Genomic DNA, 135,100 nt, shown 5'->3' on the forward strand with positions numbered 1-135,100 from the left:
GTAGAAGCGCGCCATCTCGGCTGGGATCCGTTCCCCAAACTTGCTCAGCAGCGTTAGCAGGTCCCCGCCCACGTAGTACTCCATGACCAGGTACTGGGAGGGGGCGTGTCATAGGGGTCAGAAGCCCCCCCCCCCCCCAGGCACCAAGCGCTGCACTTGCCCAGGATGCTCAGTCCAGAGACAGGCAGGGATCCCGCAGCCCAATCCCAAGGGATCCTGCAGGCCAAATCGGGCTCCCCTCTGCCTGAAACTGCCTCTCCCTGGAATGTGACTGGGCAGATTCGCTCCCCCCTGAGGTTCAGGGGGAGAGAACCTAGAGATCTCACACCACGGCAGAGTTCCCAGGTACTCCTTGCCCCACAACTTGGGGAAGACCCTATGCTAGCCAAGCCCCTCCCTTCCCAGCAGGAGCCCCTTAGAACCAGCCCTGGCAGGGCAGTGGGGAGCTTCAGGGCCCCAATCATGGCCGTGCCCAACCACTTCCCACACTCACTCAACACCCGACCTTCTCCCTGCCACCGCCCCTAGCACCCCCACGGGGTACTCACCAGGTAGTTTTCGTCCTGGAAGGCAAAGTGCAGCTCTGTGATCCAGCGCCGATCCCCGTTCACCAACACATCCCTCTCTTCCCTGAAACACGACACCTGCGGGGCACCAGGCGCTGGCGCGAGGCAGCACGGTGGGGGTGATTGTGGACGGCCCCCGCCCTCAGCCCGGCCTCTCACCTCGCCCCTCTTCAGCATGTCCCACTTATTCATGATCTTCATGGCATACACCTGGCCCGTCTGCTTCATCTTCACCACCGCTACCTGAAGGCCCAAGCAGAGTGACTGGGGCTGGAGGAGGCGGAGCCCAGAGCCGGCCCCACCTCCAAGCCCGCACGCCTGCAAGTCTAGCACTCGGCCATTCATCAATTTCTGCGGCCCCGCCCAGAACGCCGCTGCTCCGCCCACCGTAAAGGCCCCTGCTTCTCACGGGGCGGAGCTCGGCCGCCGCTCGGGGCTCACCTCGCTGAACGCCCCGCGTCCGATCACCTTCAGAATCTCGAAGTCCTCCCTCTGTAGCCGGACCTCCTTAAGCCTTGCCGCAATGGGCTCCGCTGCGGAGCAGGGGGAGGCCCGGAGTCACAAGCGGAGAGAGGAGCCCCCCCACCCAAGCCTGCCCTTCTGCCTCTCAGCTTCAGCTTAGGACTTCCGCTTCCAAGGGCTCCCCACCACCATGAGCTGTGAAGTTATGGGTGCCAAAAACTGCCCTTCAGAAGAGAAACACGGAAGCCAGTTGGGGAAGGAAACGGAGCCCAATTCCCTGGAATGCCTGGGGCCCTCCACCTGCATTTGGGGTGTGTGGGAGGGGGCCGCGTGCTTGAATCCCACTGCCCAGGATCTCAGCTGGTACTTGCTGGGTTACCGCCCCCAGCTGCAGCGGGTCAGGTGCAGGTGGCCCTCGGGACCACTGGGGGCTGGGGAGTTGGTGCCCACGTGGACACACAATCTGGCCTCAAGCCATTGGCACTTGGTGCTCTGGGGCTCATCTGCAACAGGGCTGGAGCAGGGCTGCCTCTCCGCCCCCTTCTCGCAGAAGGCCGTCTCAGCTCCAGGACAAAGTGTGGAGAGGCCAAGGCCTGGGGTGGAGGCCTGGTCCCCAGTGGGTGGGAGAAGTGGGACTTCAGAGGCAGGACAGAGTGGGCTGTTAACATACATGAGAAGGGGGAGACAGCGTGGGGGGGGCTTCTGGGGGATTCCAAGGGGGAAAGGAGAGGGGCCTGCAAGAGGGAGCCAGCCCAAGCCGGGCCCAGGGATGGGGGAGGGACGCGGGAGCAGGCTTTGAGCCCTTTTAAGGCAGCGCGAACCCAGGCCCCCTCCCCCGCCCTGGAGGCCGGGGAGGGAGGGGCCGCAGGATGCGGCTCAGGCCACAAAAGGAGCGCTGCCTCCAGGGGATCCCCCTCCCCCACCCCAGGTCTCAGTTTACCCTGACAACCCACCCCCCCAGTGGGGCCAAGGTGATCCCAGGGGCTGAGTAGGTGGGCCCTTGACCTCCCCCCCTCTGCAGAGCAGAAGGAGGGAGAGGCACAAGCCTGGGGCCACAGGAGAGGCTAGCAGACAAGAAGGCGCAGAGACAAGCCACTGTGACACACGCAGGTCAAGCAGCAAGAGCAGGCATGGAGGCAGAGACGGGCACTTGGAGGGAGAGTGGCAGGTGTCAGGAGCTGCAGCGCGCCTGAGATCTGGGTTAGGGGAGCGCATGCCAGGTGCTGTGCAGTGGACCTGTCCCCAGGGCCTGGGAAGACACTGAGGGGCTCTGGGGGTCAGCCTTGAGCCACAGCTCACGGGGTCACCTCCAGCGGACTCACGACGGGAGCCATGTGGGCTGGCTGGGGCCAATAGCGGGAGTGGGAGTAGGGAGGGGTCCAGACTCCATAGGCAAAGTAGGCACCCCCCCAAATCCCCAAGCTGTCCCTCCTGAACTGGAGGGCGGACAGGGGAAGCTGGGTGGCGCCTGACAGCAAAGCTGGTTCTCCCCCAGGGCCTGAGTGAGTCACTATGCCCGCCCAGTGCCTGGCACCTGTCAGGGCAGCTGGGAAGCCTGGCGCCGGACACCTGCCCCAGCCGCACCCCTGGCAGCTGTCCCATGCCAGTTCTCCCAGCCTACCCCTGTTCATGGGGAAGTGGGCCAGGGGGTCCCAGGAGATGGGGCTCCCACGTGTCTCTAGGTCTAATCTTGAGGATGGGATGCAAGACAACAGGAAACTGTGCCCAGCGGGCCTGCTGTGGCCCCCCAGGCTATAGCTCTGAGTCATAGCCATCCTGGCAGGTTGACCTTCCTTTGCCTGCCAGGGTGGCATGTGTGAGTAGGGGTAGGGGTATGAGGCTCCAGTGCCCAGGCCCAAGTTCTGGGCCACCTGTGTGGTGGGGTAGGGATCACCCCATATCCATCCTGTCACAAGCTGGGACCCTGGTTCAGTTGGCTCTCCTGCCTCTGCCCGTGCCCGGGGCCCCTACTCCACAGCCTGGGGGAGCCCATGGAGGTGCCACTCACCCCACTGCAAGAAGTCGGCCACGTACTTGTCCTGGGCCAAGTCGGAGGCGCCCAGTTCCTGGTGGACGCCCAGGAGAAGGTCGAGCAAGGGCTCTAGACCCAGGAAGCCGGGGTCCAGCACCAGCTCCTGGAGCCGCCGCAGCCGCACCTCGGCTGACATGTTGGGCAGGCAGCACCATGGCCCCTCCCCGGGCCGGAGCTCGGGGGTTCCTGCTGTCACAGGGCCCGGCAGCCCCTGTCCAGGCCCCGCAGCTCTGGCCGCATGTCTGCCTGTCCCTGGCTGTCCCCTGGGCCTCTCTGGCCGCCTCTCTCAGTTGTTGAGGCCTCCTCCTCCTCCTCTTCTCCCCACCCCCTGAGCCTGCCCCCTCCCGCCTCCCAGCCTTAACCCCTCATAGGCCAGCCCCCTTCAAGTCCCTCCTGGCCAGCACTCTCAGAGCTCTCCAGGGCTGGACTGGGGAGACGGATGGATGGAAAAGTCACTTCTTGCAGTCCCCACCCCCATAAGAAGGTGGGCCACAGTGGACAGCCACAGGTGTCCCACCCATTGCCAAGAGGGGCCAATCACTGCTCCGACATCCAGAACAGCTCTCCCCTGTTCCTCACCAAGGTGGGGGTGGGGCAAGAGGAAGAGGCCAGGACTGGGCAGGGGGGCGGGGCGGGGGGACAGGGCAGCTCCTCCTGTGACTCAGCCCTGGATTCTGACTTGGGGGCAGTTAAGTTTAGCCCACAGGCAGCCCCCTGTTTTATACTGGCTTTTTTGGCAAGTGGGGAAGGGGTGGGTAAGCAGAAGAGGGGAGGGGACACTGGGACGGGGTGGGGGGGCTGGTCAGAGCCTGGGGGAGGCGGGCAGTGGAGCTGAGTCCTCCCCAAGCAAGTGAGACCCCAAAAATAGCTTCTTGGCAGCTGGCCGGGCAGCCACATTCTTGCCCAGGCTGGGATTAGAAACAGAAACATTTCGGGACATGGAGGGAGCAGAGAGCCCAGAGCCATGCGGATTGGCCAGGCGAGAGAGGACCAAAGGAGAGGGAGGTTGTGCAGAATTCCCGCCTCCAGGGCGGGCTCCACTGGGACAATCTTGATCTTAAAACAATCAGAGGTAATAAGGCGGCCCGGGGGAGAGGATGTGCCTCAGAACCCCCAAGCCCTTCTCAGTGCCACCAGCCCGGGCCAGCTCCACTACACCCTGGCCTACAGCATTTCCTGCCCTCAAGGCTGGGGGCGGGCAACTGACTCCTGCATGGGAATCCTGGAAGAAGTCCCTGGCTCCTGACTCTAGCCTGGCCCAGCCCTGGCCCTTGTGGCCATGTGGGAAGCAAACCAAGTGGATGGAAGATTTGTCTCTCCCGTTCTCTGTAACTCTTTCAAATCAATAAATTTAAAAGGAAGCACTGTAGAGGGCAGGCACGTATCCCATGTCAGCGTGCGCACATGCACACACACACACACACACACACACCACACACCCCTCTGCACAAGGGACCAAAACACTGTGCGAACACTGAAACTTTAGTATAAATACAAGGTCCTGGGCATGGGGGTGGGGGGACCCCGAGGGGCTCCCATAACTTAATACTCTCCAGAACAGACAAGAGCAGGGGTGGAGGGGGCTGGGCGAGGGGCTCCCCAGCCTGCGCTCTCAGCACTGCAGAGCTGGGGCTCTTCTGAGTGGGGGATTTCTCCCTGCCGCGCCCAGGAATGACCAGTCACATGCTGGGGACAGGGTTGCGGGGTAACACTGGTGTTCCAGAGGAAGGGGTCATTGTACTTGGCAGTGGGTGGGGAGGCCACAGGGGCTGCCGCACTCCATCTCACCCTCCACCCCGCCCCGAGCGTGGGCCAGGCGGGGAGAGTGGCACCAGTCCATGTCATGGTCAGTCTTGTTAATGCGGCCATCCGTGGGCTCAATGAAAGGGTTATGGCTAGGAGGCTGGGGTGCAGGGTGGAAGACCCCCACTATCCAGGACTTCACACCACTGTGCCACTTGGGGAGTTGCCTGGCTGGGAGGAGATGCCCTGGGGAATAAAAAGGGAGAGACACAGGTGGGATTAGAGACCACCTGGGATCCCCAGGGCTATGGCCACCCTGGCCGTGTCCAGCCACCCACACTCCAGCAAGTTCAGCTAGCCTCCTTGCTTGTAGGTGGCTCTTTTATATAGCCAACCCTCTGGGGCACTGGGCATGAATGGCGGGGTACAGGCAGGAGGAGGGGAAACTGGGGTTCCCTCCTGTGGGGGCTGAGGTTAGGGACCCCCTGAGATGTTGGAGGGGAACGGACTCGGGGAGGAAAATCCTACCTCTACCACTGACTTGTTGGGTGACCTGGGCCAACTTCCTTCCCCTCTCTGGGCCTCGGTCTCCTCGTCTGTGAACTAGGGAGATAGAAGGGGAAGGGACTCTTGCAGAATTCAATCAGACCCCCCAAACCCCGACACCCCTGTCTCAGAGGCACCCAAACTACACTCCCCAGCTATTTAGGAATTCAGGGCTCCAAGGACTCAGCCTCCAACCCAGCTCTGAGCAGTGGGGACAGTGGGCACTAGCCACAGGAAGCAGGTGCCTGTAGGTGTGAGGTGGGGGGGCCTGCCAGAGCTCACACAGTGGCTGCCCACAACTGGCAGCCGAGCCTCCTCTCAGCCTGCACCTGCAGCAGTGGAGGACTGAGGCACTACGCCAAGCCCGTGGGCATCCATCTTGCCCCTGGTGGTGCTCTGGCCCAAAGGACACAAATAATTGTCTTAAAAAACTTAAAAATCCCATAGGTGGATTCTTGCCTGGAAGGAGAAAACCACCAGGACCCAGATGCGCATGCCCAGTGGCCAGCTCCCACCCCAGCGCTGCGTGCCACTCCCACTCTGGGGCACCAGCCAGGGACAAGTGTCCCGTCCACCCCCTGTGCCTGCAGGGGCCCCGGGGCACTCACAGCCTTGCCGGGCCGCGCCCAGGTGCAGATGAGGCCCTCCTGGCACGCGGTGATGATGCAGTCCTCCAAGAACAGCAGCACCGTGAGCCGCTCCTGGGCAATCTTCTTGCACACCAAAGGCTCAAGCAGCGGCACCTCGTGGATGCGCGGGCACAGCGCGGTGCCCAGCACCTTGGCAGGGTCCAGGCGGCTGCGGGGGGCGGGGCCGCTGGGCTTGTCTCCGCCGCTGCCACCGCCCCCGCGACTGATGTTGCCCAGGCTGTGGTAGCGCTTGTGCTCCTTCTCGGCCCCGCGGTCCCGCCGCTCCTGCAGCGTGAGTGTGGCGAAGCGGCCGATGCTGAACGGCGTGCCGGGCTCTGTGGTGGGGGCCACTGCTGCCGTGCCTGGGCCACCTGCCTTGCCCCCGCCGGCCGGGTGCGGGAGGCTGTTGGAGCGGGACAGGGAGCGGGGCAGGGGCCCTGGGCCGGGCTCGCCACCCCGGGAGCTGCTGGTAGCGGGCGGTGTGGTGCCAGGGGTGCCAGGCAGGGTGCGGGTGCGGGCCAGGGGTGGGTGCGGGTATAGCACATCCTCCGTGAGGTCCCACAGGCAGAACTGCGTGTCCTGGCCAGCTGAGCCAAAGCGGTAGGTGATGGAGCCAGCCTTGGGCAGCGGCGAAAGGGGGGCGCCCCCACCCTCGGCTTCCTCCTCCTCCTCGCCACTTCGCTCTGCGTCCCCGCCAGTGGCCGCAGCCTCTTCTGCACGCGTGGTGTAGGGGTCAAAGGCAACCGCGTTGACCCACGACTTATGGCCATGGCCACGGGCTACCACACGGCCCTCGGTGAAGGACCACACAGTGACCAGGTCATCTTCGCCCCCGGTGACCACGTAACGGCCATCGGGGCTCCAGCAGACACACAGCAGGCCCCCAAAGTAGCTTTTCATGAGGCCACGCAGGAGCATGGAGTCGAAGTGGAAGACTCGCAGGCAGCCATCCTGGCTGACACAGGCCAGGTGCCGGCCGTCGGGTGAGAAGGCAAACTCGTTTAGGGGCCCCTCGCCCACGGCCCACTTGGCCAGTGGGTTGCGGGGTGCTTTGCTCTTGGCAGCATAGACTGCGAAGCCCTCGCCCTGCTTCAGCAGGCTGTACTGTGGCGGCGCCGAGGCGCACGGGTGGCTCACATGGTATAGGTACAGGTGGCCGCTGGCGTGGGAGGCCAAGAACAGGCTCTCCGACTCGGGCAGCCACTTCAGGTAGGTCACCTTGGTCTTGTCGATCAGCCGCTGCCGGGGAAGATGGGGTTGGGGTTTGGGAGGAAAAGGAGGCTATACCCTTGGCAGACCTTCTCCCAGGTCAGCCCAAGAAGGCTCTGGCTGTGGGCTACCTCACCAAGGGACACAAGTCACGGGAACGCAGGGCACAGGAACGCAGGGCACGGTAGCTGCTGGGGAGGTGACCTGGGACCCTTGAGGTCCCATCTGGGCCGATGGGCAGCCCCACTGGCCAGAAAGACTGTCCCCCTCTCTGTCCCTTATCCCCATCTCAACCCCATTGGCTTTGAAGCACAACAGTGAGTCCCCAAATGGCAGCAGCCCAAGGACAGGCCCTCCATCTGGTATACCCTTCAACACAGGCTCCCTGAGAACACTGCCTGGCCGGGCGGATGATGGCACCACCCTGCCCTTCCAGGTGCCCCTGTTCTCACATATAGCCCCTCCACACAGCCTGAGGGTTTGCCCTTGCCAGTGTACCCTGAGCCAGATTTCTCAGCAGCCAGCACCACCCAGCCCAGCTCAGGCCACCAGCAACCCTGGAACGCCCCTGCTGCTCCCTGGGTTCGATAAATGCAACTGCCTCGGCCATAAGAGATCAAATATGCAATGAAGGTCTCTCCTTGTCCTGCTCCGGGTCCCTCCTCCAGGTCCACCCTGGTCCCACACCCCTCTGCTCCCCTCTCATGGGTCACCCTCCCTCACCCAGTGTCACCACCTGCTGGTATGCAGCCAACGGGACTCAGGCAGCACCATTCCCTGCTATGTCTGGCATGGACTAACCATTCCCCAGGGCAGAGCCTTGGCTGGCTTTGTTCTAGCCCAAGTGCTTGCCCCAGTGCCTGGCACACAGGACTGGCTTCGTAACGGTTCTGTGAATGGAGCGGCTCATCAGTGTCCGCTACATTCACCACTCCCCTCGTTCCCTGCGGCCATGAGCGTGGTCTGGGAACGCCTCCAATAAGGGACACAGCGCTCCCTGCCCACAGATAAGGCCGCTTGCTGGCCAGGGATGGAGCAATGTGCTCACAACCCGAGAGGCGGGGCATCAAGTCCATCCCCACTGGCCTCCTGTAGCTGATGAAAACTGAAGGGCACAGGTGGCACGCACCCCTGCCCCTGGTCCCCGTCCTCCCTCCTCCCAGCCCCCCGCAGCACTGCACCCACCTCCTCATTAAACAGCTTGCTGGTATCCTTTTTGATGAGATCCAGGTACTGCACCTGGCCGGCTGAGAAGCCCACAAGCAGGGAGATGCTCTCGGTGGCCGCAGTGAACTGGTTGAAGTCATGGCAGGTGGGCTGGGTGCCCTTGTAGATGCGCTTGTCGATGGGCTTGTTGAGGTCGATGGACTGAGGGGCAGGGGGTGGGTACAGGAGTTAATGGTACAGACCACTGAGAGGAAGGAAGAGGGTGCTGAGGTTGGGTTAAACCACCAAGAGGAAGTTGCGTTCAATCCCTAAGGGAAGTGGGTAAGCCGGTGGGAAGAAGGCGGTGTAACCACAGACAGGAAGGGGACCCAGATCACAGAGGACCAAGGGAAAGAAAATGCAGAGAAAGGTCTCCCTCCCTGCGGTGCTGTCCGGAAGCCGGACACACCCTGCCCCTCTGTGCCCTGTCTGCTGCCAGGACCCAGGTCCCCTGAGCTTTGGTTCTTCACACATTCCTCCCAACCCCAAACCTTACACCAGCCTCTTTGAGAACTCGCCCCTGCAATCTAGCTCCCTGCCCTCCCAATGCCCTAGAACTCTACAGCCCAACAACTTCATGCCCACAGGGCAGGCAGTGTAGACCCCATCTCACCTCATGGTACCCCTGCTAATCGCCTCATGGCCCGGCCACCACCCCCACCTTAACACTACAGGGGTCTCTCAAACCTCCTCCTGGTCCCATAGCCACGCCCACCCGAGGCTTCCCTCCTGTGCTCCCTCAGACCTTAAAGAGTCACCCCAAAAGGGCCTTGCCTTGTCCCACTCATTCCTGGGCTCCCCAAGGCTCAGGGGGTTGGGGACAGCCCCCACAACATCGACACACTAAGCTTTGTTCTCATCTAGGTGGGTGTCACCTTCCTGAGGATGAGAGGGTACCCCGAATCTCCATCCCAACACCCCATCCCTGCAGAATCCATCGCCCTTCACGATCCTGCATCCCCCATGCGCGCACCGGATGGCGGGGACCCACGGGAGACCCCACTCCGGGGACCCCCGCACCCCTTCACCTCTCCCCGCCCGGGGTCTCACCCGCTGACTCCCGCGGCGGCAGCAGCCCGGGTAGAAATAGAGCTCGCGGCCCAGATTGAAGCAGACTCGGTCTCCCCCGGCGCCCAGCCCCGCGGGCGTGGCGGGCGGCTCCCCGGCCCCGGCGCCGCCGTCGGGCTCCCCGAGGCGCACGAGGCTGAGGCGCACGGCGGGCAGCGCGGCGGGCCCCGGCCCAGGCCCCGCGGGTGGCGGCGGGGACGACGCGGAACCCGCGGCGCCGGGGCCCGAGGCGGCGGAGGCCGGGCCGGGCGGGGGCTGCGTCGGCTGCGGCGGCGCCGGGGTCTGGGCGGACGGCGGCCCGGACCTGCGAGCCGCGCCGTCCCCGGGGAGCAGCTTGTAGAAGCCCTCGCGGGTGCGGAACTGCGACTTGATCTCCGCGCAGTCCCCCATGGCGGCCCCGGGGCCCGAGCCGCCCTCCGCGCCGCCCGCCGCCATCTTGGGCGCCCCCTCGGGGCCCCGCAGCTGCCGGACGCCGGGGGGACCGCGCCGGAAGAGGTAGGGCCGTCGCCCCGGCGACGCCTCTTCGATTGGCACCTGGGTCGGAAGGCGGGACGAACCTCCCTGCGTCGCTCGGGTAACGGTTCGGGAGCCGTGGGCGGGGCCTTGAGTGGGCGTGGCCGTCGTGGCTTTGAATGGCTTGTGGTAGGTTGGGGGCGTGACCCGCCGTGGAACGGGGGCGTGGCCGGCGGAAAGCGCCTGTCCCTAGCAACAGCGCCCTAGGAACCGTTTGCCTAGCAACGGAGGGGCCAGCCGGGAAGGCTTGGTCCACATGCTGGGCTTCCCATGACGTCACGCGGACCCTCGTGTCTCCTTTAGACTTTTCCACAGCAACTTCCAACCGTTACTGCCGCCACCATCCCTGCTGACCCCAAGAATGTCATCTGTCGCCCTGACTACTACTAACTCCCATCATCCTCGCTACCTCCCACCACCTCGCAGTAGCATCCCTCGACATCGCTGTCTCCAATAACCTCACTCATGCTCCAGTGCCCTCTGGTTCTGAAATGTCCCAATGCCCCACAGACCGGCCCGTGACCCGACCCCCTCAGCCCACACCGACAGCCACACCTCTGCCCCCAGACAGAGCCTCCTAGCCACCCTTCCTCGGCAGTTTTTGCAGATGTCCCACCGGAGCTCAACAACGACCCGGCCACCTCCTGAGCTGGGCGGTCTTCCTAGTGTGGTCCCGTCCCCTTCCACCCACATGCCCCACTGCCAGCCCCCTCCCATGCTGATTTCTCCCCACCCCTTCCTCTCCACCGCCCTGCACCAGGCCTGTCTCCTCTCCCAGCCCCCTGACTCACCCCTTCTATCTGCCTCCACCTGGCATCTAGAGGGCCTTTCTTCTTTTTGTGTAAAAACAAAATGCATTTATTTGAAAAGCATACCGACAGATCTCCCACTCACTGGCTTACTCCCCAGGCCAAAGTCAGGAGCCGGGCAACTCCATGAACGGCTGGGGCCCAGATGTTTGAGTTATCACTCACTGCCTCCCAGGAGGAGTGGAGACAGGCACTGGAGGTGGGTTGTGGGCATCCCACACAGCCAGTGTGCCAAACATCTGATGCTACAGGGGTCTTTGTAAAGCACAGATGTGACCAGGAAATCCGCCCCCTCCTGGCCCCATCCCCCAGCTCCCCAGTGCTTCCAGAACAAACATAAACTGCAAGGTAGGGCCAGACTTGTTTGCAATACTGGCATCCCATAGGAGCATTAGCCTGAGTCCCGGCTGCTCCACTTCCCATCCAGCTCCCTGCTAATGCACCTGGGAAAGCCGCAGAGGATGACCCAAGTGGATGGGACAAGGCATCCGCATGGGAGACCCAAGCTGGCTCCTGCCTTTTGCCCTGCCTAACCCTAGCCGTTGTGGCCAATTTAGAATCTCTCTCTCTTTCTCCTTCTCTGCATGGTGAACAGATGACTGTGACTCAGCTGCAATGCTATGGGAACATTTTATTGGGAACAGCTGGCTCCCTCTGCCACACCTGTTTCTGGGGGGACAGCCAGGACACTGCCTGGGCCGGGTACAAGGGAGAAGTGCTCCTCTATCTGCCTGGGGTGGGAGAGCTCCCAGGCCTCAGTCGTCTGCATCCTCATCTTCATCCTCCTCCTCGTCCTCCTCCTCTTCCTCCGTGACGGCCAGGGCCTGCTCCTGTGCCGCCTTGAGGGCTTGCTCTTCTTCCACGGTGGGGTCACTCATCTCGGTGATCTCCGGGCCGCTGGGGTACTCCTGCTGGACCGGGGCTGGCAGGGCTGGGTTGAAGTTCTCAGGGCTGTACTTGTGGCCCCAGCCGATGTACAGGTTCTCGAACTTCCTAGAGGGCCAAGGAGCGGAGCTCAGAAGATGTCCTGCTGCAGACTTGGCTTCAGGGTGGGCAAGGCTGGTGGGCGATTTGGGTGCAAGATTGACAGGTTGTCCTTGTTTCCAGCAGCAGGGTACATGGCTGGAGTGTCTGGGAAGGTACTATATTTCCACTGTCTACGCCCAGGGACCTAGGGGGGCCCCCCCCACACACAGTTGCATGTGTGGACGGCTGCGGGATGGGGGGTGAGGGGAGCTCAGCTCCAAGCTTGCATTGAAAAGTTCAAGATGAGAGAAGTTGCCCAAAGCGCGGTGCAAGCAGGAAGGCTGTGGGAGACCCCAGGTGCCCCAGGAGCCGAAAAGCAGAGGCAGTGCTGTCCCCTCGTGGACAGAGCCGGTAGCGCCACCCGGGTAGGTGGGGTTGTGGTGAGTGGGAACTTGTGGGATCTGGGGGTGACCTCAGCTCGTGTCAGTCTTGCTGGAGCGATTGATGGGGACGACTGAGAGGGGCCCGGCCCCGGGAGAGGTGCTGCAGGATTCTCCCGCTGGAGAGGGGGTGAAGGGTACCTACTTGCCAACGGCGTAGGTGTAGGCGCCCGGCCAGAGGTTGGAGCGCACGATGGCCACCGAGTACTGCGGGCAGAGGCCACAGGACAGGCGCGTGGTCCAGGGAGACAGGTGCATAATCTCTACAGCAGAGGGATTGGAGAGCAGCAAGGTCAGCGGACGGGATGGAGCACGGCCTCCAGGAGGCAAGGCCCCAGCCTTAGGTTCTGTCAACCCATTCAAACTCCCCCCTCCACCTGCTCGGCATCTCCTCCGCCCCCAATCCCACCAGGTCCAACCTGGACTCTCAGCCCTCTGGGGTCACCAACCACGGGTGTGTGTGAGGGGTGCAGAAGCGGGGGTCGTCCTACCGGCGTCCTCTGAGAGCGGTGTCAGCAGCGGGGGGCCCACCTCCTGCTCCACCTCCTCCACCCCTTCGTCTGCCTTCTCTTCCTCCTCGCCCAGCTCCTCCTCTTCCTCCGTCTTTTGCAAAGGGTTCACCCACGTGCAGCGACCCTGGGGATGGAAGGACTGTCAGGTGGCCCTCTCAGAGTTGGGACGGGGATGGGAAGGAGGGGGCCGACCTAGCCAGTACCCCTGATGGTAGGGGAGGAGGAGGTGCAATGGCTGGAGCTTCTTCCAGTCTCCCACTTGAGTGCAGGGTCCCAAGACTTTGGTGTGTCCTGGAATGCTTTCCCAGGCCACAGCCGTGACACGCACTGGTGCCCATCCGAGGCGAGGACTTTAGCTGCTAGGATACTGTGCCGGGCCCTGTTGTCTTAAGATTTATTTATTTGTATTGGGAAGGCAGTCCAGAGTCCAACATCTGGAATGTGGGGCAGGTGCTTCGATGGAGCAGGTAAAGGTGCAAGCTGCCTCTGCCGCTTGCATCCTACATCAGTCCTGGCTGCTGTACTTCCCATCCAGCTCCCTGCTTGTGGCCTGGGAAAGCAGGAGAGGACGGCCCAAAGCCTTGGGACCCTGAACCCAAGTAGGAGACCCGAAGAAGCTCTTGGCTCCTGACTTTGCCCAGCATTTGGGAACTGAATCAGCAAATGGCATAATTTTCTCTCTCTCTACCTCCTTCTACTAATCAGATTTCCCAATAAATAAACAAATCTGGAATAGTTTCAGAGTCCCAAAGTTTTTCTCTTCGTTATTGGGTGGGTGGTGGTGAGGGGTTGTGGGTAGAAGGTATTCAGGGACATGGGGGCGTGGCATGGGCGTGGCAGAGCGAGCGTGGGCGTGTCTTGGCCAGGCATGGGGCGTGGCGGGGCCAAGAGTGGGCGGAGCTGGTATGGCAGGGCGTGGCTGTGCCTGGCAGGGGCGTGGCTGTGCCTGCAGGGGCGAGGCTGGGCCAGGAGGGGGCGTGGCTTGCTCTGGCAGGGTCAGGCACTGCCCGAGTGGCAGGTGCACCGAGGTCCCGGCGGGCGCGCGCTCACCTGCGGCAGGATGTGCTGCGCGTGGTGCACCCAGTTGGCCATGGAGTCCACGAGTTCGAGCACGGGGATGCCCTCGAAGTCGGGGTTCTCCTCGAACGAGTCGCGCCCCGCGCCGCCTTCGTCCTCCTCGTCGCCCTCCTCCTCGCCGAACTGGTAATAGCCGAGCGGGCTGATGTGCGTGGCGGCCGAGATGCGCGCGATCTGTGCGCGCAGGTAGTTGGCCTCGTTGCCCGGGAAAGGCGGGTAGCTGAGCACGGGCGCGTCCAGGCGGCCCGTGAAGAACTTCTTGATCTTGCGCGCCTGCACGATCTGCGCGGGCGTCACGTGCGGCAGCCGCGTCCAGGGCCGGCCCGGCTCGCTGCACACGAAATACAGATACTTGTTGGCGCCGGTGCGGCTCTCCTCGCGCGGGGTGGCGGGCGGCGGCTTCCACGTGGGCTGCGGCAGCGTGTCGGCCGCCTTCTCCTCGTCCTCCTCGCCCTCCTCCTCTCCGTGCGCCTCCAGCACATCGCCCGGCTCCAGCGTCTCCTCCGTCTCCTCCTCCTCGCCCTCCTCCTCGCCCTCTCGGAACTCCACCTCGGCCACCAGGTAGCTGCGGTTCAGACCCAGAATCTTGCCCCAGAAGCGACACGTGTGCACCGGCTGCTGCTCCGCCAGCTGCTTCATGGCCAGGAACACGCGGAAGCTCTCGTCCGCGCTCAGGCCCACTCCGGCTTGCTGGAAGTAGAACGCTGCTTCCATGATGTTGGGCACCACCGTCTCGGTCTACGAGGGCAGAGACGGATCAAGCACCGTACAGCACCGCAGCCCAGGCGCCCTGGCCACTGGAGCTAGCCCTGCGAGCCAGGAGCCTGGAACTCCAGCCGGGTCTCCCCTGCTGCTCTCCCAGGTGCAGGAGCAGAAAGCTGTTTTTTTTTTTTTTTTTTTTTTTTTAATAGTCTATTTATTTTGTTTGTTTTTTTTTAAAGATTTATTTTATTTTTTATTACAAAGTCAGATATACGAGAGGAGGAGAGACAGAGAGGAAATGGAGCTGCTGGGACTAGAACCAACGGCCATAGAAAGCTGGTTTCTAAGGAGCCCTCTCCCTGTTTTTTTCTTCTGCCTCAAAGCCTTCCAGGGGGAAACCTGGGGGGACCTGACCTCGCCCCCTGCCCCACTCCAGGCTGCAGTCTGTTCCAGAGGGGTGGGGAGCGGGTGTGGTTCGGGGCTTCCCGCCCAGGCCCCTCACTCACCACCTCCTCCTCCATCTCCTGCTCGCCCTCCCCGCCGCCGCCGCGGGAGAACAGCGCCTTCTGCTTCTCCGCCATCTCGTACGTGGGCTGCATCTCGGGGTCGTCCTGCAGCGTGTCCAGCTTGGGGTGGAACCACTCGTACTGCGTCGTGCGGTTCAAGGACTCCAGGATGGACAAGGGGTCCTCGGGCCGCTGGTTCAGGATCTTGGTCAGCAGGTTCACCAGGTGTTCATACCTGTGTGTGGAGGGGGCGGGGGGGGGGGGCGCATCACTTCACGGGGACTTCCCTGGTGCGGCCCACACAGCTGCTGGTGGAGACAAGCGCCCACTATTTATGCAGACGTTAGCGTGGCAGGTGTTTTGCGCTCACTTCTGATAATGGAGTGCTGGTGGGATCAGCAAGAAGGAAAGGAGTGCAGCGTGGGGGGGGGCTTGCGCCCATCAAAGGCAGCAGCAGTGGGCGCATAGGCCCAAGACACCCTGTGAGTGACTATTCCACTTCCAGTCTAGTTCCTGGTTAATGGTCCGGAAAGGAGCAGCAGCTGGCCAAAGTGCTTGGGCATCGGCACCCACGTGGGAAAGCTGGAAGACCTTAGCTTCAACCTGGCTCCACCCCAGCTACTGTGGCTAATCGAGGAATAAACCACATGATGGAAGATCTCTCTCTTAAACAAATCCAGTAGTCTTTTTTTTTTTTTAAAGATTTTATTATTACTGAAAAGCCGGATATACAGAGAGGAGGAGAGACAGAGAGGAAGAGCTTCCATCCGATGTTTCACTCCCCAAGTGAGCCGCAACGGGCCGGTACGCGCCAAACCGATGCCGGGACCAGGAACCTCTTCCAGGTCTCCCACGCAGGTGCAGGGTCCCAAAGCTTTGGGCCGTCCTCTCCTGCTTTCCCAGGCCACAAGCAGGGAGCTGGATGGGAAGTGGAGCTGCCGGAATTAGAACCGGCGCCCATATGGGATCCCGGGGCTTTCAAGGCGAGGACTTTAGCCGCTAGGCCACGCCGCCGGGCCCAAATCCAGTAGTCTTTTGACTACAACAGTTCTCCTGACTCATTTTATTGGTAAAGCAGATTTACAGAACAGAGAATGAGTTTCCATTGAAGATCCAGCACTTGCGTCCCCGTGTAACGCCCTGATATCTCTTTCAAATGATAAATGAAAATAATTTTTAATAAATGTAGGGCATGATGCAAGAACTTAATTGGCTAATCCTCTCCCTTGTAAGCACCAGGATCCCATATGGGTGCCGGTTCTAATCCCTGCAGCTCCACTTCCCATCCAGCTCCCTGCCTGTGGCCTGGGAAAGCAGTGGAGGACCGCCCAAAGCCTTGGGACCCCGCACCAATGTGGGGGGACCTGGAATAAGCTCCTGGCTTTGGATTGGCTTAGTTCTGGCTGTTGCAGCCACTTGGGGAGTGACCCAATGGATGAAAGACCTTTCTGTTTCCTTCTCTCTGTAAGTCTGTCATTTCAATAAGTAATTTTAAAATGTAAATATGAAGGAAATAGATAAGGTGGAGGAATGTTAGACTTTTGGGATAATCATCACCAGTTAATACATTTTTAAAAAAATTATTGGGCTGTATTTTTTTTTAGAGATTTATTTTTATTGCAAAGTCATGAGAACTATCTTCTGTCTGATGATTTACTCCCCAAATGACCACAGTGGCCGGTGCTGCGCCAATTTGAAGCCAGGAGCCCTCTGGATCTCCCACATGGGTGCAGGGTCCCAAGGCTTTGGGCCATCCTCCACTGCTTTCCCAGGCCACAAGCAGGGAGCTGGATGGAAGCGGGACTACTGGAATTAGAACTGGTGCTCAGGCCTGGCGGCGTGGCCTAGTGGCCGAAGTCCTCGCCTTGCCTTGAACACGCTGGGATCCCATATGGGCGCCGGTTCTAATTCCGGCAGCTCCACTTCCCATCCAGGTCCCTGCTTGTGGCCTGGGAAAGCAGTCAAGGACGGCCCAATGCTTTGGGACCCTGCACCCACATGGGAGACCTGGAAGAGGTTCTTGGTTCCTGGCTTCGGATTGGTGCAGCACTGGCCATTACGCTCACTTGGGGGGGGAGTGATTCATCGGACGGAAGATCTTCCTCTCTGTATGTCTGACTTCGTAATAAAAATAAATAAATAAATAAATCTTTTTTAAAAAAGGAACTGGCACTCATATGGGATTCTGGTGTGTGCAAGGTGAACACTTTAGCCACTAGGCTACTGTGCTGGGTCCTACACTTTTTTTAAGATTTTTTTTTTAATTATTATTGGAAAGACAGATACACAGACAGAAGGAAAGACAGAAAGATTTCACTCCTCAAGTGACCACAGTTGTCAGAGCTGAGTTGTTCAGAAGCCAGGAGTCTCTTCCTGGTCTCCCACATGGGTGCAAGGTCCCAAGGCTTTGGGCCGTCCCCCACTGCTTTCCCAGGCCACAAGCAGAGAGCTGGATGGGAAGTGGGGTGGTTAGGACACAAACCGGTGCCCATATGGGTGCCAATACTACAGGCTGAGGGTTAGCTTGCTGCACTACCCCTCCTTGGGGATAGTTTGTTTGCTTTTCTCTGATTGCTGCCCTCTGGTGGTGGCAGTGGTGAGGACAGATGGGACTGTCGCATGAACCACTTCAAAACCCTTCACACTCACGTGGGCCAGCAGGTGCTTGGGGAGACCAAAGACATCTCCCTCGGGTCACTGAGCATGGACGTGTACACCGTGTGTGATCCACAGCGCAAATCTCCATTATGGAGTCACGGGGCAGCCGCTGCATGGCGGATGGTGCTGTTGGCTGCTTCTGATTCACAGCCAGCAGCGAGCGCTCTGTGCACAGAGTGGGAAGGATTGGGGCAGCATGGGGGCGCCGGGTTGACTGGCATGCCGCATCCCCCGGTGGCAGACGGAACTCCCCTGGGAAACTGGCTAGCCATGGGTGTTCTTCAAGGAAAGCTGGATGGGAAGTAGAGCACACAGCTGCAGGGTCCCACGGCTTTGGGCCGTCCTCGACTGCTTTCCCACAAGCAGGGAGCTGGATGGGAAGTGGAGCAGCTGGGACTTGAACTGGTGCCCACATGGGAACCTAGCTCCTTTAAGGTGAGGATTCAGCCACTAGGCTATCACACTGGGCTCCAGTTGATACATTTTTAAAAAGGGATTGTAGGGCCAGGCAGCGTGGCCTAACAGCTAAAGTCCTCGCCTTGAAAGCCCCGGGATCCCATATGGGCGCCGGTTCTAATCCCGGCAGCTCCACTTCCCATCCAGCTCCCTGCTTGTGGCCTGGGAGAGCAGTCGAGGACAGCCCAATGCATTGGGACCCTGCACCCGCTTGGGAGACCCGGAAGAGGTTCCAGGTTCCTGGCTTCGGATCGGCGCGCACCGGCCCGTTGCGGCTCACTTGGGGAGTGAATCATCGGACGGAAGCTCTTCCTCTCTGTCTCTCCTCCTCTGTGTATATCTGGCTGTAATAAAATGAATAAATCTTAAAAAAAAAAAAAAAAAGGGATGGTAACAAAGTAGAACTATATACACGGTGACCAAAAATCAGCTACCATGTAACCTAACATGCGGCTGCCCTGGGAGAGCCAAGGCCAGGTCCTGTGCCTTCACTGTTCATTGTGTGTAATACCACTGCCAAGATGACAACGTTGGAGAAGCACGTGCAAGCCCTGGCAGCGACTGAGGCAGCATCATAGCAGAAAGCTGACCTTGCTCTCACGAGTTGGGGCTTTGTTCCAGGGACCAGTGCCAGGCTCTTTCTGCCAGCAGCCAGTGTCCCAGGGCTTGACACAGGAGGCAAAGGTGGTGAGGTGAGGGCCATGGGCTGCCCTAGCAGCTTTTGAGTCGTCAGAGCACAGCCTCCCCAGGGCCCCTACCTGAACTGGTATTTGCTGCCCCCAGTTCTCTGCCCAGCCTTCTCCCTCAGAGCCCAGGCCTCCTGCTGTTTCTTTTTATTTTGGTTAAATTATGTATTTGTACTGGAAAAGCAACTCAGATTTTACAAGAGAGGACAGAGAAAGCACTTCCATCTGCTGGTTCACTCCCCCAGTGGTGGCAAAGGTGGGGCTGAGGTGCCAGGAGCCTCCTCTGGGTCTTCTATGGAGGTGCAGGGTCCCAAGGCTTTAGGCAATCCTGGATTGCTTTCCTAGTTAACAAGCAGGGAGCTGGATGGGAAGTGGAGCAGCCAGGCATGAACTGGTGCCCATATGGGATCCTGGCGCTTGCAGGGTGAGGATTTAGTTACTGAGCCATTGTGCCGGGCACATCCCTCTTTTCCCGTTTCTGACCCTGTGGTTCAGCCTGCTCACCTGTGCCCCTCCCTCCTCCTCCTGGTCCCCTGTCCCCCAGGCCGGAGCCTCAGGAGGACCTGGTGGGAGCTGAAAGGTGGGCAGGCGGTGACCCCCACTTCCAACCCCGAAAGGTTTTGGCAAGCCCTCCGCAGCCCTGACTTCTCTAGGTCTTGTTCAGCTCCTTGTTTGGCGGGTGTGAACCGATGTGCTGGGTCAGCTGCCAGGATGGGGCCCTCCCTCTGGCTCCCCCTGGCCTCGGCTGGGGCTGTTCCCCTCCCCCCACCTGCTGCCGCCCTCGCTCACAGGCTGAGGTCGCAACTGACGCTGGTCTGTAGCAAGTAGGCCTTGGCGTTCTGCACGGCCAGCTCGCGGGGGTGGGGCTCGGGTGACTCCATGGCGAAGGGCCCAAAGCCCAGGTCCGAGGGCAAGAACTGGAGGGCGGGGTCGTCCCTCAGGTAGGGCCCATGGTGGGCGTCCTCAATGAAGCGGTCGTCCCTGGACGAGAAGCCCAGCTGGCCTATGACGTTGGTGTGCCCATCCTGGTAGGGGGCCTCGAAGAAGCCGCCCTGGCCCTGCTGGAGCTGCTGCAGGAGCAGGTGGGTGTCTTGCTCGCCAGTTGAGATCCTGTTCTCGTGGTAACCCTGGGACTGCAAGTCCCGGGCGAAGCCCAGGTTCCTGGGGTCCATGTTGCCTGTCCACGCTTCCTGGGCCATAGGCAGGCCGGCGCCCTGCGACCAGCGGAGGCTCTGCGCGGGCAGGCTGGAGCGGCTGTCCTGGCTGGCCCGGCTACTCCGGGGCTGCGCCGCTATCACCTGCCGCACCTCCTCGGCCAAGATGCCCGGGGGCTGCGACAGCTCCCGACTGCGCCACGGGTCCGAGTCCTGGGAGCTCCGAGAGCCCCGGGAGCCCTGCCGGGCCAGGGATTGGAGGGAGGGATACTTGGGGTCACGGGACTGGTCTGCCATGGCATAAGACTGCTCGCAAGCAACTTGGAGGGAGGCTGGCTGGCAAGTACCTGCCCAGGTGACACCGTTTCCACGGCCCCGGAGGGGAGTGCCGTTACCAGGGTAGGGCGCCCGTGCGACGTCTGCGCAGCCGCAGCCTTGCACCTGCCAGCACGCGCAGACACAACACCCACACCCGGGGCACCATTCCTTTATTTTATTTAAGGCAAAGCACCAGCCCCCACGGCCCGTCAGCTGTTCCCCTTGGCCTCGGGCTCCCCGGCGTCCTCCGCGGCAGGGCTGGGGGTCTTCACGGCGTCCTCCCCGGCAGCGGCAAGGGTCTGGGGGCTCCTCTCCTCCTTCGAGCTGAGCCCGCCCGGTGCTGCCTCCTGGGAAAGTGGAAGGCCAGGCGCGCCCAGCGCCCCTTCAGCCCCGGCCCCGCACCAGTGCCTCCCCGCCAGCCTGCTCAGCCCCAGGGAGTGTGTGGAGGGGGTTCCCTCTACCTTGGGCAAGGGTCCCTCAAGGCTGGAGTCGAGTAGCGCCGCCTCACTCAGGCCCGACTCGCCATCCACGCTGATGAAGATGCCTGGGGTCTCACACTCCGGCCCCTCCTCCCGGAAGTCCATGGCTTCTTCCGAGGGGGAAGGGCCCGACCGGGCGGAGGAGGAGGAAGAGGCGGCGGCGGCGGCGGAGGAAGACGGGGCTCCCGCTCCCCCTGGCTTCAGCTTCTCCTCCTCCAGCTGCCGCTTTAAGGCCTTCTCCTGAGCCAGCCGCAGGCCGATGAGGTCCTGAGGCGGCCGCGGGGTTGGAGCCGGGGCCGGGGCTGGAGTCGGAGCTGGGGCTGGGGCCGGGGTGGGGGCCAGTGCCAGGCTCTCCAGGTCGTCCTGGGTTTGGGGATGGGCACAGAGGAACTCAGAAGACAGCGGGAAGGGGAGCCAGGGCCCACACGAGGAAGCAGGCAGGGTGGGTGCAAGGCAAGAGGCAAGGGACAGGGTCCCCACCCCTCTGGAGCAGGGGCAGCTGGCAGCCCGGTCGGTGGAGGATGGAGCTGGGAGGCACGGACAATGAGGTGTACGGTGGGGCCGGGGGCACCTCACCTCCTCCATGGTCCCCGCAGGTGCCTCCTTGCCCTCGGGCTCCTGCTTGCCACTGGCTTCCAGGATGGCCATGATGGAGTTGGGGATGTGCGCTTGCTGGGTGGAGAGCGGGGGGGGGGGCCATGGAGAGAGCTGGCTTCTTGCAGCTGGACACCCCCTCTTCCCAGCGCCAGGCGGCTGGAGCCCCGGGATACCCGCCCCCAGCACCACCTTGGGGTACCTGGTGGGGGGTGAAGGAGCGCACATGTGCCAACAGGGGCTCGCGCAGCTCCGGGCACTTGTCGAAGACGGCCCCCAACTGCTGTGGCGGCAGCTGCAGGATGACCTGGAAGCTCTGCGGCTTGGTGCGCTGGCAGCACTTGATGAAGCCTTCCCACACCTTGGGGTACTTCCACACCTGCGCAGGACAGGGAGGGGCTCTCAGGAGGGGCCACAGGGGCCACACCAGCTACCTCTGGCATCGGCACAGCCCCAGACCTTCCTTCTGAGGCCTTGGGATTCCCAGCCTTGGCCGCCAGAGCCTCATGTGGGCCACCCACATCCTGTTCTGGGGCGACAGGGTTTGAGTCCCAATTTCGCTTCCCTGTTTCCTGGTCTTATGCACCCTGCACGTGCTGGCTCAGTGCCTAGGTCTCCACTCGAGATCCCACTGAGACCTGGGTTACACTGCGGGCTTGGCCTGGTCCAGCCCTGGCTGTTGTGGGGTTTGGGAAGTGGGAGCTGCAGAGGACAGCTGTCTCTCAGGGAAGAAAAAAGAAAACCAAGAGTTCCCCACTCTTCCCAGAATCTTCCCTGAGCCCAGCCACCAGCTCGTCCTATTCCCACAGCGGCCTCGAGGGGGCGACATTGGCCATGCTAACCAGCGGCGCCTCAGCCAGATGTGGCCACCTGTGCCTGCATCCCACATGGGGCTTGCTTTCCGACACGCTCGTTCTAAGCAAGCCCCAATTTCTTGAACACTGGCCGCAGGGTGGCTTCCCTGGGACACAGAGCACCCCAAGCCTGCCACTCCCTCGGCACCTGTGGCTGTCCTGGTCAGAGACCCCTCCCTGGGGGCTGCACTCCTGCCAGTGGGCGTGGGGGCGTTACCTGCTTCATGATGAGGCGGGACAGGATGTTCATGACGAAGCCCCCAAGGCGGGGGTACATGGTCAGGGCCTGGATGACGGTCCGCATAAGCAGCATGGGCAGGGGGCTCTGCTCCATCAGGTGCTGCATCACCACGGCCAGCACCTCCGACGTGTACACGTTCCGCTCCGCGAAGCACAGGTTGGTGGCTGCGGGGAGGCGGAGAGTGGGCCTGTCCCCTCCGTCCTGCTGCCCCCTGGCGCGGAAGCCCCACCCCGTCCAGCTGCGGGCCCCAAAGCTCCCAGGGAGACAGGAAGACACCCCCCAGCCCCACTATCTGGCCCAGCAGACCACCCCATCCAGGGTCTTGGGTCTCAGGGAACTGCAGACTCTGCCCCAGGACAGGCAAGCCTGAGACTGGGGAGCCCCCACCCTGGGGAAGGGGGAAGGGGTGAGGACGGGAGCTCTTGGCCCCTAGCGATGACGGCTGAGGCTAGGAAGGTGCACTGCCCATCTCAGGGGCCCCTCTGGCACAGCTGGGCACTGGAGGCAGGCCCCTGAGGGGCTGGGAGATGGCCGGCTACCTGAGGCCCATCGGAGCAGGGGTTGGCGCAGTGGGGGGATGTGGAAGGGACACGGGAGGGCTGCCCGAAGGGTTGTGCTCCCTCAGCCCCTGGACCCTCAAGAGATGCTGCTCCCCCAAACACCACTGCCACGTTGAGTCTGTCAGCCATAAGTCTTTATTGAGCCACAAGAGAGGCCTCCAGCCCTCTGGAGGCTCGTTGGTGAGGGGGCTGAGGTGAGGTGGATGGTGTGGCAGGCAGGGGCCACCCCAGGAGCCCCATCTGCACACAGCCAGGCACTCCTGGGTTCACCTGCTCTTCCCCCCCCGACATCCCCCTCCCTGTGTCCCACCCCACTGCATCCTTCCCCTAGGGACGCCCCCCAGCCACCCACCCAGTCCATACAACCGCTGGCTGTGGGGAAGGGGACATCTCACAGTTCAAACCAGACCGGGCCCTCCCGGAGGCCCTCAGGAGATCCAGGCCAAGCCCCCCTCCCCACTGCCTGTGCAGCTCCATGTGGGTGGCCCAGACTGTTACAGACCACAGCTACAACTGTCACAGCCCAGCCCAGCCTCCGGGCCAGGGCCCCTCTGCCCTCAAATCTGGGGTTCAGCTACTGCATCCCATTTGCTTACCTCCTCTCCCTGGTCTCAGCTGACACAGCCCTTCCTCCAGAAGCCCTCCCTAATGCTCCACCACCCTGGCTGGGGCAGGTGACCCTGGGGCTGCCCCACTGCAGCACTGCCTGCCCCGCTCAGCGGCTTTTCCTAACTGCTGGGCCGGGTCTCCTGATGGGGGAGTCTCCAGCCTGAGAAGTGGACAGCTCCCGCCTTCACTACGAGGGGCTGTTGGGGGGTGGCTCCGCTGGGGAGTGACAGGCCACGAACCCCAATGGCGCCCCACAGGAACAGGGACCTGCTGTCACCTCTGTGGCCACCCGTGTGCTGGGACAGGATGCCAGTGAACCCGGCAGCATTTCATTGGGCCGTGGAGCTGCCGAGCTGGCTGTGGGGTGAGCCACCCTGCCTCAGTTTACCAGGGGGGCAGAACTCCTGGACAGCCCCCTGGGGCCCTGCAAGCCCACCCTCCCTAGCGGCCCCGGCGCCTGCTGTGCTGTGGATCTCTGCCATCCTTCTTGCTCACAGACTCCCAAGAGAACTTGCCCAGGAAGTCGGCAAAGGCCCACCGGGGCTCCCTGGGACAGGCAGCTGGCCCCAGGGGAGGGCCGCCGCAAGGCCTCCACAGCCTTTGACAGGGAGGGTAGGAGGAGAGCAGCTCTGGGAAAGTGGCTACGGGGGGCAGGACCCTCCCCATGGCCCCTTCATGAGACTTGATGGTACTTGGCCACCACATCCTCAGCTGTTGGGTGTCCTGACACGATCACATGACCTCCGAGCCCTCTGCTTCCTGTCTACAGAATGGAAGTCAACACACAGGGGAGGGGTGCTGGGCTCCGCAGGTTGTCAGCGAGCACTGGATTCCTGGCAAGTGCTTGGCAGGGACAGTGACCACAGGGGACAGCCAGAGCTCACTGCCAATCCCAAGCTGCTGTGGCCGGCTCCACGGCCACTGCCTGGGCCCATGCTAGCAGCAGGTACCATGGGAGGGAGGCAGGGTGGGCTGTGGCAGGCAGGTCTGGGGGGACAGGAGCCTCACCTTTGATGATGGACTTCATGTCACACTTCACTGAGTCGATGTTGTGCAGCGCGATGAGGAGCTCTCCGGGGTTCAGGGGGGACAGGGCTGAGTTCCCCTCACCTGCAGCAGGGGGAGCAGGGGTGGGGGGAGACAGGGAGGAAGAGATGGCACCAAGGGGGCCGGGAGGACACCCCACTGCAGCCATCTAAGAAGAGGGCAGAGGTGGGCTCTGCTGTGGGGTGTCCTGAGCCCACAGGCTGGTCCCCCGAGCCTGGACCCCCTAGCCCACACCACTGCAGCCTTCTCAGCTGTAGATTTCTCCCCAGCTTTGGCCTCCCAGTGCCCAGCGCGGGGTAGAGAGCCCCCCTACCGTGCTGGGTGCCCAGCAGGCGGTTGAAAACCTCCTTCACCACAATCGGGTTGAGTTTGATGAGCTTCGGCAGGGCCTGGATCACCTCCTTCTGCAGGGCCGGGGGGCCGGCGGGCCGGCGGTCAGCTGTGCTGCCCCCTCCGGGCAGGACACTGTGTCCTGGGGCCCACCCTACCCCTCTGCCCCCTGGGGCTGTCCCCCCATCTGAGGCCCTGTGCTCCTGTGCCAGGCTAAACACAGACACACACACGTGCACGCGCGCTCACCACCAGGCCCCCTCACCCCCCAGGCTATGGAGGGGCAGCTCATCCTCCCCCTTCCCGTCACCCTGGCTGATGGAGGTCCTGGGAGCAGACAGACTGGGGCTGCCCAAGAAGGGACTTCTGCAGACCTAGGGACAGTCGGGGCACATGTCACGCGTGTTTTCACACGCACATGGGAGAGTCCTGTGACCTTCGTCTCATGGGTGAGCCGGGAGTCTCTGAGATGTCCTAGACCTGCTCCACAGACTCCCTGTCCCACCAGGTCCGCCGGGGGTGGGCGGGCAGCCAGCAGCCGAGCCCCCTACCTTCTCCAGCCCGTTCAGCACTGGGATCAGGAAGCGGACGTCAGGCAGCCGCTTGTGGTAGAGGTCCCGGACGCGCTTCACCAGCTCCGGGGAGGGCGGGACTGCAAGGCGAGGCGGCAGGAGGTTGTTGGGAGGCAGGGAGAGAGACAGGGCTGGGGGGGCAGCCTCAGCAGGGATTCTTGGGCCTCTAACCTGTTCCTGGGAGGGGGAAACCCTCCCGGGGACCCAGCTGCTGTGCTCCCCAGCATGTGGGAAGCAGGGGGCAGGAGCGGGTGGTGGAGAGCAGGGGTCAGGGGCACCTTTGTCCGTGAGGCTGTGCAGGCAGCGGGTGACGAGCGTCTCTGCCCCCTTGGGACAGTTTTCCACGAGCAGCAGCAGCTCCGGCGAGTTCATGCCCATCCCTCGGATCTGAAGGCAGGGAGGGGGTTTGGGGGCATCAGGGTGGGCACCCTGGGAGAGGGTGGGCAGCTGCGGGGCCGGGGTTGGAGAGCTGGGGGCCAGGGAAGGCTGCAGGGCCGCTGTCTGTGCTGTGGGTGTGGGGTGCACCCAGCCTGAGGTCTCAGGTCTTGAGGAAGGCTTGCCTGGCCCCTGTCCACGCCCTCTATGACCACCCTTGCCCCGGCTGGGCTGCTCCCGGAGTCGGTCCCACCGTGAGCACCACAGCCAGGGAGCCTGGCCAGGCCACTCCTCTCCCCAGTTGGCATCCCTGGGTATGAATGAAATGCCAGCCCCTGTCCCCAGGGGCTCGCTGTCCTGCAGCTTGCCACACACACTGGCTGAGGAAAGCACTGAAACTGGATGGCAGGCACGCAGGGATGAGGCCACTTCCTTCCAGATCGCTAATGTCAGGGCAGCTGACCCCTGTCCACCCATTGCAAGGGAGAAGGCAGGCGCCACCAAGTCACCCCTCACCGGGGTCGCCTGGCAGCAGGCAGTGGGTCCTGCCCGCTGGCGCCCCTGGCTTAGAGGCTTACGGGAAGTCCCTGCAGCAGCCTGGGCCCACGCTGGATGAGCGCCCCCTCTTACTGAAGGTGACAAGAGGCGCTGAGCGAAAGAGGGAGGCAGGGCAGGATCCAGGGCTGTCCCCCCAGGCATGAGCAGGCACAGATGTTGCAGGGATGTCAGGGATGCCATGTGAAGAGCAGTCAGGGACTCAGTCCTGCCCGGCCTGGGGCCTCACCGGCTGCTCGATGACCCTGAGCACCGTGCGCTTGATGTCGGCGATGGCCTCAGTGTAGACGGCCGCCAGCTCATGGATCAGCTTGTGGTTCTGGGGCAAGAGGGCCAGGTACAGGTACAGGCACTGCTTTACCGTCTCCTCGGTCCAGGGTGCGGCCACCTCTGACAGGGGCAAGGATGGTCATCAGGCGGGCCCAGGTTGTCCCTCTCCAGGAAGCGGGGGCAGCGGGGACAAGGGGAAGCAGCAGCAGGGGACTGGGGTCAGGAAGCAAACTGTCGTGGGATGAGGAAGTGGCCAGTGGCTTCCCAGAGTCCCAGACAGCGGGGAGGACCTTCCTCATGCAGACTCCGCCCCCCCGGCCCTCAACACGAAGCCCCCTCCTCTGGTGAAGAGCCCCCTCGCCTATCCCAGGGGCCCTTTCTTCGGGTCACATGTCACCCGCACTGGTCCCCAAGTGCCCCCAGCCTCTTACAACTGACCACGCTGGGGGTGCCCTTGCACGTCTCCTGGGAAGGCCTTCCACTTCCAGGGTGCCCTGGCACTCCTGTGCTCCACATCCCAATCTCAAACCTTTCCATTCAACTGTCCCTTTACTAGGGGTCCGAGTGCCACTCTACAGTTCTGGAGTGGGGGCGGGGGGTGAGGCTGGGGCTTTGCTGAGGGTTCTGGCCTGGGGTGGTCCAGCCTGGCCCTTGTAGGTGAGCCAGAGGTCCTTGTCCTGTGGGCTGACCATCTCTGGCTGTTCCTGCGGCCCAGGCTTGGGCCCCAGCAGGTGCTTGGACCACGCCCCATGAACCTGCGCCCCACCTGTGTCCTTGTCGGCGCCAAACAGCACAGACGGTGGGTTGGGATGGACCAAGAGCTGCAGGTAGTTGAGGGCAAATTTCTCCACATACTCTCGCAGCTGCTCCTTCTCATACATGCGCTTGATGAAGAGCAGGGCCTGGGAGCGCACCTGAGGGCAGCAGGGGCGCAGGGAAGGAAGTGAGGGTACAGCTGAGGTCCCTGTCCGGGCTGGCTGCGGGGACGGGGCACCTCCTGGCCCAAGGCGGGCCATGCACCAACCATCTGCATCTCGTCAGCCCCGTGTACTGCCGCCCTCTGTCTTGCTCACAACGCTCAGGGGAGCCGCCGCTTCCTGGGGTTCCTCCAAAGCGGCACTGCTGCCACACTGCCCTGGCTCTGCCAGTTGGCACGAGGCTCTCAGGCCTGGAGTGCCTGCAGCTAAGCCCCATTTACTCAGAGGCCGTCTGATAGAAGTAGGGGTGGGGATGGGTCCTGCACATAGCAGGTGCGCAGGGGCAGGACCTGGGCCAGGTGTGCACAGCCACCCACCTGCTGCTGAGGGAGCCAGCAAGAGGCTGGAGGGGGAATGGTCAAGGGGTCGCCTCAACTACAGCTACACCCTCATCCTGCAGAGAGCACACCCACTTCCCCATGTTCCGATTCTCAGCTCACATGGCTCCTCCATTCAGGAAGCCTTCCTCTCTTGGAATGGTTCCTGGCCTATGTGCACAGCCAGATGGGGCAGGGACCGTGGAGGAGGCCAGGTGGTCACCCGGGGCAGAGGGCATGGCCTGGTAAGGGCTGGCTTACCTTGTCCTTCTCATGGGAGCTGAGGTCCAGGAGGACGTGCAGGTACTGGAACTGGCGCGACGGACGCTTGAAGATCAGGTCCCGGAGGGTGGACATGCCCAGGTAAGTGCGGCTCTACAGCGCAGGAGGGACCCAGAGAGCTCAGCTCCTGGCACGCGCCTGCGCCATCACTCCACCTCACACATCCTTGCCCCACCCTCCTCGCCACCCTCACCTCATCCTCGCAGTACTTGCGGATCACCTCCAGGGCACTCTCGGTGATCAACGGTGCCTCCAGCACCACCTTGGTGAAGATCCTGCCGGGGTCGGGGGAGAAGCAGGGCCCAGCTGCACGAGGCTGCCTGGATTGCCTGCCTGCATCTGCTCAGCGCATTTAACAAAGCTGTGCGTGGGGAAAGGGTGATCCGGGCAGGCACTTCGCTGCAGAACTCCCTACGGTCAGGAGGAAATTCCTACGGGGCTACGGCACTGTTTCCAACACCTGCATCCCGTGAGAACGTCACTTCCAATCTGGGCTCTTCTGCTTCCAATCCAGCTTCCCGCACATGCACCTGGGAGGTGCAGCCAAGGGCCTAGGAGCTGGGGCCCCTGCCACCTCACAGGGGGACCCTGATGGAACTGCAGGCTCCTGCCTTCAGCCTGGCCAGCCCTGGACGCGTGAGCACCTGGGAAGTGACCCAGTGGATGTCTAATAGGGGAGAACATTCCAAGAACAGCCCATTGCTAAGGCCTTCTACTAGGTACATTTGAGGAATAGTCGGCCACCGTGGCTTTGGCCTGGGGGTGGGTGGCAACAGGCTGAAGGTGCTGGGCCCAGCAGGCCTTCCTGATGAGACTGCATGTTACCCTGGAGCGATGGGGAAACATGGACACTTCTTAGTAGGGAAGTGTGCACACAGGTCCATGGTACCAGCTGCTCCCAGGGCTCCTGTGAGGACGCCAGGTGGGCAAGCCGGAGGCAAGGAAGAAGTGGAGAGGAGCCAGGGTTGTGGCACAGGGCTCTAAGCTGCTGCCTGCAGGGCCGGCACCCCTATCAGAGCAGTGGCTTGGGTCTTGGTGCCTCCGCTTCCAATCCAGCGCTCCGCTCGTGTGCCTGGGAAGGCAGCAGAGGATGGCCCGAGTGCTTGGGTCCCTGCCACTCACATGGGAGACCTGGATGGAGTTGCAGGCTCCTGGCTTCAACCTAGTCCAGCCCTGGCCACTGTAGCCACTTGGGGAATGGACCAGGGAAGGGCAAGTCTCTCCAATTAAGTAAAGCTTAAGAGAAAAAAAAAAAAAAAAAAAATCAGGTGGAAGGTAGTGTGGTGTAGCCGGGTTAAGTCGCCTCCTGTGTCACAGGCATCCAAATCAGGTATCACTTTGTGTCCCTGCTGCTCCCTACTAACGGGCCTGGGAAAGCGGAAGACGGTCCAAGTGCTTGGGCCCCTGTGCCCTTGCAGGAGACCTGGAGGAAGCTCCGGGCTCCTGGTTTCAGCCTGGCCCAGCCCTGACTATGCAGCCATGTGGAGGGTCAACAAATGAGGCAGACCGCTCGCTGCCCTCTGCCCCACCTCTTCATATATAGAGAGAGAGAACAGGCCTGACCCACAGAAGCGTCAGGTGAGAGGGTATTTCTGGTTCCCAGAAGCCCACAAGGTGGGCACCACCACTGATACAGGGTAGACACAGGCCAGCCGAAGGGGCAGGACCTCCCTCACCCATCCTTGGGGTCCGGCTTCTCCTGGAGGCCGGAGAGCAGGCGGATGAGGCAGTCCTCGTACTTGTCCGGGGTGCCCGAGGCCCCCGCTGCCAGGTAGGCGTTGTACTCCTGGTAGAGCCAGGCGAAGGCCAGGTCCAGGCGGGCCCGTACGTCCTCTAGGATGAAGGACAGTACCTCGGCCTTCAGCCCTGAATCAAACTGCGTCACCAGGCTGGCCAGGATCTTCACACGCACCTGCGGGAGAGCGGGAAGCGTTCAGTACACTGCTGCTCTTCCTGCCTGCCTGCCTGGGAGATGCGGGTTGGAGTGAAGCAGGCGAGCCCATGGCCCCGGGATCGGCAGGCTCTCACTGGTGTGGCTAGACTGGAAAGAAAGGAGGGGTACAACCACCCACTACCTCAGAACAGAGCCCAGCTCACAGTCAGAGGACCTGGACGGAGCTCAAAGACTCCCCTAATCTAGGTGCTTGCCCCGGGAAGGAGGGGGCACAGGGGACAGCCAGGGGAAGAGTGTTCCTAAGAGATGGGTGGAAGTATTTTTAAGAGGACATTTCTGAGGTTCTAGTGAATTAAAAGTTAACTTCAGGGGCCGGTGCTGTGGTGGAGCAGGTAAAACCACTTCCTGTGATGTCACATGGCAAGGTGGGCTCCCCTACTTCTGACCTGGCTCCCCGCTCACAGCCTGGGAAAAGCAGCGGAGGATGGCGCCCACTTAGGAGGCCCAGATCAGACTCACTGCTCCTGGTTTCAGTTCACCCCAGCCCTGGCCACTGAGGGATCTGGGGTGTTGAACCAGCAAACAGATCACTACCTGGCCCCCTCTCTCTCTGTAGCTCTTCCAAGTAAAGAAACATTAAGATAAAAATAACTGACTTCAGGAAATAAGGAAAAGGGCACATGGTGAAGGTCCTGATACCACCAAGTAGCAGAACTGGGATGGTCAGGGAAGATGTGGATCTGCACCCTAGGGAGCAGGACATCAACCTGGAGGGGTGACCCACCCTGCCCGCCCTGCCTACCTAGCCCCCTGTGCCCTTCCCGCCCGCCCTGTGCCCTCTGTGGCCAGTGCTGTGCTTGTTCCAGACACGTGTGCATCTATGGCCCCCAGCGTCTCAGGGCGAGGCTGCAGCCACCACCATGTGCTTCACGGCGCACGGATACGAGCTGGGGGCAGTGGCCACGCACCAGGCCCGGCACCTGCCCAGCACTGAGGATGGCGCCTGGAGACGGGCGGAGGGGCCGGCTCACACCTGGGCTGCCCCGCTGCAGGCAACGGCCTTCTCGGCCCGCAGGATCCGCTTCACAGCGCCCAGCTTCATGGCCTCCACCTGCGCGTCAGTCAGGGGCTTGAGCACATCACTGAGACGGAAGATTTTCTTCCGGCCACCAGCACCCGTCAACCTGCGGGAGAGCAGGGACAGAGATGGTGATGAGAGCCCTCCTGCAGCCCAGGCCGGGCTGGCCACACGGAGACACCCGTCCCCACTGGCCCTGCAGCCTGCCTGCTGCGGCGAGTGGTCAGGAGCAAGGGCAGGTTGGGGTGCTCCATGAAGGGCGCGAGACAGACGGTTGGTGCTGCGGGCCTGCTGGCAGGAGGAACCCACAGAGCTTGAGGGAAGGGCTCTGTAATGCTTGAGGGGAACCTGCACAGGAGCAGGGGAAGCTCAGAGTGGGAGGAAGGCGCAGGCGTGGCTGGGGCTGGCTGGACCCTGCAGCCTGGAAGTCCTGAGGACAAGGACAGGAACAAGCAGTGGCCCTCACCACGCGGAATGCTTCCTGGGCCCCATTACCCCGCAACCCAAGAGCCACTCACTTTAGCTGCTTGCTCCCCACTAGAATTCTCCCAGTGTCAGACATGAGAGGGGACGCTTCTATAGAAAACTAAGTCCGAGGGCCTGGTGTGATGGCTCAACTGGGTAATCCTCGCCTTACAAACGCCGGGATCCCACGGAGGTGCCAGTTTGTGTCTTGGCTGCTCCATTCCCTATCCAGCTCCCTGCTTGTGGCCTGGGAAAGCAGTGGAGGATGGCCTAAGGCCTTGGGACCCTGCACCTGTGTGGGAACCCGAAAGAAGCTCCTGGCTGCTGGTTTTGGACTGGCTCAGCTCCAGCCATTATGGTCATTTGGGGAGTGAAGCAAGCTAGCGGACTGAAGATTTGTCTCTCCTCTCTGTACAGCTGCCTTTCCAACACAGATAAACAAGACCCCAGGGTTAACAGCAAGGGCTCTGGAATTGCAGAGAACCTGGCTGGGACCTTCTGTCAGACCACACATGGGGCTCACACATGGGGCGCAGCCGGAGGCAGGGCTCACAACCTGGAGGACTTACCGCGGCTGCGTGACAGGAATGATGGGCTCCGGCCTCCTCTTGGCCTGTGGCACCTCCTCCTCCAGCGGCGACATGGAGCTCAGGGAGCCCACCACCGAGATGGCCTGGCCCTGGACCGACAGGCGCCGCTTGATGAGCACGCTCTCGGGCTTCGCCACCTTCTCCTCCTTGGGCTCTTCTTTGCACTGCTTGGTCTGCTCCACGCCTGAGGCAGGAGGCACAGTCAACGGCACATCAGGACCAGCTGCCCCATGCAAGGTCCTCCTGGTGTGCCCAGCTCTGATGCCAGCCCTAGTTCGCAATTTAGTATACATTTTAGTATACATTTTGTGGTGGCTCAACAGTCTAATCCTCCACCTCCAAGTGCTGGCATCCTGGCTGCTCCACTTCTGATCCAGCTCTCTGCTTAAGGACTGGGAAAGCAGCAGAGGATAGCTCAAGTGCTGGGGCCACGACACCCATGTGGAAGACCCTGAAGAGGCTTCCTGGCTTTGGATCGGCTCAACTTTAGTTGTTGTGGCCATTTTGGGTAGTGAACCAACAGATGAAAGATCTTTGTCTCTCTCCAATCTTCCTTTCCAATAAAATAAATATTTAAGAAAAAAAATCTTACAAAAAATCTTAGTACACATTTTATGAAGAACTAGAAGACAGGCTCCTGGCTCCGGATCAGCTCAGTTCTGGCAGCTGTGGCCATTTATGGAGTCAATCATTGGACAGAAGATCTTTCTCTCTGCCTTTCCCCCTCTCTGTATATCTGACTTTCCAATAAAACAATTAAATCTTAAAAAAAAAAAAAAACAACTCATGGAAAAGAGAATTCAATGATAGATGTGTTCTCATACAGAGTGCTTCCAATCCATGGAGAGCTACTGCCATGGGCTTCCCAAAGATCCCCTAGCAGGTAAGAAGAGATGAAGCTAACCCGTGGGGTGAGGAAATGCGGACAGGCTACAGGGGGCTGCCCTGAGTTTGCCTGGGAAGCAGCAGGAAGGTTCTGGTGGGGGGTGTCCCGTGTCCTGTGCACACAGACCAAACCTCAGCTGCACTGCCACCCTGCACCACACTGTGAGGGGCCGAGACAGCTCGCATGCAACCCCCGTCAGCCGGCAGCAAGGGGGCAGGCAGTCTGGGGCCCCTGGGATCTCAATCTCTGGGTCTACGAACCCATCATTCACCTGCAGGGCCACACGTGGGCTCTCACACCAGCAGGAGCGCTTTTCCGGCAAGCACTGCGACCGCCGAGCCCGCTGCCCCTGCTGGACACTCACCGGGCCCCAGGCCGGCAGCTGTCATCTGGGTGGCCATGAGCCGGGCCAGGTGCTTGATCTGGGCTTCGGTGCCTGCCGACTCCACGGGCGTGTAGATGGCTTGGAAGGAGGCGGGCATGGTCTCGGGCAGGTACACCATGCTGATGAGGACCTGAGGGATGTCCACGAGAACAGCCACTCCTTAACTGTGGGCTCTGCGAGGCCAGGACACGGCCGGGCCCGAGACTGTGCTCAGGGCACACTGCACAGTGTGGGGCCGAAAGAGCGCCAGGGGAGGAGCCTGGAGGGCTGAGTAAATGGCATCAGTAAGGGCAGGAGTGGGCTAGCTCAGAGCGAGGCCCTTCAGTGGGTTAGCTCAGAGTGAGGCCCTTCAGTGCAGCCCAGGCTGAGAGGCAGCAGAGCTAGTACCCTGGCCAGGAGGGCAAACGGACTCAGTGAAGACCCTGTGGGCTGGACACTGACTCGAAAAACAAGTCAGCTTGTGCTGTGGTGTAGCAGTTTAGCTACTGCTCAACACGCCCGCATTCTGCATCAGAGAATGTGTTCGAAGTCCCAGCTGCTCCACTTTCAATGCAACATCTCACTGACGTGCCTAGAGGCAAGGACTTGGATCTCTGCCACTCAGGGAAGACCTGGGTGAGCTGCCAGCTCCTGGCTTCAGCCTGATGCAGTTCCAGCTACTGGGGGAATGAATCAGTAGATGGAAGGTCTCTCTCTCTCTCAAATAGAACAAACTTTAAGAAAAAACAAAGTCAAATAAACAAAACAAAACCCAGCACCTTAACAGAGCACCCATGTATTTTAATAACGGGGAACCAAAGATAATTTTAAATTCTCTACACATTCCAAACCTTGAATGTACATCTTGAAAGCTAATGACCCTGGGACCCATATGTGCCCCCAGGTTAAGGGGAGGCTGAGGGGGAGGCGAGGGCCTCTGGGTCTGCCAAGCCATGGACACTGCCTCAGGGAGGACGGGTGCCCTCCCACAGGGTCGGTCAGGCAGGCAGTGGTTTCTTTTCAGGATAGACAATCTTTGAGGAGGGCGCTGCCCATCCTTCCCCACCACTGCCCAATCCCCAGCAGCAACTGGTGGGGTTCCTGATCATGCTAACTGGTGTCCCCCAAGAAAGGAGAGGTAGGAATGCAAACAAGGGGGTGAGGGGGTGAGATGGAGACTCGGGGCACCGGGTGGTGGGAGTAAGCCACAAGCAGAAGTCCATCCAGAGCCAGGAGGGGCTGCCAGGCCGCCCCTCCAGGACGGAAAGCACCAGGCGGAGGTAGGCAGCATGGAACGGATGCCAGGGAAGGCAAGAGGGGGAAAGGTGCCCAGCCATCCTCACCAGATTGGCCACGTTGTCGGGCGTCAGCAGGGGCTGCAGGAACTCGGCCGTGATGTCTGTGTCAGACTGGCCTGAGATTTGTGCCGAGGCCTTGGACGACCCCGACGGGCCTGGCTCCAGGTCCTTGTCCTCATCATCCTCTGCCAGGTTGGGCTCTGGAATCAGGGAGAAGAAGACGCTCGCCTCCAGACCCAGGAGCCCCAGGGACCTGAACAGCCAGGCTGCAATCCTGACCTCCCATCACAGCGTCACACAACTTTCTGGGCCCCAGCGCTCCTCATCTGGCAGATGGGAATGAGCAGGGCCCCTTCCAGATGACCTCACCAAGCCGGAAGAAGACAATGTCTAGTTAACAGAGTTCTGTCCAGTGCTGGGTCACAGGCAGCTTAAGCCCACAGTATCCCATATGGATCCCAGTTCAAGTGCTGACTGCTCTACTTCTGATCCAGTTCTCTGCTCATGCGCCTGGGAAAGCTGGAGGATGGCCCAAGTGTTTGGGCCCCTGCACCCATGTGGGAGACCTGGAGGAAGCTCCTGGCTTTGGACTGGTCCAGTTCCAGCCACTGTGGCACTTGGGGAGTGGACCAGCGGACGGGAGATAACTCTCTGCTTCCCTAACTTGGCCTTTCAAAGAAATAACAAGTTTGCTCGAAGTCAGGATCTCATGGTGGGGTGAGGGGGGGTGAGTTCAGGGCCAGGGTGGGAATGCTGCTTGTACCACCTATGGGCCAGTCTCAACCCCACCCCGGATCTCATTAGGGGGCACCCTGTGATGTGTCAGTCACACCTGAGTGAGGCCAAAACCGAGTTCCTGGCTCCTGGCTTGGCCTGGCAGCACCAGCTGCTGCAGGAATGCGGAGCATGAGCCAGCAGGAAGCAGCTGGTTGATGTGCTACAGCCATACTTGCTAACAATTTTTCTTTGAGAGAGAAATAAGGACCTCCTCTGGTGAGGGGGTTGGGGGAGGGGGTGCTCGCAAAGCAAGTGACTCAGGTCTGCCGACCCTGCACTAGCTGCCCAGCCCACCCCTCTGCACAGGCAGTAGTCTCCCGAGTCCTCGCGTGCTCTCTGTCCACACGCAGGGTTGACAAACACCCGCTGGCTGTCAGTACCAGCCCGGGACTGACAGAGGAGGAGGTACTGGGCTGGGTTCTGGTGGGACTAGCATGCCGCCAACACAGGTCTTGAGAATTTTTTTAAAGCATAAGAAAAAAAAAAAATCAACCTGCCCAGTAATAATGGGCACATTCTTTGCTCAAATGACGACTTCTAAAACTATCCCCTATCCAAAGGAAACCAGGGCTCCTTAGAAGTAGTGACAGCATCCTGCGAAACAAGCAGAGAGTTCCATGGCGAGGCGCGCGTGGCAGGTGCTCCGTGGCCACCCCGCCAGCCAGCCCGGCCCACAGCTCACCCAGCTTCATCTTCTTCAGTGCAGAGTCCGAGTCGTCCCGGGGCCGCTTGCGGGCGTCCCTGCTGCTGGGCATGTTGCGGGCGATCTCGGCCTGGGGAGTACCCAGGTCCACCAGCAGGGTGGTGATCTGAGCCTGGAACTCCAAGGAGGCCGGGTGCTTGAGGACGCTCAACAGGTGCAACTTGAGGTTCTTGCGGACGCTGCTCACCTGGGACTTGGCCAGTGTCGGCGGGAGGTTGGCTGTGGGGACAGCAGCGGCGGCTCTGGACGACCTCATGGTGTGTGTGGGGGGCAAGGGGAGGCTGCTAGACCCACCTCATATCCTCAACCTTGGGCCATGGTCCTACAGGCATCCCCAGGGGATGTTCTTGGGACCAGAGACCTACTGCGTGGCAGGCCCTTGAGTGTTCCACCACTACCAAGCCACCTTAACAGAGCGAAACTCACCCTGCCTTTCAGTAGGCAGCGTCTTGGGTCCCCGCACCTCTGCCCTGGCAACCCCAAAGGCCTCTCCTAGGGAAGGCTACCAGCACCTCCAGAAGGTCCCAACTGAACCCCGGCAACAGCTACTGGCCGGGTCCCCTCCCCCACCACCTGCGTGACCATCTAGCGGTCACCTTGACGAGTGGCGGCCCGTCAGCCGGCGCAAAAGCACGTCTGGGCCGGAGCCTGCTCGGCACCTACTGCCCTTTCAGTCAACACCACTCCTGTCCTCCTGTGAAGGAACCATTCTGAATCCATCCTCAGTCCAAGTGGGCAGGAGAACTGAGGCTGGCGAGAACCCCACCAGTCGCTGGGTCACAGTGATTGGTTCAGACACAGGGTCACAATCTGGCCTAGCCAATCAGAAACAATGAACATGGGCCCATGGACTTCTGCTGGAATGACTGTGGAGGAGACCCTCCCTGGCCCCTGGGGTTGCTATGTGGATGCATGCAAGCCTGGAGCCTTGCGGGTAGGTGGGGGCTGGGGGAGTCATCCCTGGTTCCCAAAGATTCAGAAACTGAAGTCAACATGAAGAAGGCAACAGGCATGAGGGGAGAGACAGCTCCCTGCGTGTGCACACTCCCACCCCGAGCCCAGAGAAGCCAGGGCCCCCACGTCCCTCCATGGAACATCTGCCCTCAGGTTTTCGGCAGCCTGGGGTGGGGAGGCAGAGGCTGAACCTCCAGAAGGACTTGTGATTTTCAGATCTTCCTGCATGTAGCGCAGTGCCAGCGCTGCCTCGGAACCAGGGCTCTGTCCAATACTGAAGCAACCTCCCTCCCACAGGGAACCCCACCTTTGTGCCCACATCCTGCTAGGCTGCCGAGCACTCCGGGGCGCAGCACCTGGCTCATGTCTGCTCAAGGAGGTAGGGGGGCATTCACCTACCGTGCAGGGTCTCATAGGCCTGGATCACCTCGGACATGAACATGGGCCTCTGGCGGGCGATGTTGGCCAGGGAGCCCAGGGCCGTGGTCAGGTTGATGGAGGAGATGGCCGGGTGCACCATGAACTTGAGCAGCTGCTCCAGGGCGGCCTTGCCCTCTTCCCACAGCAGATCTGGAGGAAGGACCCAGAAGCCGTCAGCAGGCCTGCTCTCCCAGGATCTGAGGGGAACAGGCTGGTTTGGGAGAAAGCTAAAAGAGAACCTGGTATCTGGATGGCTACAAACAGCAGGAAAAACAAACAAGGTGACAGGTCCACGAGACCACTGGTGAGCACAGGGATACTTCAAAGGAGTGACAACAAGAGGCCTTGAGTGCCAGCATCGCAGGGCAGTGGCGAAGCTGCTAGCTGCAATGTCAGCACCCTGGCTGGGAACCAGTCCAGGTCCTGGCCACTCTACTTCTGGCCCAGGTCCTGCTGATGTGCCTGGGAAAGCAGCGCCTGACGGTCCAAGTCCTTGGGCTCCTGCACAAGTGACAGACCCTGATGGAACTGGAGGCTCCTGCAGTGAACTGACTGACTAAAGATTTCTCTCTCTGTGTCTCCCCCCTCTTTTGCAACTGCCTTTCAAATAAATAAATACATATACTTGTTATGGGCTAAGGAGTTTAGTGCTTGTTAACCCAGGCAGGAACACAAATTGGGCTTGTGGCTAAAAACACCTAGACTAATTGGACTCATTTCTATCCAATATCCTGCTAAATGACGATGTGGGGGAGAAGAGTATACAAGGAGAGGTGAAGGAGCAATAAAGTGAGGCTTAGGAGAAACTTCCACCATCACTGGTCTCCTGTCGGTGCTTCATCCCCAGACCCTCTCTCCCTGTCCACGTTACTGGCTCTGCTGGCGGGAGCATATACTTTTAAATTTAACAACAACAAAAAACGTGAAGCCCATCTTTCTAGACATCTTTCACACAAAACACCTCAATGTTTCATTTGAAAGAGTGAATGACAGAACTGCTGGGGTGACCTAACCACACTGTGGACCTCAGTGCAGCCAATTCGGGGGCAATGCAGCTATGCAATGCTCTGCTGCACACGCAACTCAGACACCTCATGTAGATGCCACAGTGAGGAACGCCCCGTCACCAGTACGAACACTGTGAGAGCCCAGAGCCTGCTCCGGAGTGGAGCCAAGACCACCATGCTGAGCGGATACAGCACAGGCCTGGCCTTGGGAACAGCAAGGGAAACAAAGTAACCAAGAGAGAAATACTTCGTCAAAAAGAGTTGAATGAGGACACAAGGAACAGAAAAGCAGGGGCCTGAAGGAAACCCAGCGCTGTCACCAGGGACTGCCCCTGGGAGCAGGGCTGGAGCAAGGCTGCCACTCCCCCGGCTCTGCTCCACCTACTGATGCCCCAACATCAAGAGGAAACCAGAGTGTGCGATACCACACCTTTGTTTATTCTTTTTTTTTTTTTTTTAAGATTTACTGGAAAGGCAGATTTACAGAGACAGAAGGCGTGACAGACAAAAAGATCTTCCATCCGCTGGTTCACTCCCCAAATGGCCACAACAGCTGGAGCTGAGCTGATCCGAAGCCAGGAGCCAGGAGCTTCTTCTGCATCTCCCACACTGGGTGCAGGGTCCCAAGGCTTTGGGCCGTCCTCGACTGCTTTCCCGGGCCACAAGCAGGGAGCTGGATGGGAAGTGGCACAGCCAGGACACGAACCAGAGGCTATATGGAATCCCAGTGCATGGAAATATTTAGCTGACAATTGTACCAGGCCCCTTATTTAATCTTTTGGGGGAGAAAATTAACATTAATTTATTTGCTTTTCAATTTACAAAAACAACAAAATATAGTTCACCAGCAAATGAAGTTCAGAGGGGCCAGCAGTGTAAGCAGCAGGTCAAACCACTGCCTAAGCTGTCAGCATCTCATACGCATGGTTCAAGTCCCAGCTGCTCCACTTCCGACCCAGCTGCTCCACAGCTAACATGCCTGAACAGGGGCCCGGCGCCGTGGTCTAGCGGCTAAAGTCCTCACCTTGAAAGCCCCGGGATCCCATATGGGCGCCGGTTCTAATCCCGGCAGCTCCACTTCCCTTCCAGCTCCCTGCTTGTGGCCTGGGAAAGCAGTTGAGGACAGCCCAATGCATTGGGGCACTGCACCCGCGTGGGAGACCCGGAAGAGGTTCCAGGTTCCCGGCTTCGGATAGGCGCGCACCGGCCCGTTGCAGCTCACTGCATCGGACGGAAGCTCTTCCTCTCTGTCTCTCCTCCTCTGTGTATATCTGGCTGTAATAAAATGAATAAATCTTTAAAAAAAAAAAAATATGCCTGAACAGCAGTGGAGGACGGCCCAAGCGCCTCTGCCCCTGCACGCACATGGGAGACCAGGATGGAGCTCCAGAATCCTAGCTGTGGCTTGGCCCAGCCCTGGCTCACGAGGCCATGTGGGGAGTGAAACCAATGAATGAAGACCTCTCTCACTCACTCTCTCTTCCTCTCTGTGCCTTTACCTTTCAGAGAAATAAAAAGTAAAGCCAGGGCAGACAAAGCGGGTGAGGGAGGGGCGCACGGGAACAGGTGCGGCGCCCACAGACGGCTCCATCGTTGGCCGGCACTCACTGTACTGGATGTAGGGGTGGTCCCGGGGCACGCGGTCCAGGCTGATGTCATGCTCCTGGCGTCGGGGTATCTCGGAGTCGGCCATGCGGGGGGACAGGGTCACAATGAGGCCCTCCACGAACTTGATGGCGTGGGTGCGGATGCCATCGTTGTCGGAGTCCAACAGCAGGATGATGTCCCCGGCCATGGCAGATACCATGTCCCAGCAGGCCTCCTGGAGCTCACTGATGACCCGCGACTTCACCATCCACTGCAGGGGCCACGGAGGGACGGCAGATGGAGAGGGAGCCAGCACATCAGCCACCAGCACCCTTCGTTACCACCCAGAGACCCAACAAAGAGCTGCTATTCATTCTGGGTCACAGCGACTGTGGCACAGCTCAGCCCCAGGCCAGCACTGGGCGATGCTGGGGGCAGGGCCCAGTGGGAGCCAAGACGTGTCGGCCAGCTCTGCACTCACAGTGACCACCCAGAGTGGCGAGGGCGACCGAGGAACGGTGACACCCATCTGCCAAGGTGGCTGAGACGATAAACAGATCTGTTCATCCAGATGTTCAGGCCAGCAAACATGCTGCCGCCCTGTGTTCTTCTGCTGTCCTGGCCCACAGTCACACCCACTGGACTCTATTAGGCTCGGCCCCCCCGGGAGCCCGGCTCGCGTCATGTGGGTGACTGCTGTGCCTGCCACGTTTGCAGAATGAATAAACCAACGTGCTCTAGGCAACTTTCTGATTCAGAGGACAGTGCTGGACCTGCTCGCTCTCCGCTCCCACTGACCGACCTGCGGTCAGCCCTCAACACCGAGAGGCTTGTGGGTGACCGAGGCCTGGAGACACAATGCTCTGGGGGAGGGGGTGGGCACGGGCACGCACCTGCAGGGCCACCTTGTAGAGCTGGGTCATGGTCAGGATGGCCTTCTTCACCACGTTCACATTCTCGTCCCTCAGCAGCATGTTGAGGTTCGCGATCAGCTTCAGGAGCAACTCGATGTCCCGCTTGCTGTGCAGAGAGGCAGGGGGACAAGGCAAGGCCGCCTTAGGGTGGGGGGCAGGGGGACAAGGCAAGGCCGCCTTAGGGTGGGGGGCAGGGGGACAAGGCAAGGCCGCCTTAGGGTGGGGGGCAGGGGGACAAGGCAAGGCCGCCTTAGGGTGGGGGGCAGGGGGACAAGGCCGCCTTAGGGTGGGGGGCAGGGGGACAAGGCAAGGCCGCCTTAGGGTGGGGGGCAGGGGGACAAGGCAAGGCCGCCTTAAGGTGGGGGGCAGGGGGACAAGGCAAGGCCGCCTTAGGGTGTGTGGAGGGGAGGGGGCTATTCTGGGGGGGTGGGAGTCTGGAGCCCAAGAGGGAAGGGCACTGGGATGGAGGGGGTAGCTGTCTCGGCTGCCAGCCCATCTGGAAGCCGGGGATGAAGCGTGGCACCTCTGGGCTGGGCTGCACCAGGTGTAGGGAGGCCACTAGGTGACCGTGGGAACTGCAGTGAGCCAGTGATGCCTGAGGACTCTGCAAACGGCCACCCTTTGGAGCACTGTCTGTCGCCAAGGGGAGCCATGAAGGACGCGGCTGAGCATGCGCAGTGACAAGGCCAGCCCCAAGCTCAGCACAGGGTAGGTAACACCCCAAATCAGGCCGTCACTCAGGAGGTCACAACCAGGAGACGCCAGGCCAGCGCTGTGAAGCAGCTAGCCAGCACCAGCACCGGCTGCTTTCGCTCTCCGCTGCCCCTACAGCCAGACACAAATGCTGGTCACAGCAGGCAAGGGGCACGGCAGGTCTGCTGCCAGTCTGACAGGCTTGTGTGTGTGTGATTTCAAAGAAAATATCCCAGCAACTCTGCTGGTGAAGCAGCAAGCTCCGGAACCTCAGACACGGCTCTATTTCCAGCCATGCAGGACCAGTCGGGTGACCCTAAGGAAACTCCCAGGCCTCAGTTTCGGCCTGGGTTACAGGGTCAGGGAAGCCCTGCACGGTGCTATGCCCAGGGCTGACTAACAAAGTGGGTCCAGCGTCTAGGACAGTGCCCAGCAAACAGAACACCATGCCAGGGGCAGGATGGCAGGGTATGGCTCACTCCTGCCAGTTGGAGCTCCCAGCAAATGATTCATGGACAAGGAGGCAGCGACGTGGCCAACTCACTCAGTGTTCTGAACCTCAGCCTCCCCCTCCGTGAGAAGACAGTGACCCGGACACAAACCGTGTGGACAGCGGGGGACAAGCCCTAAAGGCACCTAACTCAAAGTGGGCACGTGACTGTGCAAGGTGTACTGAGCATCCAGCAGGGTCCATCCCTGGGTGCCCTGCCCACAGAGTAGAGACACCCTCTCCAGGGGAAGAGCATCACCAGGCTGCTCCCATCAGCCTGAGCCACTACAACCACCACACTACAGGCTGGGAACCAGAGGCTGGAGGAGTACATAGGAGAGGGCCATCTGAGAAAGCACCCCAGAAGTGAGGGAGACCGCCAGGAGCCAGGAGGCCAGCTCCCCCGGGGCAGCCCCCAGCAGGGCCCCTGTGCTCCCCCGTACCATGCCTCCTCAATGAAGCCGATGACAAATTTCCGCACTTCGATCGACTTGTCTGCTTGGAAAGCGATGATCTCCTGCCAAGGCCAAAAAAGGGCCATCAGTGAGGGGCTGGACCAGGATCCCCGTGCAGCCCCACCCAGGCCCCCGGTCATCCCTCTGTCCCTTACATCCAGGAAATTGTCCAGCAGCGTGGGGTCTTTGTTGATGATCAGCTCCTGGACCTGGAGGGTTGGGGCGGGGAAAGGAAGACACACATGGTAACAGCACTGACACGTGGGGGAAGGCGCAGGGCAGGCAGGAGCAGCTCAGCCCCCGTCCTGGTTCTGGGACACCCCCAGGTCAGTCCTGGACTGGCAGCCTACTCTCTCTGAGCCTCAGTTTATGCTTCTGTAAAATGGAACCTTAAACATCAGCTCACAAGGCTGTCGGGAGGCCTCCACGGGATCCAACAAAGTGCAGGTCCCAGCAGGCAGGAAGGACCTGATGCGTGGGGGTACCCCGGTGCTTCCCCTGCCCGAGGTGGCCCCTGACCACCAACAAGCAGCCTGCGACAGTGACAACCAACTCCTGAGACCCACGGACCAACAGGCTCTTTGCAGTCAGCTCCTGCCCAGGACACCCCGGGTCGACCTGGGCCAGCCAGGACCCCTGCTCCTGGACCTCAAGGTGCTGTTGCCAAATGACTGCTCTGTCACCTGCAGCGGAGCACGTCAGCATCCACTCTACTGCAGATAGAGTCAGCTCCCGGGGCCACAGCCGACTGCACAGCACCACTGCAGTCTCCCAGGGTCCCGACCCCCACCCTGCCACCTCTGGGTTCTAGGGGTCCCCTGCCTCCCACTCCGAACCAGGTCCAGTGCCCAGGTTGCGCACGCCCCCGGGCCTCTGCACACCCTTTCACGTCATCAGCCTGAGAACCCTTTCTCTTCCTCTTCCTCCAGGAAGCCCTCCCTGAGCTGGGGCAGGACCGGCCTCAGGGCTCCATCCCCCTCTCTGTGGGGTCACCAACTCTGGGGACGACAGGACTTCTGCTCCAGACTGCACGCTGGCAGGGCGGAAATGCAGCGCTGTGAGGATGAGCACGGCGCCCTGGACGAACGACCCGGCCCTGGAGCCTGCTGCTTTCGGGACATGTACGTGGAACCCTCTTGCCTTGCAGAACTTAGTGCAGCTTGGCCACCAGGGCAGGCACACACTCCAGGCTTAGGTGGGGACACTGGAGTGCCACTCCCCGAGTTGTCACAGATTCCGGTCCCCTGCCCTCACCTGTCTGAGCACGGTGATCTTCGAATCATTGGTGATCAGTGCTGCTTGGTTCAGGAGATCCACTACCTGCAAGGCGGGATGGACAGGTGACCGGGCTGGCCTTGCCGGCTCAGGCCCCCAGGGCCAGGTCATCCAGGGATGCCAGGTGTGCAGGCCCCTGTGCGAAGCCCCTCGCGTCGCACTTACCCGCTCTGAGGTGGTCATGCCATCGATGCCTGGGCCCTCCTCTTGGGTGAAAAACTGCGACGCCACACTCCGGCGGGTGACACTGTCCCCGCTGCCCGTTGCCATGGCTGCCGTCAGAGGCTCCCTGGGAAAGAAGAGGCAGGTTAAGCTCTGGGCAAGCTGTGGACAGACTGGACTGGCCTGCTCCCCCCACAGCACCCACAAGGGGTGCCTGCCACCTTCCCAGCCTGTGCTTGCCCTGCCTAGCCCTTCAAAGTCCCTGCTCCCCGCAGCCAGGGTCTGTGCTCAGGGCTTGTGCTTGGGGGTGGGAGAGGGTGCCTACTGTTTCTGAGGTCAGAGGCCCAGCTCGAAGCCTCATCTCCAGGACTTTACACGTGGGGAGCTGACCTTAAGCACGGCCTGACCGGCTCACCAAATGGGGGCACACAGCAGCTGGCTGCCTCCAGGCCTCCTAGCTGCCCACCTGAGCTAGACTCCGGCCCAGGTGCCTCAGCAAACTGCATTATTTTCCTTCAAAATTGATTTGTTCATTGACTTTGAAAGGTAGAGTGACAGAGAGAGGTCGTCTGCTGGCTGGTTTACTCTCCAAATGGCCACCACGGGTGAGGCCATCTAGGTCTCCTGGGTGGGCTACATGGGTCACCCAGCACACACGGACACAGACACAGACACACAGCTCATCTGTAAGCCCCAGGGAAGCAGGGCTTTCCCAGTGGCTGCATTCCAACATCCTCAGCATGGAAAATACTTAGCGCCTACTGTGTGCTTGACACATCTGCTGTGTGAGCCAAGAGGCAGAGAAAGACTCCCCTCCTACAGGCCTCTGGATCCCTGCCCTAAAATAACAGCTAATGCTACATTTAACCGTTACCCAAGGCAATTCTAATGTTCTATACACTCCACACACCAGGTGTGATGTTTTACATTGTAACTGATTAGAGACAGGTCTTTTTTTTTCTAAGATTTATTCATTTTATTACAGCCAGATATACACAGAGGAGGACAGACAGAGAGGAAGAGCTTCCGTCCGATGATTCACTCCCCCCCCAAGTGAGCTGCAACGGGCCGATGCTGCGCCACTCCAAAGCCGGGAACCTGGAACCTCTTCCGGGTCTCCCACGCGGATGCAGGGTCCCAATGCATTGGACCGTCCTCAACTGCTTTCCCAGGCCACAAGCAGGGAGCTGGATGGGAAGTGGAGCTGCCGGGATTAGAACCGGCGCCCATATGGGATCCCGGGGCTTTCAAGGTGAGGACTTTAGCCGCTAGGCCACGCCACCGGGCCCTAGAGACAGGTCTTGTACCCACTGGTTAGGCATCAAGCTGAAACCAAGTGCCTGGAACTAATAGGGACTGGAGCACATTTGTGTCAGCACCCGCCGTCATCCGGGGCATGAGCTTGGAAGTCAGACTTGGCACTCACATATGGGCTGTGCGTACCCCCAGGCAGGGTCTTTCCCACTGTGCCACACACAGGATCCTACGAACTCCATTTACAGAGGAGGAAACTGAAGGCCAGGAAGGTCAAGTCCTGGGGAACAGGTAGCCGTGGCAGACCTGACCACTGCGTGCTTTCTGACAGCGATGGTGTGTTCCCCTTCCCGCCCCTCACCTCCCCCCCCGGCAGGCCAAGGGGTACAACTGCGACACTGCCCTCATGGCCACCGGACACAGAGACCTTCCCAGCTTTACATGACGACACATTGAGACCCAAAGAGAAGCGGCTTCCGCTCTCATTTCTGGGCTATCCTTGCATTTAGTCATCTGTTTTGTAAGGTAGATATATATTCCCTTTCTGAGTAGGTTACCAGATTACGTATTCACATTACACTTGTCACCATATGTCAGAGTACACATCAAGCTTACTATGAAAACACATCCCTGCACGCCGGCAGCAGTCCATACATTTTGGGCAAAGGCACGTTATGAGGGTCACACAGAAACAGCCTAGAGGGTGCCACCCCTGCACAGACACACACCATGTGACGGCTCAACTGGCTCACCCCTCCTCTGTTTGCAGGTACCAGCATCCCCTATGGGTGCCAGTTCATGTCCCAACTGCTCCACTTCCCATCCAGCTCCGTGCTTGTGGCTTGAGAAAGCTTTGTGGGACCCTGCACCTGCATGGGATATCTGAGAGGGGCTCCTAGTTTCAGATTGGTTCAGCTCTGGCTGTCGCAGCCATTTGGGGAGTGAATCAGAGGACGGAAGATATTTCTGTCTTTCTCTCTGTAACGTTTGCCTTCCCAATAAAAATAAATAAGTCATTTTCAAAAAATTTCCTAAAACATGTGTTGTCCTCCGGGAAGCCCACTGGGTCGGGGACAACCTGCCCCTGTCACCTTGGCCGTCTCCTCCATTCCTCCCATGGTACACTGCTTTATTCCGGGGATGTACCCCAGTGTTTTCTGTCTGACAACGAGGAACAGTGTCCAGTGTTCCCGCAGATTCCCAGTGCACCTGCCACATGGAGGACGACCAGTTTTGCCCCAGCCCACAGGGGGCTGAAGGAGGATTTCTCATTCATTCATTCATTGATTCAATCAACACAAACTGGGCGTGACAGCTGGGAGCACGGGCACAGTGGGTTCCAGTCCCAGCTCAGGGTCAGGCATCCATCAGTCAACGCACAAATGAAGGTGTAAACTGTGAGAAGGAGGAAAGGGACGGTGTACTATGGAAGACGGTTCCCTGGCAAGACGTGAGAAGGGAAGGTGGGAAGGTGGGAATGTGGGAAGGTGGGAAGGCAAGGCGGTGGGGGGCCTGGCAGAGGAAGTGACGTGAGGGTGGGCGTCTAGGCCAAAGGATGGATGGGAGTCAGCCAGGCAAGGATAGGATGAAAAGGATGTAACGGGCAACGGAGGGCAGCCCGTGCAAAACCCCTCCGGCGCGGGAAGGTGCGCGGTGCGGAACAGGGGCGCAGGCGTCGGGCCGAGCCCACCAAGGGCTGAGGGCTGACGCGCTCTCCCCTGGAGGGGCCACGCTGGAACTCGGCCCCCCTCGAGGGCGAGCCCGAGGAAGGGGTCCCCAGCAGGGATGGGGGGCGGGGGAGGAGCGCAGAGTCCCGAACGCCGCCCGACCCTGCCCGTGCCCGCGCCCCTCCGCTGCCCTCACCCCCGAGGCCCTGACGCCCGTGTCCCGCTCACCGCGGCTCGGGCCTCCGTGCCCCTCGCGCCCCCTCAGCAGCGCCTCTTCGCAGACGCCGCCATCGCCGCCATCTTCCGTCCACCAAGGGGACAGCGCGCACGCGCCACACCTGCAGGGCGGTCGGGAAATGGAGTCCAGACCACGGCCCGACTCCGCCTCTCCCTCCTCCTCCTCCTCCTGCCATTTCCGGCTGTCGGTTTTTAGGCCTCCTGGGAAATGGAGTGCCTCTGGTAAAGGCGTCGGCGGAACTGGTAGTTGAGGCTTCTGGGAATTGGAGTCCACGGTGGTTCCGAGAGCCTGGACGGCTAGCTGGCCGGCTGGCTGATGTCCGAACGTGGCCGGGGCAGCGAAGCTCCTGGGTCTTGGAGGTGGTGTGTTGCCCAGCTGAGGTCTGAGCGGAACCCCTGGTCCTTCTCATTTCGGACCCTGATGTTGTACCTCGTCTGGAGTGTTTCCACCCGTCGGAAGTCTGTCTCCCCCGTTGGTCCAATGCAGTCTCTTAGGGGTCCTCATGGTGACCTAGCAGTTAACCCAGGAGCGCGCTCCCCACCCTCTCGTCTTCCGCCGCAGTCATGCTGGGCTATAGCTTTTCGCCCTCAGGTGGTCAAGGCAAAACCCCATCATGTAGGAAGACCCCAAACTTCTGCCGTGGGGGGCGCTAAGGAGGAGCAGGGTGTCCCACGCGCAGTTCCCTTGATCCCTCAGAGGCGTCCAGCTGGCTCCAGCGTCCCCTTCCCGGCGCCTGAGGTCTGTGTCCTCGCAGTCCCGCAGGGGGCGCCCCTGGCCGAGCGCGCCGCCCTCGGGGGAGGGCGGAGGTAAGTTGGGGGTGGGGGGGTGTCCCGGCTATAAAGCGTGGCCACCTCCCTCGGCGCCCTGGACTGCAGAGACCCCGGGCAGTCGGGCCGGCGGGCGCCAGGGCACACTCGGGCTGTGCCAGCCGAGAGACCTGAAGCACTCGGTTCCCCACCCCCCCAGGGGTTGGAGCTGCGGGTGGGGTGGGGGGCGGGCAGGTGGGGGTGCAAGCCCGGGGGATGCTGGGCTCAGTGAAGATGGAGGCCCATGACCTGGCGGAGTGGAGCTACTACCCAGAGGCTGGTGAGGTGTGTTCTTGGCGGGAAGTGGGAGTGTGGGGGTGGGGGAAGCGCAGGTAACGGGGCACTGGGCTTCCATCAGGGGAGGGGTTCACAGGCAGGGTGTGCGCCAAAAAGCAGCCGGGGTATCTGGTTTAGGGAACTGGGTAACTTGGGTAACTAGGGGTGCGGAGACCAGGTGTGAGGGTCAGGCTACCAGAGGATGGGGGGTGGTGTCGGGATGAGGCAGGCGAACACGGGGTTGGAGCTGGCGGCCAGGCACGGGCACGGCTGGAACGGGAGAATTCAGGGTGAGGGCCTCGTGTTGGGGACCCCCGCGACTTCTTCTCGGGATCTGAGCGAATACAAATGAACAAAGCAAGAAGAAAAGTGAAGTTCCAGCGAAAGAGGACTCAGAAACAGAGAGGGGGACGCACCATTTAGGGAAACCTTGAACTGGGGCAACTGTGGAGAGCGGGACCAGATTCAGCTTCGTGGATGGAGCTGGCCTGGTGACCTACGAAAGGGTTAGGAGTAGGGGCTGGTGTTCAGAGTTAAGACCTGGGGGTGCCTGGAGCCCCAGCTTCTGAGAGAGCAGGTGACTTAGAGTTGGGGGGTCGGGTTGCTGGGCTTCTGCGTGTGTCTCATGCCTGCTCCATGAGCCCTTCCAAGTGGTGAGGGGGGCAGTTTTGGAGTTCTCAATGCCCCAGCCCTGGTGGCCTCACGGGACTCAACTCCCCACCCAGCCCCTTCTCAGCCCAGACCTTTCCTGAAGGCAGTGGGTGGTGCGGATCCCAACCCCTCAACTGCTGTAGCCCTGGCTGCAGGCTTGAGCTTGTGCAAGGTTGGGCTGGGGGAGGTGAGGGTGTCTCAGCGTGAAAGTTTGTGGGTCTTAGTGGGGGAGGGGGGACGGACAATGGCCTTGGCCTCTGAGGAGCCACAATCGGATGGTCTCAGCGGGTTGGGAACTGTCAGGTACAACTCCTGGGTCCCCCAGGCTGGTGGGGCTTGGCCAGGTGCCCGGGAGAGGCCAGTCCTGGGTCTGGCTGGGGAGGTGTGAGGTGCGTGTGGCGGACTGAGAGGTGGCAGCTGGCCGGGTGCGCTGGAGGAGGAGGGGGGGCCAGAGGTGAGGGCTGGTGGTGGAGCTCCTAGGTCGGGAGCGACTCCCTGCAAAGCTCAGAGCCCGGTGGCCGGGAGGGGGGTTAGGACACGATTTTGGGGTAAGCCAAGTCCAAATCTATGGGGTTTTTTGATTTGTTTTGAGGGGAGAGAGCATCCAATAAATAGACTAGGCTGGAGTCATGGTCGATTGGAACACAGACTGAATGGAGCCTAGGGTAGGGGACTGTGTGTGGCGATTGTGTCTGATATTGAGGGACAGTCTGGAGGTGGTCAGCTCTGGCAGGGGGCATGTGGGGGGTGAGATGGTTTGGGGAATCCTAAGGGCCTCTCCTGCAACTGGCAGAAAAATATTAGTAGTGAAGCCAACCACTGGGGGCCGAGAGGGTCCCCAGACTACCTGCTATATGCCACACCCTCCTGCTGGGGTGGAGGGACACCCCGAGGCAAACTCGGATGGGGGCAAGAGCCCCCCAGCTGCTCTCAGGTTCTCACCTGGTCTGGCTGCTGTCCCATTATACAGCTGGGAAAGTTGAAGCTAGCCACCACCACCCCTGGGGTCCCAAGGAAGGTCTGGGACTTAGACTGGACCTGTGGCTTCAACTATCTCTCCATGCTCCTAGGCACACCCATCTGCCCAGGACAATAAGGAAATGAAAAAGGAGAAATTGCTGCCTCTCAGGTGGGGGTGCAGGTCCCCCCAGGGCTTTTGCTCCCCTCCCAGCCCCACCCTGGAGGGGGAGATCCTGTTCAGACCCGGACATCAGGGGTTTGTCTCATCCCCGGGGCGTGGGAAAGCCTGGGTGTGGGTCCGAGGTCAGACATCCAGAAGGACTTCCTGGTGGGCTGAAAGCCAGAGCAGGAGAGCTGGGGTCCCTGTCTGTCTTAGTTCTTTCTTATTTGGGGGATGGGGCAGAAACAGCCCGTGGGGTAGGGGGAGCAGCTGTGGTTTCAAGTTCAATAGGAGACACTTCTGGAGAGGTGGAGAGAGACAGGCTGAAGGGGAGGAATGTGGGGACAGGAGGGGAGTGGGCAGAGAGATGGAGGGGGAGACGGTGCGGGGAAAGGGGAGAAGGGGGAGAGGGAGACAAAGGTTGTCCAGAAATTTCGGCAAGAATGGAAAGAGTGACCTGGAGAAACCTTGGGCTACCTGCCACCTGTCCCTGGCCCCCACCTGCGGGTGTTGACAGAGGCAGGAGACAAGACCTTCTCCAGCTACGAAGCCTCATACAGGGGCTCCAGCCAGAGGGCAGAGCAGAGCCCTGGGCCTGGGAGGGCAGGGCAGGCGGAGGAGAAGGGAGAGGTGAGAAGACAAGAGGGGCAGGACAGGTGGATTTATGTCCAGCCAGGGACCTCCGGGCCTCGCTCACCTCCCCTGCTGGACTGTCAGCCGCACCACCCCCAATGGGCAACTCCTCTGTGTGTCCTCCTCTCCACGTCACGTCGCAGGTCTGAGCCAGCCAGTCTTCCTGGATTCACAGTCCCAGTTCTGCCCGATCCTTGTTATGTGACCCAAATGACCTCCCTGGGCCTCAAGCTCACGGAGCTGTGAAATGGACAACCCAAGGCACGGGGACAAGGATTAAAGAAGTGTCAGGGCTGTGATTAACGGACAGCCCTGAGAATTCTCCCTAGAGAATTATTTTGAGAGCAGTTTCTGAATTTGATGGAAGCAAGAGGCTGTTGGAATGGGCTGTGACTTATAGGGGTGACTAGTGATGTTAGCGAGTGCGATGTCACCCTGTTTCTGTTGGTACAGAAAGAAATACTGGGGCTAGTGCAGTAGCTGAACTGGATAAATCCTTCATTGTGAAGCGCTGGCATCTCATATGGATGCTGGTTTGTGTCCTGGCAGCTGCACCATTTCCAATCCAGCGCCCTGCCTGTGGCCTAGGAAAGCAGTGGAGAACGGCCCAAGTCCTTGGGACCCTGCACCCACGCAGGAGACCCAAAGGAGGCTCCTGGCTCCTGGCTTCTGATCAGCTCAGCTCTAGTCATTGTTTCTCTTTGGGGAGTGAATCAGCAGATGGAAGATCTTCCTTTCTGTCCTCCTTTCTGTAAAATGACCTTTCCAATTAAAAAAAAAAAAGAACTTTAAAAGAAAAAGAATACTGCTGCTGACAGAGCTTAGCTTCATAGAGATGGAGAAGTTATTTATATTAACTTAAAGTGTGTCTTTTGATATATAAACAGTAATCTTGTAACTTAAGCTAGATGGTGAGCTACACATACAAAGATTATGATGAGTTTATAATAACTCTTACTTCTTTGGAAATAATAATTACTCCCAATGGATTGATTCCCAATGGATTGATTTATTTCAAAGATGGAACTATAGAGAGACAAAGAGAAAGAGAGAGAGCTTCCGTCTCCTGATTCAATCCCCAGGTGACTACAATGGCCAGAGCCGGACCAGGGCATAGCCAGGAGCAGCAGCTTCATCTGGGTCCCCCACATGGGTGACGGGGCCCAGCCATCCTCTTCCGCTCTCCCAGGAGCATTAAAGGGAACTGGATCAGAAGTGCAGCAGCTGGGACACAAACTGGCACCCGTGAGGCAGATGAGTCCCATTTGATGGCTTACCCTGTGTGCCACAACCCGGCCCGTCTAATAACGGTCAGAACTCTCGTTAGCATGAGCTTGCTCTGGCAAGCCCTGTGTACTCTGTGCCATCGTGGTGAGCACTTCATGGGAATGGAGCTTACACCTGCTGCATCCGCTTCATTTCCGAAACATGTATCAACTCATTTAAAAAGAGCAATTTACTTCTGCAAATAGGTGATGTATTAAAATAGATTCCAGAGACCTTAATGAGAAGATTTACATTTTTAAGGATTTATTTGTTTTTATTGGAAAGGCAGATCAGAATTGTAAAGAGAGACAGAGAGAAAGATCCTCCATCTGCTGATTCACTCACCAAGTGGCAGCAACAGCCAGGGCTGAGCCAGTGCGATCCCAAGCCAGGAGCCAGGAGCTTATGCCAAGTCTCCCATGCAGGTGCAGGGTTCCAATGCTTTGGTCCACCCTTGACTGCTTTCCCAGGCCACAAGCAGAGAGCTGGATGGAAAGTGGAGTGGCTGGGACACGAACCTGTACCCTTAAGGGTTTCCAGCACTTACTTAGAGGTAGAAGATTAGCTAGTTGAGCTATCATGTCAACCCCAAGAAGATTTACATTTTCAATAATTGTTCTTTTATTAGAAAGGCAGAGAAATAACCTGCCCAGTGCTTCATTCCCAAAATGTCACAGGGCCAGGGCTGGCACCAGGGGCCAATAGCCAGGGACTTCATCTAGCCCTCCTGTAACGCCCCCCACACACCATGTGGCTGGCAGGGACCCAGTCACTTGCTCCTATCTGTTGCCAGGTGACGCTGAAATCAGGCAGGGCCAGGGCCGAGGCACGGGCCCCCTGGGCTGGCACTCAAGGCCTCAACACTTGCTGCCAGGGAACCTTTTTTTGCAGCTCCGATGTGGCTCACAGAAGACTGGGCAAGGCTCAGCGTCTCTGGTCAACTCACCCGTACACTCAGAAAGAGTGAAAAAAAAAAAAAAGGGGCCGACGCTATCCTAGCCTCATTGGGAGACAACTGTGACATAATGGACACCCTAAAAGCGTTTCAGGGACTCCTTAAGGCATCTGGGATGGCACTCGGAGCGTCTGCAGCCGTGCCCCATGGCAAAGGGGACGGGAAGGCAGAGCAGACCAAGGCGGGTGGAGGAGGGCGGGCCCCAGAGGGGGCGCGCGAGGAGCCCCACTGACCACTCCCCATGTTTCTCTTCTGTACCCGCAGGTTTACTCTCCTGTGACCCCCGTGCCCACCATGGCCCCCCTCAACTCCTACATGACCCTCAACTCTTTGAGTTCTCCCTACCCGCCCGGGGGACTCCCAGCATCACCACTGCCCTCAGGCCCCCTGGCACCCGCAGCGCCCTCCGCACCCCTGGGGCCCACCTTCCCGGGCCTGGCCACAGGCGGTGGCAGCGGCGGCGGAGGTGGTGGTGGCAGCTCTGTGGCATACGGGGGCAGCCCTGGCTCAGGGCTGGTGCATGGGAAGGAGCTGCCCAAAGGGTACCACCGGCGGCCCCTGGCACACGCCAAACCACCCTATTCCTACATCTCGCTCATCACCATGGCCATCCAGCAGGCGCCGGGCAAGATGCTGACGCTGAGCGAGATCTACCAGTGGATCATGGACCTCTTTCCTTACTACCGGGAGAACCAGCAGCGCTGGCAGAACTCCATCCGCCACTCACTCTCCTTCAACGACTGCTTTGTCAAGGTGGCGCGTTCCCCGGACAAGCCGGGCAAAGGCTCCTACTGGGCCCTGCACCCCAGCTCCGGCAACATGTTTGAGAATGGCTGCTACCTGCGCCGCCAGAAGCGCTTCAAGTTGGAGGAGAAGGCCAAGAAAGGCACCCCTGGCGGTGCTGCCTCTTCGGCCACGGTGGCCAGGAACGGCCCTAGCTCCACTGCCTCAGCAGCTACTGGGCCCGTGGCTGCTGCTGCTGCTCCGGCCATCACATCACCGCCCCATCCCCAACCTCCACCCACTGAGCCTGAGGCCCACGCGGGTAGCAGTGAAGATGTGGGGGCTCTGGACTGTGGCTCACCAGCTCCCTCCACGCCCTACTTTGGCGGCCTGGAGCTCCCAGGGGATTTGAAGCTAGACACACCTTACAACTTCAACCACCCCTTCTCCATCAACAACCTCATGTCGGAACAAACGCCGGCACCTCCCAAGCTGGACGTGGGGTTTGGGGGCTATGGGGCTGAAGCTGCGGAGCATGGGGTCTATTACCAAGGCCTTTACTCCCGCTCTCTGCTCAACGCCTCCTAGCAGGGGGTGGGTACCAGAAAGTGGTGGTGGGATTCAGTCCAAGGTCATTGCCAGTTGGTGTCCGTGGACGTCATGTTGGTCTGGGGTGGGAGTGGGGGGATGTGGTGGCGATCACCACCATGGACATACAGGTGGACCTGTGTGAGGGGCAGGGGTGGGTTCCCTGAGATCGGCCACATGGACTAAGGTCATAGGTCTGTTCGTCAGGGTGGCACTTGTGGTGCCAGCTGACCTCATGGGTGGGATGGACATCCCACATCCGGGACATTTTCTTTAGTCTCCAGCCCAGTTAGGGCTGTGGTGGCCGTTTGTTTTTTTGGATGGGAGGGCGTTGTACTTCGTGGCGCAGTGGGTGCCAAGTCGGCCCCCATCCTGCCTCATCTCTTCTGGTTTGGCCATTTGCTGGGCGCAGTGCTTGGGTGGCCCAGTGACACCAGGTTGGCACTGTCATGTGGCAGTAGAATGGTAAAGAGAAGACGCCATCCTGTCCCGCATGCTGGTTCCAGAAAACCCACACGGGGCTGGCTGGAGTGCCGCCGTGTCCCGGTGGAGTCTGATTGTTGCCTGGCTGTGGCTGTTTGACCATTAAAGCACCTTCGTTGCCCCTCTCTGAACTCGTTGTGTCTCTTCCCCAGCCCCAGGACTGCTTGCTGGCCCCTGGATGCCTGTATTCCTGCTCTCTGTCCAGCCCCCCTCCCTTCCAGCCCCAAGGGCTGGCTGCCTCTGGGGGGAGGGGCTGGACGCAGCGTGGACCTGACCTTTGGCTCTCGGCTGTCCCTGACCCCAAGGACAGTTTGTTCATAGATAGCAGCCCCCACAGGGGCAGTGGCGGGGGCAGTGGTGGCAGCGGGGGTGGCCCCTGAGGTGACGAAGGTCCCTGCCTCCATTTGCCAGGCACGCACACCTCTCTAGTTGTAGGACTCAGGGAACCGGGAGCAGCTGCAAGTTTTTGGTTGAGCTGCAGAGGAGGCAAATGGACAGATGTGGGTGGAAAGGGGGGTGAGGAAGTGTTGAGTTGGAGTTGGCCGCTTCATGTGTGCGTGAGTGTGTATGTGTGTGTACATGTACCTGTGCTCACATAAGCATAAGTGTGCGATAACATCTGTTTTTTTGGGGGGGGGAGTGGGGCTTCTGGGGAGCAGCAAATGTTTATTTCAAAGAAAACAAGGGGGAACACAGTGCAATGGCTGAATAGCTAAATCCTGCCCTTGCAAGTGCCAGGATCCCATAAGGGTGCCTGTTTGTGTCCCAGCTGCTCCACTTCCCATCCAGCTCCCTGCTTGTGGCCTGGAAAAGCAGTGGAGGACGGCCCAAAGCCTTGTGACTGTACCTGCAGGGGAGACCCAGAGGGAGCTATTAGCTCCTGGCTTCGGATCAGCTCAGCTCTGGCTGTGACAGCCATTTGGGGAGTGAACCAGCAGATGGAAGATCTACCTCTCTCCCCTTCTCTCTGTAAATCTGTCTTTCCAATAAAAATAAATAAAGCTTAGAATAGTAACACAAAGAGAAGCAAGGGTGTGTGTGTGTTGGCATGGCGGCTGAGCATCCTGCAGCAAACTGCCCTGTCCTTCTGCCCCTGGCCCCAGCCTCCTGCTGGTGCGCACCCCAGGAGTCAGCAGCAGGTGATGGGGCTCCCGCCACCCACGTGCAAGACCCAGATGGAGCTCCTGGCTTCTGGTTCCCAGCTGGCCCAGCTCCAGTTGTGGCGGGAGTGGACTGGTGGAAAGCTCTCTGCCTTTCATGCGAAATCATTCCTTACGTCTCTGCCCGTGCTTTGGGCGTGAGCCCTGGCACGTGGGGAAGGGGTGGCCAGGGGATGGCGGGAGGGTGGTCTGGGTCTCCCAGCTCTCCAAGGGTGTGGCTGGGCACCTCCACGGCCTGGAGCAGGTGACCTCCTTTCACACCCAGCATGAGGAAGGAGTGGGCCAGGGCTGGTGGCCAGGGCTGGCGTGAGAGTGTGTCTTCCTCGCTGTGTATTTGCCTTAGCTTCTCTGCTCTCATTCATTCATTCAGTGAGCCATTCAATCACTGCAGGGCATCCAGCTGTGTGTGCCTGGGTCCCTGGGTCTCTGCTGCTGGCTCCTGGGCCATGTGTCATCTCTTCCCCAATGGCCCCGGTGGCATCCGTCCCCCTGTCCACCCCACCAGCTCCAGGCCTCCCAACCTCTCAGGGATCCCTGAGCTCCCCCCACCCCCAGTACCTGCCACCTCAAACCCTCTATTTCTGTCTGTCCCTGTACCCGCCCCGCCCCCTGTGGCGCTGGCTCTCTCCCCCCCCCCCCCCAGCCTGTGTCCCCGGCAGGCTGGGGGAATTCCTCCTAGATTCTGGAAAAAACAACTGGAGCGAGAGAAAGGCCTTCAGTCTCCCGGGCTCCCGCCCCCCTCCCTCGGGCCTGGGGGTCTCTCCCGGAGTCGGCCCCGGGCCCGAAGCAGGAAGCCCTGCGGTTTCTGGCTTCTCCCCCGGCGGCCTCCGGATCTGGCCCCCGCCCCCAGGCCAACAGCCCAAATATTATTCCGCGGGAGGAGCCGGCGGGCGGCGGGGCGGGCGGAGGCCGGCTCAAAGAGGCTTTCAGGGCGCTGTGCGGCCAAGCCCGGGGCTTCCTGTCCCCAGGCGCAGGCCCCAGGCCGCCCCAGGAGGGACCTCAGGTGGCCGGAGGAGGAGGGGCGGGGTGTTGTCCTAGGGTCCCTCGGAGGGTGGAGCCCCACTGTCTGGCTCTGCGTGGTAGGGTGTCTGGTGGCTAGCTGGTGTGGGCAGGTGTGACCCCCCTACACACACACACATACACACTCCAGGGACAGCTGCTGACATCCAGCGTGGAAAAGTACCACAGAATATGCATGGACAGACAGGAGCATGCCAGCCGTCAGGGCTGGAGGGATGGAGAGAGGGGGCGTCCAGGAGAGGGATCCGCGGGTGGCAGGGGTCCAGCAGTGGGCAGGGAACTGTGAGATGCTGCTGTTGCTGCTGATGGTGGTGGCCGATGGAAGCTACCAGGCCCTACCACGGACCCGCCTCAGGTGAGCTGCTGACCTAACTCTGGCTCTATCCATGCCTCTGTGGTTGGTAAAACTGAGGCAGAGAGGGGCTGTGAGGGACTGACAGTACCCAGACTGGCCCAGACTGAGTTCCCTCACCCAACGGTGGGTGTCTGTAGGTGTGTGTCTATTTTTTTTTTTTCTTTTAATTGGAAAGTCAGATTTACAGAGGAGAGACAGAAAGATCTTCCATCCACATGTTCACTCCCGAAGCAGGGAGCTGGAAGGGAAGTGGAGAAGCCGGGACATGAACCGTTGCCCCTATGGGGATACTGACGCACTCAAGGCAAGAACTTTAGCCATTTGGCTACCATGCCAGGCCCCCTGTGTGTGTTTATCTGTGTGTGTGACCATGCCCGTGTGTCCCTGGCTTTCGGGGTCTGTGGCCAGGTTCCCAGTCCGTCACCACCTGCTGTGTGCCACATGGAACAGTAGGTCTGCCTGTCCCTGCGTGTGCTGCCCTGTGTGCCACCATGGCTGTTTGTGTCTCCGTCCCTCTAGGCCTGCCTATATCTGTCACTGTGTGTCACCATGTCTGCCTCCCCACACCGTGTGTCACATCCCCCAGGTGTCAGCGTGCATGTGTTACTCACCACCCAGGCCACAGGTGGGCGTGGTGGGGCCCACTGGTGCCAAGGGCTGGGACCCAGCCGATCGTCGCCACCCTCGCCTGCCCGCCACCCGCCCACCGTGGCCCAGGCTGGGCGGCTATTTGCAATGCCTTGCCCCAGGTAAACACTGAGCCGGAACCGGGGCCACCTCCCTCACCTCTGCTCTCTGACCTCCCCCACCCTCAGTCCCCAGCTCTGATGGCCTGGGATCTGTGGTCTGTCTGCTCCCTCCTGCCCGCCCGTGGTCTTCCCTGATGTCTCCTGCTAGACTGGTATTCTATGGTTCCTCTCTGTGTCTGTGTGGACAGGTCCTTGTCCCTGTCCCTGTCTGGGTGACTCAGCCCCCAGCCCCACGCCTCTAAGGGCTGACTGCACGCACTTGTACAGACTCCAACAGACTCCTGTGACCCCCCCGACCCTGAGCCCGCTGCTGGATATATAAAGGGGACACGCACATATTATTTATATCTGTGCCCAGGGCCCAGGGCAGACACTAGGACCATTGTACAGCGGCTGCCCGCTGCCCGCCTGCTCGCCACTCCTCTCCTTCAATCCCTGCTGCCTGCCTGCCCCCACCCCGCTGCAAAAGTTCCTGTGGGGCCTGCCAGCTTCCTCTGCCTGAGGTGTGAGTGGGCACCCGCCACGGGCGAGGCCGCTCGGGGGTAGGGGGGTGGGCAGATTTTTTTTTTCCGGCTCCTGGGAAGCTTTCTGGGTGGGGAAGGTTCTGGAAGGAACGAGACTGTTTGGCTGGCCAGCTGTCTGTCTGTTTGCCTGTGCTGTCTCAGAGTGTCCCAGGGGCTGGGCGGGGGGGAATGTCTGTGGGGAAGGGGGTGCTCAGCCAGCCTCCACCAGGCCCCAGGCCATCCTGAGGGGCGCCTCATATCCCTGATGTCTGTCCTGGGTGGGTTTCCTTGCCATTCCTGCTTCGCCCAACCCTTGACAAGTTCCCACCTGCTCCTATTCTTTCTCAGAACCTGGCGCCCACCCCGTACTCCCGTCTCCCTAGGATGGTATGTCTTGCCACCCGCCCCCACTCACACCCCACGGTCTTTGCACATACGATTCGCACAGAGGTGCTGTCTAGCTCCCCGTCTGCTTTCAGTCTCTGGGATGGTCAGCCTCTTTCTCCCACCCCGTGGCTGTCAGGTGTTGGGGTCTGTGTCTCTCACCTGAGTGGCCCTCCACCTGGGACAGCAGGTGTTACCTCCTGCTGTGCAGTGAGCCCATCCCCCTGTGGACACTGAAGCAGAGGGCCAGGAGCCCGCAGGGGGTCTCATTCGCGCTGGCTGATGCTGGGGAGACACACACACACAGGTGACCAGGCTGCCCCCGGCCTGTCCTCCTGGGGCTCACAATCCAACCAGGTGCCAGGCAGCAATGATGCGGGGGGGGGGGGAGGTAGGGGAAGTGCAGATCCTGAAGGGCACCTGATGCAGCCTGAGTCAGGGAGGGCTTCATGGAGGAGGTGGGGGACGAGCAGGCGTGCGCCATGCCCTGTGCCGACCCAGCTGTCTGCTTCCCGCCTTCTCTCGCGGAACACTGGCACCTCTCACTCATGCTTCTTTTTGGAACTGCCCCCCCCACTCCCTCTCTCCCAGGTTCTCCCCCTGCGCCTGTGCCTCCCTCCCCGTGGGCTCAGCCCACTACATCTCTGTGCGAGGAGATTCCCAGATGAATGTGGGATGCCCTCCTCGGCCCCGGCCCCACCTGGCACTGGGGGAAGGGGCACCAATCCAGCCCCCCCCAGCGCTCAGACCTTCTGCTGTGTTAATGGTTAACCCAACCTCTATCTAAAACACACACCAGTCAGGCTGGGGTTGACTCCCCTGCCCCCCACCCACCTACCAGCTGTTCTTAAAGGACCAGATGTCCTCCACGGCTGGAACCTCCACTGGGGTGGAGGGAGCAGGTGTCCAGAGGACTGGGACCCTGAAGTTTTGCAGGGGGTGGGGGCGACCTGGTGTTTCTGTCTGCAGGGCCGAGATTGGGGAGAGGAGACTAGGGCAGGCTTGGCCAAGAAGGGACACCCAGGTCCCGAGCGCCGTCCTGCCTCACCCTTGGGCTAGCTTTATCGCCTGCTGTATTTAATCAGGGGTGATTTTCCCAGCCCTGCCTGGAGCCCAGGCTGGTAGTGCCAGGGGTAGTAGCACACCTGGGAGCCGATGGGACCTTCCCTGCCAGTGCAAGAACCGAGCCCTCCAAACATGAGAAGCCCCAGGGGCCCTAAGATTAGGGGTGAGGATGCATGGGCTGCTGGTGTGTGGGGCAACCCCCTTCCCAGAACTGAGGACAAGGGCCGGAACACAGGTTTCGGTCATCAGACACCTGGACTCTGGGGGCCCCTGGGCTATCGCTTTCCATCTGTCTGTCCACGCACTGCCCTTGGCCGCTGGCATCTTGCCCTTCCCGGAACTCCACCTAGAGGGATCTGCTGGTGGTAGAGGGAAGGTGGAAAGAGGGGGTGCTGGGCTCCTGGGACTGCCCCCTCCCCTTAACCCTTGCGTTGCTGCATCACCCAAGTCCCGCCCCGTGACGCCCGCAAGCAGGAAGTCCTGGTTAATGATCAATCATGGGGACAGGTGCGGGACAAGGCCGAGCACATCAAGGCGGCCGCGGGGGGCGGGGTGGCTGTGCAGAGCCTTCTACCTGGTGTCAGGGCAGCTGCCAGGGGGGATGGGTCGGCGGGGGTAGGGAGGAGGCTTGTCCTCTGACATCAAAGCCAGGAGCCCAGCCACCTCGCTTCTAGGTAACCTGCCGTGTTACCGCGTTAGAAGCAAATGTCCCCTTTCCCAGGGCAGCCCGTCTCTGCCAGCGAGCACCCACCACCCGTCCTTTCTAGGGAGCCTCTCACGACCTAACTCCCCGACCCCATGGGGCGCAGAGTCCCCTCTCCCAAATGCAGGTGGACACAAGGTGACCTGCTCGCGAAGGGCAGCCTGCTGCTGAGCGTGGCTGTGGCTCCTACGCCAATGCCGGCCCTCGGTTCTGCCATCTGCAGAACGGGCTGGTGGCGGGACGGGGCGACCCGTCCAGCCAGGGCCAAGAGCACCACCTGGAGGCCCCGCTCCGCACTGCCACACCCCGCGCCTGCAGGGCCGCCCCAGTCCCACAGGGGGCGCAGCGCCTCACACAACCAAGGGACCAAAAAGGAGGAAAAAAAAAACCATCTTTCGTTTTATTGAATGAGGAAAAAAGGTAAGGGGAGGGAGGAAAGGGGAGAAAATGCTTTTTGCTTCGTTTATAAAGAGCAGAGTTCTCAGGACGCCTCTTCTGGTCCCACAGGGGGCGCCTCTTTCCCAACTACAAGCCAAGCCAAGCCAAGGAGGGGCGGGGAATGGGGAGGGGGCCGGGGACCCCCCCAACACCCCTCGGACAGGAGCCACAAGCCTTCTACCCCCACCCACAATGCATCTACCCCGGGGACCCGCGTGGACCAGGGGAGGGGTATGTACAACACGTGGGGTGGCACCGGGCTGGGTGGGGGAGGGAATAATTTATCCGCAGCGGGCGGCGGGGTGGGGGGCGCAGGGGCAGCAGCGGCCTAGGGGTCCCGTTCCTTCTTCACCTTGATGTCTCCGGCGAGGATGGTGGCGATCTCGCCCTGCATGAAGGCCCAGGGGACAGACGAGCCCACCAGCGGGCACTTGTCCCCGCTCGGGCAGTACACCTCGCCCGCCGGGCCCTGGGCCTTGATGAACTCCCGCGAGCAGGGGAAGCAGAACTTGTGTCCGGGCACCGAGGGGCACTGGACGAAGTGGGTGTCTTCCAGGCGCTCCCGGCACAGGGTGCAGCACAGCGGGGCGCCGGGGGTCGCCCCCGGGGTGGTGCCGCCGCCCCCGCCGCCCGTGCCCACCGCCTCGGCCCCGGCTGTCGGGCTGACCTCGGCCTCCCCGTTGCGGGCCACCAGGCGGTGCTGGCCGGGAGGCTGGGCGGTGGACGAGGCTGCGGGGCTGGCCCCTCCGGCCCGCACGGGGCCCCCGCTGGGGTCCTTGGGCGAGTGACCCAGGGCTTCGGCCACATTCTTGAGGGCGGCGATGGGGGACGGCACGCCGGGGGTCTCGGCCGAGTAGGGGCCCCCGGGGGCCACCCAGTGCCGCTGCTGCTGCTCCTCCGTGGTCAGCTTGCCGGCCGCCTCGCCGCCTTCGGGCTCGGGGGACGCCTTGCGCCGGCGCGGCGTGGGCGCCAGGTTGCGGGATGGCGCTCGCGGGGGTGGCCCGCACAGGGCGGCGGGCGTGCTGGGCTCCGGGTACTGCTGGGGCAAGGCCTCGGCCGGGGCCGGCTCGCGGAAGCTGCGCACGCCGTCGGTGAGCAGCTCGCCCAGCTGCCGCCACTCGCCCGAGCCGTGCCGCCGCTCGTATTCGAGGTACTTGAAGCCAGAGGAGGCGAGCGCCTTGCCTGGTTCCCGCAGGGCGTCGTGGAACATCTGGCGCGCCACGGCCAGGACCCCCGCGTACACGTTGCCGGAGCCACACGGGTACTCGGTGAACAGCTTGAGCTCGAACTCGTAGCCCGGGGGGCGGGCCGTGGCGTCGAAGGCGAAGACGCGCCCCACCAGGCCGTGATCCTTCTTGAAGCGCACGTTGAAGGGGGCGCAGGCGGACAGCGCCAGCAGCTGCTCGCGCACGGCTTTGGGGCGCCCGTGCCACTCCTCCGCTCGGCCCCGCATGGCCTCGTTCAGTTCGGCCAGACAGTCCGCGTTCCTCTGTTGCTTCTCTTTCTCAAAATCGGAGCCGAAGAGTGGACGGGCAGGGCTCAAACCCGGGGCCAGCGTCAGGCCTCGGCCTCCTAAGCCGGACACGGCGGCGGCCAGCAGCCCCGGGGGCATCAAGCTGGGCATGGAGCTCAGCAGAGCCCTGCGCGCCCCTTCCACCACCGCCTCTTCGCGGCCCAGCCCGTTGGCCAGGCGGGACCCCAGGGTGTACTCCAGGGCCGGCGAGGGCAGCGGGAGGCGGCCCGAGGAGGTGGCCCTGTCATAGCGGTCCTGGCCGGAGGAGACGCCGCTGCCACCTCCGCCTCCTGCGCCTCCTGCGCCTCCTGCACCTCCTGCGCCACCAGCACCGCCGGCACCGCCCCCCGTGCCCGCGCCGGCCCCCGACGGCTGCGGCTGAGCCTGCGGGGGAGGTGGCAGCTGCGGTCCCTGGGCAGCGGCGGCGGCGGCGGCTGCAGCGGCGGCCAAGTCCTTGGTGGTCGGGTGCTTGAGGGCCGGGGGTCCCGGCGAGCGGCCCTCGGGGAGCACGTGGCTGCGCTTGAGCTGGCGCGCGGCATCAATGAGCAGCTCGATGCGGTCCGCGCCCTCGAAGTTGACGCAGCCGCGGCACACGGCCTCGCTGAAGTCCCACACCATGGCCCAGGGCATCTTGGGCAGGTCGCACAGGTAGCACCACTGGCGGCGGGACGCCTGCACGGACGCCATGGCCCCCTCGCGCGCGCGCCGCCGCCTGCTCCGCGGGCTCCGCGGGCTCCGCCTGCTCCTCCGGCACCGCCGCCGCCGGACCCCGCGCTCCAGCCGCCGCCGCGATCGCCTCTTCCCGCCGCTCCACAGTCCCGGCCTCCCCGCCGGATCTCAGGCCCGGCCCCCCTTCCCCGCCCCCCTGGGCCTGCGCCTTTTTTTTTTTCTCCTTTCCCCTTCCTTCCTCCTTCTCCTCACGCCCGTTTCCTTTGCAACAGGCAGGCAGAGGCACGCCGGCGGCTCCGCCCGGTCCCGGAGCCCAGCCGAGGCGCCCCGCACGGGCCCCGCCGCCTCAGGCTCCCGCCGCCGCCGCCGCCGCTGCAACGGCCGCCGCCACCGCCTCCTTCTGCCCCAGAGGCCGCTTCGCAGGGAAAGTTACATAACGCGCCGGCAAAGCCTTCTGGGAAATGTAGTCCCGCCGGGGCTGGCTCTTAAAGGGGCCGGCGGGCAGCCAGGCGGCACGGTGGTGGTTGGTCGCCTACTCGGTGCGCGACGCTGGCCGCATCGGCCGGGCTGGACCGGGGAGTGTGTGTGTGTGTGTGCCGGGCTGGACCGGGGTCGTGTACGCGCCTGGACGGGGCAAGGTGACGGCCACCACGAAGCGCTGGCCTTGTGCAGGACGTGCTGCCATCAGAGCAGCCTGCAGACTCAGACCCCGAGCGCGGGCACTCGCTGCGCTCTGCTCGGGCAGCTTTGCGCACCGGACGGCGCTCCCTGAGCCTCAGTTTCCCCGCCCTTCCCCAAGCGGGCCAATGACGGGCTGAGCGACGGGGCGGCGGGGCGGCGAGGCCCTGATTGGACGGCTTCGAGCTGCAGGGACGGGGGAGCCGGGCTGGCTCGCCCCCCGCAGGCTGCCACTGGGCCTGGCCACTGCCGGAGCACGGAGAGGTCTGAGCGCGTCCGAACCGCTCCCGCCAGAGTTTTAGGCAAGGATTCCAGGCAAGCGTGGCTCCACGGACGCCCTGGCTTCCAAAGGGTTAACACCGCGGGCCTCTCGCCTTCACCACCTCCCAGCGCACTACAACTCCCAAGTTGCCCTGCGGGTCGGGCGGTGACGCACTTCCGCCGCCCGGGAGGCTTGGGGGCGGCCTTCCTGAATCTCGCCGTCTTCCGCCCTCCCCCATCACTGCTCAGTCACTTAATGGGGGGGTCCTTAACGGACGGTCAGAAGCACAGGGCGCCCCATTTTGAAGGGAGGGGATTTAGAGGAGGGGGCTGCTGAGGAAGACCAGCGCCACATCTCCCCCTTCCCTTCAGCTTGCGGGCTGACTTCCTGGTAGGCCCAGCCAGCTTGAGGGGAGCCCCCCAAGCCCAGGTCCCCCGTTTTCTCTCTCGGGGTGTGGGCAATGGTGGCTAGTCGGCTTCAAGAGAGGGAAAAGGCCCATTTAAGTGTCGCCTGTGTTGGGGGGATGCTCTGTGCCATTCTTTGGCAGATGTTATGGGTGTCCAGTAGAATTAAGCCAGCAGGTGAGCTGGATGGATATAAGGTCTCCGCTTGGGGGGCAAAAATTTGGGGCGACTGAGGCCCAGTCTGGAAGTGGGGGCGGAAGTTGCATTTACCTTTTTTTTGTATTGTTAAATCACTGCCATGATGGGTGTGTCAAGAAACGCTTTCCATGGAACTATACTCCTTGGGAGGTAAGGATGGGACACCCCAATTGCTGTCTCCATAGGGCCATGTTAAGAATGAGCAACCTGGGGCCCAGAGACGAGGCTGCAGCAGGATCTGTGCTGAGTCCGCACCGGTGGCCATCTACTTGGTTAGCAGCCCCTCTCCCCTTTAATGCCCCAACACTCACGTGAGGATCAAAGTCCTGCCTTCCACGGAGACAGAGTCATTTCCAGACATTATAACCAACAGCCAAGGAACATGCCAAGAGGAGTTGGAAGAGGCCTTCCCCATGGTAGGGGGAGGGCAGGAACCCAGGACTTGCCCCCAAGGCGAGGTTTGCAGCTAAAGGATGGGTAATGCTGAAAACTCCGTGTGAACACAGGCCTTAAGCAGGAAAACTACCTCCTCCCGCCTCCCGCTTCCAGGGGCTGCGGCTTGGCCCCGAGCCTTGAGCGATTGTACAAAAAAATAGGTTTATTGATATCTCGTCATTACTGAGAGAAGGAGGGGGGTGGAGCTCGGCAGGTGAGAGGCAGCGAGTCCACCTCCTCCCCACCTCTCCCTGTCGCCACCCACATTCAGGTTTGTCTAGCAAGGCCCACCCCTTCCAAAGGCTGGGATGGATGGGGGGTGGGTTCCTCACGGGTCAGGTCTCTTCAAGTCACGAACAGGACATATTAGGGGAAGGGGCTGTGTGCAGACCCGCAGGAGTCCTCGCCCACCCCCCATGCGCAGAGCAGCGCGGGGTGGGTGTGGGGGGAATAAATGAACAGAAAATTGTTGATGGCTTTTCAGGGTTGCAGGGAGGCAGCCAGGCAGACAGCAGTATAAAGGGGGGCTAGAGGAGAGCCTGGCGGCGAACCCCCCGCCCCACCTCCAGGAGTATCAGGCACTAACTAGCACAGGGGCTGGGGGCGCTCGGCCCCACGCCCGCGCCAAGCTGGGGACCAAGGGGGATGCAGGCAGAGCAGCAAACTGAACCTTAAGGCGATTTCCATCGGCCCCGCCTCTTCCGCGTGGGGAAACCTTTTCGCCTCTTGTGTGGGGGCGAGTCGTGGGGAGGCAGGGTTGCTTGGGGCGGCCGGGGTGCCCCATCCTCGCTCCTGGGGGCAATGATCACCCCCCGGTTCGCCACCACGGCTCCGTCCACCACAGCAGCCACCACGGACACCGGCTCTGGGCTGAGCTCCACCTTGGGGGCAGGCGGGGGCAGGACAGGCCCAGGAGGGGGTGGGGGCGGCGGGGACGGCAGCGGAGGCGGTGGCAGTGGAGGTGAGGCTCGTGGCTCCACTGGGGTTCCGGGCAGGAGGGGCAGCAGGGCAGTGAGGGCCTCGCTCAGCTTGGCCAGTCCCTGCCGCAGGGTGTCCGTCAGCTCCCGGATGGCACTGGCAGTTTCCTGCTGAGCTCGCAGGAAGTCCAGTGAGGGTTCTGGGTTGGAGGACATGGATGGAGGCCGCGGAGGTGGCGGGGGACTGGGGGGCGAGAGCGCCACTTGTGCAGGTGCTGTCGGTGGCAGTGGAGGAGGGGCCGAGGGGGGTGGAGACAAGGCCAGCCGGGGCAGCTGGACGGGCTGGGGGGCTGCAGAGGGTGGGCACTCACGCTCCTTGGGCCGTGGGCAGCCCCCTTCCTGGGCATGGCTGGATGGAGGCCGGGCCCAGGGCTGCGGACTGTTGGAGCCACCCTTGCTGTGGGCTGGAGCTTCTGAAGAGACACAAGGGTGGCGGGAGTGAGGTGTACAGTGCACCAGAATGCTGTCTGTCTCAGCTTGTAGCTCCAACCAGGCAGAGCTCCAAGGCATGGAGCCGTCAGCCCCTGTTGCTGCCCAGGATGCACTAGCTGGGACTGGAACTCCCGGCTCCCCAGTTCCGTCTGAGCCACCCCAACTCCTGCAGCATCCCTTTCAGACCCAAGTGCCGTCACACCTGGGGTCAGAAGTCCCACAACACACCTGGCTTTCTACCCAGAGGCCAGCATAAGCCTGGGGGTCTAGGTCAGCTATAGGGAGACACAGGGCCTGGGAAGTCCCGTGCTGGGCCAAGCAGGGGCCCCAGCTCACTCAGGATATTGTGGAAGCACCTGCCCCCACACCTCTGGGGTCTCATCCCTGGAGATCCTGGGGGGCGCGGTGGGCTGGCTACAAGTGCTGGGGGATCTTCTTAGAAGCCTTCTGCACCTGGCACAGCAAGATCTGGAGACACCTGTATTCCCAGGGCACAGTGAGATCTAGAAACCTCCCTCTGTCCCTCTGTGCCATGCACCTGCTGTTTCACACACTGGCATCCCTCTCCCACTCCTCACCCCCTACCCCAATGCCCACTGGCCTGGGTGAGCTCACACTTCTCTTGGGCCACATCAGATCACCCCGTCTTTTCTCAAAGCCTGCAGAATGGGAGGTGGCGGGGATGGCTCAAGGGGCTGGGTTTCCTTGCTCACTCACATGGGAAACCTAGATGGAATTCCTAGTTTCTGGCCTCCCTCCCTACCTTCCTGCCACTGTGGATATTTGGAGAGTGAACCAGGGGGTGGAAATGTTTTCTTGGAAGTAAAAACATCCACTCAGGTCCTGTCTACCACCACCCAGCTGGTAGGGAGGGAGATGGTGTGGCTGCCCTGGACCTCAGAGTGGGGTGGGGACAGAGAGTAACTAGAATAAACAGGTCCTGGATACTTGGCCCAGTCAGGCCTTAAACTCAGCTGGTGTCAACACCCTGAGGCCTTGCAACCATTTCCTGGGGTGGGCACCGTCCTCCTCACCAGCCCATTCCACAGATGAGGTGACTTGAGGCCTAAAGAGGGCATCACAGGCCCGAAGCACAGAGGATGCACTGGAACCCAGGCTGTGTGACCACTGCCTGGGCGGGGGCGCCAGGCCAGGAGTGGGCATGGAGGTGGTGGTGTCTTCCTTATATGGGGGCATGGGCATTGCAGCCACTAGCCAGTTTTTTTTTTTCTAGCCGACTGGATTAAAAAGAAACAGAAATAGGCCCAGTTGTCACATCCACGGGCTTTCTGGGAGTCCCAGGTTCAGCTGGGGCTTCCAGTTTCCACATCTGTAAACGGTGTGCCTGTGAGCATGGGATTGAATGGAAACCAGAACAGCTTCTCTCCCTGCCCCTGGAGAGGCACCCCAGGTTCTGGGGCTCAGGGCAGCATGCGGCAAGTTCTCCATGTCCTTTCGGATCTTATACTAGCCTCACCAGAAACGTCCAGTCCTTGGCTGTGGCCCCAGTATCTGTACTGATAGCTCAGGTCACTCCAGGGCCCATGCTTTAACCTCCCGCCGGAGCAGAGGCCCTCTCAATGTCTGGCATCCTGGGTCAGTTGTAGAGGGCTCTATCTGAGGATGCTTCCCGGGGCCTTTGCACCTGCCATTTCAGGCTCAGAGAGCAAAGGCCCACAGTGATGGTTTCATATGCCCCTCAGTGCCTCTCCAGTGCTCCAAGTCCTGACCTTGACTCAATCCTTCATTACCGTTCTCTGGCATCCCTCCTGTAACGTCCAGCCCAGTGGCTAAGCGGCCTGGCCCGGGAGCCAGGCACACACCTGCATTCTGGTCCTCACCTTGTTACTGGGCGTGTGACCTTGAGTGATCTGTGTGTGCTTTCACTGTCTCCCTTCCTTCTCAGCACCTCCCATAACGCTTAGATAAAACCCAGATTCCATCTCTAGGCCTCAAAGACAGTTCAGTAGGGTCTGGCTTTAGCCCACCCACCACCTTTCCTGCTGCACTCCCCTCCCCCCCACCTGCCCTAGGGCTTCCTCTCCTGTGTTTCACAGGCCCTCCTCCAGGAAGCCCTCAGGGACCTCCCTGGGCTGTATCAGACGTGCCCAGTCCAGACCTGCCCACTCCAGTCACACCAGTCTTCCTACCGGACTTGACCCCAGGACCACCTAACATGCTGCTCTACTGGGATAACCCCACCCCACTCAAGGCTGAGTAGCTGTGACCTTGACAAAGTTACCAAACCTCAAGAAGTCTGATTTACAAAATGGTGAACCTGGCAGGTGCCACCAGCACCAATAATTCTATCAAGCCCTGAAAACTGAGTACTCAGGGCACCCCCTGAGTACTCAGGGGGTGCCACCATTCGCCCCTGTGAACTCAGGGCATCTCCACAGCCACCCCGGGGAATGTAGGGGCTGTTTGTGTGGTCATCTGACCGATCCGAAAACAGATTGTGTGGACCATAGCCGGTAGCAAAGTTGTGGCTGGGCCCAGGCTGCCTCCCTCCAGAACCACGCACGACCCCCCGCGCAGAGTTCCACGCCCCTGAAGGAGGTGGGGGCTACTTTGCAGCTGCAAAACGGGCACCCAACCCGCAGGGCTTTGGACCCCACGAGCACGCAAATTCCGGGGTCCAAAGGCACAGCGACTCACCTGCTCGCCGCTCCTCCCTGCGGCTGTCCGACAGCGCATAGCGAGAAGCGCCGGCGCCGGGTGCGGTCGGCTGCGGGGACGCAGTCGCCGCCGCCGCCGCCAACGCTGACGCTGCCGCGGGCTCCTCCTCAATTCCTGGCCCCGTGACGCTGGGTCCCAGAATGGCAAAAATGGTCTCTTCTTCCGCGGAGAAGGCGTCCTCGGCGGCGGGCCCGGTGCCTTGCGTGGAGTGCGGCACGCGGGCCAGCTTCTCCTTGGTGCGCCGCTTGAAGTCGTTCCAGCGCTTTTGCACCTCCTGGCCTGTGCGCTTCCAGCTGCTGATGCCGTTGATCTTGGTGGCGATGCCGTCCCACACGCGCCGCCGCTCGGCCACGCTCACCCGACGGCTCTGCGCGCCGTACAGCTGCGGGTAGTGAGCGCGCACCTCCCGGATCAGGATCTGGTTCTCCTCGAAGGAGAAGCGCGGCTTGCGCAGCCGGGTGGTCTCTTCCGCTTCGCCGGTCGTTGCCGCCACCGCCGCCGCCGAGGCCATGGCGCCCCCCGACGCGACCGACCGGCCGCCTGGCGCATGGGACGAAGGGGGGGCGCCGGCGCTGCGGGCAAAGGGGCGCACGGCGCTGGCCGGGGGTGGGGGCGCTCGGTGTCCCCCGCCTCGGCCGCCCCGCGTGGACGTGGGCTCCCACTAGGTTCCCGCGGCAGGGGTGAAGGTTGGGGCTGCCAAAGGCACCTAGATACCAGCTAGCCCGGGCTGGGCGCTCACTTCGCGCTTGGCGCGCTGCGGTGCCCCACCGAGGAGTTGATGGAAATGGGGGGGAGGGTCTGGAGGGATGGAGGGAAAGTGGAAGGAGACGCGGCGGCTCCAGGAGTTAGAGGAGAACGGGGGACACTGGGGCATGGGAAGGTGGGGGTGGAGGAAGTCTCGGGGTTAAGGGGGCGCCCAAGGGGCGATGCAGCAAAGCGAGGATCTGGAGCAGCCGGGCGCTCCGGGGGCGCCGCTAGCACCTGGGCACGGCCCCGGGAGGGCATGACCACGAGTCGTGCAGAGTGCCATGGGGGTCCGCAGCGGGCCCGGGCCGGGCCAACCACAAGGGCTTGGGGAGTGTGGGGGGCTCTGGGAGGGGGTGCGGAGATTTTGAAGGGAGCTCTGTGGGCATAGCGGGGTTGGGGGGGGTGGTCCAGGATCTGAAGGGGACGACGAAGGCGGTATGGGTGACTGCAGGAGGAGGAAGGATCGTGGAGGGTGGGGACCGAGTCGGGCCCGCGCGGGGTCACTCACCGGCGCCGCCGCAGCCCCCGCCAGCCCGTGGGTCGGGGCTCGCTTCTGCGGCCTCTTTCCCCCCAGCCCCCCTCCCCCGCCTCCCTCTCCCTCCCCTCTCGGGGCCCCGCCCCCGGTCGCCCCGAGAGCCAAGGCGCACGCGCGCCTGCAGCCTGTGGGCCCCGACGCCCTCCCTGCCCGGAGTTGCTTTCCCACCTTGCCCGACACGGCGCAAGCGCACAGGGGCCCTCCCGGGGCTCCCCTACCCCCAGCAGGCTGTGACTGCGCAGCCGCAAGTTTAGCGCTGCCTCTGCCCAGCACCACCGTGCTCTGCCGTGCGCATGCGCTCGCCACCTGCTGTGGTACCCGAGACTGGGGGTCTGCGCAGAGGAGGAAGGAGAGATGGATGCTAAAGGGGAACATTAGGGAGAAGCAAGCGTCATTCCTGCCTTTCGGACACTCTTCCAGTCCTTTCAGACCTCCTTTTGGATAAAGGAGAGGGAGGCGCTCCGTCTCTATGACAACCGCGTGCGGGGGGGCGGGGGAGGAATTTGGGGAGACCTGAGGAAGCCGCCTGGGGCACCCTGGGGATATCCCACCTGGGCGGATGCAGTAACTATAGCAACCCATCCACCTGCCAATCATGTCCGGGGACCCCCTGTCTTCACCTTGACGTCATGGCTCAGGGAGGGGACGGAGATGGGAGTTTCTGGAGGGAGCGAGGGCTGTAGGGGGAGGTGGGGAGGGCGGACCTGGCGCTGGCAGGGCTTTCAGCGAATGCGTGGAGACGGAGACAGGAAGCTGGAATGCGGGTTGGATGGACCTAATGGCAGTTGGGTCCGGTTGGGCTATTTCCTGTTTAGCATCCTGCGGGAGCCTCAAGGTTATTTCATGCGTGGTGCCCCATTCATCTACAACCAGCACCCACACAGCCCTAGATGAAAAGAGCACAAAATACTAAAAAAAAAAAAAAAAAAATGCCTACAAGGCGCACACTTTTTAGGGGGCCAGACAGACTGAAAATAATGTCTAGGTGAGAGAGGCAGGTGTGATGATGGAAAATGAGATTAGGAAGATGGTCGTGCCCGCCAGTCATTTCACCGTTGAGTGGCTGGTGGGGAAGGGGACGGGAAGAAGGAGGGAGGCATTGCCAGGGCCAAATGTATGGAGACAGCAATGTGTCGGAGCTGCAGATGGGAAAGCTGGGGAGAGAGTAGGCTGGGGGTGGGGTCAGACGGTGCCGCGTCAATTGAGAAGGAGCAGTGCCTGCTGTTCAGTGGATCCCCACCCCCCCCCCCGAAAACAATTGCCAAGATTCAAGGCCCACATCCAGCACGCCTGCGTGGAACCTTGTTTGGAAATACGGTCCATGGAGATGGGACTGGTGAAGATGGGGGTGCGTAGTGTCCCTATATGAGGAGGAGTGACAGCCCCGTGAGATGGCAGCTGGGAGCCAGCACCTCTGGGAAAGGCCAAGAGGGATCCAGCCTTGGCTTCTGGGGCAGCTGAGACCCAGCCCAGAACTTCCACCTCCCAGCTGTAGGACCGAGGGAAGCATGTTTTTCTTTCGCGGGGAAGCACTCCACTTGTGGCCCTGTGTGGTGGTAGCTGGAGCTCTGCAGGAGGCATCCAGGGCGGGGTTGGCTCCAGGGGGCATGTGGGCTGAGGTCAGTGCCAAGACCCAATGTGCTCTGTGTCTGGGAGAAGGCTGGGGAGGCTCCCCAGCTGTGGGGAGCCAGGTGTGGGCCAAGGCGGTGGGTCAGAGGGCAGGGGCCCTTGGAGGGGAGCCTCAGAGAGAAGGTTTTCTATGCATCTTTTCCCAATGTAGGTCTTTTTGTTTTAAAGATTTTGTTGTTGTTGTTGTTGTTGGAAAGGAAGGTTTACAGAGAGAAGCTAGAAAGATCATTTGGCTGGTGATTCACTCCCCAAGGGTCACAAACAGCCAGAGCTGAGCTAATGTGAGGCCAGGAGCTTCTTTTGTCATCTCCCGTTTTGATGCAGGGTCCCAAGGCTTTGGGCCATCCTCCACTGCTTTCCCAGGCTGCTGGATGGGAAGTGGAGCAGCTCAGACATGAACCAGTGCCCACGTGGGATCCTGGTGCATGCAAGGCAAGGATTTATCCCCTATGCTAGCACGCCAGCATCCCCCTCCTTTATATATTTTTAAATTTGTTTATTTTTGTTGGAAAGGCAGATACACAGAGAGGAGAGACAGAGAGGAAGATCTTCCGTCCGATGGTTCACTCCCCAAGTGACCACAATGGCTGGAATTGAGCCAGTCTGAAGCCAGGAGCCTCTTCCTGGTCTCCCACGCAGGTGCAGGGTCCCAAAGCTTTGGGCTGTCCTTGACTGCATTCCCAGGTGACAGGCAGGGAGCTGGATGGGAAGTGGGGCTACCGGGATTAGAACCAGCACCCATATGGGATCCCGGCGCGTACAAAGTGAGGACTTTAGCCGCTATGCTATGCGCCAGGTCCAACCCTTTCCTTTTTTTTTTTTTTTTTCTTTTAAAGGGTTATTGAAAGGCAGAGTTAGAGGGAGAGAAAGGGAAAAAAAGAAAAAGCTTCCTTCCACTAGTTCAGTCCCCAAGTGGCCTCATCAGCTGGATTGGATTAGGCCAAAAGCAGGAGCCAGGAACTCTTTCTGGGTCTCCCATGTGGGTGCAGGGGCCTGAGCACCTAAACTATTCCTTTCTCAGGCACATTAGAGGGAGCTGGATGGGAAAGTGGAGTAGCCAGGACTTGAATCAGCACCTGTACGGGATGCAGGCATTGCAGGTGGCAGCTTGATTGGTCCCTCTTGAAGCAACAGTGGGTGCAGGCAGATGTCCCGTGGCTTGCAGCCAGCGCCACGCAGATGAAACGGAACAGAACTGCAAAGTATTTGAATGTGTTTCTGTGGTCAGGTAAGGACACCCCAAGCACTTTGTGTCAGCTCTGAGTTTCCAGAGGTGACTAAGTCCCCTCGTAGGACAGGGCCATGGGTGGGCTCCGGAGCCAGCCCGAGTGCAGACTCTCCCCCCCAGCTTATCACGTGATAAGTGACGGATAGGTGACGCAGAACAGCCTCTTAGTCTTCCTCTCTGTAAAATTGGGATGAACTCCCACCTCCACCTCATTGTTTTCTTACCTCACAAAGGTCGCCTGTGTCAGGTGTTGGAGCGCGGCGTGTTGTCATCACTGCTCTTGCGTGATCCCTTCTAGTTCCATGTGTGTGCCTGTGTGCACCTGTAAGTGTGCAAGCCTTGTACATATGCATGTGTATGTGTGTGCATGTGTGTGTATCATCCACACACATACTCCTTGTGAACTGCAGTAAAAATGCAAGGAACTGGCATTTGGAGAGGAGGTTGCAAGCACAGTATGTTCTTAGCAGGAGGTTGGAATGCGAATCGGAAAAGATTCAAGAGGCATGTTAAGCTACAAAAGCCGCCCTCAGCACCTGGGTACAGAAGGAACAAAACACTGATTTTGAACTCTTGGGCTTCTGAGCCACGTAGACCATGTACCAGCTGGGATCCCACCTCCCCAGAGAGGCAGCAGCAGCAGTTGGGGGTGTGGAGTTGTAGATGGGGCCCATGCCCTGCAGGACCTGGAGGGCAGCCAGCTGGTGGGCAGCTTTGTCAAGCTCAGCCTGGGGTGTTCACACAAGAAACTCCAGCTCCACTCCTTGAAGCCTGTCAGCGGCCTGAGCCTGGCCCACCCAGATGATCTCGGATAATCCTTCTTATGGCAGGAAACCAGTGACGGACTCTGGGGAAACGCCACTGAGGCAACACCTGGGCACTGTAGCCTGGCCAGTGTGATGCCCAGCACGTGGAGGCCTCTCAGAGAAGGGCACACTGGAGCAAGGCCTGCAGGAGGCCACTGAGCAAAGCCTGGCTACCTGGGGCTAGCGCAGGCCCAGGAGTGGGGACAGCAGGTGCAAGCGCTTAGGCTGGGAGTGTGGCAGGCTGTGGTGGCTGGAGCTGAAAGCCGAGTGGGAGCAGCAGGGGCAGCCCTGGGACTGGGTAGAGAGGCAGATCTAAGGCCTTTGGGAGTGGACAGGTGTTAGGCTATGAATCTAGGCAAGACAGCGACCCTTAGAGGACTCACAGCAGAAGTGCACGTGGGGTGTGTGTGTGTGTGGCTTAGAGGTGAAAGTCTTCACCTTGAAAGTCCTCACCCTGCACCCTGTCTCTGCTCCTCTCTCCATATATCTGACTTTGCAATGAGGAGGAGAGATAGAGAGGAAGATCTTCCATCCGCTGATTCACTCCCCAAGTGACTGCAATAGCAAGAGCTGAGCTGATCTGAGTCAGGAGCTTCTTCCAGGTCTCCCCTGCGGTTACAGAGTCCCAAGGCTTTGGGCTGTCCTCGACTGCTTTCCCAGGCCACAAGCAGGGAGCTGGATGGGACATGAGGCCACCAGGATATAAACTGGCACCCCTATGGGATCCTGATGTGTGCAAGGTGAGGACTTCAGCTGCTAGGCTATCGCGCCAGACCACCTTGTGTGTGCTTTAAACCTTTATTTGAAAGGCTGAGTTACAGAGAGAAAGACAGAGAAGGCTTTCATCTGCTGGCTCACTCCCTAAATAGCCGCAGCAGCCTGAGTTGGATGAATTGGAAGCTGGGAGCCAGGGCTTCTTTTTTGTCTCCCAGGATGCATGGGCCCAAATACTTTGAGCATCCTGCATTGCTTTCCCAGTTGCACTAAAGGGAGCTGGATGGGAAGTGGAACAGCTGGGGACCCAGTGCAGTAGCCTAGGGGTTAAAGTCCTTGCTTTCCTTGTGCTAGGATCACATAGGGGTGCCAGTTCCCCCCCACCGACTGTTCCACTTCCCATCCAGCTCCCTGCTTGTGGCCTGGGAAAGCAGTCAAGTACGGCCCAAAACCTTGGGACCCTGCACCTACTTGGGAGACCTGGAGGAGGCTTCTGGCTCCTGGCTTCAGATCAGCTAGGCTCAGCTCTGGCTGTTGCGGATATTTGGGGAGGGAACCAGCAGATGGAAGATCTTTCTAAATCCTTCTCTCTGTAAATTTGACTTTCCAATAAAAATATATATATATTTTTTAAGAGGAGTTAGTCAGGGCTTGAACTGGTGCTGGCGATGAGACACAGGCATATCAAGCAGGAACCTAACTTGCTGAAGCACAACATCATCCCCTCATGGTCTCAGTTTTCTTTTTTTTAAAAAAAAGATTTATTTTATTACAGTCAGATATACAGAGAGGAGGAGAGACAGAGAGGAAGATCTTCCGTCCGATGATTCACTCCCCAAATGAGCCGCAACGGCTGGTGCTGCGCCGATCCGAAGCCAGGAACCTGGAACCTCTTCCAGGTCTCCCACACGGGTGCAGGGTCCCAAAGCTTTGGGCCGTCCTCGACTGCTTTCCCAGGCCACAAGCAGGGAGCTGGATGGGAAGTGGGGCTACCGGGATTAGAACCGGCGCCCATATGGGCTCCCGGGGCGTTCAAGACGAGGACTTTAGCCATTAGGCCACGCCGCCGGGCCCATGCTCTCAGTTTTCAAAGGTTTTTTTTTTTTTAAAGATTTATTTATTTTTATTGTAATATCAGATTTACAGAGAGGAGGAGAGACAGAAAGATCTTCCATCTGCTCGTTCACTCTCCTGGCCAGAGCTGAGCCAATCAGAAGCCAGGAGCCTCAAGCCTCGTCAGGGTCTTCCACATGGGTGCAGGGTCTTGAGGCTTTGGGCCGTCCTTGACTGCTTTCCTAGGGGCACAAGCAGGGAGTTGAAAGGGAAGTGGAGCAGCTGGGATACGAACCGGCATTTATATGGGATCCCAGCGCATGCAAGGTGAGGCCTTTAGCCACTAGTTATTGCACCAGACCCTCAAGATTTTTTTTTTTTAATTTTACTCTCCCCACCGTGTAAAAGGGTGCCTCCTCCCCCCTCCACTCCTGCACCTGCCTTGCCTTCCGGCACGGTGCTCACAGTACATACAAAATGATGCATTGCGGAGTTGTTGACTGTATCCCCTCTCCCACCAGAAACTCACCTCCAGGGACAAGGACCTCTGTAGGTTTGCTTGCCCGGAGTCCTTGATGTCACAAGAAATGTTTATAGGTGAATGGCTGTACTCCTGCGCATGCTCCCTGCTCATGCACACCCTGGGACGTAGCAGCAGCTGATGGCTCAAGGGCCTGGCGCTCTGCCACCCCGCTGGAGACCTGGATGGAGTTCTGGGCTCTTGGTTTTGGCTTCATGCAGCCCTTGCTGGTGTCTGGGCAGTGAACCAGCAGATGGGAGATCTCTGTCTCTCTTTGTTTCTCTGTGTCTCTGCCTTTCACAAAATAAGTTGATAATTCATTGTTTTTAAAAGAGCAATGTTCTGGGCCCAGGCCTAGTGGCTAACTCCTCACCTTGCACATGCTGGGGATCCCTATGGGTGCCAGTTCAAGTCCTGGCTGCTCTACTTCCCATCCAGCTCCCTGCTTGTGACTTGGGAAAGCAATCGAGGACGGCCCAAGTGCCTGGGACCCTGCACCTGCCTGGAGATCTAGAAGAGGCTCCTGGCTCCTGACTTTGGATTGGATTGGCTCAGCTCTCGCCAGAGTGGTCTTTTGGGGAGTGAACCAGCAGTTGAAGATCTTTCTGTCTCTTGTAAATCTTCTTTTCAAATACACAAAAAAGTTTTTTTTTTTAAGATTTATTTTATTTTTTTATTACAAAGTCAGATATACTGAGAGGAGGAGAGATAGAGAGGAAGTGGAGCTGCCGGGATTAGAACCAGCCGCCATATGGGATCAAGGCGAGGACCTTAGCCACCAGGCCACGCTGCCCAGCCCCACAAAAAGTTTTAAAAGATCTTGATAATAGATATTTGTGGAACAATGAAATAAAGCTCCAGGGATTTATTATTATTATTATTGGAAAGCCGGATATATAGAGAGAAGGAGAGACAGAGAGGAAGATCTTCCGTCTGATGAATCACTCCCCAAATGAGCCGCAACGGCCGGTGCTGAGCCAATCCAAAGCTGGGAACCTGGAACCTCTTCCAGGTCTCCCATGCGGGTGCAGGGTCCCAAAGCTTTGGGCCGTCCTCGACTGCTTTCCCAGGCCACAAGCAGGGAGCTGGATGGGAAGTGGAGCTGCCGGGATTAGAACCGGCGCCCATATGGGATCCCGGGGCTTTCAAGACGAGGACTTTAGCCGCTAGGCCACGCCGCCGGGCCCGGGTCCAGGGATTTTTGGTGCATGTATTCTGTGGGGGGCAGAACTCACACTTTTCAGTGTCGGTGCCTTGGGGTCTGGGAGCCTGAGGCTGAACAAATTCCCAGGACATTGGTCTTGGAAGACTTGTGGCCTCCCATGGGTCTCTGCCTCAGGGAGTCAGGTCAGGGGAGGAACCAGGACACAGTGCATGGAGGACCCCAGAGCCCTACCCTATCCCTGCCCCACTAACAGCCGGGGGGCCACAGCGGCTCTTTGTTTCTGTCCACTGGCCAGCAGGTGTGGACACAGAGGCAGACACAGCGAGGTTAAAGACAACCAGAAACTGTTTATTCACCAGAGCCAGGCACTCAGGTCCCCCAGCATGAACCCAAACCCACACAACTCAAAGTCTCCCAGGGTTTCTTCTCAGTCCCCTAAACATAAAATCTAGGCAGTTGCCATTCCCATATGGGTACTCGAACCTCTTGCTGGTGGATGTTCCAAGGATCTAACCGTGAGAGGACAAGAAAACAACAGCTGAGCACACAGTGACAGGAGGGATGGGTGGAGGTGACTGGGGACGCACCTGTTGCTGAAGAAGAGGACCACTGGAGAGCTGGGCCTGGGAGCAGGGTAGAGTCAGAGAGCGTGGACTGTGGAGGACTGAGGGCCCAGTATGAGCCTGGGAGGGCAGCGTGTACCCCCTCTTCCTGCCGTGGCTCAGTCCTGGTGGTTTGGACATCCTGGGTACCATGATTCGTACCAAAAGCATGGGTCTGCAGGTGGCTGTAGAAGGTGGAGCCTCAAGTTCTCAGGCAGCATCATTGCTCACTATGTCCAGGTCCCAGCTTGGTCCAGCAGGACCGATGATCCCAGTGCTCTGAGGTCGAGAAGTCACCAGCAGCAGGTTCCCGAAGGAGAAGATGAGGAGGGACGTGAGGCTGTGCAGTCCCCATGGGCAGGGTTTCCCTGTGCCAGGAACCCTTGGGGCAAAGCTCCTTGGGTGGAGGAGAGAGGCTGACCAGCAGCTCCCCCCACCCCCTTGGGAGATCCAGTGGGGATGGTTGTAGAGGAGGGGTCCAGGACTTGGTGGAGGTGGGGGAGAGTGAGCCAGCAGGTTTTTGGGTATGCTGGTGGGCACCCACCAACCCTCAGCGTTTCACCTTGCGGCCAGCCGAGTTGCGTCCACTGCGGCGGTACAGAGACTGTTGGCCACCATTGAGCGGGCAGTATTTGAGCGTGTGGGCCTGGCCCCCTGTGGCCCCACACAGGGGACACACATAATGCCTCAGGATGGGACACAACACAATACCCTCAGGCGTCTTCAGCTGGTGCGAAGAGTACACATGACGCGACTCCCCGTTGTGCTTGCAGAAGTTGCACAGGGCAGGCCCGGGCCCCCCACCGGCCCCCAGCCCTGCTAGGCCCTGCTGGTCTTGCTCTGGTGGGGCCTCGGGAGGGCTTAGCTCCTCTGTCATCCCCTGGGCTTCCAGCCCCGGCTCGCGGCTCTTGATCAGCGCCCACAGTACCTGGTTCAGGTTGAAGTAGTCCTTCCACATGTCAAAAGGTGGGGGCTGCATGATGTGTGGATGTGGCCTTGAGGGGTGTGTGTGTGTTGGGGGGAGTTGGGGCAAGAGGGACTGGTGGGCAGGAGCAGTAGACTTTGGTGGAGCTGAGAGAAGCTGCACCCCCTTTTATCCTCCTCAGAGACCCTAGGTGGAGCTTAGGATTTAAAGGGCCCACACCCTGCCCATGACCCCCAACTGACTCTGCTCTCCCACAGAGATCTGGGAGGAAGTTGCTCTCTGCCTGCTCTGCTTGGCAGGTGCGCTGTGTGTCCTCTGCAGAGAGCCTGCCATTCCTGGTGGGGGGTCTTCATGGGCCTATTCCCTGTGCATCCTGGCCTGGAAGTGCCCCCCTACACACACACATCCTCTCTTGTTCCCAGGCTACAGGGGCCACCCCCTCAAACTGTTGCAGTGCCTGACACTAACGCTAGCCCCTACAATAGGATGGACACTGCTGTGGCTGCAGAGCTGCTAGTATGAGGTGATTGAATCCCCCCCTGCCCCGTTCCACATCTCTTTTGCTAGGAGTGATCATGGTCCCATTTTACAGATAAATACTGAGGCTCAGGGAAGGAACATCATTTAGCTCATAGTCATACAATGTGCAGTTGGCAGTGCTGGGTAGGTTTTTTTTTTTTTTTAAGATTTATTTATTTTGATTGGAAAGCCAGATTTACAGAGAGAAGGAGAGAGAGAGAGGAATGCTCTGTCTGCTGTTCACTCCCCAAATGTTCATAAGGGTCAGAGCTGAGCTGATCCCAAGCCAGGAGCCAGAGCTTCTTCCAGGTCTGTTATGTGGATGCAGGGTCCTAAGGCTTTGGGGCATTCTCCCCTGCTTTCCCAAGCCACAAGCAGGGAGCTGGATGGGAAGTGGAGCAGCCGGGACATGATCCAAATGGAATCCCAGTGCTTGCAAGGTAAGGATTTAGCCATTGGGGCATTGTGCCAGGCCCAGGGTGTGTTTAGATCTTAATTCATTTTCAGTTTTTGCTCAATAGGTTTCCCAAATACCTGCAATGGCCAGGCCAAAGCTGGGAGCTGAGAACTGGATGGGCGTCTCCCAGGTGGTGTGCCAGGGGCCCAGGGCATGAACCATCACCTCCTGGGGTGTGCAGGAGCAGACAGCTGGAAATCAAAAGTGGAGAAGCTGGGACCCCAGGCAGCACGCTCCCCACCTGGCTGATCAACCAGCAGCCCCATGGGGCTCTTTTGAATGCAAATCTCCTCTCTGTCGTGTTGTCAGCTGGGGTTTCTTGGGTCCTGCACTGGTACTCTGTGTCCCTTGTGGACGTGTGACCTCCTCGACCCTTGCAACCACTCAGGGAGTTGGGGAACCATTTATGGAGGAGGTTACTGAGCTCGGAGGCGTAAGCAGTGTCCTCCACGTCACACAGCAGGAACAGGGCAAGACTGGGAGACTCCAGCAGTACAGGGGACCAAGGCTGGAACAGGCAGAGAGGATGTTGTGACTTGGTGGGGAGCTGGCTGCAATAATCCTGGGGTCAGAGCCACAGCTTTACCTGCTGACCCAGTGCCCACGGGCTGCCTGCTGCACCACGCCCCCAGCCTCGCTTTCCTCATCTGTCCCGGAGAGTGGGCTCAGCACCTGCCCCAGAGCCTGACCTACACTGAAGGGGACTGCGTCAGTGGGCATCCGCGTCCTCACTTAGTGGTCTGCACCATCTCTCTGAACCCCGCTGAGCAGGGTTTGTTCATCATCCCATCTCACAGCTGAGCAGAGAGAGGCTGAGGGTTTTGTGCCAAGTGCACGACTGGAGCACCCAGCCAGGGATGTTGGCATCAATGCCTGCCCCTCCCCACCACCCTCTGGGTGAGGGGTTCTGTGTCCAATGCCCTCTGCAGCATCAAGGCTGGGATTTCTGGCTCAGCAGGTGGCACTGGCCACTGCTGGGCGTAGTGGATGGGAAGGAATGACATTCAGGGATCCTGAGATTGGGCCACTGCCCTGAACAAGGGCACTTCTTGGGAGCCTCCCAGAATGGGTTATGCATGGTTTTAGTTCTTTCTTTCTCCCCAGCCCCCCAACTGTTGTTCTGCTAGAACTCTGTTACTGGGACAGAGGCTTCCCCCTCCCCCTCCCTTTGGGCGGTGTTTTTTTTGGGGGGGGAGGGGGTGTCCATTAAATGACTAGAGCTAAGGCCCTCTGTAGCCTGTCTGCCTGGGTATGGAGGAAGAGCTCAAGTGATATTGACAAGAAACTCGTCAGTGCTGTTTAACTTCCCACCCAGAACCACACCCCTTCTCCTGTGTATTTGTCAGTTTCCCTAAGCAGCTCCTTGAGGGTGGGGGTGGAGGGCCTCAGAGAGGGAGAGAGAGATGCAAAAACACCCTCGAGGTGGGGGAGCAGTGGGACAGAGGGCAAGGAGGGATGGGGGAGGCAGAAACTAGTACCCCTTACTGCCACTGTCTGGGATCTCCAGCGTAGGCTCACCTGTACGGCCTCATTAACGCTGCTTGACAACCCAGCCAGTATCTATAGGAGCTCCCAGGAAAAAGGCTGAGGAGGTGCCGGCTCGGCAGTACCTGCTGGTCCTCTGCAAAGAGAAACACAGAGGGCCAGGCTCCTGGGGGACCCAGGAGGAGCCAGGAGCTACCAGGAGAGGAGAGAGCTGGACTAAGGGGAATCCAGACAAGGGGCACAGGCTGCAAGGCAGGGGCATGGTCCCATCTCTGCCACCTGCAGCTGTGTGGTCCTGGCGGGTGATGTACCATCTGGGTCCGATTCCCGTGTTTTCCTTGAGGAAGCAGGACCCTGCTGAGGGCTGACGACTGCCAAAATGAGCAAAAAGTAGTGTGTTGGAATAGGTCCCTGGGAGCACTGGCCGTTGTTTTCCGTTGTAGTCCCTCCAAGAAGGCAGAGAGATGGAAAAATACGGGTTCATTGGAAGCAACGTTAATTGAATACTGTGGGGGGCAGTTAAGTGGCTGCTGGGCACGTCCATGTCCTGTATCAGAGCGCCCGGGGTTTGAATCTCACCTTGGCTCCCAAGTCCAGTGTGCCAGTGTGCACATTGTGCCTTGAGTTGCTGCCATCCCGGGGGTGGCGCAGGATGCACAGATGCCGTAGGCCCTCTATCCATCTTATCTTCCATGGGCTTATGGCTCTACCACCAGTGAGGCATTGTAGGCTAATCCTCTGCCTGTGGCACTGGCATTCAAAGGGGCACTAGCTCATGTCCTGGCCGCTCCTTTTCTCATCCAGTTCCTTGCTGATGTGCCCGAGGAATCAACAGAGGATGGCCCAAGGCCTTGGGTCCTCGCATCCACATGGGAGACCCGGAGGAGGTTCCTGGCTCCTGGTTTCAGACCGGCCAGAGCTGAGCTATTGTGACTATTGGGGGAATGAACCAGTGGACAGAAGATTTCTCTGTGATTTTACCTTTCAAACAAATAAAGAAATCTAAAATATACTGTCAGGCTGTTCTCTCCTGTTTGACATGGAGACAACAAATGTTCCAACATCGAAGCAGTGGGCGGTGGGGGTGGACTCAGCTCAGCCTGTCAAGGCCTAGGACAGAAAAGGCTGCTGTGATGCTCTCCAGTGGCTCAGGAGGACCCCTTGTGGAGAAGTCAGTCAGAAGCATCCCATGAGGTCCCGGCTCAGACTTCCGGGGTGTGCACCTGCCACCCGTCTGGGAGGCCTAGACTGAGCTCTCCTCCTTGGCCTGCCTCAGCTGCTGAGGGCATCCTGCAGTAAACCAGTGGAAGAGAGCTCTGTCGGCCTCAGAGAAGTTAAAAACATCGGGTGTGTTTCTTGTGTTGCAGTGACGTTGTCCTTACCTTTTCATTTCTTTGTTTTTTTTTAATCCTTCTATCTTGTTTTCTTAAGATTTATTTTATTTTTTTTTTTATCGCAAAGTCAGATATACAGAGAGGAGGAGAGACAGAGAGGAAGATCTACCGTCCAATTCACTCCCCAAGTGAGCTCAACGGCTGGTGCTGCATTGATTCGAAGCCAGGAGCCAGGAACCTCTTCCAGGTCTCCCACGCGGGTGCAGGGTGTCAAGGCTTTGGGCCATCCTCAACTCCTTTCCCAGGCCACAGGCAGGGAGCTGGATGGGAAGGGAAGTGGAGCAGCCAGGATTAGAACCGGCACCCATATGGGATCCCGGCGCATCCTAGGCGAGGGCTTTAGCCACTAGACCACCGTGCCTGGCCCTAGTCCTTATTTTTTCAACGATTTGTATTCATTTTCATTTTATTTGAGACAAATAAAAATAAGTAAAGTGATCGGCAGAGATATTTCATTGGTTGATTCACTTCCCCAAAGCCTGGAACAGCTAGGGAGGGTCCAGGCAGAAGCCAGAGGCTGGGAACTGCACCCTGTCTCCCTTGAGCCATTTTGTGCTGCCCCTCCCCGGGGCAGGAAGCCCCCCCATTGGACTCAAACCAGCCACTTTTTGACATGGATGCGGATTCCCAAGTGGTGTCTTTTGTTATTATTATTTATCTTATTGGAAAGATCGATTTATAGAGAAAGGAGAGACATAGAGAAACGTCTTCCATCTGCTGCTTCACTCCCCAAGTGGCTGTGACAGCTGGAGCTGGACAGATCCAAAAGCAGGAGCCAGGAGCTTCTTCCAGGACTTCCACATGGGTGCAAGGGTACCAGTACTTGGGACATCTTCTATTGCTTTTGTAGCTACATTAGCAGGGTGCTGAATTGGTAGCAGAGCAGCCAGGACTCGGGATGGGAAACCAACACTGCAGGCTGAGGCTTTACCTACAATGCCACCACGCCAACCTCAATAGGCTCCACCTCTTCATGGGGTTGCACTGTGGATTGAATTTCTGCCTGAATTTTGAAGGCAATGCTGACATTCATACTGTAGCATATCTCCCAGGTGTTTGTGGGGACCTGAGGAGATCCAGACTGCCGTGTCGCAAGCCTGTGCTTGCCCAGTGATGTGTCTTTCTGTCTCTGTCCAGTCTCCTTGGATCTGCAGCTTGTTTGAGAATTTATTTATCTGATGAAGTCTGTGGACATCCTCCCCCTGCACATGCAGCACATTGCGGGTGGCTCTGGGAAGCCCAGCCATAGACCACCTACCTATAGTAGCCTTGTTCATTTATTCCCTCCCTCTTTCAGCTTCTGAGTTTGAAAAAAAAAAAAAAGTTTTTTTGAAGATTTATTTTTGGACCCGGTACGGCAGCCTAGTGGCTAAAGTCCTTATCTTACATGCGCTGGGATCCCATATGAGCGCCGGTTCATATCCCGGCTGCCGACCTGAAGTCAGGAACCTCCTCTCTATCTCTCATGCAGGTATAGGGTCTCAAGACCTTGGGCTATCCTCCTCTGCTTTCCCAGGCCACAAGCAGTGAGCTGGACGGAAAGCGGAGCAGCCAGGACACACACTGGTGTCCATATGGGATCCTGGCGTGTGCAAGGTGAGGATTTAGCCATTGAGCCAGTCCCTAAATTGTATTTTGTTTTTCATGTTGCTTACATAGTTGACAAAGATGCAGGCCCATAGGACCGTTGAATAGGGTGGAGATGACTGAGGTATGTGGGGAAGTAGTTTCCATGGCCCACTGGCCAATAGAGTCCACCCCAGTGCATCCACTCCCCCAGACACTTGCTGCCAAAGCTTGGCCAGGAGAGCTGTCCAACCTGTTCTGCTCTCCATCTTCTGACATGGCACCTTGATGTCCTCTGCAGGCCCATATGAGCTGCCCATCATGTTCCCCTTATGGACCTGGAGATGCCGTCCACTCCACAGGCATCAGCAATTGAGGCGGCCCAATCGCAATACATGCATTCCAATTTTGGACCACAAATCCTATGATTCTCCTGTGGCTGGAGTTTTGACTCCAGTGGTCCAGTTGGAGAGTCCCCCAAAAAACCTCACCTGGGGTGGCCCCAGACCTGACTCTTACATGTGCCAGGCAGAACAGGGTTCAGTTCAATCTCTCACCCATATCAGCCTAGGCACACTCTGGGTGATTGTAGTTGCGTGGTCAGTTCCGTCCCCAGTCCCATGTCCTATGCAAATTGATGGGTGTTGTGGCCCAGCTCGGCCCAGCGTGCCTCAGACCTGCATGCCAACGGATGCCACCTTCTCCAGCCTGGTCCACCCCAGCCCAGTCCCAGTGCACACCAGCGGGAACTGCACCTTGGCAGAGGAGCGCCTACAGCTCTTTCACTAGGCCCAGGGGTCTTGCACTTTCCAGGGGGTACTGTGGTTTACTCTGAAATGACTTGTACCCTGTCATGGCACTTGCCTGAGGATACTGCGATAAAGCTTGGCCAGTCACATGTGCAAGCGGATGCAGTGGCCTGGCCTAGCATGGCCCTCCTCGAAACCCTAAGTCACATGCAGATTGATGGTTGTCACAGCCCTGTCCAGGATTGATTACTGCCCAGTCTGCCCCTATTCCAGGCTCTCATGCTTACCAATAGGAGCAAGGTCCCAGCAGGGCAGCCCTCGCAGTGCCCCTCCCTGCACCAGGTTTGCTGCAGACCTGGGGTCTTGCATGCATTGGTGGGTACTGCAGCCCCATCTGGCATGGCCTGCCTTGCCTCGGCACTCACCAGCAGGTGCTGCAGCCTGGTTCTGCTAGCCTGCTTCCAGTCCCAGCTCATGCTGCACGGAACTGCAGCCTAGCCCAGCCAGCCCCTAGTCCTGACCCTAATGTGAACTGTTAGGTGTTGGGTTACAACCTGTCCTGGCCTGCACCCCATCCTGACTCTTGCACCTGCCAGCAGATGTTACAGGCTGGCCCAGCCCAGCCCAGGCTACCCCAGACATGACCTGCATGTATGCCGACAGGTACTGTAGTCCAGCCTGGCATGGATCGTCCCAGCCTTGGTTCCCCCCCTTGGTTCAACCAGTTGGGGTTGAGTCTTAATAGGGGAGTTCCCAAAACCCCCCTATCAGAGCGGCTCCAGTCGCAAATCTCACCCACACCGGTGGGTATTGGTTCAGTCTGACTTGGTCCACCTCCAATCCTGATTTTACTGGTAAGTACTGTGACCTTGCTAGACCAGCTCACACCCATTCCGGCTTTCACTGGTGGATACGACAGTCTAGCTCTACCTGGCCCACCCCCAGACCTGGCGCTCATGTGGATCAGCAGGTGTTGTGACTTAGCTCAGCCCCATCCCACACCCCTCTGGCTCTCGTGAGTCACAGTGGGTGCTGAGTCTGGCACACCCTGGACTCAGTCCACACCCATGCTGAGGGATGTTGTAGCTATATTCAGCCCAGTCCCTCTTGCTGCCCCCGACCCCCATTCCTGGCTCTTACGCTCACCAATGGAACCACAGTCCAGCAAGGGTGTCCTCTTAGCTCCCCTACCAGCCACACATCTTGTGAATGTTGGTGATTGCTCTGGCCCAGCCTGCCATGGCCTAACCCCCTTCTTGACCCTTGCCACTGGATGTTGCAGCCAAGCTTAGGCCAGCCTGTCCCCATCCCCTGCTCTCATGCAAACCAGTGGGTGTGATAGCCTGGTCTGGCATGATCCACACCTTGTCCTGGCCCCTGCACATGCCAGTATGCTATAGCTTGGCCTGGCCTTGCATGATTCACTCCCCTCCCCGCAAATCATCCCATACACCTGATGACAAGTGGAGTAGCCTTGTCTGGTCTGGCCCACACCAAGCCCTGACTTCTATGTTCATCAGTTAAAACTGCAGACCAGTACAGGAGCTCCCCTAGTTCCCCTACCAGGCCCACATTCAGACCCAAATCTTACACATGTCAGTGGGTGCTAGCCCCCTACCCAGTATAGTCCACCCCCCCAGTCTTGGCCTTTGTGTGTACTGGTAGATACTGGGACTTGGCTCGTTCCATTCTTAGTTGTAGGTGCTGTAGTCTAGACCAGCCCGGCCTGATCCCAACTCCAGTTCCCATATGTGCTGATTTCTGTGATCATGTCTGGCTTGACCTGTCACCAAGCCCAGCCCTCAAGCGAACCAGAGGGTACTGCAGTTTCACAAGAGTAAGCCCACAAATCCCCCATCGAATCTGCCCCTGGACCCATTTCTCTTGTGTGTTGCTTAGTGTAATGGCCCAGTCCAACATGGCCTGCCCCCTGCCCCAGCACTGGTGGGTACTGTGCTCTAGCCGAGCCAGGCCAGCTCCCCATCCCTAGCTTTTGTGTGCATTGGTGGGCGGTGGTTGATACCAACTAACTCAGTCTTCCACATGGGCAGGTGCACTGGTCTGACCCAGAAAGGTCCTCTAATTTCTCTTCTGCAAACCACCCAGTCAGCCCTCTTGCTTACCTCTCAGTGCAATAGCCTGGTTGGGAAGTCCTCCAGAAGTCACTCCTGGCTCAGCGGTCTTCCCTCCCACACATCCCAGACCCCCTTCCCTGAGCAGTCCACAGACCCCCATGCCCAGGGATGTGCAGGTCCCTAAGCCTGTCTTCTGGTGGTGTGATGTGCCAGGCTGGGGCCCAACCTGCCTGCCCGGGGCACACTCACACTCACACTCTGGTCCCCAGACTCCAACTGCGGATGTGCCAGTCAGTGTCTGCCAGTATACAGGCATCTGTGCCCTCATCTTAAAAAAGATAGAATAGGTATGTATGCTGGCACAGTGGTAGAGTTAATACAGATTTGGCATTAACCAGGCCAAGAGTGCTCACCAGCTAGTAGCTGCTTTTCTCCCAGCCGTGTAGCAGTTGCCTAGATACAAGGCAACCTGGGTAGTTGCCTACAGCTGCGGGAGTTTGAAAATTTTCTACTGAAAAGTCGCAACACAGTGCAATGAAGTCCCACATCATAAAACTTGAGGAAGTAATGAAAACATTTTTTAAAAATTGATTTTTCTCTTTAAAAAAGATTTATTTACTGTTATTGGGAATGCAGATCTACAAACAGAAGGAATGACAAATAGAAAGATCATCCATCTGCTGATTCACTCCTGCGAATGGCTGCAACAGCCGGAGCTTAGCCGATGAGAAGCCAGGAGCCAAGAGCCTCGTCCAGGTCTTCCATGCAGGTGCAGGGTCCCAAGACTTTGGGCCATCCTCCCAGGCCACAAGCAGGGACTGGATAGGAAGTGGAGCAGCTGGGGCACAAACTGGCAGCCACATGGGGTGCTGGCACCTGCAGATGGAGGATTAGCCTGCTGAGCCATTGCCCTAGCCCCTAAAACTTGATTTTTAATTTTATTTGTACAAGAGAGAGAGAAGAGAGAGAGGTTTTCCATCCCCTGGCTCCCTTTTCAGATGCCCGTGACAGCCAGGGCTGGACAAGGCCAAAACTTTAGGAGCCTGGAACTCTATCCAGGTCTCCCATGTGACTGGCAGGGACTCAAGTACCTGAGTCATCACTTGTGGACTCCCAGAGTGCCCTGCATCAGGAAGCTGGATCGGTTGGAGAGCAGCTGGGACTTGAGCCAGGCACCTGACATGGAACATGAGTGTCCCACGCGGCCCCGTGACTTCTGTGTCCCAAATGCTGTTTTTTTTTTTTTTTTTTTTTATCAAGATCTTTGTATTTTCTCTGAATCCGAGACCCAACTCCTGAGCTGTGCTGCACTCAGCTGCGATGTCTCCCATCTCCTTTAGTCTGGCCCAGGTCCCTGTCTTTCCTGAAGGTAGTTATTTTTTTTAAAAGATTTATTTTATTTTTATTGGAAAGTCACATATACAGAGAGGAGGAAAGACAGCGAGAAAGATCTTCCATCCGCTGATTCACTCCCCAAGTGACCACAACGACCGCAACTGAGCCGATTTGAAGCCAGGAGCCAGGAGCTTCTTCCAGGTTTCTGGGTATAGGGTCCCAAGCTCAAGGCTGCCCTCGACTGCTTTCCCAGGCCACAAGCAGAGAGCTGGATGGGAAGTGGGGCCGCTGGTGTTAGAACCGGTGCCCATATAGGATTCTGGAGTGTTCAAGGTGAGGACTTTAGCTACTAGGCTACCCTGCTGGACCCAGTAGTTATTATTTTTTATTGGAAAGTCAGATATGCAGAGAGGAGGAGAGACACAGAGGAAGATCTTCCATCTGCTGGTTCACTCCCCAAGCGGCCAGATCTGAACCAAACCAAACTCAGAAGGCTCTTCCAGGTTTCCCACATGGGTACAGGGTCCTAAGACTTTGGGCTGTCCTCAACTGCATTCCCAGGCCACAAGCAGGGAAGTGGGGTCACCGGGATTGAAACCAGTGATCATATGGGATCCCAGCACTTCCAAGGCGAGGACTTTAGCCGCTAGGCTACCGCACCTGGCCACAGGGTTTGAGTTTGTGTTTTGACTGTAACACCCCAGGACTCCTGCCCTACTGCAGTGCCTGGGTAGGTGTGTGTGCACGTGTGTGCCTCCTACAGGTGCCTTGTCTGTGTCTCCCCTCCTCCCCTCACCTCTGGAACAACACTCAGAGCTTCTGTGAGCAATCTGTCTAGCATACATTTTAACATGAAAAAAAAAAATGACTTCCATTAGCGGGAAGGGGCCCTAGCTGCTGGCTCTCCAAGGGGCGGTGAGGGGAAGGAAGCCAGTGGTCATGGTTATAGACAGGGTCTGGTATGTGAGCTCCCTGGAGCCTGGGCCGCCTCTTGTTTACAACACCCCCTGCTCCGGCTCCTACAGCCAGGAAATCCACTTAGGAAGGAATGCTTGGGGCGGTGCTTGGCGTGGGTGTGACAGTGTTGGTGTGGGGTCTGGCTGCTCCAAACATAGGACACACTGGCGTGTTGTGCCTGGAGGCAAAGCAAAATTGGGTTTGAGTAGAGCAAAGGCTGGGGTGGGTGGACAAGTGAGGCTGATCTGGGTTCCCCCCAACCCTGCCCTCAAGGTCGGGATGCTTGGCTGGGCCATGGACTGGACGGTATGCAGACAAGGTGGAAGGTGTGAATTTTGCACCTGGTAAGGAGGGAGGCTGGTGAGCCCAAGTCCCTTTCATTCTTGTGGTAGGGTGAGATAGCTCCGTGTCCCATGTGGTTCTCCAGGCAAAGCTGCGTGCAATGTCATGGCAGGTGGGGGTGGGGGAGGTGCCCTGGTGGGAGGTCCCCAGGCAGGCGTGGGGTGCGGATCGTCCAGTCTGGGCCTGCGTCTTCCTGTGTGCACCGTGTGTGTTTGCTACTAACTACCTGCTGTCACCCACCCAGGGTCCGAGGGAGTAGTTGAATCTTACTCCCATCAGAGCGTCAACCTGCGGTCTTAGCTACTCTGGGGCTGGCAGGGGGTTACTTAGTGTTTCGGAGGCGCTGCCCCTTCGCTGCCAGGCCCAGAGCCCAGCCTGGCATGGAGGGACTGCTTCAGGGACCCCTACAAGGTGCGGTGGGACGCGCAGCCATCTCGCGGCTTCACGCTGTCCTCCGGATGTGTTGCCACCCCGAGCGCTGGGAGGAGCCACCTGGACACTTTCCGGCCTTAACCACGCCCTCTCTCCAGAGCTCCAATGGCAGAGTTGGAGTGTTAGCGCCCGCCCCCTTCGGGCAGCATGCGTTCTCTGACCACGCCTACCTCCTCTACCACGCCCCTCCAAGCCGTCCAATCCCAAGCATGAGGGCGTTAAGCCACGCCTCCCTGTCAGTTGGTGTGGCCCCCAGCTGACCCCGCTGGAGGACAGCTCCTCCGGTGCAGAACTGGCCGCCAACCTCCTCCACTGAGCTCCAGCTCCTTGCCCTGGCCAGAGACCTCAGCCCACTCCGTCTTTACCCCTAGCCCCTGAAAGCCAAGTGCAGGGATCTTTCTGGCGACATGGGGATACCTTTTTATGTACAAAAATTCTACCTAGGCCTGTGATCCACAGACCAAAGGTGAAGGGTTAGGGTAAATGTGTGGTTTGTGTATGTATGCTTGCATTGCATATGTGTGTGCATGCGTGTGTGTGTGTGTGTGTGCGCGTGTGTGTGTAGAGGGGTAGGTCCAAGCTAGGCAAGCCCCGTCTCTTTGTCTTCAAGATACAAAATTTTTAGAAAAGAAAAAGAAAAATGACACTTCAGCTACTAAAATCAGTAGATGAGCCACTTACAAGTCTTGCTCCCGGTCTGGCCTTCTTGGAGGATGGGAGAGGAGGACGGATGAACGCAGCGCAGGGAACGGGCCTCCCCTGCGTTCTGTGTGCTTCCCGTATGACTTTTGTCTAGATCTCTCCCTAGCTCTTTGTTCCCAGCCCCTCTGGTCCTCAGCTCTGGTCTGTTCTGGTCCTTGTCCCCTTCTTTCTTGTTCGCTCTCCTCACGCTGGTTCCTGTCCCCCTCTATTTCTGAGCCGTCCATCCTGCTCCCCCTTCTCATTGGTCTCTGTTCTTTTTCTCTTGGTCCCTCTGCCGTCTCTCTGGATTTTTGGCTGTGGCCCCTTCTCAGCCGTACCCTCGGAGCTAAGGACAGTACAGCCTTATTGCTTCCCATCTATGCCAGGGCCCACTGCCCCCACTCTTGGCTTCCCAGAGCTAATTGCTGCGCCCAGGGACTGGTCACATGAGGGGTGTGTGCAGACGGGAGGCTAGCTGAGGTTATGGCAGCACCGCATGCTCCCTTACTTAACCCCACATCCCCACTGTGTTTCCAATCAGAGGCTTGAGAGGGTCCCAACTCTAAAGTTTTGGAACTTTCTACAACATATTCATCCTCAACCTAGATTAGTCCTAACTACTCTGCAACCTTAGCAAAGGCGGACCCTACTGTAGCCCTAGTCTCTTTAAAGATGTTTTTATGTTTTGGGGAAGGAGGGAGAGAGAAGTGTGTGTGTGTGTGAGAGAGAGAGAGAGAGAGAGAACAGTTTTTTCATCTACCTGCTTACTCCCTGAATAGCCACAACAGCCAGGAAAGGATTAAGCTGAATGCAAGAGCCAGGAACTCCATGAAACCCAAGCCCTTGGGTCATCCTCTGTTGCCTTCCCAGGCACATTAGCAGGAAGCTGGATAGGGAGTGGAGCACACACTCCACTATAGGGTGTTGGCCTCTCAACGGGGCAGCTGAACCCACTGCTTGCCCCAGTGCCAAGCCCCTGATCTCAGACTCAATGCTTCCCTTGGCTGAACTTTGTTTTTCTGGCTTGAAGCAATGCCCCTGACCCTGTGTCTTTCAGAGCCTACCCCCACCTTTATCCTTGGCCTCAGCACTGTCCTCAAGCCTCCTTGGGTGGCTTGTTATCGGCCTAACCCTGTCTCTCATGTCTGATGATCATGGCAGTGAAGCTTCACGCTTCCATCTCTGCCTGGCATGACTCCTGGCACTGCCTTCTGCCATAATCCAGCCTTCACTTTGATGCTCACCAGAACTTGAGTCTTACCTCTATACCTCATCTTTGCCCTGGTCCCACACTAAATCTCATCCCTCACCATGGCAAAATCTACACACACTAACCCTAATTAATTGTTGTCTTTATCTGAATCTGACCTCTGTCTGCAATCTTAGGCCAAATTCTATGGATACTAATTACTGTGGATTTTTAATTGTTGTCTTACATTGGTTCTTTTTTTTTTTTTAAAAAAAAAGCTTTACTTATTTGAAAGGCAGGAAGGGATAGAGGGAGGTAGGGAGAGAGAAAGAGAGAGAGAGAGACACCTGTTGCTTCACTCCCCCAAATTCCCACAACAGTGGGGGGCTGGGCCAGGCTGAAGCCAGGAGCTTGGGATTTCACCCAGGTCTCCCACATAGGTGGCAGAAGTCCTGGTACTTGGGACATCCTCCACTGCTTTCCCAGCTGCCTTAAGGGGAGGCTGAATTGGAAGCGACTTGAACTGGCACAGGATTATCGGTTTTGCAAGCTGCGGCTTGATGTGCGGCAACACTGCACCTCTCCCCTCAGCCTGATCATTAATTGCTTCGTGGGCCTGAGAGTCACTTCGGACTCTTCTCTGTTCCTCACAATCCACAAATGCTGCCAATGTGACCTTCAAACTCCGTTAGATCCGACCTTGTCCCTTCCCCTTTCTAACAGACCGACCCCTCTTGGGCCCAGCTTCTACCCTCCTCTGCTCTCGGCTCCTAAGTCACGTCCCCTGTGGATTGTCCACCCCGCAGTGACCGGAGGGAGCCTGTTAACACTCGAGTCAGTTCCCATCCCTCTGCCTGTAAGCCTCTCATGACCCCTAATTCAGGAAACCTCAGAGTGTGAGCTTGGCCCCTTCCAGTCTCTCTCGGACCTCACTGCCTCCCTCCTCCCCCTTACTCACTCCGCTCCTGCCACCCTTGCCTCCTCCATAGCCCACCCCAGGGCCTTTGCACTTGTTGCTGCCTGGAACATTGGTTTCCCAGATACCCACATGCTTACTCCCGCCCTTCCTTCAGGCACTCGACTCACACTCGACCATGTTGCAAGTGGCCATGCTTGCTGCACACCCTCTGTTTTCCTTCTTTGCCTGGTTTGTCTGCATCACCTGTGCTGTCAGCTAGAGCTCTGGACCATTTACTTATTTGTTGCCTGTTTCTTCCCCCAGGAGAGGGAATTCTGTCCCCTGGTGTGGTCTGGATGTCTAGGACAGGGCCTGGAAACTATATTTGGAACTACCCTGTACCTCTGGACGAGGATGTAGATGCGTTTCTTGGTGTTCCGAGATCAGAAAGAAAATAGTGCAAAGGGGAGGGAGGCTGCGCTGGTTACAAGCTCGCCGGAGAGCAGGCTGAGTGAGTGATCCCTCCTACCTGGCTGGCAGGGGGCTCCTGCTGGGTCTGTGACCCAGCCATACTCCACCTCTGCTACCACTCCAGCTCCAGCTAGCATCTAGTAGACTCTGTCCCCATGCCCACCTGCAGGCTCTGGGCCTTCTCACCTGCAGGAGAGCAGCTGAGAAAATGCCAATAATGGGTTCTCTTCCTGGCTTGTCAGTGGACCCAGGGGTTACTCATGTCTTCCTTCTTGCCCCCACCCACCTCTTCTCTATTAGGACCCTGAGCCTCTCTGGGTCTGCTGAGAATGGGTTGAGGGTGAATCAGAAGGATAGGGATGAGTGTGAGGCAAGGGGCTATGAGGACCAGCAACAGTACCCAACTAGGTATCCCTTGGGGACAGAGAAGCAAAGAGAAATCAACTTGCAGAGTGAAAGAAATAAGAACACAGACACACACACACACACACACACAACCCAGAGAGAAAGGGAGTGACAGACACAAAGACTGAAGGTGAGAAACACACGCACAAAGAAACAAGGATGATCCCCTACTACAGGAACCAGACTAAAAACTACATTTCCCAAAATGCCGTGTAGCAGCCAACCGCAGGCTTACGTTTCACCAATCAGATGCCTTCGCGGGAAGCCTGAATTGCTACCCTAAGTGAGTGGGGACCGAGGCTGCCCCAGGTCGACGCCACCAGGGCTGTTTGGTTGTGGAGCCCCGGCTGGTTAACTCATGGACCTGAAGAGTTACAGGGGAGTGTAGCTGGGTGGGGGAGGAGCTGTGGAAGGGGAAAGGGCCTGCTGAGGAAGTCAGAGAAGATAACCTGAGGCAGGGACCAGAAGAGTGACACAGAGACCCCACTATCCCCAAGCATGTGGTGGTGGTCTGTCAGAGAGGGGAGACTGCAGGTGGGGGCAGGCACAGAGAGACAGCGAGGGGGAGTCCCAGGGGCAGCTAGGGACAGTCAGCCCGGTGTGCCTGGAGTTGGGATCTCAGGCTGTGGAGCGGGTGCCCTGAATCCCCTCAAACTCCTCTTTGCCTGCCCCCCGCCCCTTGAGGGTTGCTGGATCCAATGTAGAAGGTACAGTGAGTGACCTTGGGATTTTAGATTAGCAACCAGGTTTTGGGGGTAACCCTGACTGCATGGGGACAAACTTACACCCCCCCCCAGAAAGTCCTTTTTAAACCTGGAATTCCAGTTCTTCAGGGCGTCCCGGGGCCGCTCCAACTGCTTCCCTCCCTGGCCTTCCTGTTATTACCTCTTTTCTGTTTCCTGTTCCTGCTGGTCTCTCGCTGTTTTGCAGCCTGTACATTGCCCCCTCTGTTCTCTGCCATCCTTAACAACCTCTGAGATCCCCTCCACACCCACTCCATGGAGGCACTCCTGCCCCTCCTCCTCTCTCTGCTGCAGTTGGCTTGTCTTCTTTCTTTCTTCATGTCTCTTATCCCGGAGGCCTACGCCAAGCCCTACTCCTGTGGGAGAGAAGGGGTGAGGCTACGAGGGAGCTGGGAATCCTCCACTTACCGTCATCCTGATCTCACTCCCTGTCCTTCCTGACTCGTAGGTCAGAGAGGTCAGGAGGGTCTCCCACAGTCACAGAGCAGAACAGATACTTGGAATCCCTTCCTTCTCTACCCCCAGCCCCCAAATCCCTTCCAAGCTCCCAGCTTCCTGGCGGGAAAAATTCCTGTCCTGAGCATGTTGCCTGGCTGGGCCAGGATCAGAGATGCCTATAGTTCACAAGCTGGTAGGTCGTGGGAACACAGCGACCTGCTGTGGTCACTAGCACATTCCTAGCCTTTAGAACACAGCAGGTGCTTAAGAAACGCCTGTGAAGTGAATAAATGAGGGACTTTGTGGATGGGACCCCAGCTGTTGGGGACTGCCCCCCTGTGGCATCTGCCCTTCTGCGAGGTCTGTCTTCCACGGTCCTTTCCTCCTGCCCCTCCTCTGTTTTGCCCTCCTCTAACCATCCATGATGGCTACTTTTCAGAGGAAGGGTCTCGGGGGACCACCCTAGCATACCCATTTCCTCTGTCAGGGACAGATGTGGGGGATGCAATTCCAGCACATGGACTTTTGGAATGTTCCAGAAGGCAAGTTATAGACTCCTGGAATGTTCCAGAAGGTTAAGTTCGGCTTTGAAGGGCATTCTCCAGAGTTGGAGTCTGAGGTGCAGAGAGGGGATGCGGGGTGCCTTGAGTCTTGGGGAGCCTCTGGCCCTCCCATCCCACTGATGCTCCACCAGGGGTCTCTCCTGTCTGTCTCTACTCATTGTCTCCTGGTCTGGCTTGCGTCCACCTGTGGACACCTGCAGGAGGCAAGGATGGCTCGCTTGCTCAACCAGTGACTTGGGGGGTGGGAGTGGGACCCCAACTGGCAGGGTGTAGCTCAGAAGTGAGCAGCATGAATTGGTGGTGGTCTAAACCATGGTCATCCTGGGCCTTGGGCCTGGCCCATGGTTGGCAGCTTCTGGATTGGGTGCCTGCGTCAAGCATCATGCAGGCAGGGGTGTCTGGGTGTGCCTTCATCCATTGCTTTATCCCTGGCACCTAAAACAGTGCCTTACACATAGTAGCTGCTCAAGAATATTTTTAAAATGATGTATTGAATCCAAGCATTAACCATGTGATGTAGAAAAAAAAATTAAAAAAAAAATTCTCCACTTTGTGGATGGGGAGGTGGAGCCTCAGAGGGGCAGAATTTCTGGGTATCAGCAATAGCGCTGGGCTGAAAATTGGATCTTACCTGGCTTGGCAACCTTAGCCGTGGGCTGTAGTGGCTCAGGTCTGTGTGTGGGCAGGGTGTGCCCTGGAGCGCCTGTTGGAGTAGGTGGGACTGTGTGTGTGTGTGTGTACTGCTGGCCAGCCGAGGCCCTGGAAGCTAGCCCCTGCACCTGCTCCCTCAACCACAAGCTTTCTTGCTGCTGGCCTTGTCCGTGCAGAAGACTACCCATCCACCCTGCCCCCCACTGCCTCCCTCCTCCCCCACAATCCAGGACCCTTCTCAGGGGTCCTCCCCGTCCTCCCCTATGCGCCCAGAGCCCTGGCGGGAGGGAAAAGTAGGGGAGGGACAAGAATTGAGGATGAGGGTGAAGGGGCAGGGGGGAGGGCAAGGGCAGGGGATGGGTTAAGGAGGAGTGTGTGATGTCAAGCAAAAAAGACAACATTAGACACGGATGCTGAGATGGCGTTTATCGCGGCAAAAAAAGGTGAAGTCGCCGAGGGAGAAGGGATGGGGAGGCGGCAGGGGTGTGTGGGGGCCGGGGGTGGGGTCCATGGAAGCTAATACATGGTGCGCTAGGTCACACAACGGACACCGGGTGGGTGGGTGGCTGGGCGTGGCCCGGGCATGGCGATGGCGGAGGGTAGGGAGGAGGGGACGGTGGGCGAGCCTCCGGGGGTGGGGTGGGGGGTGGCGGTGGCGGTGGTGTGGTAGGGAGAGGGTAGGCGGCGTCGCTGTGTGTAGAGGATGAAGGGTCAGTTAGAGCAGTTGAATGGAAGCACTGGAGGCATGGCGGCCTTCCCAAAGGGGGATGGGCGGGTGGCAGGTGCCGGCCCAGGGGCTGTGGAGAGCCGAGGGCCCCTTAGTGGTCCTCCAACTTCTGAAAGGCAGGGGAGAGGCCTGGGGTACCCCCCACCACCCTCACAGAAGGACTGATGTGTCCTAGCTGCCCTCCTCCCCCACTTCTCTGCAGGAGAGGAAGGTTTCGAACCCATTTGGGAGTCCAAGGGAGTGGGGGAACGGAGCCATCCCCTGCCGCGCCTCTCCCTCCTCTCCCTCTGGCCTGAGGAATGCAGGCTACCACCTAGGGATGCTTAGAGCGCTGAAGGAGACCAGGTCAAGGGGACCGTGACCGACCCGCCCTGGGGAGTGGGCCATGCCTCCATGCCTCCATAGGCCTGAGATGCCAACACAAAGGGGTGGGGTGGGGAAAGAGGACTCCCCAGGAGCCCTGGCTCAAACCCAGTACAAAAGTGACTATTTACAACGAAGGCGTGGGGAGCGCACGATGGGGGTGGGGTACGGGGGAGGGACGGGGTCGGAGGGAGCGCTCCGCCAGCGGGAGGCCACGCCCCTGGGCCCACCTTTTAAAGGGACAGCCAAACAGCAAAGCTTTTTTTTTATAGAGGATCTCTATCCCGGGGGCAGGTGGCTTCCGGGGGGGGGGGGAGGGGAGGGGAGGAGTGGGGCAAGGGATGGGGTGCGGGTTGGGGAGGCATGGGCGGTGGGAGGAGATGGAGAGAAGGTAGCCACTGCCCCCAGCCTCCCTCCTCCCCCCACACCGGACACACAGTTTTCCGTGGGATGAACACAGAAAGGGTTAATCAAAAAGAGTTCGATGAGCGAGTCTGACGGTCGAGTGGGGCGGGCTGGAGCAATGAGGCCGCGCAGGTTCCGGTGGCCGGTGGTGATGGAGTCACTTAGAAGATGAGAGGTTGGTGGTTTTAAGGGAGTGGGATGGGGAGGGGGAAAGGGAGGTGGGTTAGGTAGTCCCCCAGTTATCTCTGAGAGATAAGACTAGCTGAGAAGGGATTAAAAACCGGCAACTTTGAGCACCACCAGCCCCGACGGAGAAGCCCCCCTTCCATCCCTGCGACCCTGTCCTCCTTCCTCCCCCCAGCCCACAGCTCCCAGAGGACCCTGAAGCTAACCACCCGCTGGGACACGCACAGTGCGGAGGGCTGGGTGTGGCGAGAGCCCCAGAGCCGCCTCCCGGCCCCCAGAGTGACCTCCAGTCCAGGCTGTCGCCACAGGCCACAGCTGGCGGCGGTTCCAGGCTGCGCGGGGCAGGTGCGCGAGTTGTCGCACGGCCAAGGCCAGCCTAGCTATCGCGACAGGTGCGCACCCACTCCTCAGCCAGGGAAGCCAAGCTGCCGTCCTCATGGCCACTCCAGCGCCCACCTGTGCTCACGCTCAGTTCCATCACAACCCTTGGTCCTGGTGTCCCAAGCACAATTGTCAACACCGGGGGGGTGGGGGGGTGGGAGACGCCTCTCCAGGGCTCCCGGAGAAGGGGGGGGTGCAGATGGAGACCAGCAGAACCCAAAGCAAGGGAGAAAAGGTATAACAGGGAGGGGGAGGCAAGAAAAACCAAGCGAGGAAATATTGGGGTGGGGGGTTGGTGGCCAATAAGGGAGAAGGAAGAATGCCACTGGGGGGGGGGGAAGTGGCATGACATTGTCCCAAGTATAGGTCCTCAAGTCCCCTAAGCTGACAATTAGCAAGCTCCTTTTGGGATACCCATAATTCCCACCTATGAGCCCAGTGCAAAGGTTAGGGTGGATAAAGAGGGCTAAGTGTGGCCTCCTGATCCCTGCCCCTATTAATTATTGCAGCAAAACCTCCTTGCCCATGTGGAAATGGCTGGGACAGGGCAGAAGGTGGCGGCTGGGCAGGCTGGCTCAGAGCTCAGCGGGGCAGGGGGTGGATTTGGCACATTGGCCCCCTCCTTCTAAGTGCTTCAGGGTCCTTCTCTCACGTTCAGCCAGTCCCCCCTTGGGCCAGCAGAGGAGGGGTAAAACTGGTCACCCCCCATTCCCAGTTTCTATGGATTTGCTCAGAAGGAGGCAAACGGGGTTGTCCCTAGCTGGTGGAATTTGGGGTGGGGGCCTCCAAAGGGGGAGGGGGGAAAGGCTAGCTGAAAAGGAGAGTTCTTTTTTTTCCTTTTTTTTTTTTTTTTTTTACAAAGATTCTAAGAAAAATTCGGGGTGGGAAGGGCTGAGGAAAGAGGACCTGACTTAGCCCAGCATCCACAGACTTTCTCAAAGCCTCCTGGGGGTCATTCCCCGCCTCCCGAGTTGGTGGCCCCTGGCCCTGTTCCTCTCCCATCAGCCCAAGGTCCACCCCCCCACCCCATTCCTGCTCCCCGGGGCGGCTCAGTTCCAGGGAAGTTTGGCACTTTTTTTTTTCTAAATGGGGGAAAGGGGCCAGAGAAAAGAGGAGGAAGACAGACTGGACAGATGGCCATGGGAGCCACAGCAAGAAGGGACAGGAAGGCAGACAGAAGGCAGAAGGTAGTGGAGGCTGGAGGGTGGATGAGAGGGGCAGAAGGAGACAACTGAAAGTAGCAAACACCAAGTACCTAGCAGGTGCCAACAGCAGGGTGCCAGGCAGCCGCTCAGACTCATTGGCCAGCGGGGAGGTGGGTGGGTGGGTCTTCAGTAACTCCACCCTTCCCGCCCCCAGATTAGTGTCCCCTCTGGACAAACTGTAGCAAAGAAGACTGAGGTCAGATTGTAGAAGGGACCATCAGGGGACAGTAAATGTGGTAAAGTTTCCCCAGGGGGAACTTCCACAAGGGGAAAAGGGGGTGTGGTTCCCCACTCAGCAATGTGGTGAGGGAGCTAGCTCACCGAGCTGCCTTTTGGATAGCCCTGGCTGGTAGGAGGGAGGGGGATATTGATAAATGAGAGGAGGGAGGGGACTGTCACACAAGACACCCCTCCTCAAAGGGGAACACTTTCCAGGAGGCCCAGCCTCTAGAGATGTTGTCTGTGGGATGGGGAGTGCTGGTCCCGGCTGATTGAGACCAAGCCACCCCCTTTTCCCCTTAAGGATTGGTTGATGGAAAGTGGCTGCCAAGCTGAGGATGCAAATGATATGCAAATGACTCTTTCTATCCTAATCCACTCCCTCTCCCAGACCTGGCCCCTCCCCACCTTCTTGGCTTCTGCCCCGGGCTCATGGGGGCCTGGGAGGTTGGAGGAGATAGTCCAGCTGGATACTATAATACTCAGTGTGCGCAGGGGGAGAGACCAGGAAAATACTGCAAGGTCTTTGGAAAGGAGGAGAGGAGCCATGGCCCATAGAGCCCCCTCAATCTCCGACCCCGAGAGCCCCAACTGTAGAAGATATGTACAAAGTTACATCAGGGATTGTTTTGGCACTCAAGATCTCCATCTGGATTCAGAGTGGAGATGAAGGGTGGGGGCAGCAGCAATGGGGCCGGGAGGCAGAGGAGTGGGGGACCTGCACCCCCAACCCCAGAGATGTCAAGGGCATGGAGAAAAGTCACCCCAGAGCCCAAGCTACAGCCTCCCCTCAGGTGGAAGGGTTGGGGTGGAGATTCAGTGCAAGGTACCTCGAAGGCTATTGCTTTCTAGGGAGTTTTCACATTTTGATTTTGGGGGTGGCTCTCTAGCAAGGGGTGGGGGTGGGTCTCCCAGGTTTTAGGGGTGGGATTTCCCCCAAAGCCATGGAGAAGATATGAGTCTGGAAGACCTAGGATGCAGGGTGGGGGAAACAGGTGGGAGAGAGGGGTGGGCACGGGGTGCCCTTCCCCCAGAGATGCTGATGATGGAGCCAGGGTGCCACAGCCTCCCTGCTGTGGAGGGAGAGTGGAGGTGGTCTCCAAGGGTGGAGGGGAGGGAAGGGAGAGATTTCAACTATCCTAGTCTATAAGGGTTGTCAGGCCCTGCCATCTACCAACAGGGTCCTTAGCGCTGCCCCTGGCCACAGTGCCTGGCGAGCCACTCCCATACCAACTCTCAGCCGTGCCCAAGGCAGTCACACCAGAACACTCTGATCTGCCGACGCCACCCAAGCATGCCAGCTGGCAAGAAGCCACCAAGCCACTGGAGCCACAGACCACAGGGGGACCCCTAGCCACGGCTCATGGACCTGTACCCCAGGCCCCCACTGGCCTGGTACAGTGATCAGTCTGGCTCACCAAATTCAATAAACAAAGCTATGCAGCCACAGGCCAACATGCAAGAGGCAGCAGGGACCTGGGGGGGTTCTGTCACCTCGGTTCTCTCTGCTCTATCTCCTGCCCCCGACACCCCAGAATTAATGTGACTGCATGGAGAGGACCCCAATAGTATATTTTTTTCCCTTAGAGTCCTCTAGATTCAAGTACTCCCCAACCAGGCCAACACTCAGCAAAAGGGTCCCTGGAGAAGGGTGCCCACCACCTGCCGCTGCCTCCTCCATATGTGCATGCAGCCTCCCACTGACGTCACAGAACGTGAGGAGGAGGTGCCAGGAGTAACCACCAAGGGAGAGCACACAGAAGTACCTAGCTCTTGGGGCCACCAGAAATGACCTCAGGGAATCCCTGCTTCTGGTGATGTCACACGGAGCACCGGAAGCGCGTGGGAAAGTACTTGGTGACATCACACCAGGCACCCTCCTTTCTATTTCTCTAGTCCCAGGAGCCGCATGTCAACCTCTGGCAAGCGCCTGCCTCACAGCACTGACCCAGGCCTAGAGCTGGCTTCATCCCCAGTGGCCTGGTTCTGCTCCCCCCCCCACCCCACACACAGCCTGATGAGGAAAGAGTGAAAATCCACTGTCCCCCAAGAAGGGGTGACTCCCGTGGTGGGGGTGGAGTGGGTAGGGTAGCTAAGAAAACCCGGGAACTTAGATTCCTGCACCAAAGGCCCTGTCCCAGCTCCCACTGCTGCCCTGGAATGGAAAGCCGAGAAGGTGGGGCACTGTTTTTGTTGTTGTTTTGGTGGGGGGAGCCCCTCATTCCAGGTGATGTAGAGGCTCCCTCCTCCTCCCAATAGAAATAAAAACTTCAAACAAAGGCAAGAGAGGAAGAATCCTTACCAAAAGAAAAAAAGAAAAAAAAAAAACAGAAAAAAAAAAGGAAAGTGGGGAGGGGAAGAGAAAAAAGTGGAGGGAAAGAAAGAGAAAATAACTCTTTGTTTTCTATTAAAATCAACAAAATGCAATATATACAGATATCACACAGACCTGGGCCCTGGGAGAGGAGGGGGAGGCCTGCTAAGCCCAGGGAGGGAGGGAGGGCGGAAGGGGTCAGTTCCCGGCTGGGGAGGGGGCTTCTAGCCCTGCCTCCCAACCTCTGTCGCTCAATCCTGCCTATGACTACCAGAAGGGGGGAGTGCAGTCGGCCTACCCTGCCCCTGCCCCAGCCCCAGCCCCAGCGGCGCACGAGGATCCCAAGCTGAGGTCAGGAGCTGGGAGGAGGAGAGGGAGGAGGAGGAGGAGAGAGGGAGGGAGGGAGGGAACACGCGCGCAGGCCTCATCCCACTTTTTGGGGGTTTGAGGCCCTCACCCCCTGCTCGTAGGTCACCCGCTGGCTGATGAGGTATTGAGCGGCTTGCGTGGCCGCGGGGCTGCCCGTGATGGTGACCCGCCGGTTCCGCGTGCCTGGCAGGAACTCGCCCTTCTTGGAGATTTGGATGCGGGCGCCTGTCAGCTCCTGGTACTCCACCAGCGTCTTGCCCCCTTTACCCAGGATGGCGCCCACCAGGTTCTCAGGCACCGCGATCTCCACCAGCTCCTTGGCGCTCTCGGCAGCCAGCTTCTCCGCTGTCAGGAAGCCACCTGCTGCACCTGCTGCCGCGGCGGCTGCCACCAGCGGGCCCCCTCCGCCGCCGGCCGCGCCGCCGGCCCCGGCTCCGAGGTAGCCGTTAGCGGCCGCGGCCAAGGCAAAGGACCCCAGGGCTCCAGGGGGCGGGGGTGGCGGCGGGGCAGCTCCTCCGGCTGGCCCGGCCCCCGCCTCACCCGCGTAAGAGGCTAGCAGGTTGGCGGCTGCGGCCGCGGCGGGGCTGGCACCTGCGGCCACGGCCGCCAGGACGCCCGAGGCGGCGGCCGAGTTGAGGCCCAAGCCCAGGGAGTTGGTGTTGTAGCCGTAGCTGGCTAGCGTGTTGAGCGCCGTGCTGATGGCCAGCAGGTCGGTGCCTGAGAAGGCGGGCAGGGCTGCGGGGAAGGCGCCCACTCCGGCCAAGCCGGCGGGGCCCAGCAAGCCAGAGGCGGCGGCGGCTGATGCGGCGGCAGCAGCAGCGGGCAGCACGTCGGCTGGGCTGGCGTACGGTGAACCGGTGGGGTTGGAGTTAGCCACGGGGCCAGCTACGTTGGCGTAGCTGATGTTGAGGCAGCTGCTGCTCTGGGGGTCTTCCTGTACCTTCTGCACGATGGCGCTCACGGCCTTGTGCACCTGCTCCGGTTCGCCGCTGACCGTCACCACACGCTCCTGGAGGTTGATGCCCTCGGGCTTCTGGGACAGCTGCACCCACGCACCGGACTGCTCCATGACGGCCTTCACCGTTGCGCCCCCCTTACCGATGATGAGGCCGGCCGTACTGTTGGGGACAATCAGCTTGGCCTGAGAGGGAAGCAAGAGAGAAGTTTTTTACGGTGGCCATCTTGAGGTTGCAGCATGGGAGGGCAGCTCCTGGTTGCTGTACAGCCAGACCCAGCTTACCCATTGGCATACACCAAGTGTCCCCGCCCCCGGGGTTGTGCAAAGTTGTTACAGTGGAAAGGAATTAGTCAAACTTGCTACAGTAAGATGGGAGTTGGTCAGAGTGGTTGACACACTCTTAGGATGCCCACATTCCTTCCTCTGCTTCTGATTCAACTTCCTGCTAAATTGCCCCTGGAAGCCCTGGGATGGCTCAGGGCTTTAAGTCCCTGTCATGCATGTGGGGAAACTAGAATTGAGTTCTGGGCAACTGGCTTTGTCCTGCCCCAGCCATGACCACTGCAGTCATTTGGGGAGTGAACCCAGCAGACAGAAGGTCTCTCTCTGTATATAGATCTCTCTTCCTCTCTTTTGCTGTGACTGCCTTTCAAATAAATAAATAAATAAATAAATAAAGTAAAAAGAACACATTAGAAATATTGAAGTATTTCCTCAGTGGATGATAAATGAACAGCTAATATTCTGGATCTTTTCAGTAACACTTTAGCACACTTGGTCCCATGTGCTCAAAATTCCCAGTACCTCCCCTGCATCCAATGGCTGAGCCAATGGGCTCCACTAGGATCCTGCTTTCGGGCCTGGCGGTGTGACCTAGCGACTGGGGTCCTCGCCTTGAACGCACCGGGATCCCATATGGGTGCCGGTTCTAGTCCCGGCAGCTCCACTTCCCATCCAGTTCCCTGCCTGTGGTCTGGGAAAGCAGTTGAGAACAGCCCAAAGACTTGGGACCCTGCACCTGTGTGGGAGACCCAGAGGAGGTTCCGGGTTCCTGGCTTCGGATTGGCGCAGCACCGGCCGTTGGGGTCACTTGGGGAGTGAATCATCGGACGGAAGATCTTCCTCTTTGTCTCTCCTCCTCTCTGTATATCTGACTTCGTAATAAAAATAAATAAATCTTTAAAAAAAAAAAAAGGATCCTGCTTCCGGCTTGCAAGTGTCCTTGCCTTTGCCCTGTCCTATAATCCCAGCAGACTCTTTACTATTCTCACTTTTTTAAAAAAGATTTATTCATTTTATTACAGCCAGATATACAGAGGAGGAGAGACAGAGAGAAAGATCTTCCATCCGATGATTCACTCCCCAAGTGAGCCGCAACGGGCCGGTGCGCGCTGATCCAAAGCCGGGAACCTGGAACCTCTTCCGGGTCTCCCACGCGGGTGCAGAGTCCCAAAGCTTTGGGCCGTCCTCGACTGCCTTCCCAGGCCACAAGCAGGGAGCTGGATGGGAAGTGGAGCTGCCGGGATAAGAACCGGCGCCCATATGGGATCCCGGGGCTTTCAAGGTGAGGACTTTAGCCGCTAGGCCATGCTGCCGGGTCCACTATTCTCACTTTGAGGCCCAAGAAATGCAACAACTTGGTCCAAGGTCATCCTGATAGTGAAGGAGCTAAAACTCAGTCTACTGAATTCCTGGTGCACTGGGCTCTCCCACTCTGCGATGTGGACTTCCCACTGAACCCCTCTCTTTGTCTTTGGATATGGGAGGAATTGGGTCCCGTTCACGTCTCCAAGTTCTAGTTCCAACCCCCAATGCTCAGAGTCTGACTGTGTTTGCAGATAATTAGGTTAGAATGAAACCATGACAGTGAGACCTTAATCCATTGTGCGTGGTGACCTTAGATGAGGACAAGACACACACAGAGGGCACAGCATGTGGGGACATGGAATGAAGACAGCTTGTAAATATGCCCATGCTCCCAAGTCGGCTGGTCACCAGCCAGTCTGCGGTATGAACTTCGTTGTCTTCTTTGAGAAGTGAAGGCAGACAGCATCACACCTTCCGCCTGAAAAGGCAGGTGTTAAATGTCTCCGAGACCAGAAGAGTGCTCACTTACTAACAGCACAGTCTCACCCTTCGACCATCTGTCTGTCTTGGGCAGCTGCAAATCTGGTCATCTTTTAGACTGATGTGTTGGAGAGAGACAGAAAAGATTCTTGCCCTTGGTTCATTTCCCAAATTCCCACAATAGTGGAGGCGGAAGTCAGGAGCTAGAAACTCAATCCAGGTCTCCCATGTGGAGGAGGGCCATGCAATTCGTTGAGCCATCCCTGCTGCCTTCCAGGGTTCCCATGAATTGGGAGCTGTAGTCGAGTGCCAGAGCCAGGGATTCTTACTATGGAGCAAAGGCATCTTACCCACTAGGCTAAAGACTCCCCTCCAACCGCATTAACTTTAATTCCAGCGGGGGATATTTTAAAACTCATTGGCTCCTTTCTCATTTCCAGGAGCATTTCAATGCATCAATTCCCCCTCAAGACACCCCAACTCAGACCTGTAACTTGAGCCACCGTCTCTCTACGCCCAAGTAGCCTCTAGGTATACTGGGGTGGGACGGGGGTGGGGTGAGAAATTTGTAAGTCCAATTTTGGTTGCTGCAAAGACTAGGGGGATATGTGAACACAGATTAGCTGTTGGGGACTGCATCCCGGGACCAAGAGCAGTTGTCACAACAAAGAGGCATTCCAGGTCCCACACAACTGCGATACCCTGGACAGTGATGTTGCATACAGCTAGATTTCTGAGCCCGAAATGGAATCAATTCTTCTTCTTATTGTTGTTGTTATTGTTGTTGCTTGATGTTAAAACCTACTATAATGTCCAGGAATGACGCTATCAGTAGACCAAGGCAAGTCCATACTTTGCCCAGATCTGAATCTTCCCAGAAGCTGTCATCATTTCAGAAAACTTCAACATCAGCACTAGTGTAAAGTCCCCATCATTGTGTGTTGTAGCCGTCTCCCTCGGCCAGGTTCAGGTGCAGGAAGCCAACTACTTCCTTGTTCCTTCTACTCTTTTGTATATTACAGTTCATCTTATTTAGGGCAGGTGCTTCCAGTTCCAGCTTGCTGCTAATGCACACCCTGGAAGGCAGCCAGGTGATGGCTCAAGAGGCAGGGTCCCTGCCTCCCATGTGGCAGACCTGGATGGAGTTCCTGGCATCCAGCCTTGGCCCTCAGCCATCAAGGGCGTCGGGGAGAATGAACTAGCAGATGGGTACTCTTTCTCTGTCCCTGTCCGACTCTCAAATATAAATGTATAAATCATCTTATAGCAAGTCACCTTCCTTTTCTCCATTATTAAAAACAAAAAGTTTCATGGATAAAGAAAGTGTGGCATAGCCACACAAAGGAGCATTATTTGGCAACACATCTAAATGAATCAAATCCTGACCTGATACATGCTGCAAACACAAGTGAACCCAGAGAATATTCCACTCCATCACAGAAAACCGCATCCATTTACATGAATGCTCAGAAATCCACAGAGACAAAGTGAAAAAGTGGTTACCAGGAGATGGGAGAGGATAGAGGGTGTCAGCTACAGGGGTGGAATTTCTTTTGGGGGGTGACTGAAATGATTCCATTTATACAAATCTCCAAAATGGGTCAATCTAATGGAAACAGAAAGTAGCTGAGAGGTGATGGGAACCAGGGAGGGGGTGAGCTGGTGAGAGCAGTTGAGTGGTGATTGATAAAGTGCAGAGTTGTCTTGGGAGAGGTAACGGAGATGTTCTCCTGTCAGCTGTTGCGAGGGATGCAAAACTCTGAACACTGTAAAATCTATGGTGAAGGACCCATATTCAGAGATCTCAATAAAACAATCCAGGGCTTGTGCAGTAGCCTAGTGGCTAAGGTCCTCACCGTGCATGTGCTGGGATCCCAAATGGGCTCCAGTTCATGTCCCGGTGGCCCCACTTCTCACCCAGCTCCCTGTTTATGGCCTGGAAAAGCAGTCAAGGATGGCCCAAACCCTTGGGACCCTGCACCCAAATGGGAGACCTGGAAGAAGCTCCTGGCTTCTGGTTTTGGATCGGTTCAGCTCTGCCCATTGTGGCCACTTGGGGAGTGAATCAGTGGATGGAAGATCTTCCTCTCTGTCTCTCCTCCTCTCTGCATATCTGACTTCCCAATAAAAAAAAAATAAAACGGTTAGAAGGTTTAGGGATGTAGATTTGTTTTATTTTTTTTACTAATTTATTTTTTGCAAAGTTAGATATATATATATAGAGAGAGAGGAGGAGAGACAGAAATATCTTCCGTTTGATGATTCACTCCTCAAGTGAGCACAATGGCTGGTGCTGTGCCAATCCGAAGCCAAGAGCCAGGAGCTCTTCTGGGTCTCCCACGAAGGTGCAGGGTCCCAAATCTTTGGGCTGTCCTCAACTGCCTTCCCAGGCCACAAGCAGGGAGCTGGATGGGAAGTGGAGCTGCCGGGGTACGAACTGGCTCCCATATGGGATCCTAGCACGTTCAAGGCAAGGACTTTGGCCACCAGGCCATGGGGCCAGGCCCTGTAGGTTTGCTTTATGCATGGCCCAGGAAAGTCCTTGTCAATTGTCACAGCCTCTCTCCCTACACGTATGCAATAAGCGCGTGGTTTGGCAGCTGGTCTGTAAGATCCTAGTGACTGGTACCATAGGAAGCCCTTGGTCCATGCAGAGTTCTTGTTTACACAGAGGGAAAGCTCCAAATCCTAGTTTCCTGTGAACTGTGTGACCTCAGGCAAACGTTTTTAACTTTTGTATGCCTTCGTTGTCCTTGCTTCCACATTAACACCACCGTGCTTCACCCGGCTGGTTATTCAACTAAAGCACCACCTCACACCCCAGAATCCCAGCACCCCACAATGACACAACAGGTAGAATCACAGACTAAAACACAGCCCAGATTCTTGCAATCCTAGAGCCAACGCACTGCTCAGAAAGACCCGAGATGACCACACTAGGAAATTTGCAGAAACTGTCAAATATTAAAGCAACAACAAAGCCCCCGACAGCTAACACAGTGCTGGCCACATCCCTAGGCACTTTGTCCTCACAACCTCTTGACAAAGGCACTATTACGACCCTGCTTTCCAGGCTAGGAAATGGAGGCAGCAAGGGGTTAAACAAGTTGAGTCAGGTCACATAGGTAGTGGCCAGTACAATCAGGATTCATCTGAGATTCTCTCTCCGAAACTTTGATTCAGTGTTTTCAGGCTGGAACCCAGGAGTCCGGATTTAAGCTAGGGCTGAAGATCGGCTGATCTAGCCTAGATATGCAAACTTGTGATCCTCAGGCCACTGACAGCCTATTTGTTTGAATTTTGTAGTGTTTTTAAAACTGAGCTGGGGGGTGGTCATGGTACAGTCACCTGCAAGAGCAGCATCCCATGTGAGTACTGAGAGAAGTCCTGGCTGCTCTACTTCCCATCCAGCTTTCTGCTAATATGCCTGGGAAAGCCACAAAAGATGGTCAAAGTCTGTGAGCCACTACACCCATGTGGAAGACCTGGAAGAGGTTCCTGACTGGCTCAGCTCTGGCCACTGCAACCATTCAGGGGGAGTGAACCAATGAATGGGGGATCTCCCTCCCTCTCTCTATAAAATCTGCCTTTCAAATAAAAATAATCTTGAAAAAACAAAACAGTAACAAGAGCTAAAAATTGCTGATAACTTTCTATGTAGCAGGCATACGCACCAAGTACTTTTCAAACATCACTGACTATTAACCGCCATCCGTATGTAGGTACCATAAATAATCTCATGTTCCAAATTTCTAAGTAAGGCCTGGAGAAACCAAGACTTGTGCGCAAGGTCACCCAGGAAGTTCAGTAGGATTCAACTCCACAGCTGACTCTTTCTTTGGACCCTCTGAATAATAAGGCATAGGGGTAAACCTTGGTTCTATTTCTTGTTCATGGAACTGTCTCAGAGGTCCTGTGGGAGGTAGTGGAAGACTCAGGAACCGATGCTGGTGCCGATCCCACTTCTCCTGAAACATCCACAAACCCTTGCCGAACCCTGAGTCCCTGGAGGCTACGAAGAGGCAGAAGAAGCGCAGATGCGCTCGCCTTGGAATCCATGGTGGGAACACCTTGGGCAGAGGTTCTGTGGGGTGCGAGCAAAGGAGCGGCTTCAGCACCAAGGACAGCGGCCGCGCTCCGTGCCCCGAGTTCGTGCGGCTTTGGGGTGGGGTGGGAGAACGACCCAAAGCTACCGAGGACTCCTGAACCTGGGGGAGACTGAGGCGTATGTGGTGTCCGTCTCACCTCGGGGCGACGACAGGACTCGACAATCCCGGATTCCTCGGGACCTGCTTCTAAGTGCTAGACATTCAGAAAGCCTCGTGGACCCAGGCCCCTTTCGCCTCGAGTGCTCGAGTATTCTGGGGGAGGATTTAGGGGCAAAGGCCAAGGGCACAGAAGACCCGTGCTCCGCTGACGCGGTCAGCATCGCACGCGTGCGCGGGCGCGGCGGAGGTTCCGCCCCGAGGACACCTGGTCCCGTGCGCGCCGTCGTCATGGCAACCGCAAGGCCCCCGGAACGCCATTGGCTAGCTGCCCCATGACACGCCCCTTCCGCCCCGCCCTCCTCCCACCAGCCTGAATCAGGGTAACAAAAGATGCTGCCCTTTTCCCTTCCTCTGCTTCCTACCGAGGCACAGAGGAGGAGAGGCCCCGTGGGGACGGAGGGTGGAGGAAGAAGGAAAGACTGCCCCTGGTTAAACCCTGGGATGAGGCTGAGCAGTTGCTGAGGTCACTTCCGATGAGAGCAGGAAATGGGAGGCAGGTTGCTGGGAAACACAAGAGGGATGAAGTGGAAGGGAGAGGAAGGATGGATGAGCGGGGAGTTTGGGTCACAGTCCTCCAGACCTTCTCCTTCCTTATGAATCAAGCCCTCTCCCTGGGGTCTGGAGGTTTAGAGGAGCTAACGGAGCTCCTTGCCGTTAGTATGTATTAGTTTAAAAAAAAGGACACTTTTACTCAGGTCGGTGGGCATTTAGCTTTGTGAGACAAAACCCCAGCCCCACACCACCGTGCCTGGGTCCAGCTCCTGGTCCCAGCTTCCTGCTCGTGAGCAACCAAAGGGGCAGGCAGGGTTTGTGCCTCCCAGGAGGGAGCCCTGGGTAGAATCTCTGGCTTCTCCTTCCGCTCCACACTGGCCCTGGCTGGGGCTAGCACTGGGGGAGTGAACCAGCAAAATGGGAGTGATCTTTTCTCTCTCTTTCCTTGAAGTCAGTCACAACAGCGTGTCCTGGCATTTGTCCCGGTCATGCACACCCGTGGAGTTGGGGGCGGGGTGAGGTACAACAGTATGGGAAGTGGGTCTTGGCCGGGACTTAGGCACCCTCACTCCCTGTCCTCCTGCCGAGCTGACCTGTTTGGCTCTGTCAGGGTTCATCGTGGTTTGGGGTTGAAGAATGTTGACCACTTCAGGCTTGGTCATCGCTTGTGGGATTTCTCGAACCTTCTCGGCAATAAAGCTGTGCACAGCGTTCAAGGCCTCGGCCGTGCCCTGTACTAGACATACCCGTTCTGTGGTTCCTGTGGAGTAAGGGAGAGAGGATGAGCATTCATCATCAGGCAGGAATGAGGGCCCCCCCCAACTCCGCCTTCAAACCAGCCCAGGAGATGGGAGAAGGATGCCTCAGTGCCTTGCGCTGTGTACCAGCGGCGCTGGGCAGGGGGAGCCAGGGCTCAGCTGCCTCTTCCCCGTTCTTGCTGGCTCCCTGGTTACCTTGGTAACCATTCACTCACAGCTCTCCTCCCTCCCTCCTCCCCCTCAGCCCCAACCCCTTCTAGAAGCCCAAGAGCTCAGGCCTGCACTGGTTGCCACAGTAACTGGAACCCCCTTATCGGTCTGGCTGGCCGGGTCCTCAGCCCACCCCCAGGGGGACGAGGGACGAAGCCCCGTTGCTATGGCAACCCCATGAAAGCCTGCAGCGAAGGCCTCTAGGCTTTTGGAGAGGATGGGGAAGGGATGGGGGATGGGGGAGGCAGAAGAGAGAGGCCAGAGTGTCTGCCCGGACCCACCAGATGGAGGGCTGAGGAGGGCGGGGGAGGGCAGGGGAGTGGACGGGGTGAGTAGGTAGGGACTGGGGGGAGTCAAAGGCAACTCCCTCGTAGAGTGGGGACTGAGGGACTGGGAGAGAAGGGCGGGGTGGGCCACCCTGTGGCTGGACAGTGTCCAGATCCAGTCCACGGCTGCACCCTGGGCATCCTCCTGTGGGCCAGGGTTGGGGACCTAGGCTAGTGTGTTGGGATGTGTACCTGGGAGAGAGGTTCGGGGTGACACTGTGCCCAGAATGCGACTCCATGAGATTGTTTGCATGAGTGCAGTGTATGTATGTGTGTGTGCTTGGGCAGCCCAGCTTTGCGTGTGGGAAAGACCTCGGTGCCACGGCCAGGGTCCTATTTGTGAGACCTAGTTGAGTGTACTGGGGGGTCGGAGGGAACAAAGAATCCCATCGCGTGGCTGGGAGGTGTCCAGGCAATGAGATTGCAGTGTATGTGTGTGCGCACAGGTGTGAGTGAAAATGGACAGTCAGCCTTATTTCTGGTGTTGCTAGGACTCTGTAGTGAGAGCTGTGTGTGTGTGTGTGTGTGTGTGTGTGTGTGTACAGGCGTGAGTGAAAAGTGACAGCCTCATTTTCGGGTGTCACTAAGACTCTACGGTGGGAGCTGCATATGTGTGTGTGTGTGTGTGTGTGTGTACAAGACAAGCCCCTTTGGTGTGTTTGAGCATGAAGGGAGAGGGACAGCAGATTCAGTTGAAGCTGGATTGAATGCAAGATGGTAAATGTGTATGTGTGTCACTGCAAGACAAAGACCACTTGGCCATGAGTGGTTGCGGTGAGAAGCCGAGCGCCTTGACCAAGCCTGGGCCATGCCAGGTGCCTCTGTGACTGTGTCCCTGTCCCAGCCTGGGCCCGTGTCTGCAGGCCCCACACACCTCCTTGGGTCTGTGCAAAGTCCTGTGAAGGTATAGACTGCACGTGCTAGCCTGCCTATCCAGGACCCCTGGCTTGGCTGTCATCTCCCAGCCCTGCCACTTGTTTCAGTGTCCCTGACAGTCCCCACCCGCCTTGGGCCAGGAGCCTCACTCTTACCTCCCTTCCCCTCCCCGCCCCCAACAATGCTTTGGTCTGGGCCAAGGGTGAGTCAGCGTGCAGGCTGCCTTCATGTGGGTGTAAATAGGAAAGGGTGTGGGTTGGACTGGGAACTGAGGGACAAGAGGGAGGAGGGGACACCCCTCACAGAGAGACCGGCCCAGGGCCAGCAGCCTTCCAACTCTAGAAGTCTCAGACTCCTCTCCCGCTCCCACCACACACACCTTCCCTGGGGGCCCACCGGGGGTGCTGATGGGAAGAGAAAAGAGAACTTGGCTTAACCCAAGGACAACAGCTGGCAGTTATGCAACATGGAGCACAGACTTGTTCTGAGCTCTTCCCGGATTTCTGCTCACCTTCTTTCCCGTGGTGGCCATTACTACCGCTGTCCACCTGCTACCAACACTGACACCCAGACGGACCCTAGACTTGTCTGGGCTCACTCAGCCAGCCGCAGGATGCCTTCAGGGTTTGGAACCCAGGTGTCTGGTGCGAGACAGAGCCTGTGTTCCTTCCCACCACGACATCCTTTGCTGAATTTGGGGGTGCATGGAGGAATCAGCTCCATGGATGTGTGTTGGAGCGGGCAGCTAAAGAGTTCAGGCTGTTTTTTTTTTTCCTTTCTGGTATTTTTTATATTAAGGAAGAATCTATGCCAATGTAGGTGAGCCATCTCTTGAGTCTACACGCAGCATCAAGTGTATTATAAATCAATGAAAATGAAGAAAACCAACCAACAGCATCTCCTTGGCTTTCTTTTTTTTGCGGGGATAGGGAGGGTCAGGGATTTGCTCGATATAAGAAGGGACTTCACTGAGTAGGGGATGGGGAACCTGGGCGGACGTGGGATAGATAACTCCTCTTTTTGTACCAGTTTCTCCTGGCCCGACCTAGAAGGGTTGAGTTGGGGCTTTGGGGTCCACCAGTCAGTATATGTGCTGCCGAAGCGAGCACAAGGGGTCCACCAGTCAGAAGGGGACTCCTTCTGTGTGTCCTGCCCCTCCATGGGGTTTGCATCTGTCCATGGCACGCACCCAAGTGCAGCCTGTGGGAGCCCCACCCTACAGTCTCTGCACAGCTCCCCTGCTTGCTACCCTTCAGCCATATCAAAAAATTGCACCCCAGCTGCCAGACATAGTGGACTGACTTCCAGGAGTCCCCATCCTGCACTTCACCTAGCTCTGTCCTGTCCAGCTGGGCTTTTCCTCTAGGAAGCCCTTTCTGACTGCCCTGCCTGGTTGCCCGTCCTCTGGGCTATCCACCGCCCGCACACTGACCACTCCGGGTTTATCACCATCCGTCCGCACACCTGGACTGAGCCACCATGTCCCCATCTTTGCCTCCCCGCACAGGGCCATTTCCTATGTGGCTCGGCAGCCTGAGGAATGGGACCAGGATGGAGGAGGCTATAGCCTGCACCTGAGTCCGGACCAGCCACAGGCTGACAAACTTGCACCTTTCAGGAGAGGCGGGAGGGCCTGGGATCAGGATGGTGGTGTCCGTGGAGACCCTGGCTCTGGCACTCGCCTGATTGACACTCAGCCTGAGAGAATAACTGGGCACTACCGCTCCCATCCTCCAGGTTTCTCAGCTGCCTGTCCTGAGGCGGCAGGTCTGAGTTGGGGCAGGGACAGGAGGAAATGATGTGGCTCATGGCACAGAATGTGATCCAGGGGCAAGGGACCAAGTGTCCTCAGATGAACGTCCCCGCCAGAGAGGTATCTTGTGGGCTCTGGGGGTGCGGGGCAAACTGGGCCAGGGTGGCAGAGAAAAGGAGGGCATGAGCCTGGGTCACTAGAATGTTCTCTAAACCCCTTGCCAAAGCTGCTTAGTGTGATGAGAGGCAGGGAGTGGGAGGGGTAGATGTAGAAACAAGACGGAGGGAGGAGCAGGGAGAGAGTAAGAGAGAGAGAGAGAGAGAGAGAGAGAGAAAGTGCATTCTGACCCTGCAAGCACCAGCTCTGGTGTTTGACCTAAAAAGATCCCAGGGGATTAAGAAGGAACTAGAGCCAGTGCTGGACCACAGATGTGATTCCAGGGAGCATCCCTGGGTTCCCACATGTGGATGCCCAGACACTGGTCTTGGGAGGGTGAGATACTGAGAGAGACTACAGCGAGTATTGGGGGAGGGAAAAGATGGAATCAAGAAAGGGCTGGGTTTAGAGGGCAGAAAAACAAAACAACAAAACAGCGAGGGGGCTGAGATCCAAGGCTGAGAAGGGCAAGCAAAGGCCAGGGCCGGGCTTGGGCAGGGAAGGACCGTGCTCCCCAGGACAAGGGCAGAGCAGCCAGGGGCTGCCCAGGACGAGGTTTGAAGAAAGAGTGAGGTTTTGAGGGGTGGAAGGAAGAGAAAGAAGGAGGGAGTAGGGTGACAGCCCAGGAAGGAAAGAGGAGAGGGAAGGCAGACAGACGGACGGACAGATGGGCTGGGAGGCCAGGAGGCTATGAGGCAGAGCGAGATCAGGACAGAACCAAGAGCCAAGCAGAAAGAGGGGCAGGCAGAGAGAGGCCGGCGGGAATGGGAGCCGACAAAGTCAGAAACAGACCGAGGCACAGACACTGGAGGAATTGGAGAGAAGAAAACCAGTGGGACCAAGACTGGGCAAGTAGGGGGGACAGAAATCCATAAAGAGTTGTGCTGGGGTGGGGAAGGTGCTGTAACATGGACAGTTGGTCCCTAAGCTCAGAGAGGATCCCCTGGCACCTGCCTCCACTGCCCACCCCCCCTCCCAGCTCCTCCAGCTGACCCGAGGGGGCAGGTGTGTGGGAAGGGGACACATCTGCCAGCACACCATGCAAATGAGCTCATGAATATGCAGCAGGTCCATTGTCTTGCCCTGCCCCCACCCCCATCTGCTCAGCCAGGCCCCTCCAGCTGGGGGCAGCTCCATCTCCCTTAGGGGGAAGCAAGCTTACCCTCCTTTCCCTTACCTGCCCCCCACTTTCACTGCCCCTCTAGGGCAGCCCTTCCCCCTCTGCCAGGATGCAGATAGGAGGGGCTACAGGGAGGACAGGTCCAGGAGAGACCTGGGGCGGGCCTCACCGGGATAGAAATCTTTGGACTTGGAGAGCTTGATGGTGGCTCCCGTCTCCTTCTGCAGCTGCACGATGGTCTGCCCGCCCTTGCCAATGATGGAGCCCGCTGCGTAGCTGGGGATCAGCACCTTCAGGAAATATTCGCCTTCCTCTGCAGGAGTACACAGGGCAGAAGAGGGTCAGGTGGGGCGTCTGTGTGTACACTTGCACGGCGGGGGTTTGGTCTTCACCTTTGGAGTGCACCAGGCTGGAAGATGGGTACAAAGAACGGTCCTCTCTTCCTCCTTCCCCCTGTGTCCCAGCACCTGCTCCATGTGCCTGACCCAGCAGCTATGGATATAGCCAAGAAGCAAAACAGGCAAAGCTGCTTGATTTCACCAGCCAAGGAAGCATATAAGACCCAGAGAAACTTAACAAGTCAGCCCAGACAGGGTTCACCCTGCTCCACTCTGCGACAGTGGGGAGAGACAGACAATGCGACTGATGTCAGATGCTGGGAGGCCTAAGAGAACACAAAGAGGCAGGCGAGAGGATGTGGGAAGGCGACGGCCAGTGTTAGAGGGAGGGTGGCACTGCTCACCCCCATGGTGCACTGCACCTGACACAAACTCCACCTAACACTGCTCTGGGACTCCACTAACACTGCTCTTCGCATGAGGCTTTCATAGGGGCACTCCCAGGAAGGAGAGGCTTTGGCAAACTCTGTTTTACAAAGGAGAGGAAGAGGGCCTGGCGTGGTGGCCTAGCGGCTAAAGTCCTCGCCTTGAATGTGCTGGGATCCCATATGGGAGCCGGTTCTAATCCCAGCAGCCCGCTTCCCATCCAGCTTCCTGCTTGTGGCCTGGGAAGGCAGTGGAGGACGGCCCAAAGCTTTGGGATCCTACATCTGCGTGGGAGACCTGGAAGAAATTCCTGGCTCCTGGCTTCAGATTGGCTCAGCTCCGACCATTGCGGTCGCTTGGGGAGTGAATCATCGGATGGAGGATCTTCCTCTCTGTCTCTCCTCCTCTCTGTATATGTGAATTTCCAATATAAATAAAATAAATCTTAAAAAAAAAAAAAGAGGAAGAAAAGGTGAAGAACTCTCCCACCATTTGTTGGGGCTAGCAGCAGCCTGAGCTGCCACTGAGCCTGACCTGGGCAGGGGCACATGGGACTTGTGGCAGGAAGAGTGAGAGGCCTGTGTGTCAGGGCTGAGTGAGACAGCAAGCACAGCCTAGGAGGTGAGGAGAGGAGGGAAGGGAATGGGGAGTTAGGGGTTTGACATTGAAGGGCCTGGACTTTGGCCCCAGTGAGATGGGAAGCCCTGGCAGGTTGGCAGGGCTAGGGGCCCTGGGACGAGGTGCTTGTGGGTGGGGGGAGGTGGCTGCAGCCTGGGTGGGCAGGTGCAGGCAGGCTGGCCACCGCCACCACCACCCCTGCCAGAAGTGTTGTCAGCACTAGCCAGTACTCAGCCAATTAGAACGAGCTCTACTTTCCCACGAGAGGAGACTGAGACACAGAGAGAGCACCAGCCTAGATTGATGTTTAAAGATGATTCCAATCTCTTTCCACTCTTCCTGCTGCTGGAGAAAGACTGACAAGTCCCAGAGCAGCCTTGGACCTGGAGGCAGTGCCCGTGGTGGTTTGTGCAGCCCTGGGCTTTACCCTGCAACCTCCTGGCATGGCCCTAGCCTCTTAACCCTCTAACCAAGCTACCTGCCCCTCTACGTGCCCAAGGTAGGCGTAGACTTCTCAACACATTGCCATTGGCTGTTAAAACAGTTTCGTAGGTTTCGGCCTCCCCAATCTTGTTCCCAAAAAAGTTCCCACTAACCATCCCATGCCAGGGCCTTTGCAAATGCTGTCCGGCCTGGCACTGCCTTCCCCTCACCCTGAAACTCCCTTTGTCCTGTAGATCCCCAACCAATGCTGCAGCGTCTTGGGGAGCTTTCATTAAACCTTGGACTGGGATGGAACCCCCACTGCAAGCCTTCAGAGCCACTTATCCCAGGGGCTCGCTGTGGGCCACTGTCCACAGAGCTGGCCACGTGCCCTCTGGGGCTCATCAGTACACCTGGCAGAGGAGCAATAAGCCCTGGGCAAAGCAGGGGGAGGAGCCAACCTGAAACCACACCCCCCGGATTTGCCAATTTTCTCTTTCAAGCAAAGGAAGCCTTAAAGAAGAGACAGAGGAAGAGAGAAGTCTACTCTGGTTGAAATGGGGGGTGGGGAAGCCCCCTCACACCTGGCCTCATCCCTTGAAAAGTTCTGGGCTCTCTGATGGGGTGTGCAGCAGAGGGGCTGAGGAAAGGGGTTCAGACTTAAGGGGCTTCTCCAAGCTCAAGATAATCCTCTTAAAACTTGCCTAATCAGTCCATTAAGCCTATCAAGTCGTTAACCCCCCCAGGGGACCTTCCCATCCATCATCCTGCCCTCTCCTCCCTGCGGGGTCCCCCCTCCCCATCCCTACCCCTACACTAGGTTCAGAGATGGGACTCTTTATGCCTGGAAGGCTGAGAAAGATGGGGAGAGACTCCTCACTAAGCCTTGGTACTCCATCCCCTCTCTCCTTCTCCAAGCCGCTTCCTTCCCAGGAATTGAAGGCATCTGTGGTCTCTGAAGATAGCCGGAGAAGGCTCCTCCCCATCGGCTGCTCCTCTCCCTCGCACCTCCTCCAGCTCTGTCTAAGAATTTCCATATGGGCAGCCTCAGTTTGCTTATCTGGCCAATGGGACGCATGTGGCAGTCAGGCAAGGTGACTGTGATCACAGGAAACATGTAAGCAACCAAGGATGGCTCAAAGCAGAAGTGGCAGACACCAGAGCTGTCACTGTTAACAGAGAAGACCAGCGCACATTCAGTGCGCTGTAAACGGGAGGAAAAGCCTAAGGATTGGGGTTTTGGCAGCCAGCATGATGGCTCAACTGACTAATTCTCTGCCTTGCATGTGCCGACATCCCATATAGGTTCTGGTTCTAGTCCCAGCTGCTCCACTTCCCTCCCTGCTTGTGGCCTGGGAAAGCAGTCGAGGATGGCCCAAAGCCTTGGGACCCTGCACCCACGTGGGAGACCCAGAAGAAGCTTCTGGCTCCTGGCTTCGGATTGGCTCAGCTCTGGCTGTTGCAGCCACTTGGGGAGTGAACCAGTGGACAGAAGGGCTTTGTCTCTCCTTCTCTCTGTAAATACTGCCTTTCCAATAAAAAAGTAATAAATCTTACAAAAAATTTGGGGTTTCTGTTGAGGAGGCAAGAGTGTCATTCAACCCCCGCCCAAGCTCTCTCCCAACCCTGGCTTGCTCTAGCCGGCCTCAGGTCCCTCTGTCTCCACCCACTGTCCCTTCTCCTTTTCCCCACTCTCTTCCCTCCTTCTTCTAGCCAGCCCTTCCTGAAGCCCCCACTCTGCACCAGCCTGGGTGTGAGGTTCAAGGACACAGCAGGGACCCTTCCAGGCAAAGCCCAGCTCCTTGACATTCCTTGGCTACCCAAACGCTTCTGTGCGAAGTGAACGGCTCACAATCGCTGCTGATAACTGCCTCTTTCTCAACACAGGCTGTCAGAAAGGAAAAGCAGCTTGGGGGTCTCAGCGTCCCCTCCAACAGCTTCCACCTTGGAGTGCTCAGTGGTCCCCCCACCCCTCTTCGGGTGGTCCTCCTAGGAAATATGACCTCCCACCTGCAAAAACTCTGCTCAGAGCCTTTGCAGAATCTTCTTTCCTGTTGAAGCGGGAGATGAGCCCCTCCCCTAAGAAGCCAAACCTCTATTTCCCAGCCTGCCTTGTGGCTGGTACAGCCACAAGACCTCAGCTGAACTCAGAGCCCCAAGACATTACACAGCCCCCCTCCACCCCACGCCCTGCTGGAACCACTCCTGCCCTGCCTGCGACAAGGGTCTTCCCTTGGGGACTCCAGCTCCTTCTCCTGGCAATGCTGAGGATGGTCCCTGGAAGCCTGCCCATGAGTCTGCTTCCCTCTTGTAAACAGTCCCGGCACCCCCACCTCACCAAGGGGTGGTCTTTCCCTCCCAGTCCATTGGCCTTCCCCATGGCCTTAGCGCCCACCTGCCTCGGGGAGGTTTCTGGGAAGCTTCTGAAGCTCAACCAGCCCCTCCCCGTCAGCCATAAATAACATCTGTTTCTGCAGATTTGTAGTAAGAGTGTGGCCCATTTCACTGCTAGCACGCGTCATCCCTGGAAGGTGGCTGGCTTGGCCCTGGGCGATCATGAATGACGACAGCAGAGCAGAAGGCACGTGTGCTGTGGGTGTGTCTGTCATTGGGAGCCTAGAGGGAGCGCCACAGCTGGGGTGGTCCTTGGGACCCAGTGCTGCGGGAGATGAGAGAGGACGAGAGGACGAGGAGGCTGGGAGGTGATGCTGGTGCTGTCACTGGGATGTGAGTGTGCAGGATGAGGCTGCTGAGGAGGGGGGGCGTCAGGTGGGTGACGTCCTTCCACCAACGCTGGCCTTGGCTGTCTGGGTGAGAACCAGTGCGTGTTCTAGCAGGGGGTTGGGAGGTAGGTGTGATGGCTCTGGCTCAGTTGGTTGTGACCGTCTGAGAGAGGGGAAGTTCCCTGTAATGAATCACCAGGGACAGTGAGAACGGGACGTGCCAGTGTGGTGAGGGGAGCGATGATGATGACGCCGGTGCCTGCTGTGTGCCAGGTGCCAGTGCTCAGCCCATGCCCTGGGCTGCACAGACACGATCGATGGCAGCCAGCAGCCCAGACAGGTAGATCTCACTGTCCCCCATTTTCCAGACAAGGAGCCCGAGACTCACAGCAGTCTGTGACATGGCAATGAGTAGAGGGGAAACCCTGAAAGGTCTTTGTCTTAAAGAGTGAGGGGTGTTTCAGGAGCAGTCCATGGTGTTCCTGGTGGGCAGGGGGGAGCCGGGTAGGGGTGAGGTGTCTGCCGGGGGAGGGAGAAAATCTGTAGAAGAATCCTTTTTTCTTTTTCCCTGTATTTGTGGATGACAGAGGTGGGAAGGCAGTTGGGAGTTTTTGGAGGCTAAGACCACCGCAGCATGAGTAGCCACATCCGTTCCCAAGACCCTTTGTCACTGTTCCGCCAGAAGGCACTTATTTTTTTTCCCACTGAGTCCCTGTCTGGGACTGTCACCCAATCTCTTCTCCCAAGTCCTTTTCCCTCAGGGCCTTGCCTTTCTCCCAGCGGCACCTGCCGGCCAAGTCAACGTGCCCAGAGGAGTTGGTGTGAAGGTCATAGTGATCATCTCCCCCTCTTTGCCCCGTCTGTCCCCAGGGACAGGCAGGAGGGTCAAGCTGGCTGCTGAGGGCAAAGGCCTGACCTGTCTAGTCTGTCACTCCTGGCTGAGACACCCAGGAAAAGTCCCCATACCCATGTGAACCTCGGCAGCCTGATCGGAGCCTGGGGTTTGCTGTCATGGCTGCCCGCACCACCAAACGTGTCTTTCCCTCTCCTTGGCTGATCGCGGACCTTGGGTAAGTCACTCAGCCTCTCTGTGCCTTCCTTTGTCCAACAGGTGACAGAAGAGAACTGTAGTGAGAATCACACGATCCACTTTCCAGAACATATCCTGGCACACTGCAACGCGGCACCATCAACCATGCAACCTCACCATCAACCCTGCACATCTCTTGGCCTCAGTTTCCCCATGGGAACTTGAGAGATAGAGAACTGGGGTGGGGGAGAAGGACAGGAGGAAATGGTCTCTAAAGACGTGTCCCACTTTCCCCATGGCCGAGGGAGGCTGGAGGGTGCAGTGAGTAGGTGTACAAGTTGGGGGACTCAGGTGGCCTGGCCACCCCAGGAGCTTGTGTGACCTTGGGCCAGTGTTTGCTTTTCACATGGACCTACTCTACAGAGAGGAGGTGGAGGTGACAGTCATGTGTGTGTGTGGGGGGCAGTGGCAGCTGCACCAGCCATTCGCCTGATATGGAGCCCTCAGAGTTGACTGAACGGTTCCATCCCTTTAAGGGTGGAACACCTGCCCACAGGAGGGGAGCGGGGAGAACCCGGGACCTCCTGGGTCCTCCCAGCCTCTCTAGGACAAGGAATACCAGTTGGGGCAGGAACGAGGGAAGGAAGTTGGCGGGGACACATTCATGTGTGTGCTGGGGGTTGCTGTGGCGGGGGTGGGGGGAGCAGGAAGAAGGACAGGAAGTCCTCTCCCACCCTTCCCCCAACTTCCCTTTCCTCCCGTTTGTGATGGACACCCTGGCAGGCAGTGGGGCGGGGTTGGGGGGGCAGGAGAGCTACTGAGTTTTGTCCCACATGGATGGGACAGGCGTGACAGGGGAAGAGGCTCCCCGACCTCCCACCCCAGGCCCCTTTATGCTGTGTCTGGCTGAGAGGGCAGGGTGCACGGGGCCCAGGGCCATCTCTCTCCCATCCGGAGGAAAACGCCAGAGGAAGCTGAGGTTTCTGGCCCAAGGTGACCGTGGAGGAGGGGCCTGTCTGCTCTGGGGTCTCTCTCCATCCAAGGAGCTGGCAGGACCACCCCCCACCCCTAATTGATTGCCTGCTGCAGGGACAGGCACCTGGAGTTTCCAGCTGCGCTTCCCTTCCCTGATGTGCATGCCTGCTTGCGCACGCTCACACACACACACACACACACACACACACACACACACACACACAGACCCCCCCCCCCCGGCTCTCACCCATACCTCCCTCCCTCCACCGATATCACCCATTCAGCTGTCTGGTTCTCTCTCACACACGCCCTCCTGTGTGACACACCCACAGATGACCCTCCCATCTCTGGGGTCTCACATTCGACCATGACACACACACACACCTCTGGGTGTCACAGATCTGCCTGCCTGGGGTGTCCTCCCCTCTCCTTATTACACACCCTTGGGGCGTTTCGCCCACAAGCCTCCGCCCCTCCCTCCGCATACACCCACCTCTCCCCCACTCCGTTGTACACACCCCTTCTGATGTCACTGTCGCACACCTCATGTGTCACACCCAACCACAGCATCTTCAGTCACACCCACACCCTCTCCCTGTCACAGCCCATCCCCAGCATCTCCTGGTCTCCACCCTGCCCCCCAACACACTCGTGTTACCCCTTCCTCTGATGTACGCAGCCCACCAAGGCTCACACCCAGGGCCAAGCCCATTCACACACCCCCTTGCATGGCACACACACACATACAACACACACACACACACACACCCTTTCTTGCTCTGCCTCAGCCTCCTCTGGGGTGATGGGCACACACCTTCCCCTGTCACACTGGAGGGTCTCAAATATGGAGCCCAGCCCCTCTGATCTCACGCTTTTCCTTACACACACAACACATACTCAGTGTCATGGTGCTCTTATTTCTCAGCCAGGCTGTACAGGGCTGGCACTGACACACACACACACCTGTGCCAGCCTTACATCCTTCTACCTGGCTTTACACACCCACCCTTTCCTCCACTTTGCCCCCCACGCCCAGCACAGCAGGCGCCCAGTGCGGATCCTGTCCAGGGACCCTCACCCCAGCCTCCCTGAGGGACAGTCCTGGACCAGGACATCCCCGGGAAGCGGCTGGCTGGCTGGCTGACTGGCTGGCTGGCGGCTCCTGGTGCCCAGGCCTCCTGCCCTCCATCCCCTCCCCCCCGCCGGGACACGCAAGCCGGGAACACCCCTGCCCTGCCAGAGTCACATCACACACCCCTCAAGGACACGCGGACACCCGCCCAGGGGGACCCACGCCCCCCCTCATCCTCCGCGCCCCCCCCCACAAGGACACTTGCCACCCCTCCCCCCCAACCCCTCTCATCGTAGACAAAGCTCCCAGCCCCGGGCCGCCGCGAGGGGAGGAGGGGGTCAGGCCCCCTCCCCAACACTCCTCCCTCGTCGCCCCCCGCCTCGGGGAGGGGCGCCGCTGCTCTCCCCGGAGCCTTGCACCTGCCACGGTTGGTGGTGCTGGTGGGGAGGATGGAAAAGAAGCGAGGGCCTGTCTCCCGGCACCCCAACCCCGCGCCCCGCGCGTCCACCGCAGCCCCTTTCTCTCACCTCCCGTGTTGCTGCGTTTGGTGGAGACCACCTCGGGGGGCGTTTCGAGGGGCCTCTTGCGGGAATCCGGGGCCTCGGGCTCCATGGGGGGGGCCTGGGGCGGCGGCTGCTGCTGCTGCGGCGGCTGCGGCGGCGGCGGCGGCGGCTGCTGTGGCGGCGGCGACGGCTGCTGGGGAGGCTGGGGTTGCGGCGGCGGCGGCGGCGGGGGCGGCGGCGGCTGCGGGGCCGCGGAGGCCGTGAAGAGGCCGTGCACCGCGCCGGCGGCCATCATCCTCATGGTGGGGGGGCGGGGGAGGGAAGGGGATGTGGGAGGGGGAGGGGGCGCGCGGGTGGGGGAGGGGGAGCCCCGGCGAGGGGAGGCGGGCGGGAGCGGGCTCTGGGGGTGGTGGGGGTGCCGACGGAGAGCGGATGTGAACCGAGTGGGAAGGCACGGGGTGTATGTATGTGTGTGTGAGCGTGTGTGTGGGGTCTCCGACCCGAGCCCGGGGAGAACTGAGGGGTGGGTGGGGTCTCTGTCTCTCTCTCAGGATCTAGGAAGCCGGGCACTGGCCGCGCCCCCGGGGGTGGCGGACGGGGAGGCTCCCCAGGGCGCACGGCCGAGCCCCCCAGGCCCTGCTCGGGGCGGGGGGCCGGAGGAGCGCAGGCGGCCGTTAGTGGGGGCCCCGGGGGCGGCGGGCGCGGGCGGCAGCGGCGGCGGCCCTGGCGGTGGCTGCGGGCCCGAGCATCTTCCCTGGGGCTCCCACCGCCGCTGGCCCCGCCCACCCGCGCGAGGCCACGCCCGTGCCGGCCAGGGCCACGCCCCCGCGGCGCCCTCATTGGTCCTCCCTGGAAGCCCCTTCGGGTTGGCCACGCCCCCTCCAGGGCTGCCAGCCAAGAGGGACCTGCTTCTTGCCCCTCCAGGAACTGAGCTAGGGACCCTGGGATCGGCTTTTAGTGAGCGCTTATTCTGCGCCGGCTCTGGCTCCACGGGCGCTCTAACCTTCATTGCCCGGAGCCGGCAACTCTGAGTGTGTGTGTGCACGCCCACTCTGCAGATGGCAAGACTGAGTCGCAGAACCTTACTGGGTTACGATACCAAACTCGGCTCAGAGCGTCTTCAGGTCAACAGCCCCGGGCAGCTGCAAGGGCTCAAGGGACTTGCCTGAAAGGGGAATCCGACTTAGAGCTTGTGACCCCCAAGCCTGGCATCCAGCAGGCTCTGGCTTCAAACCACCCCCCAACCCCCAGGACATAGGGGCCAAAGAGTGCTGTGTCCCCCTGCACAGTGAGCCTGTCAGTTCAGGGGACTGAAAAAGTCCCCTTTTCCAAGGAGAGGTGGAGGGTGGGGGCGCCCCGCCAGTGTGGATAGAGGGAAAGCTGGGTCCACGGAACTAGTCACTGGCAAGGGGGGACCCTGTTTGCAGCTGCCCTCCCGTGTCATCTGGTCTCTAAGCTCCCTTATCCCGTATTCTTCATCACTGAGGACTCTCTCCTTCCTGGGTCAGCCTGAGCCAAGGCTGTACTCCGAGGGACTCCCAGGAGCTCCCAGGGGGCTCCGGATGGTGGTGGGATGGGCTCCACCCCACTTTCTGCCCAGGTCTCCAGCATGCCGGGTAGCAGATGGCCTGGGGTGGACGGGGTGGTCGCCCATCTGTCCCCTCCCCTCATTATCCCTGGAGCCAAGGGGATGAGAAGGGAGGGGCTGTGGTCCAGTGCAGACTGGATACGCCTTCACCATCTTCCTGATCCCTGAGGTGTGTGTGAGGGGTGTGGAGGAGGGAGGCAGAGCTGAGGAGCTGGTTGTCATGGAGACAGAGGAGAGGTGGGAGGGCGCACAGGGAGATCCCAGGGTCACTCTGAGATCCACCCCCTGGGACCCTCCTAGTCACACAGAGTCACGTCACCCAGGCAGGCCCAGCTCCACAGCTGTGACACACATACAGGTCCTACTGGGGGTGCACAGGTGTACAGAAGCCCTGCACTTCCACACAGGTGCACTCTGACATGTGAAGGCTCCCAGGGGACAGGCGTGCACGCGTACACACACACACACACACCTGTAAGTCAGATGAACCCAAAGACACAACCCTGGCTTTCACACACAGACAAGTCACACCAGAACGTTGTGTGTGCCCTAGGTGCCCAGATTCAGGGCCATTCCCAACTACCTGTCTGGCCCTACGTACCCTGAGAAATTCCACCTACGTGATCAGAGGCTCAGGACATGTATGGCCTAGGTCACATAAGACATATGCTACTGGTGTGAGCCAAGTGGACTGGTGGGCAGATTTCGTCAGCCTTGCACACCATGCAGGTGGCAGCAAACACTCAGAGTCCGGCACACACAATGTTTAGACGTTGGTTGGGTGCCACCCAGTGACACACACACAATACACAAGGGAGGCTGTGTGCTACTCGGCCCGCACACAGCCCCATCTCCACGCCCCCACCCCCCACAAACACACACACATCCCGAGCTCTCCCGTTTGGTCACACACAACAGCATGGTCGGTCACACACTCACACACAAACACAAACCTCCTCCTAGATATTTTTAAACCCGGGCTAGTTCTGCTGCCATGGCAACCGCCCCAAACCCATCACCATAGCAACCAAACGTCAGCTTTCCAAGCACCAAATCCTGGGGGATTGCAGGGCCCCAATCAGAGGCTGATGGAGGGGGCTGCACCCTCCACTATCACCCACGCCACCTCAGGGTCCCCACCCTAGAACGCTCAGGGAGTACAGGCACCCTAGGCTGAGCAGAAAGCAAGAGTGAGGGACCACAGAGCCCCAAGTGAAGCTGGGACAGGGGCCACCGCTCACCTGCTCCCTGGAGCTGTATGGGGGTGGTGCTCCTTGTTGGGTGGTCAGCTGCACCTGGACACACACACAAGCCTGGCTGTGGAACCTGCCATGCATGATCTGTGTGACCTATGCAGGACCTCGTCCTCTCTCTCTGAGTCTGGGGCAAGGTTGCTGTCTCTGCCAGGGATGTTAACACCCTTGCAAAGAGGGCTTCAAAGTCCAGGCACATCTACCTGCTAATGTTGACTTCCCGCCTTCCAGCTGCGGGGACTCCCCTGGGAACAGGGACAAATACTGGAGTATGTGGGGCTGTCAGGAACCCCACCCTGTGATGGGTGTGGCCACCAAGCTCACTTGGTGTGGATTTGGACTTGTTTATCTTTTTTATTTTAATGATCTGAAAGGCAGAGTTAGGGAGAAACAGAGACATCTTACATCCACTGGCTCACTCCTCAAATGGCCGCAACAACCAGAACTTGGCCAGTTGAAGCTGGAAGCTTCTTTTGAGTCTCCCACAGAGGTGCAGGGGCCCAAGCACTTGGGCTATCCTCCTCTACCTTTTCAGACCATTAACAGGGAAGTGAAGCAGCTAGAACTCAAACTGGTGCTCATATAGCATGCCAGCACCTTGGGTGGCAGGTTTACCCCATGTCAAAACGCCAGCCCTTAAAATTGATTACTTCTTCTTTTTTTCTTAAGATTTATTTATTTTTTTAAATTACAAAGTCATATATACAGAGAGGAGGACAGACAGAGAGGAAGATCTTCCGTCCGATGATTGATTCCCAAAGTGACCGCAAGAGCCGGTGCTGTGCCAACCCGAAGCCAGGAGCCAGGAACTTCCTCCAGGTCTCCCACACGGGTGCAGGGTCCCAAGGCTTTGGGCCATCCTCGACTGCTTTCCCAGGCCACAAGCAGGGAGCTGGATGGGAAATGGAGCTGCCAGGATTAGAACCGGCACCCGTATGGGATCCTGGCGCATTCAAGGCAAGGACTTTAGCCACTAGGCTACCGCACCAGGTCTGAAATCGATTACTTCTTAAGCAAGCCCTGATGGGAAAGTTGCTGTCATTGTGTCCATTATACAGAAGGTCCCAGAAAACTAACTTGGGAGCACAGAGCTACACAGTTCTGAGGGCTGGGATTAGAATGCCGGCAGGCAGTCACGCCCTTAGCCATTTCTCTCTCTTGCCTCTTAAAGAGAGATGGGTGAGGGCCAGTGTTGTGGCGCAGCCGCTTAAGCTACTGCCTAAAATGCTAGCATCCTCTATGGGAACTGGTTTGTGTTCTGGCTGCTCCGATTCTGATCCAGCACCCTGCTTGTGGCCTGAGAAAGCAGCGGAAGTGGCCCAAAGTCTTGAGACTCTGCACCCGAGTGAGAGACCCAGACGGAATTTCTGTACCAGATTTGGGAAATGAACCAGTGTGTGGAAGATCTTGTTCATTCTTTCTGCCTCTCTCTTTTTTCCTCTTTTTCTTTCTTTCTGAGATTTATTGATTGATTGATTTTTATTGGATAGAATTACAGAGAGGAGGAGAGGCAGAAAGAAGGATCTTGCATCCTTTGGTTCACTCCCCAAGTGGTTGCGATGGTCGGAGCAGAGCTGATCCGAAGCCAGGAGTCAGGAGTTTCTTCTGGGTCTTCCACATCGGCAAAGGGTCCCAGGGCTTTGGGCCATCCTCAACTGCTTTCCCAGGCCACAGGCAGGGAGCTGGATGGGAAGTGGAGCAGCCAGGATACAAACAGGCACCCATATGGGATTCTGGTGCATGCTCGGTAAGGACTTTAGCTACTATGCTACCGCGTCAGATCCCTTTCTTTCTTTTCTTTTAAAAAAGATTTATTCATTTCCACTGGAAAGGTAAGTCATATTTACAGAGAGAAGGAGAGATATAAAGATCTTCCATCCACTGGTTCATTCTTCACATGGCCATAATGGCTGGAGCTGAGCTGATCCGAAGCCAGGAGCCAGAAGCTTCTTCTGGGTCTCCCATGTGGGAACAGGGTCCCAAGGCTCTGGCCCCATTATCAACTGCTTTCCCAAGTCACGAGCCGGGAATTGAACGGGAAGCAGAGCAGCCGAGACACGAACTGGCGCCCATGTGGGATCCTGGCACTTGCAAGGAGAGGATTAGCTAATTGAGCCATCACACTGGGTCCAACTCTACCTTTCAAATACATGAGATAAATCCCTTTTTAAAAAGGAGAGAGAGAGAGAGAGAGAGAGAGAGAGAGAGAGAGAGAGAGAGAGAGAGAGAGAGGCCTGGTGTTGTAGCTCAGTGGCTAAAGTCCTTGCCTTGCATGCACTGGGATCCCATATGGGAACCAGTTCTAATCCTGGCAGCCCCACTTCCCATCCAGCTCCCTGCTTGTGGCCTGGAAAGGCAGTCAAGGGCAGCCCAAAGCTTTGGGACTCTGCACTCATGTAGGAGACAGAGAAGAGGCTCCAGGCTCCTGGCTTTGGATTGGCGTAACTGCAACCATTGCAGCTGCTTGGGAGTAAATCAATGGACATAAAATCTTTCTGTCTCTCCTCCTGTCTGTATAGCTGACTTTGCAATAAAATAAATAAGCAACTCTTACAGAAAATAAAAAAAGGAGAGAGAGAGATCAGTGAGGAATGGTAGATCCTTGGAAATGCTTTCTAGTTGCTGTTTTCTGGAAGGCGAGGCCTCAGTTTTCCAGCCTGTAAAATGGGGATGAAAAGATGGCACTGGCTGGGGTGCACCTGCCCTTGGGGGGCTCTAAAGATGGGCTGTCTCCTCTGAGTGCTGCTTGTCGGTGGGGAGCAGGTCGGGAGGGCGAGGCCAGCGGGCCAGCAGGTGAGTGGACAGGTGTGTTCCCTGCCCGGTTCCCGAGGGAGGCTCGAGCCGGGGCCGCAGTCCCCCGCTCACCAGTCCCCGGCTTTCTACAGTCGTAGCCCGCGTCTCTGCCTCTGTCAAGCGGGGAGCCCAGCTGTGCTGAATGTGGACAGGAGGCCCCGAGTCACTGCTGGTGAAACCGCCTGTATGGGGGCTCTGTCAGCGGGTGCACGTGTGTCACTGTTAATATCATCCCGGGATCCCAGAGCGGGGAGCAGGGCTGTAGAGCGGAAGGTTATTTTATTTATTTCTCTATTTATTTGGAAACTTCTGACTCACAGGAGCAAGTTGGCTGACGTCACGAGGCGGCGTACAGAGCACAGGTGCTTGTCCTATGCCTCAGTCGGCCGAGCGTCTACCCCTCGAGCCCGGGTGCTGATGGATCCCATGGGGAGGTGCTGCTGGGTTTCACAGCCCATTAACCAGACGCAGTTGGCACGGTGGACAAAACCCTGGTATTGGGGCTATGGGGTGGAGTTCTGGGATGCCTGGTCAGGGATGGGGAGGAGTAGAGTTGCTGGAAGAGAGCCAGGGGAGACTCCAGGCTGGAGGACTTCCTGACATGGGCTCCCAGGCAAGGGGCCATGGATTGGGAGGGCTGGGACCCGTGGCAGCACCTCTGTGGAGCAGTCACCTCCACGCGTGGTCCCCACAATGCCTCATGATGACGTGAACGGCCATGCTGCAGGCAAGGTGCTATGCACGGAGCGCCTCCTTGGTGTTGGACACTGCTCATGCGAAGGTGAGGGTGAGGTGGGGGAGGAGGAGAGAACCAGGCTGGGAGGTGGCCCCTGTGACAAACGGCATGGACGTTGGAGGCCTGAAGAAGGTGAGGGGGTGGGCCCCACGGACCCCCCACAGAGCTGCCCACAGGCAGAGGGGATAGCAGACAGCAAATGCCAAGGGCTTGAGGCATGGAGCAAGCCTGGCAAGTTGGGGAAGGAGCGATGGGGAGTCCAGGGAAATAGGAGAAGAGTGGGAGCAGGTTGAAGGAGGCAGGGCGGTGACGGGGCAAGGCCTCCCGGGCTGCTGGCGAGAGCCAGGTGTGGCTCGCCAGTTCAGTGGGAGCCACCGGAGGGTTTTGAGCAGAAGGATGCAGGCTGAGTTAAGTTTTGTCACCAGCTGCTCTCAGCTGAGCATGCAGAACACAGTGACCAGGGGCAGACATGGGAAGCAGGGAGGCTGGGCAGGAGGCGGCCTGGACCATGCAGGAGGCTGCTGGACAGATGCTGGCAGCTGGGGCGGGATGGGAGAGCAGCTGTGGACACGGTGGGAGCATAGTGGAACAGGCGTTTCACAGTTCCCAAGCTTCGGTTTCCCCACTTGCCAGTGAGGGTGGCAATAGAGCCATGACCCCTAGGGGCCCCAGGGTGACCTGAGGGATGGTCACTCCTGGGTGCAGGACACATGCTCACCCACACTGCTGGCTGCTGTCCCCAGTGAGCCTCCAGGTCTCATCCTGTGGTATGGCAGTGGGTTTTGGGGGTGGTGAGGGGAGCTGTCTAATGCCTGTGTGTTGGTCCCTCATCAGTGCTGAGGGTTTTTTTCATCCTGGCAGTCCCCCTGTGTCAGGTGGGGAACATGAAAGTCTAGAGTGGGCTTTCATCTTGCCCAGCAGCTCACGGTGAGCAGGGGCTGAGCCAAGGCTGGATGCTGAGCCTGCTTCTGCTCTCGTGGGCCTCCGTGGCCCGCCTCAGCCATGTTGTCCCGGCACAGAGTCCCGTCCCCACCCCCCAGCCAGGCCTGCACATCTTCCTGCAATTCCCTCCTGCCGCCGGGATCCAGTCCAAGTTCTGCTGGCTCAGGCCAAAACCTTGCCGTTGCCCTTGACACTACTGCTTTCTTCACGCTCGTGGCCAATCCATCAGCCTTTTCTGCCACACCTTCAGCTTCCCAGCCTGACCCGGTCTCCCCAACTCTGCCCCCTACACCCCTGCCAACTCCCACCCCAATTTCACCAGAGCCTGCTGCCTTGGTGCTGGTTTCCACCCTGGTCCACCCTTTCCAGCCAAGCATTTTTTTTCTTCCCTTTTTGAAAGCTTTGTTTATTTATTTGAGTTAGAGAGAAAGAGGGAGAGACGGGAAGAGCAAGATTTTCCATCTACTGGTTCACCCCCCAGATGGCTGCAACACCCAAACTGGGACCTGGAGCTCTAACCCAAGCACTTGGGCCATTCTCCACTGCTCCCTTAGGTGCGTTAACGGGAGTGGGATCAGAAGTGCAGCAGCCGAGACTTGAACCCAGGGCTACTCCCATGGGAGGCCAACCTTGCAAGCTGCAGCTTTAAGCCCCTGCACGGCAGAACCAGTCTCACTGCTTCCTCTCCAAAGGCAAGTCATACACTGTTGCATTCAGGAGAAATAAAAAGATGTTTCTGTAAAGACAGTGATAGGTCATCTACATCACTGTGCTCTTAACCTCTTGAATCACTCCATCACTTCGCTCACAAGCACCATCTTCAGTTGAGGCCACGCCCCAGCCGAGGCCCCGCCCCAGCCGAGGCCCCTCCCCTCAGCCGAGGTCTCATCCCTCAGCCGAGGCCCCGCCCCAACCGAGGCCCCTCCCCTCGACCGAGCCCCTCCCCTCAATCGAGGCCCCGCCCTAGCTCCTTGGCTTGACACCGCAGATGCCTAGACTTGTGCTGGTTCTTTGCGATCAATCAATTGATTGATTATTGCTGGTGGGATTTGATTTTAGCCGCTCCCTTTTGCTTCCCCTTAGGCACTCACTCTAATGTGCCTAGATGCTGGCTTCTCTGCCCGTCTTCTGCTCCTCTGTTTTGCTAAGATTCATGTGTGCCCTGAAAGCTATCTTTGCCGTGTGAGTGTGTGTGTGTTTAAGATTTATTTATATTTACTTGGAAGGTAGACTTAGAGATGCAGAGATCTTCCATTCACTGGTTCACTCCCAAACGGCCCCAGTCGCCAGAGCTGAGTTGACTCCAAGCCAGGTGCCAGGAGTTTCTTCCAGGTCTCTAACGTGGGTGCAGGGTTTCCGTGCTTTGGACCATCATGCCTCCGGGCATGGCATCCTCTTTGGATGTTAGTTTGAGTCCTGGATGCTCCACTTTCCATCCAGCTCCTGGCTCATGTGCCTGGAAAAGCAGGGGAGGATGGCTCAAGTTTTTGGGCCTCTGAATCCACGTGGGAGACCTGAAGAAAGTTCCTGGATCCTGGCTTCAGCCTGGACCAGCTTCAGTGGAGCGTGTCCCCTCCTCTGCGCAGGGGCTTCAACCCGCCCTTGATTGGGTTATCATGGACCTTCACTGCTCTACCCGGCACAGGACACGTGTGCCTGTGCACAGCCCCTCCTGAAGGGCGTGTTCTGGACCCTGGGGGCTTCCCTTAGCTTTCCGGACATGCCATGCTCAGCATTTCCCTACCAGCTCAGCGCCTGCTCCTCCGGAGTTTCCTCTGCAGCCCCAGTGTCAGCCTGTACTTTTATTACTCTTCTCTCTCTTCTGGTCCCTTGCTCCTTTGTGAAGGACACTCACCCTCACACATTCTCACACACAGACTGTCTCCTCTCTGACGGCTCATGACCCAAATGTCTGTGACAGCCAGGCCAAATCCAGAAGCCTGAAACCCAGTCAGTGTCTCCCCCGTGGGAGGCAGGGACCCAAGCGCTTGAGCCACCACCTGCTGCCTCCCAGGTTGTGTAGTAGCAGCAGTTGGAACCAGAGCCTTGGACTTGACCCAGGCCTTCCAGTATGGGATGATGGCTGGGTAATGCACCCCCCCCAAGAAAAAAGAAGACCCTTAACGGGCAGCCGGGAAAGACTGCTGTTGTCTTCTGTTTCTGTTTGTGACTTGTTGTACTCACCTAGCCCGGGGGGCTGGCAGAGTAGCCTTGTGTATTTATGGGATGTGGGGCACGCATTTAGTTGGTGGGGGTGGGTTACGGGAAGACAGACAGGTGTGGATGGGATGTCTGCTTCCATGTGGTTCGCAGGCAGGTGTCCTGGGGTAGGTAAAAGTCCTGCCCCAGGACTCCTACCTAGGGTCCGCTGTCCAAGGTGCTAATTCACCAGGGACCTGGCCAGGCTCTTGCAGGGGCAAGAATGTGGCTCTCTGGCCCCCAAGCCCTTGTGTAGGGGAAGTGAGGCAGGCGTCACTAAAGGACTGAGCCAGAAGCAAGCCTGGAGAAAACATTTTCTTTCCAAAAACACGGCCAGCATATGAATGGAGCGTGACGGCAATGTTCCAAAAAAAAAAAAAAAAAAAAAATCAGATGATGTCACCCATACTGTGAAGTTGAACCATGAGTTAGCTATCCTGTAATGGATTTTTACAACGTCCCCTTGGCCATGCTGGAGAAATATGACTGTCCTCCCCTCTCTGTTCGTAAGGGGCTCATCCAGGCAGCAAACTGACAGAAACACAGCCTGCTATTTGGGGGATTTTTGCAATGTTTGTACTATTTGTTAGGTCTTTCGGGCATGGAATTTGCCATGTCATATGCTAAGTGATTTTTTTTTTTCTTTTGGGAATCTTTGTAGGAGCCAGCGTTGTGGCACAACTTGGTATCCCATAGGGTGCCCCACTTCCCTTCCAGCTCCCTGCTACTTGGAAAGGCAGCGGAGGATGGCCTGGGATGCTTGGGCCCCTGCGCCCACGTGGGAGACCTGGATGGAGTTCCAGCCCTGATGGAGTTCCCAGGTGGGAAGTGTATCAATGGCTGGAAGACCTCTCTCTCTCTGTTTTCCCTTCTCTCTGTAACTCTGCCTTTAAAATAAATCTTTTTAAAGGAAGAATATTTCAGAGGCAGACCCACTTTCTCGTGCTTTTGTTTCTGTATTCTTGCTCCCCTCAATTCCATCGGCCGAGTCACTCAGGAGCCGCGTGGTACTCCAGGAAAGCGTTTATATCTCTCTGAGCCTGTTTGGCTGGCAGCAAAATGGAGATCCAAGCCAAAATAAAGCCTCACTTTGCAGCGTCGTCATGGATTTTTACATAAGCCACGTCCTGCACAGCGCTCGCCGCAGCCTCGGAACGCACCTAGCGACCATCAACCTGTCCCGACCCAGAGAACATTCCCACAGCTTCCAGACTGCGCGGTGCGCGCGCACACCCGACTCCCTCCTCCAGCCCCGCCCAGGTGGGCGGAACCTAGCCTACCGTCAGGCGTGGGCGGAGTCCAGGCGCTGCTTCCGGGATTCTCCCCCCAGCCTCCATCCCTACACCGGGGACCAACCTCTTTGCGTGACTGGCAGCTCTTTGAACCAGTTATGATTGGAGAGGGACTTGTCGTGCGGGAACTCCCTCAGTCCGGATTG

The 135,100-nt window shown here is 58.6% G+C and overlaps 10 protein-coding genes across 13 annotated transcripts in view; 2 read left to right on the top strand and 8 right to left on the bottom strand.

The window, feature by feature from the left end:
* DMPK (DM1 protein kinase) overlaps window positions 1-3,359 on the bottom strand; it is an 8,987-nt gene extending 5,628 nt beyond the window's left edge. Inside the window, exons 1-5 of one of the 3 annotated variants that reach the window (XM_058674365.1) lie at window positions 3,037-3,359; window positions 1,008-1,099; window positions 726-809; window positions 549-644; window positions 1-93 (exon numbers count right to left, since the gene is read on the bottom strand). The exon at window positions 1-93 is cut by the window's left edge and continues 56 nt beyond it. In XM_058674365.1, coding sequence (XP_058530348.1) covers window positions 1-93; window positions 549-644; window positions 726-809; window positions 1,008-1,099; window positions 3,037-3,196 — 525 coding nt within the window. In that variant the 5' untranslated portion in view covers window positions 3,197-3,359. The remainder of the gene's footprint in view (window positions 94-548; window positions 645-725; window positions 810-1,007; window positions 1,100-3,036) is intronic. The other 2 variants (XM_058674364.1, XM_058674363.1) reach the window with 2 other exon arrangements.
* A 1,167-nt stretch (window positions 3,360-4,526) lies between these two features.
* Window positions 4,527-9,912, bottom strand: DMWD (DM1 locus, WD repeat containing). Its single transcript, XM_058674671.1, has 5 exons — window positions 9,444-9,912; window positions 8,373-8,555; window positions 5,958-7,217; window positions 5,332-5,406; window positions 4,527-5,049 (listed from the first exon to the last, which is right to left on the bottom strand). Exons 1-5 carry the CDS (start codon window positions 9,894-9,896, stop codon window positions 5,002-5,004), a joined length of 2,019 nt encoding a protein of 672 aa, XP_058530654.1. The 5' UTR covers window positions 9,897-9,912; the 3' UTR covers window positions 4,527-5,001.
* Window positions 9,913-11,399: 1,487 nt separating this feature from the next.
* On the bottom strand, window positions 11,400-20,355 carry RSPH6A (radial spoke head 6 homolog A). Its single transcript, XM_004598024.2, has 6 exons — window positions 19,576-20,355; window positions 14,987-15,221; window positions 13,752-14,516; window positions 12,681-12,825; window positions 12,335-12,452; window positions 11,400-11,776 (listed from the first exon to the last, which is right to left on the bottom strand). Exons 1-6 carry the CDS (start codon window positions 20,235-20,237, stop codon window positions 11,539-11,541), a joined length of 2,163 nt encoding a protein of 720 aa, XP_004598081.2. The 5' UTR covers window positions 20,238-20,355; the 3' UTR covers window positions 11,400-11,538.
* A 56-nt stretch (window positions 20,356-20,411) lies between these two features.
* SYMPK (symplekin scaffold protein) lies at window positions 20,412-47,663 on the bottom strand. Its single transcript, XM_058674116.1, has 27 exons — window positions 47,482-47,663; window positions 44,336-44,459; window positions 44,150-44,215; window positions 43,051-43,104; window positions 42,884-42,957; window positions 41,237-41,363; window positions 40,365-40,614; window positions 37,729-37,899; window positions 36,355-36,594; window positions 34,941-35,095; window positions 33,598-33,748; window positions 32,327-32,531; window positions 31,248-31,398; window positions 29,997-30,232; window positions 28,514-28,595; window positions 28,300-28,413; window positions 27,511-27,658; window positions 26,704-26,864; window positions 25,823-25,931; window positions 25,524-25,624; window positions 24,956-25,046; window positions 24,604-24,705; window positions 22,403-22,590; window positions 21,534-21,710; window positions 21,314-21,409; window positions 20,720-21,100; window positions 20,412-20,605 (listed from the first exon to the last, which is right to left on the bottom strand). The coding sequence occupies exons 2-27, from the start codon at window positions 44,438-44,440 to the stop codon at window positions 20,468-20,470; spliced, it is 3,873 nt and encodes a 1,290-aa protein (XP_058530099.1). The 5' UTR covers window positions 44,441-44,459; window positions 47,482-47,663; the 3' UTR covers window positions 20,412-20,467.
* Window positions 47,664-48,351: 688 nt separating this feature from the next.
* FOXA3 (forkhead box A3) lies at window positions 48,352-54,582 on the top strand. The gene is made up of 2 exons (XM_004597933.2): window positions 48,352-48,582; window positions 53,463-54,582. The coding sequence occupies exons 1-2, from the start codon at window positions 48,514-48,516 to the stop codon at window positions 54,507-54,509; spliced, it is 1,116 nt and encodes a 371-aa protein (XP_004597990.1). The 5' UTR covers window positions 48,352-48,513; the 3' UTR covers window positions 54,510-54,582.
* Window positions 54,583-61,420: 6,838 nt separating this feature from the next.
* Window positions 61,421-63,952, bottom strand: IRF2BP1 (interferon regulatory factor 2 binding protein 1). The gene has a single exon (XM_058674688.1). It carries the CDS (start codon window positions 63,567-63,569, stop codon window positions 61,698-61,700), a length of 1,872 nt encoding a protein of 623 aa, XP_058530671.1. The 5' UTR covers window positions 63,570-63,952; the 3' UTR covers window positions 61,421-61,697.
* Window positions 63,953-65,735: 1,783 nt separating this feature from the next.
* Window positions 65,736-70,998, bottom strand: MYPOP (Myb related transcription factor, partner of profilin). The gene is made up of 3 exons (XM_058674248.1): window positions 70,872-70,998; window positions 69,596-70,188; window positions 65,736-66,918 (listed from the first exon to the last, which is right to left on the bottom strand). Exons 2-3 carry the CDS (start codon window positions 70,125-70,127, stop codon window positions 66,200-66,202), a joined length of 1,251 nt encoding a protein of 416 aa, XP_058530231.1. The 5' UTR covers window positions 70,128-70,188; window positions 70,872-70,998; the 3' UTR covers window positions 65,736-66,199.
* Window positions 70,999-78,986: 7,988 nt separating this feature from the next.
* On the bottom strand, window positions 78,987-79,624 carry NANOS2 (nanos C2HC-type zinc finger 2). Its single transcript, XM_004597930.2, has one exon. The coding sequence runs from the start codon at window positions 79,592-79,594 to the stop codon at window positions 79,166-79,168; it is 429 nt and encodes a 142-aa protein (XP_004597987.2). The 5' UTR covers window positions 79,595-79,624; the 3' UTR covers window positions 78,987-79,165.
* A 17,696-nt stretch (window positions 79,625-97,320) lies between these two features.
* NOVA2 (NOVA alternative splicing regulator 2) lies at window positions 97,321-124,405 on the bottom strand. Of its 2 annotated transcripts, XM_058674358.1 has the most exons (5): window positions 124,176-124,401; window positions 116,213-116,356; window positions 111,438-111,604; window positions 103,148-104,200; window positions 97,321-98,545 (listed from the first exon to the last, which is right to left on the bottom strand). In XM_058674358.1, the coding sequence occupies exons 1-5, from the start codon at window positions 124,258-124,260 to the stop codon at window positions 98,543-98,545; spliced, it is 1,452 nt and encodes a 483-aa protein (XP_058530341.1). In that variant the 5' UTR covers window positions 124,261-124,401; the 3' UTR covers window positions 97,321-98,542. The 2 variants fall into 2 exon arrangements, with proteins under 2 accessions (XP_058530341.1, XP_058530342.1); XM_058674359.1 differs by lacking the exon at window positions 97,321-98,545 and having other exon boundaries at window positions 102,017-104,200; window positions 124,176-124,405.
* A 1-nt stretch (window position 124,406) lies between these two features.
* Window positions 124,407-135,100, top strand: part of CCDC61 (coiled-coil domain containing 61) — a 23,688-nt gene continuing 12,994 nt past the window's right edge. Inside the window, 1 exon segment of the mRNA XM_058674357.1 lies at window positions 124,407-124,411. The gene's annotated coding sequence lies outside the window, so the exon portion shown is untranslated.

Source organism: Ochotona princeps, chromosome 16 (genome assembly GCF_030435755.1).
Source record: "Ochotona princeps isolate mOchPri1 chromosome 16, mOchPri1.hap1, whole genome shotgun sequence".
NCBI classification, from domain to species: domain Eukaryota; kingdom Metazoa; phylum Chordata; class Mammalia; order Lagomorpha; family Ochotonidae; genus Ochotona; species Ochotona princeps.

Coding starts and splice junctions, on each gene's coding strand:
- IRF2BP1 (XM_058674688.1), bottom strand. CDS start 63,569: ATGGCGTCCGTGCAGGCGTCCCGCCGCCAGTGGTGCTACCTGTGCGAC.
- DMWD (XM_058674671.1), bottom strand. CDS start 9,896: ATGGCGGCGGGCGGCGCGGAGGGCGGCTCGGGCCCCGGGGCCGCCATG. Junction 7,218..8,372: donor GCAAGCTGTTTAATGAGGAG/GTGGGTGCAGTG, acceptor CTTCCCCGGCAG/CGGCTGATCGACAAGACCAA. Junction 5,407..5,957: donor GGGCGCGGCCCGGCAAGGCT/GTGAGTGCCCCG, acceptor CTATCTCCCTAG/TTCACAGACGAGGAGACCGA.
- NOVA2 (XM_058674359.1), bottom strand. CDS start 124,260: ATGGAGCCCGAGGCCCCGGATTCCCGCAAGAGGCCCCTCGAAACGCCC. Junction 111,605..116,212: donor GTCCAAAGATTTCTATCCCG/GTGAGGCCCGCC, acceptor CTTACTCCACAG/GAACCACAGAACGGGTATGT. Junction 104,201..111,437: donor ACCCTGACAGAGCCAAACAG/GTCAGCTCGGCA, acceptor CTTCCCTCTCAG/GCCAAGCTGATTGTCCCCAA.
- NANOS2 (XM_004597930.2), bottom strand. CDS start 79,594: ATGCAGCCCCCACCTTTTGACATGTGGAAGGACTACTTCAACCTGAAC.
- SYMPK (XM_058674116.1), bottom strand. CDS start 44,440: ATGGCAACGGGCAGCGGGGACAGTGTCACCCGCCGGAGTGTGGCGTCG. Junction 40,615..41,236: donor TCTACAAGGTGGCCCTGCAG/GTGCGTGCCCGT, acceptor TGGCCCCTGCAG/TGGATGGTGAAGTCGCGGGT. Junction 26,865..27,510: donor TGGCGCCGACAAGGACACAG/GTGGGGCGCAGG, acceptor TGCCCCTGTCAG/AGGTGGCCGCACCCTGGACC.
- FOXA3 (XM_004597933.2), top strand. CDS start 48,514: ATGCTGGGCTCAGTGAAGATGGAGGCCCATGACCTGGCGGAGTGGAGC. Junction 48,583..53,462: donor ACTACCCAGAGGCTGGTGAG/GTGTGTTCTTGG, acceptor CTGTACCCGCAG/GTTTACTCTCCTGTGACCCC.
- MYPOP (XM_058674248.1), bottom strand. CDS start 70,127: ATGGCCTCGGCGGCGGCGGTGGCGGCAACGACCGGCGAAGCGGAAGAG. Junction 66,919..69,595: donor CAGGGAGGAGCGGCGAGCAG/GTGAGTCGCTGT, acceptor GTGTCTCTTCAG/AAGCTCCAGCCCACAGCAAG.
- RSPH6A (XM_004598024.2), bottom strand. CDS start 20,237: ATGGCAGACCAGTCCCGTGACCCCAAGTATCCCTCCCTCCAATCCCTG. Junction 15,222..19,575: donor GTCAGTTGCGACCTCAGCCT/GTGAGCGAGGGC, acceptor CTCCACACACAG/GTATGAACACCTGGTGAACC. Junction 12,826..13,751: donor CGCAGCACATCCTGCCGCAG/GTGAGCGCGCGC, acceptor TTCCATCCCCAG/GGTCGCTGCACGTGGGTGAA.